At 39.3% G+C, this 144179-nt stretch overlaps 2 protein-coding genes and 1 non-coding gene across 11 annotated transcripts; 1 reads left to right on the top strand and 2 right to left on the bottom strand.

Annotated features, from left to right (window-relative positions):
* The first annotated feature begins 41621 nt into the window (after positions 1-41621).
* GPR151 (G protein-coupled receptor 151) lies at positions 41622-42980 on the top strand. The gene has a single exon (XM_049648837.1). It carries the CDS (start codon positions 41709-41711, stop codon positions 42978-42980), a length of 1272 nt encoding a protein of 423 aa, XP_049504794.1. The 5' UTR covers positions 41622-41708.
* Positions 42981-45313: 2333 nt separating this feature from the next.
* On the bottom strand, positions 45314-106534 carry TCERG1 (transcription elongation regulator 1). 9 transcript variants are annotated; one of them, XM_049649415.1, is made up of 23 exons: positions 106421-106534; positions 99668-99893; positions 97277-97429; positions 95925-96372; positions 91095-91337; positions 86700-86762; positions 85361-85561; positions 84271-84383; positions 83430-83518; positions 75448-75608; positions 74123-74179; positions 73906-73972; positions 72763-72813; positions 71282-71417; positions 70337-70426; positions 61975-62093; positions 57030-57180; positions 53314-53478; positions 52872-53054; positions 50698-50877; positions 49936-50019; positions 48506-48606; positions 45314-47310 (listed from the first exon to the last, which is right to left on the bottom strand). In XM_049649415.1, the coding sequence occupies exons 1-23, from the start codon at positions 106477-106479 to the stop codon at positions 47109-47111; spliced, it is 3342 nt and encodes a 1113-aa protein (XP_049505372.1). In that variant the 5' UTR covers positions 106480-106534; the 3' UTR covers positions 45314-47108. The 9 variants fall into 9 exon arrangements, with proteins under 9 accessions (XP_049505372.1, XP_049505375.1, XP_049505373.1 ...); XM_049649418.1 differs by having other exon boundaries at positions 91095-91253; XM_049649424.1 differs by lacking the exon at positions 45314-47310 and adding an exon at positions 47630-47679.
* A 21236-nt stretch (positions 106535-127770) lies between these two features.
* Positions 127771-127874, bottom strand: LOC125935846 (U6 spliceosomal RNA). The gene has a single exon (XR_007461830.1). It is a non-coding gene; the product is annotated as a U6 spliceosomal RNA (small nuclear RNA).
* Between the last annotated feature and the right edge of the window lie 16305 nt (positions 127875-144179).

The raw sequence follows: 144179 nt of genomic DNA, 5'->3' as shown, positions 1-144179 counted from the left end.
ATTATTTTAGTTAAAAAAAAACAGGCATTTGTGCCTTACTAATATTTGACCTATATGGAATCAGTACAAGACATACAGTTTATAAATAAATACATATAAGCTACAGTTTCCTGCTCAAACTTTTTGTATAAAAATATATGTCTAAAAGTATGGAACTTTTAGATCTTTGAATTTTTCAGACCTTTGAATTTCATGAAATGTACCAATCTAACCCCAAAATGGAGATCCACATGTTTGGAGGGATTTTTGTTGTTATTGTTGTGGGTTTTTTTTTTTTTCTTTTCTGCATAATCCCTTACCTTTACTACAATTTTATTAAAATGGTAATAAGGGGCACCTGGCTGGCTCAGTTGGTAGAGAATGCTTGATCTCATGGATCATGAGTTTAAGCCCCACATTGGGCTTACTTAAAAATAATAATAAAATAAAATATAAAATAAGGTAGGAAGGACATAGTCTCTGTAATAAAGATATTTGCATGTTATAGAGGAGCCTGGGAAGATGGCCAAGTAGGAGGATACTAAGCGAGTTTATTTATTTTTGAGGGAGAGAGAGAGACAGAGTGCGAGTGGGAAGGGGCAAAGAGAGAAGGAGACAGAATCCAAAGCAGGCGCCAGGCTCCCAGCTGTCCAAGGTGCCGCAGGTGTCCAAGCTTACCTCCTCCCATGGATATATCTAGATAAAAGCCACATCAGGGCAACTAACTCAGAAAACTGCAAGACTGGCAGAACAGAGTCTCCACAGTTAACTGTGGAGAGAAGGCCAGATTGAAAATGGTACGAGAGGTGGAGATTCTATTGGAAACCAAACTCCCAGCAAGACAAATGGGAAGGACACCACAAGCATGGAGAAGGAAGAGGAACAGACCTCATACCAGGCACCCCAGACACAGGGAATCTGCACTGGGAAGACAAGTCCCCATAGTATTTGGCTTTGAAAACCAGTGGGTCTTAACTTCTTGAGTTAATACAACCAATGGAGCTTACTTAATTCCAGGTACTTTAAAAATCAGCCAGCTTGGCTCTGGAAGAGCTATAGGGAGATAGGAAATGGAGTTTCTACCCTGAAAAAGACAGCATAACAAACAACTCCACTGAGATAGAGCATAGAAACAGCAGTATTAAAAGCACCTGGAGAATTCAGGAAAAATATTTATTTATTAATCTTGGAACATGTGCTGGAAGGTCAAGGATCTTTAGGAGCCTTCTCCAAGAACAAAAGAGTTGTCAGGTGCCATTCTCCCCACCCCCACAACCTAGATAAGGAGATACCTACAAGAGCCAACTGAAACACTCTACCTAGCTTGCTAATGCCATATCACACCCCCATATTCTCCTGCAATCAACACCCTCCAACCCCTCCAAATCAATGCCTGACATAACTCATTCTACAAGCAACCATTACAGCAACCAGTGCCCCAAAGTGACTCCTACCCTGGGGAGAAAGGAAGGTAACCATACACACCAGTTCCTACTGCAACCCCAGCAGCAGGGTGGAGGCAGACATCTGGTCTGACTGCAGGCCCCACCCACCAACAAAAGCCTTTCAGGGGATAATGCAGGGGAGAGTCATACAGTGGGTGTGACCACAGCCCCCACAAATGGGTTAAGGGCAAGCACCTGGTCTGACCCAACTATAAGCCCAAGGAGACCCAGACTGCCACCTTGACAGCATAGGGATCAAACTCCAACCCTCAAGAGGCAAAGAGCCATTGCAGATGACCAGACCAAAGGCAAATGTGGCTCAGCCACGACAATAGAGTGCATGAAACACACATAGGAGACACCACTGAAGTAGCTGGTTTTGGTCAACAGGGGGCATTGTCTTACAGAGCACTACCAGACCTCTTCTTAATAAGGCCACTACTTTCAAGATCAGGAGACATAGTTGACATTTCTAACACATAGAAACAAAAACAGAGTTAGACAAAATGAGGAGACAGAGGATTATGTCTCAAATGAAAGGAACAGGACAAAATCACAGCAAAGGAGCTAAACAAAATGAAGACAAGTAACATTCTCTGATAGAGAATACAAATAATAGTCATAAGGATACATACAGTCTTGAAAAAAGAGTGGTGTCAGTGAGATCTTCAACCAAAAGATAAAAAATATAAAGAAGAATCCAAGATTAAGAACTCTAACCAGAGGGAATCAATAGTAGATTAAAGGAAGGAGAAAGTCATATTAGTGTTTGGAAGACAGAGTAATGAAAAGCAACCAAGCTGAACAGCAAAAAGAAAAAAGAATAATAAAAAATGAGAATAGGTTGAGGGAATTCAGTGACATCATCAAGTGGAATAAAATTCACATTATAGGGATCCTAGAAGAAGAGAGAGAAAAGGGGGCACAAAAATGATTTGAAGAAATAATAGCTGAAAATGTCCCTAATCTGGAGAAGGAAACAGACATCCAGATCCAGGAGTCACAGAGAGCCCCCCAAAAAATCAACCCAAGGAGGACCACATGAAGACACGTAATAACTAAAATGGCAAGAAGTTGTAAAAAAGAGGGAATTTTTAAAGCAGCAAGAGAAAGAATAGTTAAATACAAGAGAACTCCTATAAGGCTACCTGCTAGTTTTCAACAGAAACTTTGCAGGCCAGAAGAAGCGTCATGATATATTCAAAGTGTCAAAACGAAAAAAACCTGCAATCAAAAATACTCTAGTCAGCAAGGCAATCATTCAGAATAGAAGGAGAGATAGAGTTCCTCAAATAGGAGCTGAAGGAGTTCATTACCACCAAACCATCCTTACATGAAACATTAAAGGGAATTCTTTGAGTAGAGAAAAAAAACAGAATTAGGAATAAGAAAATAAGGAAAGGGAAAATTTCACAGGTAAATACTAATATAATAAAAGTAGTAGATTAACCACTTATAAAACCAGTACAGAGATTAAAGGACAAAAGGCATAAAATCAATTATGCCTACAAAAATCAGTCAAAGAATTCACAAAATGAAAGGATGTAAAGTATGGGGTGCCTGGCTGGCTCACTCACTAGAGCATGCAACTCTTGATCTCAGGATCCTGACTTTAGGGCCCACGTTGGGTATAGAGCTTACTTTAAAAAAAAGAAAGGAAAACAAAAGATGCAAAGTATGACATCATGTACATAAAACCTGGGGTTGGGGGAGGGAGTGAAAATTTAATGCTTTTACAATGGGTTCAAACTTGAGCAATCATCAACTTAATATAGACAGCTATATGCAAAGGATGTTATATATAAACTTAATGGTAACCACGAATCAAAAATCTGTAACATATATGGGAAAAAATAAAGAAAAAAAGCCTATCACTAAAGAAAGCCATCAAACCACAAGGCAAGAGAGCAAGAGAAAAAAATAACAGAACTACAAAAGCAATTATAAAATAAGTAACAAATGGCATTAAGTACATAACTATCAATAATTACATTAAACGTAACTGAACTAAATGCTCCAATAAAGCAACATAGGGTGACTACATAGGTTTAAAAAAAAAAAAAAAAAAACAGACTCATCCATATGCTGCCTACAAGAGATTCACTTCAGACATAGACAAATGAAGATTGAAATTGAAGGGATGGAAAAACATTTATCATGCAAAGTGAGGCTAAACTAAAGATAGGGTAGCCATACTTATGTAAGACAAAATAGACTTTAAATCAAAGACTGTAACAAACTGAATTCAAGAATACATTTTAAAAAATTACAAACCATGATAAAATGAGGTTTATTCCAAGGATGCAAGAATGATTCAAAATTCACAAATCAGGGTCATCTGACTTGGTCAGTCGTTAGAGTGTCGTGAGTTCAAGCCCCACCCACATTGGATGCAGAGATTACTTAAAAAAATAAATTAAACAAATTAATTTTTAAAAAACCCTCACAAATCAATGTGATACATGACATTAACAAAACCAAGGATAAAAACATGATGACCTCATTAGATGCAGAAAATGCATTTGACAAAGTACAACATCCATTCAGATTTAAAAAAAAAAAAACAACCCTCAACAAAGTAGGTTTAGAGGGAACATATCTAAACACAATAAAAGCCATATAGGAAAACCCACAACTAACATCATATTGAAAGGTGAAACACTGAGAGCTTATCCCCTAAGATCAGGAACAAGACAAGAATATCCTCTTGCACCACTTTTATTTAGCCTAGTACTAGAAGTCCTAGCCACAGCAATCAGACAAGAAATAAAAATCATCCAAATTGGTAAGGAAAAAGGAAAACTTCCTATTTGCAGATGACATAACACTATATTTAAAAACCCTAAATACTCTATCAAAAACTACTAGAACTGATAAATGAATTTTAAAAAGTCATAGGATACAAAATCAATGTACAGAAATTCATTCCATTTCTATACACTAATAATGAAGCAGCAGAAAGAGAAATTAAGAAAACAATCCCAATTGTAATCACACCAAAAATAATAAAATACCCAGGGATAAACTTAACCAAGGTGGTAAAAGACCAGTACTCAAAAAACTATACAACACTGATGAAGGAAATTGAAGATGACACAAACAAATGGAAAGAAATTCCATGGTCATGAATTACGGGAAAAAATATCATTAAACTCCCCAAAGCAATCTATAGATTCAATACAATGTCTATTAAAATGCCAAAAGCATTTTTCATAGAACAAGAGCAAATAATCTTAAAATTTGTGTGGAACCACAAAAGACCCTGACAGCCAAAGCAATCTTGAGAAAGAACAACAAAGCTGGAGTTATCACAATCTCAGATTTCAAGATATACTACAAAGCCATAGTAATCAAAACACTATGTACTGGCAGAAAAATAGACACAGAGGTAAAGAGAACAGAATATAGAGTCCAAAAAAACACCAATACACCCACAATTATATGGTCAATTAACCTCAACAAAAGAGGCAAGAATATGCAGTGGGAGAAAGACAGTTTCTTCAACAAATGGTGCCAGAAAACTGAACAGGTACATGACAAAGAAGGAAACTGGACCACTTTATTACACCATACACAAAAATAAACTCAAAATAGATTAAAGTCCTAAATGTGAGACCCAAAACCATCAAATTCCTAGAAGAAAACAAAGACAGAAATTTCTTTGACATCAACTGTAGAAATGTTTTTTGGATATGTTTCCTCTGGCAAGAGAAATAAAAGCAAAATCAAACTACTGTGGCTGTACTAAAATAAAAAACTTTTGCATAAGAAACCAGCTGTAACAAACCATCAAAAAATGAAAAGGCAACGTAGTGAGTGAGAGAAAATATATGCAGATGATAGACCTGATTAGGGGTTAATACCCAAAATATATAAAGTCTTTATATACCTCAACACAAAAATAATCCTATTAAAAAACAGGCAGAGGACATGAATAGATATTTCTCCAAAGAAGATATACAGATGGCCAACAGACACATGAAAAGATGCTCAACATCACTCATTATCAGGGAAATGCAAATCAAAATACAGTGAGTTATCACCTCACACCTATCACAATGGCTAAAATCAAAAACACAAGAAATAACAAGTGTTGGCAAGGATGTGGAGAAAAAGGAACCCTCATGGACTATTGGTGGGAATGTAAACTGATGCAGCCCCTGTGGAAAACAGTTTCCTCAAAAAATTAAAAATTTAATTCCCTGCAATCCCTGTCAAAATACCAACAGCATTTTTCACAGAGCTAGAGCAAACAATCCCAAAATTTGTATGGAACCACAAAAGATCCCCAAAAAACAAAGTAACCTTGAGGGAAAAAAAAAAGGCAGGAGACATCATAATTCTGGACTTCAAGTTACATTACAAAGCTGTAGTTAACATAACAGTATGGTACTGGCACAAAAATAGACACATAGATCAACAGAACAGAATAGAAAACCCAGAAGTGAACCCACAACTATATGGTCAATTAATCTTCAGCAAAACAGGAAATAATATCCAATAGAAAAAAGACAGTCTCTTCCACAAATGGTGTTGGGAAAACTGGACAGCAACATGCAGAAGATTTAAACTGAACCACTTTCTCACACAATACACAAAAAGAAATTCAAAATGGATGAAAGACCGAAATGTGAAACCTGAAAGATAAAAATCCTAGAGAACACAGGCAGTAACTTCTTTGACAATGGCCAAAGCAACTTCTGTCTAGATGGGTCTCCTAAAGTAAGAGAAATGAAAGCAAAAAAAAAAAAAAATCCATCGAGACTACATCAGAATAAAAAGCTTCTGCAGAGTGAAGGAAACAGTCAACAAACCCCAAAGGAAACCTAAGGAAGGGGACAAGATATTTGCAAATGACATATCCAACAAAGGCTTAGTACCCAAAATATATAAAGAACTTATAAAACTCAACACCTCAAAAAATGGATAATCCAACTTAAAAAAGGGCAGAAGACATGAACAGACATTGTTCCAAAGAAGACATCCAGATGGCAAACAGACACATGAAAAGTCACTCAACACCACTCATCATCAGGGAAATGCAAATCAAAACCACAATGAGGTATCACCTAACACCTGTCAGAATGGCTAAAATCAACAACACAAGAAACAAAAGGTGTTGGCAAGGATGTGGAGAAAGGGGGATCCTCTTGCACTGTTGGTCGGAATGCAAACTGGGGCAGCCACTGCGGAAAACAGTATGGAAATTCCTCAAAAAGTTACAAGTAGAACTACTCTATTATCCAGCAATTGCACTTCTGGATATTTACCCAAAGAATACAAAAACACAAATTCAAAGGGATACACATACCCTGATGTTTATAGTAGCACAATACCCTCTACAATAGCCAAATTAAGGAAACAGCCCAAGTGTCCACTGATTGATGACTGGATAAAGAAGATATGGTTACACACACACACACACACACACATATACTGACACTGGAATATTATTCAGCCATAAAAAAGAATGAAATCTTGCCATTTGCAATGACATGGATGGAGCTAAGTCAGTAAGAAAAAGACAAATACCGTACGATTTCACTCATGTGGAATTTATAAACAAAACAAACAAAGGGGGAAGAAAGGAACAAACCAAAAAAACAGACTCTTAAGTGTGGAGAACAAACAGATGGTCACCAGAGGGGAAGTGGGTGGGGGGATGGGTGATATATGTGAAGGGATTAAGAGCACACTTACCTTGATGAGCACTGAGAAACGCATAGAATTGTTGAATCACTATATTGTACACCTGAAACACTATTATACTATACATTAACTATACTTGAATTTTTTTACAAAGGTTGTTTTCAAGGTTCTTCTCCAGACTTGACTAGAGAAAGAAAAACATTGCAAAGCAGCTCTAGTGCATAGTCTTAAGGGCTGATCTTCGGGAAATCTCAGCACTTTTCATTTGCCTCCAACAATCTCACACATGTGGAAGAGAAAGAGCTCAAAGTTGTCAATGTAAAATATTATTTTTTTTTCTTGCAGAGTACCAAGAACTTTACTTTGACTATAGTTAAGAGTTGGAGAAGGAGTAGATCAAAGCATTCTTGCCTTCTTTCTGACGCCCGTGGTGATTTAGAAGACTGATCCGAAAGCAAGAAAATACTTGGTGATTGATTAAAGAGCCCTCCAGGACTTACAAAGCAGAGAAAATTAATAAGTGTGTACAAAATAATATTCTGGACTGGCCACAAAAGCCCATTAAATACAAAACTGCTCAATGATACTTGGAAGTGAGTACCGCCACCCACTCCTGGAGCAAATGCTCCTCACCTGGACTGCCTTACTTCCCCCTGCTACAGGTGATACAAGAGATAAATAAATCTGGCAATGGGGGAAATGGGAGGACCTGGAAAATTTTTGTTTTTAACCTGTAGATCAGGGGTTAACCAAATGTAGCCTGCTGCCTGTTCTTATATGATCCGTGAGCTAGGAAATGGTTTTTACATTTTTCATCAGTTCAAGAAAAGCAAAAGAATATTCCATTACACATGAAAAATATGCAATTCAAATCCATGTCCGCAAATAAAGTTTTATTGGAAAGCAGCCATGCTCATTCATTTACCAATTGCCTAGGACTGTTTTATGCTCTAACAGCAGAGTGGAGTAGTGACCACATGGCCTAAAAAACATTTACTACCTGACCTTTCCAGAGTATGCTGATCCCTACACCAGACTCTAAGTATCAGAAGGACAGAGACTATGTACTTGTTATCAACATTTGTTATTTGGCTGCTCAGCCTCCATCTACTTCCTTTGGAAGGCCCAGACTGGTTCCTTTCAGAGTCAGGGGGCGAGGAGACTTTCCTCACTCCCAGCACAGTCCTTTGGGTGGGGCTCACCTCTATGAGACCAATCAGTAATGCCAGTCCCCTCAGGCTCAACAGTAGGGTTGGAGGCACTTGACTCAGATGGTCCAGAGTGAATCCTAGGACTTTAGAGTTCCCTCCCTTTTCCCAAGGACATCAACCTGAGAGGTAGAATCAGCATCACTGCTTTCATGTACAAATTGAGTTAACACAGAGTGAAAGAAACAACAGGCATAGAAACAGATAGACATGCCAGGTGCCTGCAATATGATCTGAACCTGGATCGTGCAAAGTCTGAAGCCAAATCCACTCTTCAGTTCCAAGACAGTTTTGTTCATGTTTGTTTGAACTTGATTTCCTGTCACATGCAATAAGAAAAAAAAAAAAAAGAAGTAGTAGTCTTAGCCAATAATTCCATTTCCATTTGATTCCTGACAGCATCGAGGTCCACAACATTAATACCGGAAGGCTCTGTAAATGCCCATGAGTTGGAATGACAGTTTGAACAATTTAGAGCTAAGAAAAGGAATCCCTGCAGTTCTTTAGATATACAGAGGTAAATAAACACAAAGAATATAGAACCCTCAAAGGCAAGATAAGTTAAAAATAACAGCAGCAATATCAATGCCCACTGATTGTCAACACGTGCCCCACATTGGTTCAATCTTAACATGTCTTACGACAATGTATTAAAACCCCATGTAACAAAGACACAGACGCTGGGAAGTCTTTATCAGATGTTACACGGTTAGTTAGAGGAGACTGCAACCAGGTCTGCCTGATTTGAAAGCCCACACTCACAAATCCTTTGCCAATTAGAGCTCTTCTTCCTCAGACACAGGTCCTGTGAGGTAAGGTGGCCTGCCAAGGTCAACTTAAAAATCGGGTTCAAGTTGTACTGATCCCTTCCTATGTGACCGCCTGCAAGTGACCTTTCTGAATCCCCATTTCCTCACTTATAAAATGGGGTTATTGGGGCACCTGGATGACTCAGTTGGTTAAGTGTCTGACTTCAACTCAGGTCATGATCTCAACGATTCAAGAGTGTAAGCCCTACATCGGGCTCTCTGATGTCAGCACAGAGCTGATTTAGGATCTTCTGTCTCCCTGTGTCTCTGCCCCCATGTGCTTTCTCTCTCTCTCTCTCTCTCTCTCTCTCTCTCTCAAAAATAAAATAAAATAAAAACAAAAATTAAAAAAGATAATAAAATGGTGTTATTATCTTCCTGTATCTGCCTTGGGGCACTTGGGTGACTCAGTCAGTTAAGTGTCCTACTTTGACTCAGGTCATGATCTCACTTTCTGTGCTTCAAGCCCCACACTGGGCTCTGTGCTGACAGCTGGAGCCTGCTTCGAATTCTGTTGTCTCCCTCTCTCTCTGCCCCTCCCCTACTTGTGCTCTCTCTCTCTCTCCTTCTCTCAAAAATAAATGAAGTATTAAAACAAAACTTAAAAGAAAAAGTTGCCTTGAGGATTCGTTGACCAAAACAAAACATTAAGCTCCTGGCACATCAATTGACACATACTAGGAACCTCAAAAGAGCTCATCTTCAGTTTCCATGCCTGGGCTAGGTCAGGGTGGCCCTGTAGAGCAGAAGTCTCTTCACAACCACAGTCCAGGAGAATTCATTCCAAAGGAACATGCACATGCTCAGCTGCTCTTGTGGGACCCAGAAGCAGGCACTAAACGCTGTGAGTGTACCCTTCACGGGCTCCTGGTAATGAATTGTGCTTTTAACCAGCCGGATGCAGCCAGACCTCACATTCCCAAGCTGAAGCCCATTAGCATACACAGCCCCATTTACTGATAAATGCAAGTAATTTGTTTCTAGCGTGTCACTGTTTTATGGCTCCTTCCTGTCTTGGGGCTCAAGTGATGAAGTTTTATGCAGTTGTAGCTTTTTTTTCCTTTTAATTGGAACTTTAGATTTCAAGAAACAAAAAATTTGTGTTTGATCTGAAATCTCTCACGGGTTTACAATCCTTTGGAGCATTTAAAGGGGAAAATGAAGGGGGAAAGAATGAGGGGGACGTCTAATTGATCAACCCAAGTAAAGAAAATCAAGGCAGCTTATCTTGTTAAATGAAGGAAACACCTACTCACATGTCTTTTGTGAAAACTAGGCCATTCTGTTGTCTTTCCCAGCTGCTGTGACCATCTCTAGTTGACCAGGCAAGCAGAGGTACGAGTCCCTTTAACCTACACAATGGGTGTCAATGGAAGCAGCTACTCTGACACCCAACCCTTCACCATACTTGTTTGTACAGGACCTTGGTTAATGATTTGTGTAAGTTTCAGCTTCCTGTTCTATAAAGCAAGCATAAAAGTTCTCAATTCACAGATATGACCAGAAATGTGGTTGCAGTCAAGGAGACTGTATGAGAATCTACACAAGTACAGATGGGCACACATGGAAGATCAGCAGGAGCCCCCAGTGCTCCACAGACAGGGCAGGAAGTCTGTCCAAAATGCTACTGCCAGCAGCTCAAACAGATTTCATCAGCCCCATCGCTGCCCTCTTGTCTCTTAGCTCATGCTAACATCCAGATAATCCAGCCTGAGGGTCTGCTTACCTAACTTGCTTGCTGGAGGCAGAGAGATTGAAAGTGTGGCAACCCTGGAGGGAGGCACTGCCCCACACCAGGGAGAGTCCTGTGAAGATACCCACCAAGGTAGCTCTCCCCCAGATGAGACATGTCTATGACAATAGGATGGTTTAAGAATAAACAACCTAACACACAGAAAGCTCTTAGCAATCTCCTAGAATATAACAGATGGCCAATAAATGGCAGCTATTATTATTGCTGTAATTAGCATTATTTTTAGCTACTACCACTCTGGCCACCAGGGGTGATACAGACAGGTGATAAAAATAGACTCATTTTTGATGAATTCACGATGAGGGATCATGGGGAGAAGGCAGAACTATAGACATAAAACATACAGGCCAATGCTTCCGAGAAATAATACCTAAGAATATCAAGGCCACTCATGAACTATTCTTTTTTTTTAAGTTTATTTATTTATTTTGAGAAAGAGAGAATGTGCACACAAGTGCAAGCAGGGGAGGCAGAGAGAGAGAGTGAGAGAGAATCCCAAGCAGGCTCTGCACTGTCAGCACAGAGCCCAACGTCAGGCTTGATATCATGAACTGTGAGATCATGACCTGAGCCGAGATCAGGAGTTGAACACTTAACTAAAGGAGCCACGCAGGAGTCCAAATGATCCTTGTTGGGATCACCATCCACCTGGACAATGGGTTATCATCTCCACCTCCACAGGAAAACTGATGTTGTTATGCCAGGGCCCCCCTTCCATTTTGCAGATCCCAGCACACCATGGGCAGGGTCCTCAGCTCTGCTCGTCAAGTTTCTTCCATTTTAATGACCTGCCTCACGTCCCACATGTAGGCAAGATAAACCTGAGGTCCTCCTAAGGTTAACATGTCGGCTCAAATTTTGTAATTTAAAAAGAACATGGGTATGCTTGCACATTGTTTGCATCCAAAATACAGTTGAAGTCTAATTATGAGCCCTGTGGAACTAGGAAGAAAATGCAAGGTTGACATGGCAATTAATTCTTTGCATCTCTCTGCAGTGTACAATGGGGATTTTTATTTTTTAAGGGGAGAATTCTCACCAGGGGCTCAAGCCCTATTTGTCAGTGGCTTTGAACTAAAATTACAACTGAAGTAATACCTTGCAAATGGTCTATAAGTCATTCTGTTATTACAAGAAAGGGAATTATTTTCTGAAATGTATGATTTGAGTTGCTTCTGGGAATGCTAAGGAAACTTCGTACTGCTTGGTTCTTCTACATAGACAGGGTACATGATGGTGTATTAAAGATGTACCTGAGGACTTAGAGGGCTCAGAAGGGACACGGCAGTTGAAAAAAAAAAAAAAAAACACAGCAGTGCTTGGCTGGCTCAGTCAGTGGAGTGGCATTGTGAGTTCAAGCCTCACAGTGAGTATGGAGATTACTTTAATAAAATAAAATCTTAAAAAAAAATCCCACATACTCAGTGTTGGGTAAGATTTAGTGAAATTAGTGGAAAATTAGTATTGGGTTTAAGGTCACTATCATCTAAAATATGTAATTATTACTCCATTTCCCACCATGCCAGATCTTTCACCCATCCCAACATGTTTAAAATATAATTCAAGTTAGGATAGTGATAATGCTAATAATGTAGCATTATCGTTAATCAAATTTTAGTTAAAAGTAATGTACTGGGTAGTCATTCCTTCATCTGAACAGTAGCTATTCAATGCCTCCCATTTGGTGAAAGCAGTACTGAGTTCTGGGGATGCATTGAAGAGCAAAGGCAGTCAGGGAGTGCTGGAAGTTTCCTGACTTTTGTAAGAAAAAGACAGTGATTATAGAAAAATGCCAAGTGGTAAAAGCTATTAGTTCTAACAGAAGGGTAAAACAAATAAGGCTTCTCTAACCAAGTGCAGCAAACAAGCTGAGAAGTAAAGATTATGAGTTGGTACCCAGGTCAAGAGTGGATGGGGCAGGTAGAGAGGAAAATGTTTTGTCAGACAATCATCCAACTTGCCTCATCATTCCTTCCAAGGAATTTCAAAGGTCTCTGAACATCCTTGTTACCTGAAAAGTATATACGTCCCTAGACCCATCCTTAGCATGCCAACCAAATGAAAGACAAAAATTCTCAAATCCAGTGCTATTGTTTAAGCCACTATGAGTAAGAAAATGAAGATTATACATACTACAATAAGGTGTGGCTCAGCCTTGCCCTCCATAATATCCAATCTCATTTTGAAGACAAATCTATAAATAAAAATTTAACTATGTTAAAAACCTAGTCATTAAAAATCTAACTCTCATGCATTGCTGGAGAGAATGCAAAAAGGTACAAGTTACTTTGGAAGACAGTTCCCAAAGTTGCAAAACAGGCAGTTTCTTTAAAAACTAAAATTATTCTTACCATATGATCCAGCAATCACATACCTTGGTATTTACCCAGAGGTATTGCAAACTTAAATACACACAAAATCTGCACCCAGATATTTTTAGCAGTTTTATTCATAATTGCAAACACTTGGAAACAAGCAAGGTATCCTTGTAGGTGAGTGGAAAAATGCACTGATATATCAAGACAATGAAATATTATTTGGCACTAAAAAGAAATGAGCTATCAAGCCGTGAAAAGACATGGAAAAACCTGAAAAGCATGTTACTAAGTGAAAGAAGCCAAGTTCAAAAGGCCACTTAAAAAAAAATCTTACTATAGATAATTCCAACTATCTAACATTCTGGGGGAAAAGACAAAACTATGGAAACAATAAAAAGCTCACTGGTTGGGGGAGAGGCAGGGCAGGTGAACAGGTAGAACACAAAGGCATCTTTAGGGCCCTGAAAATGTTCTGAGTAATATAATGATGAGTACATGGCATTACACATTTATCCAAACCCATAAAATGTTCAACACCAAGAATAACCTCTAAGGTAAACTATGCACTTCAAGTGATTATAATTAACAGAGGTTCATCTGTGGTGAAACAATGCACATTCTGGTGGGGGTTGTTAATGCGGGAAGCTATACAAGCATGGGTGCAGTGTGTACTTAGCAAATATCTGTACCTTCCTCTCAATTTTGTTGTAAACCTAAAACTGGTCTAAAAAAAAAAAAGAAGTCTTTTTAAAAAGAAGAAACATAAGGTTTTCATCGGGTCTTTACGGGGAGTAGAAATTGATTGGTGAGAAAGTGAAGAAATACAGCCCAGGAAGATTTAATGGAGGAAATAAATTCATAGATAAGAGATTGAATGTCCAGTTTGGTTCTGGCTGAAAAATTGATCAAGTTGGCCAACTTCTGCCTAATCTGTACCCAAGGAAGACAATTATGACTGATTGATCCCCATTCTATTCCTATTCCTAAAAATTTTTCTTTCCAGGCAACCAATCCTGAGAAGCTGAAATATAAAACTTACCCAGAAAAATGGTAGCATGACTAACAGAAGCAAGGGAGAGAGGAAAGAGAGCTGAGAGTTGAGGGAAACAGTAAAGATCAACTTAATTTGTCAGTAAGGGTGTGTCTAGGAGAAAACTAGTGAAATTCAGCAAGACATAGTCATCTGGGAATCAGCCTCAGAAAGGTGCTTCCAGATTAACATTCACTCTCTTGAGACCTCTTTGCTGTAGAAAAAACACAAACCCAGGCTACTTTGGATGGGGATGAATAAGCTCTCCACTGCAGAAGCACCAGAGTTGTGGAGACAAGGTTGCAAACTGAGTGACTGTAGAAATATGCTAGTGGACCAGATCAGAGTTTTTCAAACTTCCTTCATTCATGTAACTGTTAGTGTAAAAAAGATAGTGATAGATATACTAGCAACTAGCCAAGACTTTGTCCTTGAGATGCAAAGATAACTGCAAGAATATACCTATGTAAGTTAAAGGCTATCCATCGGATCATTTATGTCTCACATTGTCTAAACATTGGACAATTGAGTAAAATTTGCTGATCATGTATCAGCCACCATTCTAAAAGATTTATGCTCAGAATGACTCTCTTATACAAAAAATATCTCCATGGCACAAGAACAGACACTCAGATCAATGGAACAGAATAGAGAACCCAGAAATGGACCCACAAACATATGGCCAACTAACCTTTGACAAAGCAAGAAAGAATATCCAATGGAATAAAGACAGTCTCTTCAGCAAGTGGTGCTGGGAAAACTGGACAGCAACATGCAGAAGAATGAACCTGGACCACCTTCTTACACCATACACAAAAATGAACTCAAAATGGATGAAAGACCTCAATGTAGGACAGGAAGCCATCAAAATCCTCTAGGAGAAAGCAGGCAAAAACCTCTTTGATCTTGCCCGCAGCAACTTCTTACTCAACACGTCTCCGGAAGCAAGGGGAAAAAAAGCAAAAATGAACTACTGGGACCTCATCAAAATAAAAAGCTTCTGCACAGCAAAGGAAACAATCAGCAAAACTAAAAGGCAACCGACATAATGGGAGAAGATGACATATAAGATAAAGGGTTAGTATCCAAAATCTATAAAGAACTTATCAAACTCAATACCCAAAAAACAAATAATCCAGTGAAGAAATGGGCAAAAGACATGAATAGACACTTCTCCAAAGAAGACATCCAGATGGCCAACCGACACATGAAAAAATGCTCCACATCACTCATCGTCAGAGAAATACAAATCAAAACCACAATGAGATACTACCTCACACCTGTCAGAATGGCTAACATTAACAACAACTCAGGCAACAACAGATGTTGGCGAGGATGCAGAGAAAGAGGATCTCTTTTGCATTGTAGGTGGGAATGCAAGCTGGTGCAGCCACTCTGGAAAACAGTGTGGAGGTTCCTCAAAAAACTAAAAATAGAACTACCCTACGACCCAGCAATTACACTACTAGGCATTTATCCATGGGATACAGGTGTGCTGTTTCAAAGGGACACATGCACCCCCATGTTTATAGCAGCACTATCAACAATAGCCAAAATATGGAAAGAGCCCAAATGTCCATCGATGGATGAATGGATAAAGAAGATGTGGTATATATATATATATACAATGGAGTATTACTTGGCAATCAAAAAGAATGAAATCTTGCCATTTGCAACTATGTGGCTGGAACTGGAGGGTATTATGCTAAGTGAAATTAGTCAGAGAAAGACAAATATCGTATGACTTCACTCAAATGAGAACTTTAAGAGACAAAACATGAACATAAGGGAAAGGAAACAAAAATAATATACAAATAGGGAGGGGGACAAAACAGAAGAGACTCATAAATATGGAGAACAAACTGAGGGTTACTGGAGGGGTTGTGGGAGGGGGGATGGGCTAAATGGGTAAAGGGCACTAAGGAATCTACTCCTGAAATCATTGTTGCACTATATGCTAACTAATTTGGATGTAAATTTTAAAAAATTAAAAATAAGATTAAAAAACATATCTCCAATTTATATACAAGAAAAAAAATACACATGGACAAATTAAGAAATTTCCATGGGTCACACTACTGGAAATGGTAGAACTGGGATTGAAACCCCACCAGCCTCACTCCAGGCGCCACCCTCACTATCCGACTGTGCTGGCTGGCCAGCCAGTGGAGCACTCTTCTGTAGAGTGAGGTCATGGGAGCTTGAGTTGAGGGGTTGCTAAAGGTTCATGGACAGAGGGAAGGGTCTCTGGAAATCCAGAGTTTTGATGGATGGTATGTACCCCATAGTTACACGAATATAAGGAATAGCATTTAACTAATAAGACCGTTAAGATGAGACCTCCACAGGTGAGAACATCACGGGATTAAGTATTTTCAAAGAAGATAATTTAATATAGTCTATAAACTAATACAAATTCAAGATAGTATATGTGTGTGCATGAGTATATGGAAGAGAGAGGAAATAAGTGTAAGATGGTATTTATTTACTGGTCAGAGTTTAGTGCAGAAAACAAAAACTACTCTAGGTATCTTGGGAAGATTGGGATTTAATTCAGGGATTAGATGCTTGCAAAAATCACTCCAAGAGTTAGCTGAATGTAATTTAAAAGGCTGCCTCTAGGCTTCTGTGGGAGTCTTAAGTCCTGCTCATCAGGGAGTTCAGCTCTCCACTTCTGGGACCACTTCCTAACCCCTTGGTGAGTAGGTGAAACTTATGACTAGTTCTGATCACTGATTTCTGAGAGTAAGGGGCATGCATTGTTTCCAGGTCAGAGCATTTGACTCTCAGGATAATGTGCCTCCAGTTCTCCATCCCTCTTCCATGGTACCCAGCAAAAACTGAGTGGATGGCTACTTCATGTGTCTCAAGCTTAGAGTGAGGAGACGCAAAGCACAGCTCCTCGCCCATCCATAGTGGGCATGTAGCATAAACAAGAAATAAACTTTTGTTGTGATAAACCACTTAAGATTTTGAGATTGTTTGTTACCCAGCAGAACCTCACCTACACTGATTCAAACAGGTTCCGACTTAAAGTTTATCAACTATCACAGCCACGATCTGGAGAGCAAGAACAATGATTGTCAGTGAGCTATCAAGCTCTAGCTGTTTCCATGGCTACCACCACTGTTGAAGCCAGAGCTCCCCCAGACTACAAAAGTAAAGAACAAATAGTAAACATGGAGTCTGACTTCTACCAATATTCACATATATTGGCAGCACAAAATCTCAGAACAAACAAAAAGAATGGTTTTTACCTCTCTACTACCTTCAAAATCTCAAGGTCACCTCTATGCCAGGACCTAAATTGTGCCAAGAATCCTAAAAGCCAAAGAGTCAGGAGTATGTGATTTTTAGTCTTCTCATCCATGTGGTGGAGTACAGGGACACAGAAGGTGATAGACAGTAAGTGCCAAAGCACAGGATCCAGCACAAATTCTGGAAGCTTGTTCCAGGGACCCTCTGCATCAGAACCACTGGGGGTGCCTACAACCAGGCGCTAAAAATACATGGGCAGAATCCTGGGAAGCTAGGCATCTGTATTTTTTTAAAGTTTATTTATTTATTTTGAGAGAGAGAGAGCACATGTGAGTGGGGGAGGGGCGGGGGGGGGAGAGAGAATCCCAAGCAGGCTCTGCACTGTCAGCGGAACCCAATCTCACACATCGTGAGACCATGACGTGAGCCGAAATCAAAAGCCACACATTTAACCAACTGAGCCACCCAGGCACCCCTGGGCATCTGCATTTTTACAAGAACCTCGAATAATCCTCATACCCACTGAAGCTCAGGTCCTCTCAATTATAGGCAAAAAAGAATTGCCTATAAAAGAGGCCAAAAAAAAAAAATCCAAAGCAAAATGGCTCCTACATGAAAATTATTTTTCTATTTTAGTGACTCCTATAAGTTGCATATTTCCTACGTCGTTTTAAGTCATCTTAAAATTGCAGATTTTGTAAGTTCGATTTAGTCCTCAAAAAAATAAATAAAACCCAACTCTTTTGTCTCACAAACGAGGATAATAAAGCACAGACAGGTTGACAATGTTCCTTACGACAAAATATTTTTAGTGAGAAAATTTTGTGGATCCAAGAAGTGATTGACAACCAAATAAATTAGATTTCATCTCAGAAGACAAGTTACCAGCCACCTGAGTATTACCTGCAGAGAAAACAGATCTTGGGAAACCCTTTATCCAGAAGCTACAAATGGATAGCTCAAGACACAGAGATAATCTTTTGTTCTATACCAGGTATCTCTTAACATTTGAGCTAACATCTAAAATTTGGGAGATTTCACATAAAAATGCATATATTCAATTGCTTTTGAAAAATTAAAAGAGCTGACCATTTGGGGCCCACATTCCCAACTGGCACTTCTGTGAAGCAGCTGCCAAATGGCCATCCAACCTCCGGTGGTACACTCTCCAGTTTACTATAATCCCCACCAGTCCTTACTCTCTCCTGGAATTTCAGACTGAGGGTCAATGTCCATTTATCACCAGGCTTGCCGTTTTCGCTGTTCAGAAAGATTTCTTGTAACTCTCTGTGAACCAAAAGTACAGTAACAAATATAGACAATGAGGCTGCGTGAGTTCTCGGACCTTCCCATTTCATTAATTTTTATTGCCTGCCTGGCCACTGGGGACAATCTGCCACTGTGGCCTTAGTATCCGGTAGCATTTCCGTCCTGAGGACAAGTAAGCATGTGGCATACGGTCTGAACTCCAACTGAGGAGAGACCCCGCCTGGTCACCTGCAGAACAGCACCCTGGAGAGCTCACAAGCTTTCTATTCTGGCACGCAGAGCGGTTAGGCGTGCTTCTCCGTACAGAACACCACAGCGCTGTGTTTGAGGTAATTAGTTTGGCTCTAAAATTAGCAGTTAAATAAATGTTAATGAACAGCTGTTCCCAATAAACAGGATAAATTGAAATTAATAATTGCCGTATTCATTTAACTAATGAATTACCCACTTTTTAAACACACCGACATAACGTGTAATCTCCTGCCAAGCCAGGCCAGTCTAACGAAATTTATTTAGTGGCAAAATAGGGCAAACTGGGAACTGAGCAGGGCAGATACTGTGCCACGCGCTCTAAAGGTACCAAGAAAACAGAGGACCGCTTTGCCTCCATCTACTTTAAAAGGTAAAAATAGCTGACTGTGATCCAAACACCAGGGAGAAGGGAGTAATTGCTTTTTGCTAAAAGTAGGATAAAGTTGTGCCACGTGTTTCCCAAAGGGCTTTGGTCCTGACACCCTCACCCTATCTCATCCCTTATTTGTTATTGAAGCTACTACTTGCCCATGACTCGTTAAGGAACCCAACCGGGTATTGACGAAGAAGTAGAGAACCACTAGAAATCTTGAGTTCTCAAGCAGTGAGAAATCATGAGCTTGGGAGGGACGTGGGTAGTCCTGACGATGCCAATTACCTCAGTTTCCCCATATGCACAATGCAAACATCAGTATCCTCACGGGACTGTAGTGAGCTTCGCCTGAGGTCATACAGGTCAAACAGCATATTTATTTGCCACATAAACTGCTTATTACGTAGTCATTTCCCTCTACACCTCAAAGGAAAAAGCAGATTCCAAGAGGCCAACGTGCCAGTCAGCTAAACCTTGATTTGCCAGAGCCTCTGCATTCATCATTCACACAACCCTCATTTAGTGTGTCAGACTCTGTTGCAGGCAGGGATGCCACCGTGACAAGGGCTCTGCTGGGTGGGGTTCACACACAATTGTCCTCAAAAGGGCAGACACACTGGTGATGCGCAAGGATTTCCAGGTGAGTAACCTCAGGGGACTTGAGAAGTGGCTACAAGGCTATAACTAGAATAAAAGATGTGAGGAGACACCTCCCTGAGAGGACCCCGAAGCCAGCCATGGAGAGACCTCCAGGTAAAGAACAAATGTGAGGATCTTAAAATGGGAACATCTGGCATATTCCAGTTAGAAGATCAGTGTACAGTATAGTGACACTCTTTGAGTTTCATTTTTAAAAGGCCATTCCAGGTGATGTGAGACAAAGGCAGCAGGAATGAGAGAAGTAGGAGGCTCTTGCACACAGTGGCTTCAACTGGAGTTCATATACTGCCATGATCTACCTCCTGGCCCCCTTTTGCAAAAGGATCCTCACTGCCCCAGGAATTCCCCCAGCACACTTTGTTTGTTACACGATATAAGGTCAATATTGAAGGGGCGCCTAGGTGGCTCAGTCAGTTAAGCATCCAACTTCAGCTCAGGTCATGATCTCGTGGTTCAAGGGTTCAAGCCCCGCATCGGGCTCTGTGCTGACAGCTCAGAGCCTGGAGCCTGCTTCGTAGATTCTGTCTTCCTCTCTCTCTGCCCCACTCGTACTCTGCCTCTCTCTCTCTCTCTCTCTCTCTCTCAAATAAATAAAACATTTAAAAATTTAAAAACAAAAACCAAGGTCAATATTGACAGAAGGTGTTATGGTGAGTACTACACTCTCTTCCTCACTAGGAACTGACCTTGAACGGAATGACCGGGCTGTCTGCACAACTCTTAACCACCACCCCTGTTCACTCCTTTGTCCCTCTTCCTACTCACAACATCCACACGCTTGTTATCAGAGTGCTGTGCAGATGGGGAGACTCAAAATGGTTGTGCTTAAAATATTAAATAATCACAGGCATATGCAGTGTTTCAGATTGGCTTAGAAATGCTAGCCTGCCTGGCTTGAATCCCAACACCGCAATGTCTACCTGGGAAACCCTGGCCACCTCCTTCTTGTGTTGGTTTCTCCATCTTTGGAAGTGGGGAGGAAGGTCCCTACCCCTGAGAAGGTCAATTGTAACACATGAGAAGGTCAATTGGACATAAGCATGTCAAGCATATAGACAATGCTCAGTAAGTGTCAGTTGGTACTAACAGGCTCTCAGTACATGGGGTTCTTCCCTGATTAACACAAATTTGTTCCACCAGTGATCCAGGTGTGGCTATGTAAGAGACAGTTGAGGGGTGCCCCGGGTGGTTCAGTCGGTTGAGCATCCTACTCTTGATTTCAGCTCAGGTCATGATCCCAGGGTCATGAGACTGAGCCCTACACCAGGCTCCACACTGAGCATGAAGCCTGCTTAAGATTCTCCCTCTCTCTCTCTCTGGACACCGGGGTGGCTTACTCAGTTGAGTGTCCGACTCTTGATTTTGGCTCAGGTCATGATCTCATGGGTTCATGGAGTCAAGCCCCATGTCAAGCTCTGCACTGGCAGTGTGGAACATGCTTGGGATTCTCTCTCTTCCTCTCTCTCTGTCCCTTCCCCAATTGTGCTCTCCCACCTCTCTCAAAGTAAATAAACTTAAAAATATTTTTAAAAGATTCTCTCCCTCTCCCTCTGCCCCTCTCCCTCACTCTCTCTCTAATATTAAAAAAAAAAAAAGAGACAGTGGCCTTCAAAACTAGAAGCAAAGTTAGTGGTAAAATTACTTAATCGACAGGAGGTTTGGAGTTTTAGATAACAACTAATTTATAGATCTACTGGCAAACTCTTTAGTCTCAGCAGGCATTTCTTTGAAGCCAGTACAAGGGGCCCAAAACTTTACAGTAATCTAACATCAAGTGCAGGCAAAGTTAGGTGAGCCAGAACCCGCATACACACATGGGGGAGGTATACAATAGGATCGCCAGCTCAGAGGCAAATTTGGCCTTACCTGATATGTTCTGAATGTGCATAATTTTCAACTCACCATTTCACTTCCCAATCTCTCTTTTGGAGGATACCTGCTATGGTATGGATGTTTAAGTCCTCCCCAAAGCCACAAGTTGGAATCCTACCACCCATTCTGATGGTGTTAGGTGATGGGGCCTTTGGGAGGTCATCAATGGTTGGGTCATGAAGGTACAATCCTCATGAAGGTGTTTAGTGCTCTGGAAGGTCAGGTGCCAGCATGGTCTGGTTCTTGTGAAGGCTCTCTTCCGGGTAGGCAGAGCTGAGGGGGCTCTGCACAGTACTACCCAACTGTGAAAGTCGACTTATGTATAGTGAAACACTACAATCCCTAAAACATATTGTACTAGAGAAAAACAAGATGAAAAGTTGTATATGTGGTATAATAAATAAAAATAATGGTTTGTACTTTTATACACACATTTGCATGAAAGAAATTGCCAGTTGCCTTTTCCCCTGTTTTTTCCTAACAGAACCATGATTTTATTTATTGTAGCAATGAATGTGGCTGAAAGACTACAATTCCCAGCATCCCTTGCAATTATGCCCTAATGACTCAATTCTGGTCAGTGAGAGACAATCAGAAGTAAGTCCAAGTGAGACCTTCCTACATTCCTTCCACGTCTGGCCCCAGATGTGGACATAATGAATGCTTTTTCCCCAATATTGGACCAGGAGGGGACCCTGAGGATGGAGAAAATGAACCGGGGATGGCAGACTGGTGCCTGGATCCCTGATGACATGGTGCCAGCCCTGGACTGCCTGCACCCAGACTTTCCTTCTGTGACAAAGAAACTTCTATCTTACTTAAGCTATTTTTATTTGAGTTTCCCTATCACAGGAAGCCAAATCTAAATCCTAAGCAATACAGAAGCCAAATCCAACAGTCTGCAAAGATACACTCGACTCATTTCAGTTATCATCTGAAAGGAGGGCATGCCTGCAATTCCAGAAAGAAGTCCAAGGAAAATACAGCTCTTTCTCCTATTTCAGTTCTTAGAATCCATTCATGTCTCTGTACATCTAAGAATGGAGGTTAAAATAAAAGGGTACCATGCATGTTAAATGAAAACGAGAGAATGAGGCAGAGTCTGAGGAAGCAGCAGCTGGCAGGGCTCAGGGCCTCAGGTGCTCTGGAGCCGCTTCTCACTGAGTTGCTGTATGGAAGCCACAGAAGGGCCTGGCCATTTCAGCAACCACCTCCCCAGGGGACGCTTACCCACACTGTCAGCTGAGGACCCCCTTCGGACACACTGCACCTGCAGACTGACCGCCAGAAACCACCCAGCAGGCAGCAAGCCTGGTTCCTTCCAGATAAAAATGAATCCCAGCTGAGATATTTGCAGGGCTTTGTAGTCACTGAATCATTAGATCCCAGAAGGTGAGAGTTAGATTCATTTGCTTTCCCTGTCAGAAGGGTTTTGTCTTTCACCACCACTATTTCTAAGTCAGGAGGGAGGCGTATGGATGTAACAAAGATGATGTCATGTCAGACTTCTCCTGTATAGTCAGAGCAATGCCTTCCAATGCCATCCTGAGTCAGCCAAGGGCCGAGGAAGAAAGCTTGACTTACATATTCTGCTGGTCTTATGGTATCTCGCCAACCAACAAAGATAAGAGAAGCTAACGGGTTATGTCACTAAGATTTCACATCCACATTCAACTCACATTCACCAACTTTGGTTTACGTATTAGCAAAATCAGCAAGAAGTCCCAGATGTCTCAACAATGGGGCAGAAATGAAGAGCAGTTTTTCCTGATTTCAACATGTCTGACCTCTTTTGTTCCAGATTTGACAAAACCCCAACCCTGAACAGCCCAACCATCAACTCCCTCTATGCACACACCTGTAAAGCCTTGCTTGCACAGACCAGTATCCTAACAAATCAGCACCCCCTATCTCCAACAGGCATTAGACCAGACCCAATTCTGCTGTTCCAGAATGACCACATCTTCACTCTTCCTAATTCTCCCATCTTCCACCTTCGGTCCCCCTGTTGCTTGACAGTCTATATCAGGACAATAGTGCTAGACAGGAACTCCCACACCTGCCACCTCAAATGGAAAACCTCCATGTGTCTGCACCCATCTGTTCCTTCTGTCCTCTTACAAGAGCAGAGGACGGCCCGCCTCCTGTTTGAGGCCAGTCTGCCACACAGGATCTGGATTCCCTACATGCCTCGCTTTGCAAAGCAATTGCTCCGTCTCTGGTGTGATCCATCTTTCCTTGGCTTCTCCCAACCCACGTTTACTCTAGTGAAGTAGAAGGTCTGATGTTGTTACTAGGAGATAGGGTCTCCTAAGAAATACTAGGGAAAGCTTCCCAGAAGAAGCAATGCTTGAAAGATCTGAAGGATGAGGAGCAGTTAGCTCGGGGGACAGGGGGGCAAGAATATTCCATGCAGTGGGACCTTGCATGTTCACAGGCCCTATGATAGAATAAAGAGAGCACACGGTGCTTTCAAATTAACCTGTTAGAATCACTCATGTATTTTTTACTGGCAAAAATAAATCCTGAAGAAGCAAAGTCTTCTTGACACATTCTTAACAACCAAGTAATCTTCATCTGGGAGCTATTTTAGTCTGCTCAGGCTGTTGTAACAAAATGCCACAGACTGGGTGGCTTGTAAACAGAAATTTATTTCTCACAGTTCTGGAGGCTGGTAATCCATTATCAGGGCACCCGCATGGTCAGATGAGGGCGCTCTTCCTGACCATAAACTTCTCATGGCTTCTCATGGTCATGGCAATAATCACATTCAGGAGGGTTTCACTCTCAGGACCCAATCACCTCCCCAAGGCTGTGCCTCCTAATACCCTCACCTTGGGAGTTAGGATTTCACCATGAGTTTGGGGGGACACAAACATTGATATCATAGCAGTAGCCAATAAATACATGTGGCTATTTTAATTAAAATTAGTGTAACTAAATTTAAACTATTTAACAATTAAAATCAAAACTTTAATTATAAATTAAAACTAAGTATCCAACTCCTTAATTGCACTAGCCCATTTATACTGGGCAATACAAATGTAGAACATTTCCATCATCACAGAAAGTACAATCAGACCTTGCTTGTCTGGACCACTGGGAACAAAAGAGTGGATACAAGATTCATAACAACGTTTATTTGATTTTATTTTTAACTGTATTGTTTGCGTTAATTATAGGAAGATTAGTAAACTAACGGTCTTTGGTTAATGTCACAAATTTAGTGATCCATATTCTTCTATAAACTTGTTAGCAAACGCAGTTTTCCCTACAAGTAGTTTCCCTCAAACACTTTCCAAGTTACAAATCTACAATCCTCAGAAGATAACTATTTAAGCCGACCAACTCAGTATTACAAGTTCTTTGCCCATTTTGAGTGAACACTTGGAAATTCACCTTTACGCTGAAAAGATGATAGGTAGAGATTTCAGTCAAATTTTATATTTCCCAATGTTACTATTCTGTCCTTCCTCTTATGTCTCTAAAGGATAAAGAATAACCTGAATTCAAAAATACTTGTGTCAATATCCTCTTTACTCAATATTTCTCATCATGTGCCATAGAGCTCATTGCCTGTGGTTTCAACTTTAACTAAAGCTGTCTTGGGGGGTTTAAAATAGTTTTGTTCCAAAGCTGTGAGGTCAAGAAAATGTGGCAAATACATGGCCAGGTGGCTGGAGGGCAAAGCAGAGGCCATGGTTAAGATCAATCCGGAGAAGCAGGCATGGGCAGGACTCTGGAGAGTTTAACTTGAACCTAATGGGCAGGAAGAAGCCACTCAAGTGTTTCAAGAGTAAGAAGGAACAAGGAAGAAGGAAAAACTTGATCAAATTCGAGTTTTCCAAAGAGGATTCTGGTTGCTGTGTGGAGAAAAAGAACAAATAAGAGTTTGGAACAGGCCGAAGTAAATGCACACAGACCTCTTGGAAGGCTGTACATCAGTACTTGAGGGCAGGCGCCGGCCGGGTCATCAGCCAGAGGGTCACGACATTTCCCCAGTCCTAAGTCAAGAAGTCACAGGGAAACAAGATAGAATATTTGAAAAACAACCTCACAAACCTGAGTGAGTGGTCATTCCCACAAGATTAGGCTTATTATAAATACTACTTATGATAAATACTGATTGAGACTCAAAAAAAGAATTTGTTGAAGGAGAATTTTTTACTTATAGGCAGCCCAACTCCTATCTCAGGATTCCAAAACAAAAATTTATGATCACCTTGAAATTTTAACCCAAGCAGGATTAACGACTGCATGACTTTCCCCTGAAATATTAAAGCAATTCTACCTTTTTTTCCCCCTATATTCCACACTCCTCCCTTATAAAGACATATGATGGTAATTTCCTTTTCTAGGAAGAGACAAATAAGTGTGGGCCATTTATAATCCTAGGATTCTTGGCAGACCACAGGGCAAATTCAGTCTACTTATGTGTCTTTTTTATCTGAATGATGCTTTAGAAGAAATTAAGAACTATTTTCCAATCAGCGAATTTCACAGAGAAAATTGCAATACTTTCTTCTCTTGAAAAAAATCTCAAGATCTGACAACAACGGAGCTTTCTTCAAATGAGGCAACTATCAGCTAGCAACGAATGCAAGCTGGTCCTTTCAGACCCAGAAAACCGATCCAGGTCGGGAAGATCTCCACTACCCACACACAACCTAGGTATTTGAATTCACACCCCCATTTGAGCAGTCAGCAGCAAGGTACTTTATTCCCTCGCCCTCTGCTGGCAAATCAATGCAACTGCACAAAACTACCACATAAGTCCAGTCGGCTGATTACCATCTGCAATTATCAGGTCAGCCTCTCAAAAACAAAATTCTCCTCCACCATATTCCTGAACTTCTTCTACCATCCAAAGATATGCGTTCAAGAAACACAAACTGAATTTGACTTTAACAGACAACTATTTAGGAAGTGAACAAGCGCTTCATGGGATCAAGCCCCTCCACTGCACTATCGTGACAGCCCAGCGCCTGCTTAGGATTCTCTCTTTCCCTCTCTCTGTGTCCCTCCCCCACTCCTGCTTTTTCTTTCTCTCTCAAAATAAACAAACTTTTTTATAAAGTGAACAGGAATGACAAACAGCAAATCCATTTAAACCATTCTCTTATTACAGTTAAGATTTGTATGGGGCACCTGGGTGGCTCAGTCGGTTAAGCGTCCGACTTCGGCTCAGGTCACAATCTCGCGGTCCGAGAGTTCCAGCCCCGCATCGGGCTCTGGGCTGATGGCTCAGAGCCTGGAGCCTCTTTCAGATTCTGCGTCTCCCTCTCTCTCTCTGACTCTCCCCCGTTCATGCTCTGTCTCTCTCTCTGTCTCAAAAGTAAATAAACGTTAAAAAAAATAAAAAAAAAGATTTGTGAAGAAAATGCAGAATTATTTCATTTGCATAACAAAGCCTTGATTTCCCTCCCCCCAAATAATCAGAACAAAATAACTATCCCCCACCTTCCTGCATACGATTAAAGCCTATCAGTTTGGTCCTGAAGTTTTGAGAGCAACACTACATTTAGTCACTGTGATGCTCAACTTCTGGTCACAACATGATACTCAAAGTAGCCATCACGGAAAAGGGCTCAAAACGCAAGAGGCTCTTTGTCACTGAGCTGATGCCAATGCAACCACCGTCCAAGCAGGGGAAGTCACCAGGCCTGCCCAGTCTGCATGCAAACATTTTATAGCCCACTGCAACCTAACGCACTTTGACAGCTCTATTTTGCTTTTTTTTTAATTTGTATTTATTTATTATGTTTTTGAATTTCTCTGTGCATTGTGGTGCTTGAACTCATGATCCCAAGAGCAAGAGTCTCACGCTCCACCGACTGAGCCAGCCAGGCGCCCCTGACCGTTCTATTTTGAAAGACATTTATTTAATTAGAGATTTCTGCTCTATTTTTACCACCATTCTCCTCACTCTAGAAGATAAAATATGACAGGAAAGCCAAGCCCTGCTTTGATCCCACCCTGCAAGTTAATCACCACATTCCTAACTAGCAGCAGAACTGCCCAAGAATGTAAAATGCCAAGTATTTTGCAGCTAAACTGGAAATCGAAAGGTAATTGCCAAGTGTACCTAATCCAAGACTCTGGTGGAAATACGATAAACCCCACAGGTGTGTACAACCAATCCAAATTAGCAACGCTGAGAATTGTAATTCTTACAGAATTGTTTCAAGCCTTTCAAGTACAACCTGGGATCCCAGCAGAGCTCTGTCCCATTAAGCAATTAATTAATCTTAAAAAATTGTTTGCCTTCAACTACATCTATTTGCTTACAATGAATGTACGTTAGTCTTTTAAACTACCAGCTTCCTGGGAGTCCCGGAGACCCTCTCCAGAGGCCCATGAGATCGAAACTCTTTTCTATTAAGACTAAAATTTTATTTGCCTTTCTTACTCTCACACATTCATGAGTGCGCAGTGGAGTTTTCTAGAGTCTACATGCTGAATGATACTTCAACAGACTGAATGAGAAGCAGATAGGAGAATCCAGCTCTCTTCTATTGAACCAGGTATTGAAAGAGATTTTCAAAAACATAGAACATCCCACAGTGCTCACTAGAATTTTGTCTTAGGAAGTGTGGTTATTTCTTAGGCGCCTGGGTGGCTGAGGTGGTTAAGGGCCCGACTCTTGATTTTGGTTCAGGTCATGATTCCAGGGTCGTGGGCTTGAGCCCCTCACCAGACTATGTGCTGAGTGTGGGGCCTGCTTAAGAATCTCTCTCGGGGTGCCTGGGTGGCTCAGTTGGTTAAGCATCTGACTTCATGATTTCATGGCTCGTGAGTATGAGCCCTGCATCAGGTTCTGCGCTAAGAGCTCAGAGCCTGGAGCCTGCTTCCAATTCTGTGTCTCCTCTCTCTCTGCCCCTTCCCTGCTTGTGCTCTGTCTCTCTCTGTCTCTGTCTCTCAAAAATAAATAAACATTAAACAATTAAAAAAAAAACTAAACAATCTCTCTCTCTCCCTCTACTCCTCCCCTGCGAGTATGTGTGCTCGTGTGCACACATGTGCTCTCTCAAAAAAAAAAAATTTTAATGTAGTTATTTCTTATAAAAACTGTTACTTATGTTAATATGTTAATGGGCCATTACCTTTAAATGAATTAACATTTAAAATTTTTTCTCAGCTTTAGTTTCTAGTAAGGTCAATATAAGAAAGGTATAATCCACACCAACAAAAACTCTGAGGGGGCCTCAATAATTTTTAAGAGTGTGAAGGGATCGAGACACCTGGGTAGCTCAGTCGGTTGAGTGTCTGACTTAAGCTCAGGTCATGATCTTATAGTCGGTGAGTTCAATCTCCACATCAGGCTCTGTGCTGACAGCTCAGAGCCTGGAGCCTGCTTTGGATTCGGTGTCTCCCTCTCTCTCTGCTCCTCCCCCACTCACGCTCTGTCTCTCAAAAATAAATAAATGTTAAAAAAAAAAAAGAGTGTAAAGGGATCCTCAGATCAATAACTTGCAGAACCACTGTGTTAAACAGATTTCCTGTTGTTTATTAGATTAAGCAAGCTCTCTGCAAGCTGGTTTCATCTTAAATAATCTTTTTTGCATCACTAATGAAAAGAGGGGTCAGGTTCAGAATTCAACCCTCAAAGCTCCCTGCAGACCTCAGCACACTGCCCCTACTTGCCAACCCTACAGTCTTCACGTCTCCCATGGAGGCATTTCCATTCTGTCCAGTGGCTCAAGGACTGTGCTATATGATGATTACAGTCATCACAACCCATCATTTTTTCCACGGGTGAGCTTTTACCACTTGTCAGGCATGTAGCCTTCAATATCTCATTAAGAGGAGCTTCGAACAGGGCCTGGACTGTGATAAGCCCTCATTCAGTGTTGGCAGCGATGGCTGCCTTACAATCGTCTGAGGAGGAATGTATGCTAGTCTCCCTCATTTGCAGTTAGACACCTGTTACTTGCTCACACGCACACAGCTACCAAGCGGCAGAGCCAGGATTCCAACCCGGCTCCATCTCAGTCTCAAGTCCAAGGGCCAAACACTGCTGCTCATGCCAGTCTTTCTCACCCTTCGTGGTATAGATAAACCCTCTAGGGTTCTTGGTAAATGCAGATTCTGACTCATGGAGTCTAGGGTACCTGGGAGTCTGCATTTCTAACAAGCCCCCAAGAAGGCCAAAGCTGCTGGTCCCCGACGTACAGCTTAGAAGACTGTGCCACTGCCCTCTCATTAGCATCTTTAACCTTTTTTTTTTCTCTGCGTTCATTTCCCTCTGTCTTTACTGAGATGTCTTTAGCCCAATTAAAAGTGTTTTTCATCTTTGCCCCATTCAACAAGAGTCCCTAACCTTCCTTCAACCCCTGTTTTTTGTCAGTCGTTCACAGGCACTCAAACTACCTTTAGGACACCACTTTCACTCTTTTCTCCATCAGCTGAGCCAGTATTTCGAGCTGTCACAAGGGGGCACCGTCTGCTCTTCGGTAGTGCAGGCTCAGCATCACAGTCTTGGTCTGGATGACCTATGGAATTGTGTGATTTTGCGAACTTATTATTAAAAATGGACGGGAACTGGGAAAATCAAATTGCAGGTGGTGACCAGAAGTATAGGTCTCAAACACAGCACAGATGAAATAGCAATAGACATTATGAAGGGTGCCAAAAGGCAATAAGAACTATCTGGCCTTAGTGCAGGCTTTATGACAGTCCACTGTGTTTGTCTGTGTAAGATTAAAAAAAAAAAAAAAACAAGATGAAGAACTTGCCTGATTCCAGGGCACCTCGCTGGCTCACCTGGGAAAGCAGGTAACTCTTGATCTCAGGGTCGTGAGTTCAAGCCCCATGTTGTGTGTAGCGCTTAACTGAAGAAAAAAAAAAACTTGTCTGATTCCAGGAAATATGTCAAATATTAATTCTAAAGACAAGTTACTGGGTATTTTATAATATTTATTAACTACACTTTGAACAGAGCTCTGCCTCATTTTCCATAGATCACCTCCATACACACTTCAGGTATAAAAGCCCCTTACACCACTATGTTACACATATTACATAGTAAGAAAGATTCACTCGTCATGGAATCTAGTAAAATCCCATTCGCAACTGTATACGTATATATAACTTATTTGTAAATATGCATAAAGAAATATGTCGAAGGGTCTTCAGCAAATAAGCAGGGCTGTTGTTGAAGGGGAAACTCCAAGAGAAAATGTTTAGACTCTGGTCGTCATCACAGGACAAATAGCTAATTCATATCAAGCACATAGACAGTGTCTATTACACACATTTCTACCATTCCCCAGGAGCTGATCCCATACCTTCCTTTGATAATTCATTACCTCGGGTTCCAGTTATTAGAAAGAAAATTAACTTTGGGGACATATTAAGGCTTTGGAGACAAAGACAGACAACCTGGGATCTAATCCCAGGCCTACCACTTACTGACCACATGACTTTGAATTAGTTGCTTCCTAAAACGCAATGCTCAGGATTGAGTGGGCAAAGGCCTGGTAGTGGAGGATGTGAAGAATTCAAGGATTCAATATTCAATTGTCCAGGTAATCCCAGTACCCACATAACACAGGAAATGCAAATGACCTTAGCAAGATTTAAGCCAGTTCAATGGTCTCCAGTGTCATTTGGCATTTATGGGCAAGGATGGCTCTTTCTAAATAACTGCTAATGCTGGCTCTGAGTAAGAAATATACCCAAGGTTGACGGGAATGGACTGACTTTGATCAGTGTCATGAGACCCTACATAAGTCCTTTCCTCCCAGACATGTGCTGTCCCATACAAACATAGAACAGAACATTCAGCAGCCATTTCAAAGATGTAGATCAACTGTTCAAGGTTAATTACGACATAATATGAAAAAGCCAATTTACAAAGTCATCTGGTAGCATTTTGTCAAAGTGACGTATTACCTATGATATATCTTTGAAAATATACATATCAAGTTATCTGGGATGTGTCACATCTCATCCTTCCTGTGCAGCCTTCCTTAAGAAACCCAGAAACTCTCCTGCCTTTCAACTTTTAACCCCTTTTCTAGATTCTCTGAGTGAATGATATACTCTGGAGTTTCAGAGACGTACCTCACAGGCCTCAAGAGTAAGTGAGGGGTGCTCAGATAATAGAACTATGATTCACTCCCTTCCTGCTTCAAAAAGAGCTGCTTTCATCTTACCTGTTGCAGATATTGGGCTCCTAATAAAAGGTTTTCCACAGCTAAATTAAGAATCAGCCCTACTGACCACAGTATTAGCTTGGTACATGCTTTACATTCCCAGTGGTATCATCTTATGTGACACTATGGATGATCTTTCACCAAAGTACATACTGTCTCCTCAAACAGCGGGCCTCAAAGACTTTACAAGACATTAGTCCTCCTCCCTTCATATATCCACAATTATTACAATGGCTTCATAGATTCCTGTTGAACAACTGAGAGTAGTTCCACTAGAACATCCATCTTTACAGAGGCGGTCAGCTAACAACAACCAAGATAGTTCCATCAAAGACTGGGACTCAATGGCTACAAGTCTCCCCTGGCTTTTCTCATGACACCTGAAATCCTGTTTTACTGTCATCTCACACCCAAAAGCACGTCCTTCCCAGTGGCATTTTCGAAAGCTGTCAACAATTCCTCAAATAGAATTTTAAACCAAATACAGTATTATGCTCAAAAGTAAAGTAATTACATGGAGGGATGCCTGGGTGGCTCAGTTGGATAAGCCTCTGACTTCAGCTCAGGTCATGATCTTGTGGTTCGACGTCAGGCTCTGTGCTGACAGCTCAGAGCCTGGAGCCTGCTTCGGATTCTATGTCTCCCTCTCTGTCTCTCTCTGCCTCTCCCCCGCTCATTCTCTCTCTCTCTCTCTCTCTCTCTCTCTCTCTCTCTTTCTCCCTCAAAAATAAATATTAAAAAATTAAAAAATAAAAAGATTAAAGAATAAATAAAGTAATTACATGAATCTGGACTTGGGTCAACTTGAACAATAGATATGAAAAAGCAGAGTTGTGCTGTCCAGTGTAGAAGCCAATAGCCATACGTGACTATGTCTATTTAAATACTTCAAATCAAATAAATTTTAAAATTCAGTCCCTCAGCTATCTTCACAGCATTTTAAGTGCTCAATCACTATATGGAGCTAGTGGCTACCATATTGGAAAGTATAAATATAGAATATTCCCTTCATCACAGAGAGTACTGTTGCATAACATTGATATCAAGGCGACCGAGTCTACCATTTCATAAAGTGTTCTGAAGGACACTAGCCTGGTAAGATGCTATAATCCTGTCTAAATTAATCTGGAAAATTCTGCCTCCACACCCCCTGCCTTACAATGTATTAGAGTATTAACATCCTGAAACCTCAAGACTTAAGCTCTAGCATCAGATCTAAGTTTGAATTCTAGCTCTGCCACTTATTAGAAGTGGGAACTTGACAGAGTTACTTACCATTGAACTTCAGTTTCTTCCTTTGATAAATGAACTTCTTTGAATTCATTTGAACTCCTTACTATTGTCATGATAATAAAATGAGATACTACATGTAAAATTTAGCAAGGTGCTTCACAAATACAAAAGCTTTAACAAATATAGCTCTAATAGTTGCTTTTTGAAATGCAGAGAAGCCCTATTTAACTTTGTTTAGTCCTGCATTTCCCAAATTCACTAAGAATTTCTTTAAGAATACATGGAAGAGAGAATAATACCGCCCCCCCCCCAATAAAGAGGCCTGTGCCCTAAGAACCTGTGAATATTTACCTCACATGGAAAAAAAAAGACTTGTCAGATGTGATTGAGGAAAGGATTTTGAGATGAGATGACCCTGGATTATCCGGTGGGCCCAATGTAATCACAGGGGTCCTTTATATGAGGGAGACAGTAGGCTCAGAGTCAGAGAAGGAGATGTGATAACAAAGCAGAAGTCAGAGGGGGCACCTGGGAGCAGATGCTGTTCTGCTGGCTTTGCAGATGGAGGACAGCCCATGAGCCAAGGAGTGCAGGCACCTTCTAGAACCTGGCCAAGAGGAGGAAATGGAGTCTCCCCTAGAGCTCCTAGAAGGAATGCGGCCCTGCTGACACTTGACTTTAGGACTTTTCATCTCCAGGACTGTAAGATGGTTCGTAATGTTTTAAGGCACTAAGTTCATGGTAACTTATTACAGCAGGAATAGGAAACTAATACAGAATACCTGAAAACATCTCTCAAGCGACTGATGTTCCGTTGCAAGTCTTATCTGGTGGGAAGAGCAGGATCCAGAATCGGGAATCCAGAGTCTAGCTCAGTTCAGCAACTAACAGTTTTCTAACTATTATCAGGTCAAAATCTCTGGGGCTTTTAAGTTTCTTCTACCAAATGATGACACTATCAACTCCTTTATCGGGGCGCCTGGGTGGCTCAGTCGGTTAAGCGTCCGACTTCAGCTCAGGTCATGATCTCACGGTCTGTGGGTTCGAGCCCCGCGTCAGGCTCTGTGCTGACAACTCAGAGCCTGGAGCCTGCTTCGATTCTATGTCTCCCTCTCTCTCTGACCCTCCCCCATTCATGCTCTGTCTCTCTCTGTCTCAAAAATAAACATTAAAAAAAAAAAACTCCTTTATCTAATTTAAAAATTTTTATGACAGTAAAAATGATAAACCTACTTCATGAAAGTAACTCCAACTTACTTATTTCAACTTTCGTCCATTCCAAGTATGGGGGATGGGGGGGGCGGGGTGGGATAAAATAATGCAGAAAGTAGAAAAGTTTTACAAGAATGTCCTGAACTTTCATCAGGGATTTAGAACGAGGGGCTGAACAAGCATGTGTTAATGCGCTCAGCAGCAAAGCTACCTGAACCAACATTGTGTACCCAGGTTGAAATATTTGGAATCAAGTTCTTGCCTCTTTCCCTCTCTGTCCAAACATCTTTTCTTTCAAAGATGTGGAGTTATGATATTCAGTCATTAAGGACATTTAATTTAAAAAATTTTTTTAACTTTTTATCCCTCCCAAGGATAAAAATGCAAGGACAAAACTTATAGACCACAAGAGCTTCCTCTCCCATTTTAAAAAGAAAAAAGAATCCCAGACTCAGGGGTGGCAATGTACTCTTCCTTTCTTAACACACCACGGGGAAAGGAGCTCAGCGCCGCATCTCTGAATACTGCACATTTCTTCCCCCGTTCGGCTGGTGCACAGGTGATAGACGATGCCAGGCGTCACCTGCTGGATTCTGTGGACACAGCTCTCTAGTCCGTGCCGAAGAAACCATCCCATCAGGACTGGCAAGAAGGTGCAAAGAGTAAAATACAAGAAACCTCTGAACTGTACAGTTGGAGTAGGCTGTATGGTATGTGAATCATAGCTCAACAGAGTTCTTTTTTAAAAAGAAGGTAAAAGAAATGGACATGGCAATGGAATTTTGATTTTTTTTTTTAAACTAGATTTTCCTCTGAATGATGAGACCTGTCATTCCTTAAGGACCCACAACAAATGATACCCTACAAGAACAAAGTAGCTGTAGCCAGGGATGGGCTGACTGTGTCCAAAGCAGGATTTTAACCATTCTGGGCCCAAATAAATATTTTAGTCTTTTACTTGCTGAAAGGTTATTCCTTTTGTGCCCGTATAAAACAATGTGCCCTTATAAAAAAGAGAGAGAGAGAGAGAGAGACAGAGAGACCTGTGTCATCTTCACTGCGATGAAATCAATCCCTGACATAGTGCTCTCCAGGATGTCTTTGACCAGGGCCTCTGGTTACATTATAACAAAAACCATAGCTACAATTATCATTCACATTGTAACAATGTAAGAAGCAAACAAACTGTCAGGAAGGGAAAAAAAAGGTCAAATTAAATACACCATAATATCAACCACAGCTGTGTTTCAATGGGACTTGGAGTGATTTTTTTCAAAAGAAAGTTTCAAGTTCTGCCTCAGCAGCCAAGATGTACCAACCTCCTTATACTCTTACTGTCCTTCACATCTATGTCCAAATGTTATCCTCCATAAAATCAAAACATGAACTATTAACCAAAAAAAAAAAAAAAAAAAAAAATCCTTGGCAGGAAAAAGGGTAAGACAATGTGAAAAACAAGAAGCATCAACCCCGCAGCTGAGATTCATGGATCCCAGCCTGTGCCCTGCTACCCAGGATCCAGCAGCCTCAACAAGTCATGTCCACAGTTAGAACATCAGTCTCCCTACCTGGAAAAGTTTTGACCCACACAGCGCAAAAGGGCTGCATTCAGATATAACAGTTTCACTTTTTAGGGGCAGGGTTCAGATCTCCCGGCTCCCAGTCTGCGGAATTTGAAATCTACAGGCTAGCCATCCCTACAGTGACTTCAGAGGTACCTAACCAATAGCAGAAACAGGAGGGGGTGCTGTCTTGTAGGCGTGGCCACCCAGACCCGGCCAGACCCATTCACCACTCATAGACAGACTGTCACTCAGCATGCACCTGCAGCCTGGAACAACACTCCAAGACGCTAGACCCGAAGTAATGGGATGTGCCAGTCAGGAAGACCCCACAGCCAGAGCTACTCCACAGAAACAAGGTAACAGTAGTCCAAAAGATAGCACGACCCGTGGCCCTGGGAAAAGGGAGCCTCAATGAACCAAAGCCATCAGCAAAGAAGGAAACCCAACCATGTGTCATGGCTCTTCCTCAACAGTGGAGTGGGAGAGAGGGGAGAGCAAGGAGTCGGGGTCCCTGAGGGCTAACCTAGAGAATGCCCGCACAGCCAGAGCTGGGCACACTCAACGAGCTCACCAACTGCTGGTCAGCAAAGCCCAGCCTGATCCACTCTGCTCCTCCCAGAACTTCCTGGGCAATGTTCAGAGCCTGCAAACCTACAGGCAGAAGGAGAGATTAACTCTCAGACACCCAAAGCAAACCCTGCTAACTCCTCTGATAAGAGATAGCTGTTTTCCGGTGTGTTTCATACAGGGAGACTGAATTCACAGCACTGATGAACTCAAAAAAGGCTGTGGCAGAGATGAGCAGGTCGGGGCAGGGCTGAGACTTCCCGTCTGCAGTAGGCCTCTGATGGTCAGACCCTCCCCCACCGGCTCTTAGTTTGCTTCAGGTGCCCACGATGGCCACCCTCCTTGCGGCACTGTCACTGAAGTTTCCTGTCCATTCATCTCTCCAACTAGATTGCAGCTGCTTAAGAAAAGGAGCTCTTGCACTGCCTGCAGCCCCAAGGTTGAGCTCAGATGTCTGGTGTTTGGCACAGAGGTGAAGTGGCTCAGTGAATATTCACTGAAAGAAAAGTACACAAGCTTTGTATCCCCAGAGCCAAAGGGCTCAATACCTGTTGTTGGACTGAACTATACGAGTTTCACAATTGTGATCTTAAAGAACACTACCCCACAGCTTCTTTAGGGGTGCAGGATAGCACAGTCCTTATGAACACCAGTTCTGGAACCCCAACTCTGGGGCCAGACCCACCCGGCTCGCAATCCCAACTCTGCCATCTATTGGCTGTGTGATCTGCAGACCCATGGGAAAGTCTTTCAGGTCTCCATGCCTCAGCGTCAGCATCTGTAAGAGGAGGGTCTTAGCAGTAGCACCGTCCCCAGAAGCTGTCCAGAGGTTCAGTGCACAGGACGCTTAGCACTAGGGTTGGCAGTTAGGACTCCTCCAATCAGTGATGTTATTATCACTATGCCCTGGACCTGAGCTATAGGGTAAACTTTGCCCAGCCCTGCTAAGAGATCCTACTTAGCTCTGCTTTTATCAAAAGCCACTTACGCACACCTAAAACTAATATAACACTGTAGGTTAACTACCCTGGATTTCTTTCTTTTCTTTCTTTTTTTTTTTAAGCCACTTAAAATCTTGCCCACCACTTTGCTTTGTCTGGGTTCTCTCTCTCTCTCTCTCTCTTTTTCTTTTTTTTTTAGCATTTATTCATTTTTGAGAGATAGAGTGTGAGCAGGGGAAGGGCAGAGAGACAGAGAGACACAGAATCTGAAGCAGGCTCCAGGCTCTGGGCTGTCAGCTCAATGGAGGCTTGAAGCTGTCTGGGTTCCTTTGAAGTTTAAACTGGCTGAGGTCGTTTGCAACTTAAAATTAAAAAAAAAAAAAGTCTATGGCTTACATTATCTGTTTTATTACTACAGCTCAATTTCCAGGGGGCTTCCTCTTAACGTCACCACCATGGGGGTGTCCCCATGGAAGAGCAGCCTGGGACCCATCTAGGCATTTGGGGGCGGGAGTGGCGGTGGCATTGCTGCTGGGGGCTTAGCATGAGTATGGAGTGGAGGCAGAAGGCTGTGTTGGGAGTCCATTTCCAAGCTGGGGAACCAGCACCAGAGACAACAAATTCTGAAACTCTCCCTTTCTCTCTGCTGACCTCAGATGTCCTCCTTCCCCGGCCAGCACTTTCCTTTGGGTCCTTCTAAACCGCAATCTCTCTCTGGCTGCGTAATTTGTGTTTGTAAATCACAATCTCAGAATAGAATATCCCTTCTCCTGGAGCCAACTGAGCATTCTAAGAGCAGGGACAGATCTGCTCTTTACCTTTTATTTCTCCCTCCCAAATGACTCTTAAAAAGAAAAGAAAAAAGCTTTATTGAGGTATAATTTGCATACAATAAAATCCACCCATGTTGAGTACACAAGAGTTTCCATACATTTAGAGTTGTGTAACCATCCCCACAATCCAATTTTAACACACTTCCACGACCTCAAAAAGATCCTTTGTGCTTATCTGCACTCACCGCTTTTCCCACCCCAGCCCCAGCCCCAGGAAACCACTAATCTACTTTCTGTCTCCGTATTTTTGTCTTTTCTGGACATTTCATCTAAAAGGAAATTTACAGCATGCGGTCTCTGTGTCTGGCCTCTTTTCACTTAGCAGAGTATTTCTGAGGTTCACCTATGTATGCTGTAGCATGAGTCATTCCTTCATGTGGCTGAGTAGTATTCCGCTGCATGAATGTAATTTACTTAGTCATTCACCAGTGTGGGCATTTGGTTTGTTTCCAGCATTTTGGGATGGGGAGGCTGCTTCCCCTTTTCATCCCAAATAACTACCCATTTTATTTCTGTATTGTACTTGCTCAATCCACCTCCCTCTCATAATTTCTCCCCACGATCCCTTCTATCAAACAGGAAAGGGGCTAGATGAGGCAACTTTCCAAAATAAATAAAAATAGGGAAACCTGACAAATGTTCGCTATGCATACAACTTAGTCCTATATTTCAGTGAATATGTTATCAACAAAGATCTACTTACAAATAAGAAGAAATGCATATGGTGGGTTTTCTTCCTTTAGGTTTGCTAAGTTATATCTAGCCTTTAAATGGAAATGATGTTAACATGAAGAAAAAGTGGATACAAGCTACATATAACACTTGTCAATACCTAGATGCACAAATGCTGATGTATCAAAAGAAAAGCAAAAACTTGGACTAGGTAATTCAGCTTGCCAATGGAGAAAATTCCTTTTTGCTGCAAGCATATAGTCTCTTTAATTTATTTATTTAAAGTTTATTTATTTTGAGGTGGAGAGGGGCGGAGAGAAAGAGAGAGACAGGGAGAGAGAATCCCAAGCAGGCTCCACGCCATCAGCACAGAGCCTGATGTGGGTCTCCATCTCACATCTCCACAACTTTGAGATCATGACCTGAGCCGAAGTCGAGTTGGATGCTTAACCGACTGAGTCACCCAGGCGCCCCTCATTTTGATTTTTATGGTTAATCCATAAATCCAGGAAGGATACTCAAAAACCCATTTCTAGCTTTCAAATGGTTCAGAAAATAATATGTATGTGTATATATACACATATAGGCACATATGTAGGTGTGTATATACATATATATGCATAGAGAGAGCAGATGTCCCAAAATGTTTATAACTGGTGAATCTGGATGAAGTGCATATGAATTGTACAAGGTCTTGCATTGTTTTTTCTGTAAGTTTGCAATTATTTCAAAATAAAAAGTTAAAATAAATTACCTCCAGAAAATGTGAAAAACTCAGGCTTGCAGTTCTTCAGGCCATACATTTGGTCTCTAGCTGGACCACCAAATTCGTCTCCAAGTCCATTTTAACAGGCTGGGGAAGAGCCACATAACGGGACTTAGTTTCCTTAGGCATCTTTTAAAGATCAGACTTTGGAGATGTTAAAGCCTTCTTGAACTCATGTAGGTAGCTGTTTGTCTTACCGATCTTCAAGAGCCTGGACCATCATAAGCTTGAAGCCATGATACAAAGGAGTATTTGTTTGTGGTCCCAAACCGCTGTCCTCCACATACTTCAGCTAGTGTATAATTCACACAGTGTCCATTTGCTTCCAGCAGTGCTCAGTGAGTTTCTGTGCACCGCCCCCCATGTTCCTCCCCATGAGATGGAGGGGGCCTCTTCGCCCCCCACAAGTGCTGCTGCTGTTGAGGTGTCTATTGTTTCACCGTCCAAAGCGCTAACTGGGGGTTACGGCGCACTGCTGGGACAAGGCACTGCCCCCCACTACTGTTTGCTTAAGCACCACGACTTTCCAGAAAGAAGGGGAAGGCAGACAGACAAGGAAAACCAGCACAGACAGCTTTCCCAATATTCAGGGGCTGCTTATTCTGGCAGTTTAGAGCCGAGATGGCTCAGGCTTTGAGAAATTTTTCAATGCCATTCCCTTAGTTTCCAGAGACAAATTGATAGAAAACAGAGCTAGTACCAGGACCCAAAGGTCAGACTGCCAGCCCAGCACTTTTTGTGTTGGACACAAAGCATTCCTGGTTCCGCCAGGCTTAGAGTAGGGCGTGTCTTCGTGGCGATTCCACAAACCCCTTTGCCCGAATGACCCTAGCTCCTCAGATTCCTCCAGAGCACCTTTCCACTGGCCACCATAGAATGTCAAGACTGGTTCTAGAATCGTTTTTTTTCTGTGAATCTTTTTTTCTACTTTAACACGTAACTTCCTTTAAAATGCCTAAGGCGCCTTCCCCATAGAAATTGTTTATTTTTCTTTTATTCCTCCCGTCTAGGTAACTCCTCTGGGAGTTCTGTCTGCAGAGCAGCCTAATTCATCATTTGGTTGCCTTCATCATCGTCATCAGTTGCTGAAATGGTATTCAATGTGTTCTAGCTCAGAGTCTAACTATCATCACTTCTAAAGAAACTTGCAATCATGCGACTAAATTTAGAGTCATTTGTAATTTGATTTTTCCGTAGGACTTCTTTGCAGTTTTTGTTTTCCTTCCTCAGCTCTGCATGTTTGCTCTCAGCCGGCTGCCGGTGGGGTAGGATGGGTGAAGGCAGCAGCCCATCTCCGCAGGGGGAAAAGCGGCATCGGTCCTTGCTTCAGATCAACCCGTGACATCCACATCCCCTGGGGACTTGTTAGAAATGCACATTCTTGGGCCCTGCTCCAGACCTGCTGCATCAAGTAAGTGGGTGATTCTGGTCCAGGTTTCTATGCAAAAGACTGACTTGCTCAGATGCGGGCTTTACTGAGTTACAGACGGCAGTCAAGATTTTAGAAACAGCTGGCTGAAAACGATTGCCTGACTGGTGCGCGACACCCCTCCCCCCCACCCCAGGAACAGAGCCCACTTACATGTATGTTGTCCTCATTTATCATTTATGAGTCTCTGGGGCTTTGACCCCACAGGGCTGCCGATCTGACACGAGGCTTGCTAATGAGAGGCACCCGAGCAGCCCTGCTGCTCACCATTCAGTGCAGCGGAGACGCGTCACATAAGGCAGAGTCGGGTCCACGTTCTTCCACACTCTGCTCTCAGGAAACAAGCAAGGGGAGGGTCCAGAGGTGTCATCTGACACGGATGACAGCCTATTTATTTCCTAGGCAAAAGAGCCGGGCAGGAAGACAGAAAGAAGCTGACTTCTGTAAGGACGAGCCGCATGGAAGAGGGGATGCTGGCAGCTGCCTCCACAGACTCCAACTCCAGCACCATGAACGTGTCGTCTGCTCACCTCCACTTTGCCGGAGGGTACCTGCCCTCTGACTCCAAGGACTGGAGGACCATCGTCCCAGCTCTCTTGGTGGCCGTCTGCCTGGTGGGCTTCATGGGGAACCTTTGCGTGATTGGCGTCCTCCTTCATAGCGCTTGGAAAGGGAAGCCATCCATGATCCACTCCCTGATTCTGAATCTAAGCCTGGCTGATCTCTCTCTCCTGCTGTTTTCTGCACCCGTCCGAGCGACAGCATACTTCAAAGGGGTTTGGGACCTAGGCTGGTTTGTCTGCAAGTCCTCTGACTGGTTCATCCACACGTGCATGGCAGCCAAGAGCCTGACGATCGTCGCCGTGGCCAAAGCATGCTTCATGTATGCGAGTGACCCAGCCAAGCAAGTAAGTATCCACAACTGCACCATCTGGTCAGTGCTGGTGGCCATCTGGGCTGTAGCTAGCCTGCTCCCCCTGCCAGAATGGTTCTTTAGCACCACCAGGCTTCACGCAGGTGTGGAAATGTGCCTCATGGACGTCCCCCCCGTGGCCGAAAGGTTCATGGCAATGTTTGGTAAGCTCTACCCTCTCCTGACGTTTTGTCTTCCATTACTCTCTGCCAGTTTTTATTTCTGGAGAGCTTATGGTCAATGTAAGAAACGAGGCACTAAGACTCAAAATCTGAGAAACCAGATGCGCTCCAGGCAGCTCACAGTGATGTTGCTGAGTATCGCTGTCACCTCTGCTGTGCTGTGGCTCCCCGACTGGATAGCGTGGCTGTGGATCTGGCATCTGAAGGCTGGAGGCCCAGCCCCACCACAAGGTTTCATAGCCCTGTCTCAAGTCCTTATGTTTTCCATCTCTTCGGCAAATCCTCTCATTTTCCTAGTGATGTCAGAAGAGTTCAAGGAAGGGCTGAAAGGCTTGTGGAAATGGATGATAACCAAAAAACCACCAACTGCCTCAGAGTCTCAGAAAACACCAGCTGGTAACTCAAATGTCCCTCCCGACAATGTTCCATCTCCAGAGTCCCCAGCACCCATACCAGAGAAAGAAAAGCCTGGCTCTCCCTCCTCCAGTGTAGACAGAACGGAGAAGGCACAGATCCCCATCCTCCCTGATGTAGAGCAGTTTTGGCATGAGAGGGACACAGTCCCTTGTGTACAAGACAATGACCCTACCCCCTGGGAACATGACGATCAAGAGACGGGAGACTGTGATAAATAGATTTTCCAAGCAAAACAAATTGTGATTAATGTATTTACTTGCACTGCTGCTTGTCGATACTGCAGACTTTACGACATAACCCATGGTCCAATTACTAACGCTAGGAATTACAAAAATGCTTCACAGTATGCATTTTCAAAATGTGCCATTTGGTAAGTAGAACACCGTGTTAGGAGTCATGGTGATGTTTCAGAATTATATCCTGGCTATCCAAAGAATTAACTTCAGTGTTGTGTGAAGATGCTTCCGTCACACGTGAATAGAAATCCCAGACACTCTCTGTCCCTTGTTCACAACTGCTCTTACTGGGTACTCCTTAGGACTACCCTGTACTGGCTGGAGTAGAGCTTATCTTTGTCAAAGGCTGGACTCCTTTACTTTTACTTTCTTCCTGAACCTGCTAGCCTTAACTTCACTTAGCAAACTTTATTTCACTTAAGCTCAAAATTTACTTTATGAAAATCCATGTAGATTTTCCATGCCTGAAGGTTGCCAGAATAAGGATCACCACTTCATTGTGGGCTGATTTCAAACCGTGGCTTATTTTGGCTAAGCTTCGCCTTACACTAAAACCTGCTTCGCTAGTCTTTGTAAAGAGGTCTCCGTGAGTCTTCATTTGCTAAGTCAGAGGATTTTTGCAGCTTAATTAGCATGACACTCTAAATTCTGATATGGAGAAAGAACTTTAAAAACTGCCCTTTCTCTTCCCAATTACCTACGCTTCCAAGATGCAGGAGCAAAGTACTCTTCTACAAGCTGCTATCAATCTGTTCCTCCCGATACCTCCTTTCTGTCAAGATAAATATAAACTGTAGTTAATGACAAAAGTATTAATTACTGAAGGCAATCCTCAAGTATAAAGAAGGAACAGAGATGGTGATCTTCCTTTTGTTAAATGGTACTAAATGTCCCCTGAACACTGAACTCATTGCACCCTGCCCAAGTTTTAAAATACCTCAGGGTCTTTGTTACAAAGATGATCAAGAGTAACAAGGAAAAAAAAATAATAGGAAAAGAAAAAATTCTATGGATACAGGACAGAATTTGGTTAAGAATAGAAAACAAACAGCACAAAGGCGATGGAGAAAGAAAAGCAATACTACTAAATTTTGTGTTCCCAAACACTTTACCAATATGAGTAAAAGGCAACAACTTCATTTTACAGCAAGGTAAATCATACCCAATAAAACAATCATTATGATACATTTCTTTCCCTATTAAACATAAGGATATTTATCCATGATTCTTGATTACTTTATAATGGAACTCTGGGGTATTTTCATTGTGTGGTTCCCTCAGAAAAAAAAAACTGCCATTTTGCCAAGCCATGGGGAACTTAAAATACAAAAATATGCTGTGGATGGAATTTGTGTTTTTTAAAAAATGTCCAGTCTATGGGTTTTAGGGAATGTTTTTTTGTCTTTACAAATGGTCGTGGTTTGCTTTTAACACAGAAGATAGGGCTGATTTCATTTTATCTGGTTCATTACAAATTTTTATTTTAAGGCTCACAAGATCACAAAGTACAATTTAACCCAAATACCGTTTTGTGAGACAGTTATACAAAGGGATTACCTTGAAAACTGTGGTGAACTATTTGAATTAGACTGTTCACTATATAATATAGTAAATGCTGGATGTGAGCTTCCACTGTTTTGACATTTTAACTTGTAAACAAATAAAAATTGCTTTACTTCAGATAGTTTTGGAGACTTAGAGCTGTCTTTGTCTTGAATGCGCCTTTCAAAATCATCACTTGGCACAATGGGGCTTTATGGGGAGGTCAGACCTTAGTATTGACATAGGTCTCAGGGTAAACTGTATCACATATCTTTAAGGAGTTTGACAGTAAGCGCCAAGTCAAGATGCGGATACTGAAACACAGTGTAATTATGATGACCTTTTCATTAAAAACCTAATATACAGAGTCCTGACTTGGTCTTTTAAAGAAATCTGCATAGTAAAGCTTGATTTGCACCTTAAATGAACAGTCAATCCCAAATACTTTACAACAGAAGTAGGAAATTAGGATAGGTATCACCAAACCGTTTTTTTTTTTTTTTCCACACTTTTCAACTGTGAGAAGCAAAACAGTGAGTGGGCAAACAACACTACGTGGAATTCAGAACAAAATAAAGCATTCTAAGAGCTTTCACTTTTGCTGGCCAGTTATATTCCTACAACAGCTGTGCTCCTTTTGGCAAACACTTCAGCTTCATGCCTCACAGAACTTAAAAATCACTCAATGGGTTTATACAAATGACCTTCAAAAAAAGGGGGGAAAACGGGAAAAACTATCTCGTTCATTATCAAATTGTACAGGTTAGGACCTTAGTTAATTATAGTTTCTCACATACATGATTTCTGTAACACTTAATATATTTAAGCTAAGTACTAAGTAATGTTAAGTGTGAATGAGTCTGTATGCATGTGATCTGTGTCTGTGTGCACAGAACATACAATCTACTGGTATTTCCTCATTTTAGGTTTTGCTGCAATCACAGGAGATGGGAGAGAAAAGGGAAGATATGTTATCCAATTAACCTATTTTTCTTAAACATGGATGTGGTACTCTGAAATGAGAAATCTATGAAGGAATGAGACAGGAATCTTTAAAGTGGGGAGGTACAGGGGCGCCTGGGTGGCTCAGTCGGTTAAGCGTCCGACTTCGGCTCAGGTCATGATCTCGCGGTCCGTGAGTTCAAGCCCCGCGTCGGGCTGTGTGTGGACAGCTCAGAGCCTGGAGCCTGTTTCGGATTCTGTGTCTCCCTCTCTCTGACCCTCCCCCATTCATGCTTTGTCACTCTCTGTCTCAAAAATAAATAAATATAAAAAAAAATAAAAATAAAAAAAAAAATAAAGTGGGGAGGTACAGCTAGAAAGAGCGAGTGGAGGTCAAAGGTACATTCCACGGTATGATGTGCAGGGCACACTGAAAGGGTGCCAAGAAGACTTCACCATCAATTGTGTTAACATAGAGACAAAAACAAGAAAACACACGAACAAAAAACCAGCATCTTCTTGCTATGAGGCAGTAGGATATTGCTAAGAGACTGAGCACCAAAATGGTTCTTTACAAATTCCTTCCCTTTTATACTGCAAATAATTTATTATATTCAAGCCTTTAAAAACTATGTGATATATAGGATTGGAAGTCAACTTTCTCTGTGCCAAATTACAGTTGCTACTGCTTTAATGAACAGGTTTAAAAGATGTCTTTGTTATAGGTTCCACAACAATAATCATATACAATCCACATATATAAAAAGGGTTGGTTTATTGTAGTTCAAATACATAAACTGAACATTCAAACATCTTAAAATTAAACTTTAGAAACAAAAGTTTAACATTCAAACTGGAGTATAGTTTACAGGGAACACCCAAGAAAGATAATTTGTTGTCTAATCCAGAATATTTGATAAAGATCACTTAATGGTAAATAAAACGTGTTTAACCATCAGTCCTATTCTGGCCAACATGTTAGTTATGACCGTGGTTCCATACCTGAGAAGAAATTACTAAATAAATCTTCTCTTAGGCTAAACAAGACTTGGCCTAGAATTCAGAGGGGGTAATCAAAGCACGTAAGTGAACAAACAAAACTAAAGTGTTCTTTAGAGACAAAGGTAAAAGTATGTCCATTATAATAATCTTAGCCTCTGGAAGATAGGAATTCAATTTTCAGTGTTTTCTCTTTTACCCGCTTTAAAAAACAAAATCAAAACAAAACAAACCCTAACTTAGGTTTTCTTGGAGTCTGTGGTATTTGCATCTTGCAAGTTCAAACCACAAATGCTCTTACGTCTTGCATGTTTAACACTGCTAGAAAGAACGTCACCAAAAGTCACTGACTTCCACACCTCATAAAAGGATGATTTTTAGCTTCAAGATTTTAGATTTACTAGAGACAGCCTATATTTGAGTATGTATGTCAGTCATGCCACACAAAGAAAAGCATAAATTATTTCCAAAGTGTTCTCTGTTCAGAAACTGTTCACGAATGCTTCTCCTTCTGTTCGTCAGATGGTTCTGCAATAGTCTGACTAATGCACATACATGTAAAAACCTGGAAATTGGCTCATGCAAGCGTTTTTGAATTAAGATACCCCTGTGGAAGAGTACTGAGAATTATTTTGTTGATCGTCTTGTGGGCTCTGACGCTGTGGGAGGTGGGGGTGGACCCCGGCGATCCAGGTCATCCACATAGGCCACAATCAGTTTACGCCTCTCTTCTGGCACACAGTCTAGTACTAGATACCGTTTGTCGTTCTGCAAAATTTTTTCTACATCTTTCAGGTGCTGATCAGATTCCTGGATTAGCTTTTTGGATCTGAAATAAGAAAACAAGTCCAAGAATTACTGACTGCTGTTCACAGGTCTTTCAGAAATGAGCTGGAAATGTCCATCTAGTTCCTAATTGTGTTTCCATTTTTTTTTTTTTTTTTTTAAGAAAAATTTCACTGCAGTGGTCACCTTTGTAAATCGCCTCAGCAAAGACTCCAAGGAGTGAAAGGGCCTCAGAAGCTGAATTACCCTCCCACCCCTACTGGTGGTCCCTCCAGATCAGGGCTGAGGGTGGGTGGGTAAATCTTGCCCGTGCTGTACCTGTTCTGTGGATGAACAGAGGACTTCAGTCTGCGGGGCTGCCAATCCCAGCATCTTTCACAAGCTTTCACTTTCACATCTTTCACTAAATTAACTATAAAAATGTAGAAAGAAGTCTTACTTCACATCTAATTTAAAAGCCCAAGCTGATGCAAAACATTAAGGATCCTGACCAAAAAATCCAATGACAAAATACCTAAAAACCACACCCTCAGCACTATCTATCCTCCCGTGCACATACCCTTCATTAAGATGTTTCCAATTTTTCTCTTAAAGGAAGAAAAGCTGGAGCATGAAACAAAACTGCTTTCCTGTGCACTGACTGCTAAGCATCGAGCATTGTAAACTTGTTTTCCTGATGGTAAAACGGTTGGGAATGTGGAACTACTGGGCACGTTACAGAGAAATCTTGTCTAGAAACTCTGATTTTTATCGTTTAAAATTTTTATTTAAAAGTATCCAGCAAATTGCTATCATCTGGAAAAAAAAAGTTTTTGCTGAGCTTAAGATGATTTCAAGCTTAAGAAATGTTCCACAACACTGAATAGTCTTCACAGGAGGCAGAAACAATGGACAGTGAAGGATTGTTTAAGAAATCTCTTCACAAATACAACTCTTATCAAGCGCGGGGGTATTCCTAAAAAAGCAGTGAAGTAAAAACAAAAGTGTGTTTAAAAAACTGGATGGGTGGGTAACACAAAATAAGAATTGACATCTGGGCCCTTTCTTTAAAAAAAAAAAAAAAAAAAAAAAAGTAAGGTAGACATGGGCTGTATTTGGCCTTTAATAAAATTGGCTTCTTCTTATTCCTAAAAATTAATAATGTCAACATGTGTGTGAATGCATAGAATGCTCTGGCCATTAGAGTAAAGACTAGTAAAGACAATGACTGCGGATATGAAACATTTCATTGCACACACCTATATGTTATAAATTTGGTCTCTTTCAAAAGCGTCCTGAAGTCAGCTTTGGCTGTGATGTACTTGTCTCTGATGTATTCTTCAAACTCTCTTTGTTTTTTCTGCAAAAGGACAGTAAGATTTAAAAAAAAAGTCACAAATTCCAAAATTACTATCAATTATTTATTAAACCGGTAATTTGTAAGTCACATCATAAATAATTCCAAAGAAAAAGGCTAGAAAGTACATTTTTGTTCACGCAGCATTCATTAAACTGCAAAATACGCAATGTACATTTTTAAGGCAAAAAGAAGCCAAGAACAAGGAACCACTCAATATATTAGCAGTAGCTAAAGCCCAAGGGCTTGCAATGTGCTACACTGTGCTGAGGGTTTTATCAGGATATCTCCTTTTGTGTTCCTAACAACCTCAAGTGGTAGACACTCTTGAAAATAAAGAAATTAAGGGGGTATTTCCTGTAGACTGTACTTCTATCTTCTAACACCAAGACAATAATGTGGTATAACTTATGGAGAACCCCAAATAACATTCATAACTTAGTACTAACTGATCCTGAGCATTTAGCTTTTCTAGTAAGGAACAGGCATAATGGGTATAAACTCTTTGGGCTAATATTAATATTAACAATAATAACAATATTAAAAAGTATTATTGTCAATTTAAACAATCAGAAAAGTTAGAAACTAAGACTAGACCTGTCAGCTATCGGTCCACCACTCTTTCCCAGCCATGTGTACTTTGTGGTCCACACATCTACAATCCATCTTAAGGAAACAGGGGGAAGAATAATAGCTCTATGGGGTTGTGCACCCTAGACCTAGAGAAACCAACTGGGAAAGGAGAATGATGGGGAGAAGGAACAAATGAAAGGCCAAGGGATAAAATAAGACTGCGGTCAGCTACCCTATCCTTGGCATCATTCACTATTTCAGAACCCAGGGGAGTTCACTTTCCACAGAGGAGTGAGAGTGTCCCAGAACAGGGCTCGGCTTCTATAAACTTCCCCCATCTGCAGTTCCTCTACTCCAGTCTCCGGGGCATGTAACAACAAAAGATCACATTATGGCATTCTGCTAACACGGCTCTGGTGCTCTGACAGCCTGGTATCCATGGCCAGGTTGAAAATGTCTATGTAGTGGGACCTGACTATACCAGAAACAAAAACTACAGCTTCAGTAAAGCTCTAACACCCCAGAACATAGGCTTAACCCCAAGGATGACATTTTTACAGTTTCTACTTTGCTGTCTTATTAATGTATAGTGCAAGATAAAAAATATGACCTTAAAATTCAGATTTACTTCTCATACTCTTAAGTTACTCACTTAAAACCATCCATGTCAGTTTAATCAAAATACATACTGGTGGTGCTGATTAAGCTCACATTTAATATTTATCAACTGACAGTAAATCTCAGACAAAATCCTCTTACCCTGTCACTGGAGGAGAACTTAATGCACCGAGGATCTTCCTTAATGATTTTTTTTACTTCTTTCCATGTGGATGTTAAGGTAATCTTTGAAAGGCAAGGAATAAAAAACACAAATACAACTCACTTTCATCGCAAAGATCAAATGGCGGCAGCACATATGGTACACAGTATTGCACACTGACCTACAATCTCCTGTAATAATGCCCAAATGTAATTGGACTAGCCCAAATGTAATTGGACAGGAAGCAGCTTTAATACAATTTCTTTTTGTTGTTGGCCACAAGAGTTATATTCATGGTCCTATTTCAAGGTGGCCTAAGACAATCACCTGCAAACCCTGGATCCCCATAGGCAACACTGTAACTTCTGAAGAAACACCACCAAAAGGAGATCAGGTATCAGAAGAAAACGTGAACAACGGAGGGAAAAAAGGGACCATGGGACCAAACTGAAAATGGAGCAAAAGATGCAATCCACTCAGTCTATCATTCTATCATTAGGAGGGATCAATGATCACACAACAAAGCCCAATATCAATCACCAGGAATGTGAAAACTGCGGCAGGAAGTAATTTCTAAATAGTTAAGAATGCCATTAACATTTTACTTAAAAAAGAAAAGAAAAAAAAAAAAAAAACAGAAAAGAAAGTGTATAAAACCCATGCATTCCAGTAAGAGATCTAAAGAACACGACACTACGATGTTTTTGGAATTATTCTTAAAGACCCCATCTAGATTAAAACAAGGAAAATAAGAGACTTACTGCAGAAGTTTCATCTAGAAGTTGCCTAAAGTGCTCCCTCTTCTTTTTGGTAAGTGCTTCAATGTGTTCATTAAAAAGCTTCTCTTTCTCCTCTCTTTCCAACAAGGATCCAGATTCCCAACGGTGATCTTTTCGGAGAGTCCTCCGAGTATCAGACCATGACACATCTGAAGAACGCACCTAAAAACGTACCAGAAAATTCTATCACCAAAGATCTCTTTTTTCACATTTCAACAATAAAAGGCTTATTTATCTAGTTTAGGAATGATACAATTAATAACGGAAGCTTCTGGTGACTCCACCTTAAATAGTCACTAAAAATCTGCTTCTTTAAACCAGAAATCCCACCTCTCAGAGCTCACCCAAGCAAGCTATCAAGTATGGATTCAGAGGTGTAGAAAGATGAAGAGAATTACTTTAATCGTACTTAGGCACTCTATTTAACATCTTACCAACCTTGAGTAGGAGAAATGGATAGAAATAAAACAGGAAATATCTTGCTACAGAACTAAAGAGGTGACAGGAAAAAAAACCCACCAACAGATCTTGAGCTCAAATTTGTACTTATCAACTACATACTGGAAGTGACATTTCAAAGCATAAGCAAGAATTAACATGGTCAGTAAGAGAAGACGTGACAGATCAGGCTGGTTCAACAACCAGCACAAGATTATGCTTCACTGCTGGTAATGGCAATACAAGTTACTGCTAGTTACACCACTGCCAATGCTAAGAAATATGGGAGGCTAAAAAGACAGAAAGGTAAGAAAGAAGAAAAATATAAAAACATTTATTTAATCAACATTTATCAAGCACCTAAAAATGAGTCAGCTGAACACGGAGCTTGGTACTGGAAAAACAAAGACAGACACTACCCCTTCCTTCAAAGGACTCAACTTTTTTAAGAGAAGAGAGGCAAGTAAGCAAGTAACGGCAAAAGCACATAATAAGTGCTGTGAGGTGTATGCTGACCACAGGGCAGGCAAGGGGAACAGTGAAAACAAATCTGCCTTAGATGGGTCAAGATCAGCCTCAAAGAAGAGTTATCTGGGTGTGCTCTTGAAAAATGAGTTTTCAAGCGCACTTGAAGTATTCTAGGTGGAGGGATTAGCATGACTAATGCCAGAATTCATTAAGTGTAAATATGGTTCATTAGAACTAAGTGCAGAAAGGCTAGAGCTTAAAGGGGCAAGAGAGAAAACCAAAGAGGGTAACATAACATGAAGGTGGTAGGGGGGTTAAGGAATGAAGTCATATATTATGCTAAGACAACTGAATTTTAGATGTTTGCAACCACTAAGAGTAGAGAAGCTTCTCTCTGTGAAAGCAACAGGGAGAGTGACAAAATCAGATTTGGTTTTTAGGATGATTTCTGTGACTGCGATAAAGAGAATGAATGTGGGGAAAAGTAAACGCAGGGAAAGAAATCAGTGAATGACTGTAACTAGCCAGAGAACAGAAAGAGGAAACTCAAAACATACCAGTAGAAGCAAGGGAAGAAATCCAAAGAACTGACAGTAGTAGTAGTAACAACAAGAGTCCTTATGAAAGAGAGAAAAGAAATAGTAGGAGAGATGGTGACACAGAGAGGGGACAAAACATGTGGACCATGGCCACAGCAGAGTGGCCTCGGTGCACTGGCTATACAGACAAAACCCTACACACCTCAGCAACCCTGGGTGATGTGCAGAAGCGCTGGCAAGAAAATTCCAGAGTATCTATCTCCTGGGGTCAGTACACCTCCAGTCTAGACCTCATACCATTTACATGTACAATCATTCATCACCACAGTGGTGACCCTAAATCACCAAGCAAAAGGTTTAATTCTATTCAGCACATTTTGTTTATTATTATGGCATGTAAGTGTGTAATAATTTAAGATGACTTCCATCAAGAATAAAAAGTTACCTTTGAGACTAAAAGATTATACATTTTTATATGTACAAAGAAACTTCTGAAAATGTTAAATAACAATGGTTTTCTTATTCTAGTGGGTGCTAATACTATTTTAAAACACTTTATGAAACTTACCAAATTAGATCTCTCAGATTCCATTTAAAGAATATTAAAATTTGCACTAACAAGACAACCTAATAGATCTCTAATATCCAGTACTTAAGGGACAGGGCTGGGGGTGGGGGGGGGGAGGAGAGGGGAGTGAGAGGAATATATACCATGTCAGATAAAAGAGCCTTGAAATTCTGGATAGCTTCTTCTCGTTTGTGTTGCTCTCTCTCTCGATCTATTTCTTTTGTTTGTTCTGAACGTGCCTTTTGAACCTCTCTTTCTCGTTCTCGAAGGCTTGCCTCAATGCGGGCTTGCCTTTCAAGCTCCTTTTCTTTTTCTGAGTCCAAATTCTATAAAGTAAAATTACATTATCAAGATATGTTCCCAGAGTAAGTGGCTTGCCAAATACAGAATTTCAAACCTGGGTTTTACCAAGAATATACATTAACACTGTACCTCGTTTCCAAATCAACTACATGTGCTAGAGATCCTTATATTAATTATACTGACAGGAAAAATTCCAAATCCCAAACAGCAGCTAATACCTTTATGATGCAATTAAGAATTTTCTTATTCCATATTTATAGTATAAATAAACACAATAGTTACCTTGGCTATTTTTTCAATGTACTGTTTGAAAAGGTCTTCTCTCATTGAAGAACTATCCACTGCCTTGTAACGTGGATCACTTTCTACTTTGTCTTTTACTTTGCTCCATCGGGACTGACTGTCCAAGTGATGATTAGATAACAGTTCAAAGAAATCCGATTTAATCTGTATTTCAAAACATTATCAGGGAATGGGGGGTGGGGGGAATCCACCATGAGAAATTCCTCATATGCAAATGTTTACAACCAGAAAAAATTGTTCACTTACCTTAAAGATGAGAATAATAACTTTTTAAATTCATTTATTTATAGTGGAATAAATTTTAGTCAAAAAGAGTATCAGAATTGCTCTTTCATGATAAATATAAAAATCAACAGACATAAACTCTCATTTAAAATCTACCAAACTCAAGATAAATAATTTTCTCCAGTCAAATTATTCAAATACAGAAAAAAAATTTTTTTAGGTTGTTAACTTTTTCATTTCAGCAATGCCACGTTTTTATAAGAAATAAGAATTTATATTTATTTTTAGATAACAATCAGGTTTATGAACTGACAGTAAACTACATTTTAACATCAAGTTAATAATAATGACTTATTTTAAAAAGTAGATGAATATAATTTTTGTTTGTTACAATAGGGGAATTTAGAAATAGATGAGCACAAATAACAAGTCTGAATTAAACATGCTGGCTTCCCACGTGACCAAAGGAATCAGAAATTAGAAATGGAATCACATTCTTTCTGCCTATTCCAAACTCTCATCTCCCCTAACAGAGAATTAAGAGAGGATAATGTCATTTCTGGAAAACACTAGTAAGATTATAAGAAAAGAGTTTCTTTCCTATTAGAGAATTTTTTAAAAACCAAGAGCTAATCAGCTGTGGATTTCTTTTACTACTGAACTTGGCTCTTAACTTTGTAGTAATAAGAAATACTCATAAATCCAGTATTTTCACACAATGAAAAAGCAACTACTTGATATAGTGATGTAACAATTTTTCTGTTCATCTTGTCTACTTTGTATCTGACATGATGAACACCAAATTCCTAGATGCCTGTGAAAACTAGAAAGCAAAATTTACAAAATTTATGTTAAATAAAACATGCAAGCTATTTTAAACAGGAATCTTTCCAAGCCAATTTCCAAGTCAATTTATATTGACTTAAGACAATTTTCAAATATTAGACACAAAGCCTAAAAATGACTATCTTACAGTTTTAAAAATGTGTGATGTATAAACAGTGAATTTTAAATAAAATTAAATTTTAACTTCCTCTCACTGTGGATATTACCATTACAGGCTATACATGGCTTACCAAAGCTGCCATTTGTATGAGAACTATCAACAACTGCATAAATGTCAAAAAATTTAAGTTACCCATTAGCAGCAATCCAAGACTCCACATTCCCAATTTTCTTCTCTCCCCAAATCAAAGTACCTTACCATCTAGGCTGTTCACTTTAACAGGGGAAAACAGTCTCCTAAGCCTAATGTACTGTAAAATACTTAACTTGTTCAGAAGAAAATTTAAGTGAGGAAAGAGAGAAAAATGCACTTCATGAGAGGATTAACTCTATTGTGTGCAACTTCAAATGTGTTGTTCCAAAAGGTATCTTATTTGAACCACAGTTTTATAAAAATGGGTTATACAGTATAATAAAATTTAAAAAACCTTGAAGGTAGCTACTTTGGCAGACAAAACAGTCTAGCAAAAGTAAGCAGAATTTTAGGGGCATTTTTTATAAAATGGAAAATTACCAGTGAAAGCTACCTGCAAATGATTTTTCTCTTTAGCTTGAAAATGTCTACCAAAGGTGGGGGCTACTTCACCAAAAGTCAGTGTCCTTTACAGGTTTTTGACTTAGCAAAAAACTTTTATTATCTGGCTGTTAACTGCATTACCTCAATACTACAAACAACAATTAGAGAATCATAAGAATAAAGAAAGCAAACTCCAATAAACTAGCACCATGCTACGAGCACTAATCTTACTATTCAATTACATACAGCTAAAATGGGGTTTAAAAAAAAACAGTATAGACAATATACTTCATAGGAATAATCATTAAAAGTCATGAAGAAACTAATAAAACTTAATTAACCAGCTACTTCTCAGACCGTGAATGTAAAATACACTGTATTTAAACTCTTAAAGATTTGTTCCCAGGGCCTAGTTAGTAAGTAATTTTGCATTCTTTAAATTGGCTGAGAAAGTTTCACTTATTTCCTGCCTCTTTTTTAAAAATTTAGTAAAGGTACAAAGCGAAACCTATAACTTAGAGAATTATTTTACAATCGAAAGAAAGTAAAGCTGAATATAGTAGCTTTATTTAGATGCAATATCTATTTAATTTACTTTAACACATTTTGGGCACAACTCTCATCACTTCATAAGGAAAAAAGACTAAAAAAATGTAAAGTACCGGAACTGCGGGAGGCTAAAGTCACCACACAGAGATACCAATTCTTTCCTCACTAGGGAATCCCATTATACTTTGCGTATCAGTGATTGACAGCTGTCAGACTGAACTGATTGACAGGCCGCACAGCACAAAACTGTAAAGTCTATCCACTTGTTATAAAACAGAATACACAAAATAGTTACAAAAAGAGTGTTTAGAAAAAGAACATTGGTTATAAATGCAAAGAGAAAAACATTCAATTTGTATAAAAGCAATCACACAGTATCAACTATTTATTTTACTTGGTATTCTTTAATCAAATAAGGTATTACCAAAAGTCAAAAGTAGCAAACAATACATTAACATGATTCTAATTCAGCATACACAATGTTTACACAGAACTCAATTCTGCACATTTCCTGAGAAGCATAATCATTTGCAGAAAAAAAAAAAGTTAATGGTGAAATAATAATTCTGGAAGAATCTCCACTGAAGCCCAAGAAACCAGATAATCAGGAAATTTCAGGTATTTCTGACAAAAGTTATTTCACCCAATACTGTTGCTATTTACAGTGCAGGAGGCTTGAGCCCATTAAGAATGGTATTACTTCCCTCATGACATTCCTTAATAGAATTTGTGATGTTTTAACTTTCTGGAATGAGAGCCCATTTTAAATGTCAAAAATGATTAGGCTTCAGAGGTTCTTCATCTCCATCCACAAGCACACAGGGGGACTAAGGAGAGCGGCTGCGTGTTCTGATGGCCCGCGCACCTCCGGTGCGGTCTCCACCCGCCTGCCTCCCCAGTGGTGGGCTCCTCTCCGCTCCTGACACCACTACCAAGTGACATTTGGAATTCATTAATCTTTCATAGCTGACCTTTATTTCTGATAAGCAATAATTTATATGTAAGATATGTTTACTAAAAGATTAGAAAGTCACTAAAATGCTGTTAGAAGGCAAAAAAGATAAAAAAGCTTTTTAAAATTTAAAGGTTACCGCTTATTAGGAATCTTGAATTTTAGCAGGCACCAGTGAGTAGAAAGATCTAACAGTCAGTTCTGGGTGTACTGAGCAAACTCAGTATTAATAAAATTTAAAGCAAATCTATGTACTTTAGTAAACTTATTAAAATAAGCATTATGGAAGTAAAGTGACTGAATACACACACGTAAACAACTGTAAAAGTGAACTTACAAAGCTAACCAGTCTGGGGGTCCTGTGATCTATGCCCATGAATGAGATCAGAAACATGGCCCCAGCTTAGTCTCTTCCCATTCACGCTCCTGTCAATCACCTCATCTTACCTTCTCACCTCTGGTCTTCGAATCTTCTTTCTCTTTCTTCCTTGCAGCTGCCACAAATTCATTAAACAAGGCTTCTCGATCTTTCATCTTTTCAATTGCTTTGAATCTTGAATCTTTAGCATGCTTGGCTGCAAATTCACTAAAAGTAGCTCTGTAACAAAATGGCAAGTGTGCTAACTTTGGTAGAACTATTTCTGCTTATAGAAAGGTATAGAAGAAGATACCATTTTTCCAGCCAGAATATGTGCCAAAGACTCACTGAGTCCCAACATTTGCCTAAAGAGTAAACAATGAGCTACAGAAAGGAGTACAAGAGGGCTAAAGGGTGAAAATGTGGTTGGTGATTTGTACGCTGTCAAGCATGACACTGGGGGATAACACATCAGAGAACAAAAAATGTATGTGCTTCAAGAGACTTAAGAGCTCATCTATTTCCACACTAAGAAGAGGCTGAGTCTTGCTTCTAGCCATGGTGGAGTTAACTACCGAATTAGATCTCCTTCCAGAAACAACTGTGAAAGAAGACAAATGTATGAGGCAAATGATTCCAAAACAGTGCATAATAGGTAGGGTAGTAGTAAGACTGAGGAAAGGCCCACTGCCCTATGCCGCCGGACAATTTCCCAAGGTACAGAGAGCTACAGTCCAAGCAGAGTACAGCAGTCCCAATAGCTACAAGTAGTAAAGATCAGAGTCTGGGTGTTAAAATGGCAAGGGAAGAAGCTCTAGAAAGATAGTACCCAGTAAATATACCACAAGGTGATTCCCCATGAATAGATGGCCAAGACTGAAGGGTACAATAGCAGGGAAAAACCGCATCCCCTGCCAAAGTGCTACCTGGTTAAGAGCAAAAAACAAATGTTAGAAACTGAGTAGTGCAGAAAAAGAACAGCATTAGGACACTAAAGTCCACAAAAGCTGCACAATGGAGACAAAGCTGGACTGTTGAGAAACTTCCAACTTCTGAGACCCACACTAACAAAGCCTTAAATCAAAGCTATATTCAGGTGATCAGCCTGTAACTAAACTGCCTGCGAAAACAAAAATCCACTCTTCAGAGTAAGGGAATAGACTTTCAGAGTGTCTATAATCCACTATTTTCAATATTCAATCAGACAACACTAAACATACAAAGAATGTATAACCCAAATCAAAAAAATTTTTCAATCCACAGAAACTGAACTGAAAATGCTCAGACGCTGTTCTGGAAGAGACAAATCCTTTAAAAATATTGTAAGTATATTGAAAGAATTTAAGAAAAATAGATTCAAAGAACTAAAAACATGGCCTTAATGAATGAATAAAAGGGAGTTTTAGCAAAGACACAGAAAATAGGAAAAAAGAACCTAAAACTAACTGAAAGGAAAAATTCATTGGGTGGGCTTAACAAAAGAGTAGACCGGGGCGCCTGGGTGGCGCAGTCGGTTAAGCGTCCGACTTCAGCCAGGTCACGATCTCGCGGTCTGTTGAGTTCGAGCCCCTCGTCAGGCTCTGGGCTGATGGCTCGGAGCCTGGAGCCTGTTTCCGATTCTGTGTCTCCCTCTCTCTCTGCCCCTCCCCCGTTCATGCTCTGTCTCTCTCTGTCCCAAAAATAAATAAAAAAACGTTGAAAAAAAAAAAATTTAAAAAAAACAAAAGAGTAGACCTAGAATAAAGAGCTAATGACTCCAAATTAGATCAGTAACAGTTATCTCATCAAAAGAATACACACAAAAAAAAATTGGGGTAGGAGGGGAATAGTCTCAGGGATTTGTCAGATAATTAGAATTCTAAAAGAGAAAAGAATCAATCAGAACAGAAAAAATGCTGATCAAAAATTTTCCAAATTTGATGAAAACATCAATGCATAGATCCAAAAAGCAAAGCAAGCTGCCAAGAAGGCTACATAAAAAAATGAGGCCTACGAGGGATAATGAGGCTCAGTATAAAAAAAAACTTTCTCCACAAATAAAAGGCATTTATAATTCATACATTTGGATATATTTCAATATTTGAAGCTTTCACCTTACGTAATAATTTGTCTTATAATAAATACTCCCATATTTAGCAAGTTTTTTTTAGAAGGCAAAGCTAAATCTTACTCTCTCCCTTTAAAAACTGTTTATTTCAATACAAATATAGAACGCATCTTCTTAGGTGTTAAAGCAAAGATTATATTACAACTTTAATTGTAAATAAACTGGTTAACTTCAGAATTTAGTATTTAAAACATCAACTGAAGATTACGAGTACCATTCATAGCTAACATTTGCTATTTTGAAGCTTTGCTAACCAAACCAGGATTCTCATAATCTTTTACATATAACTATCGTTACTCACAATACCTAATTTCATTAATTCAACACTTTTTAACAACAGGATACATTGCAAACCTGGTTTGAATAATGGATAGGTAAACTTAATAAAAGTTTAAATAAAATAAAAACGTGTATCCCAGGAACAGAATGACATAGACGTAAGTCCACTAAATCTGTTTTGTTTTCACGATAAACTAAGCACCTTGCATTTTAATTTTAAGAGAGAATTACTACTATGATTAAAGAATAAACCTGTTTTTAAATGTAAAATCGGGGCACCTGGGTGTCTCAGTCAGTTAAGCATCCAACTTCGGCTCAGGTCATGATCTCGCAGTTCATGGGTTGGAGCCCCATGTTGGGATCTGCACTGACAGCTCAGAGCCTGGAGCCTGCTTCGGATTCTGTGACTCCTCTCTCTCTGCCCCTGGCCTGCTTGTGCTCATTCTCAATCTCTTTCTCTCAAAAATACACATTAAAGGGGTGCCTGGGTGGCTCAGTCAGTTAAGCATCTTGGCTTCGGCTCAGGTTGTGATCTCACGGTTTGTGGGTTGGAGCCCCACGTCGGCTCTGTGCTGACAGCTCAGAGACTACAGCCTGCTTTGGATTCTGTGTCTTCCTCTCTTTCTGCCCCTCCCTGCTCGCACTGTCTCTCACTCTCTCTCTCTCAAAAATAAACACTAAAAAATAATTTCTTTAATAAAAACATTAAAAAACTACAAATAAAATATAAAATCAATTTCTAAAAGTGAGAATTATTTTACATATATTTATATCATTTGTAATAAAATAGGTAAAATAATTATTTTTCACTAGAAAAGACTAAAATGAAATTTTAGCATTAGATGGTGATAGAGATTTTTACAGGACTCATCTCTCAACTCCAGAAAGTGCTGCTTGGTAAACAGACAGTCACCCTTTTCTCTCAGGGAGAGGTGAGGGTGGATAATAGTGGTAGGAGACTGGGAAGTGACCAGGAACTGACCCAAGGAGATATGCCTTGAAATTTCTTTCAATCCAAAAAGAAGAAAGACATAGAAATAGGCACTAAATTCTCCCCAGTCATTTTTTCCTTCAGAATAAACTCCAATGTTTTTTATCTACAAAATCTAGTTATAATATATATATAGTCTCTTCCCATTTCAAAGAGAATTTAAGTTAGCAGACATATTTTCTCAATTTTAAGTTTTTCCTCATTTTCTGCTACTTACTAAATTTGGTCCTAATCTCTAGGGTCACGTTAAATGCATCAATATAGCAATACAGCACAATGTCCCAAGTGCTAAGACTTCTAGTTATGTGTCTCATGGCTTTATTTTCTGAAGTAACCTGCAAGGTACAGCTTGCTCCACCAATTCTGTCAGCCCCAAAAGAGCGCCCGCCTGGGTACTGGCATAGAGCAGTAACTTAATTTGTCAAATCCACAAAATGGAAATCTCTTCAGAGTCTCAGTTATTGTCAGATCCATAAGGGTTTTAATAAATAAGTGTATTTTGCTGAATCATTTGAAAATAAGCTGCAGACATCATGAGACTTCATCTGTAACTATTTTAGCATGCATCTCCTCAGAGCAAATCCTTTTTCCTCTATAACCACCGTACCCAAGAAAATTGTGAATTCTCTAATACCATGTAATACCAATCCATCCATGCTCAAATCTCAACTGCCTCCCCAAATGTCTTTTATAACTGAGTCACAAGTACTGACCCATGAACTCAATGTTTTGATTAACCAAAAAGAAAGGACCAAGACCCCTCGGAGAGTCTGAAACTCTACTCTCCCCTGACAAATGTTACGTTCTTCAGAGCTCCAAATACTCTATTAACTTTATTATCTGAGATGTGTATTAATGCCCTAAGTTTCTCTTCATGTTTCAAATATAAAATTATAATATTAAATATACTTTCTCAAACAACATTCTCTCCTCTACTTGCAATGACAAAAGTAACCGTTTCAACAAGATGAACTTTTATAAAAAGTGCCATTTAAACAAGACACTCCATAATTCTACCCTACAGTTTTAAAAATTATCCACGTTATGAGGTATTCACAGCAACCAAGTAACAAACACTATTGCCAAAACTAAACCATAAATAAAAAGTAATTTTCTCTTGCCTAGACTATTCTGTATTAACACTGGAATCCAGTTGAAATCTTACATTCACTTGGGTAAGGTATGAGACAAGCATATAAATCTATACTGGCTGTTTTAGAAGACTGAGTGAGATAATGAGATAACGTGTGTATACATATATGTGCTTCAAGTGCATGTATGTATGTATGTATAAGTTTGTACATACAACTTTTTAAGTGCACATAAGATATCCGCTAAATGATGCTAAATATTATTGTTTTTATGATGCTAGTCACGTAAGTTTTAAATGTCTCCTCTTCTTCACCCCATTACACATACTCAATAGGCATTAACAATCAACTGAAAATATCAGACAAAAACATATCTAGACACTGCCTCTCACAGAGCACAAGAGGTTCCTCTAAAGGAAATATATTAAGAATAAAGATTAGAAATGCATAACCAATAATGAAATAAACTTTTCATGTCCAATTATCCAAAAGATACATATTCTCTTAGCTGATCTTAGAAGAAAGCACATACATATTTTGAAATGTTACAGTAATGAACCATATACCTTGGATTAAATTTTGCTTCTTCCATCATTTTTTTGAAATCTTCCTTGGCTTGCATTATTTTGTTTTTCTTTTCCCTGCGTTCTTCCTCTGCCCTCGTCTTTACATATTGATCAAATACCTATCACAAAAATAAACCAATTGGGCAAGTTAGTCTTCCATAGGAATAATTTAATTACCAAACTATGGAATCTGTAAGAAAATACTGAGTCAATGTCTTTGTCCAAACTATAATAGAAAAAAAAAATGAATTAGATATCTCAATTGTATGCAGATTATCTGTAGCAAGTCTCACTTTAAAACTTCAGTTGACAGTGTTACAGAAGCACACAAGCCCTCTGCTGAGACTTCCAGAACAAAGTTAAAAGCCCCTTTAATTTTCATTGTCCCTGATTACAAACTGAATACACGCATATTAAAAAAATTTCAGGGGATATAAAATATATAAATTACAATCCTTCCAAATCTCTTCTAGAAAAAAAACGTTAAGAGTATGGAACAGATAGTTTACATTTATTTCTGTGCTTTTTAAGACATAATTATCTCTACCAAAATGTAATGCTTTACATCTATCCCATATTTTCCCCCACCTAATCATGTACAGACAAGATAATAAACTGAACATGCACATCTATTTCCTTTCTTCCAATGCCAATACAATGACGAGAGGATTTCCCTTTTTAAGTCACAAACCAACAAGACCAGGCAAATGGGAAAAAGAAAGAGCAAGTCTTGAAGATGAAAAGCACAAGGATAAGCAGTAGAGGAACTGGCAAAAATGAGAGAGCTGACCCAAATTCAGTGGTCAAGAAAAGAAAGAAACCAATTCTTTTTTTATTAGAGAATCCTCAAACAGTTCCAGAAGTGACAGCACCAGATATCCATGGAAGTGAGGGCAGAGTACAGCTACAGTAAGGCTGTTTAAGAAGGAGTCCATCAGAAAATCTCCCTTGCCAACAGCATGTATCTGGGGGCTCTGCCACTCCTGAGCCTCAGTAAAAGGCAAGTGATTATTCTCTAGAACCAGGGTGGGCAATTCACAATCTGCTGGCCAAACTTGGCCTGCTGCCTATTTTTGTACAGCCCAGAAAGAGTTTTAACATTTTTTAAATAGTTAGGGAATAGAGAATTTTGTAACATTTCATGACATGTGACAATTAAATGAAATCCAAATTTTAGTGTCCACAAGTAAAACTTTATTGGAATAGTCAGGCTCATTCCTTCACATCTATCTACCTGTGGGTGCTCCTTCGTTACAGTAGCAGAACTACACTACTAGGACAGAGACCAAATGACCCCCAAAGCTAAAATATTTACTGTCTGACACTTTATTTTAAAATCTTGCTAATTCTTGCTCTAAAAGGTAAAGCAGTATCTCTCAAGGTAAAGGGGGGGGCATACCTAACTTAACATACTAAAGTTAAGTTTTATTTTCTAATAAAACTAACAAAATATACTGTAATCATAAAACAAGAAAAACTTAAAGAACAAAAAGAAATCCTAAAAATTAAAGGACAGAAAAAATGAAAACTCAAATTAAAGGATTTCACAATAAAGTTGAGCAAGTCATCCAAAAGAAAGGGGCAGAGGTAGAAAATAGGTGAAAAGAGGGCGCCGGGGTGGCTCAGTAGGTTAAGTGTCTGACTTCAGCTCAGGTCATGATCTTGCAATCCATGAGTTTGAGCCCCGCATCAGGATCTGGGCTGATAGCTCAGAGCCTGGAGCCAGCTTCAGATTCTATGTCTCCCTCTCTCTCTGGCCCTTCCCCTCTCGCATGGTATGCTGTCTCTCTCTCTCTCTCAAAAATAAACATTAAAAAAAGAAAAATTAAAAAAACAGGTGAAAAGAAAATTTAAGGACAAGACCAAAAGGGCAAATTCTCTGTACCAGAATGAAAGAATAAACAGGTTGGAAACAAATGCAAAAAAACAATGTAAGAAAATCTCCCAGAACTGAAAGACAGGAGTTTACATACTAAAAGGACCACCAAGCACCCAGCATAATGGGCCCCTTCCACCAAGGTACACAATCACGGTGAGATTTCAGAACGCTATACACTAAGAGGAGATCCTACACATCCACAAAGGAAAAATAAACAGGCCCATAAACAAAGGCCCATAAACTGATGGCTTCAAACACAACACTGAAAACTAGAAAAAGAGCTACGTCTTCAAAATCCTGAAAGAGAAAGATTTCCAATTTCAAATATCTTAAACAACCAATTTCAAATTAAGGGTACAATGAATGTTTGCAAACACGCAAGGCTCCAAAGTTTATCTCCCATGCATGTTCTCTCAAGATGCTATTACAGGGATGGAATGGGTCAAAAGGGAGTAAACCAAGAAAGAAAAAGACTTATAATGAGGGAAACAGGTGAAGTCTCTACCCCCAAAAACGAGATGAGGGAAATCTCAGGATGATGGTAAAGACTGGTCACCCTCAAAAATAACAGCTGTATGTCAGGTGTAGAGGGTAACCAGTCCGAAATGAAGCAAGTCACACGCTCTGGAAGAAATGTCTTTAGAAAGATAAAACTGGGCAGCACTCTATTACTTTTCCTAGCATATTTTACAGAAATATTTGTCTCTTTAAAGGTGTGCATGTACATCTTTAGAAAAAGTCAAACAAAAAATGTTCTTTACAAAACTGAAAACTTTATTCCAGGTCAGGCCATGTCTGTCTACCAATCTTTAATAGCTGTATAGAGATACCTACAACTATCTCACCATCTCCCGTCAGGCACATTGGCCATTTTCAGCACCATCCCAATACAGCACTGCAATAAATCCTGAAAGCATGTGCAGGCTGACCCATGTGGACAAGAGGGTTCTTCTCAAGCCCTCTCTCCCTTTTTGGTATATACTTTCTTATTTGTAAAAGTAGTGAACTACAAATAAGCCCAATGAATTTATATTAACTTTCTTTTCAGAGGCTGGAGAAAACTTCACAACCCTTCCTCTGGGATATCCCACACCAAGGTTAGGAATCGCTAGCTGAGATCACCTTCTCAAAGAAAATTAGGAGTTCTGGTATGCTTCCAAGCTTCTCCTAATTACTTGTGTCATGCTTCCCAATACACTTGAGCTTTTTAGGTCCCCTATTTTAAGCGGTTATTTTCTTAAAACATCAACTTGTGAATGTTACAATAAACACAACCAAAGTTGTTAAGTTTTTATAAAAAATTTCTAGTAGACTTCTATAGATGTAATCAAAACATCCATATTAAAGAGCTACATTGTCTAAGCCAATGTAGCTTCTAGGGTGCTATATTCCATTTCTTTTCGTTTTTATTATTTTTTCAAACAAATTGTTTTGATGTTTATGTATGTTTGACAGAGACAGAGGGGGACAGAGGGCGAGCAGGAGAGGGGCAGAGAGAGAAGGAGACACAGAATCCAAAGCAGGCTCCAGGCTCTGAGCTGTCAGCACAGAGCCTGATGCAGGGCTTGAAACCATGTACTGCGAGATCATGACCTGAGCCAAAGTCGGATGCTCAACCAACTGAGCCACCCAGGAGCCCCTTCTTTTCGGTTTTAAACAACTTTACTGAGGTATAATTGATATACAAAAAGTTGTTCATATTTAATGTATACAACTTGTGAGTTTGGAGATAAATATACATCTAGGAAACCACCACAGTCTATGACGTAAACATATCCACCTCCATAAGGTTCCTCCAGCCCTTTTGATTTATTCTTATTTTTAAGTGATATTAAAAACCCTTAACATAAGATCTATCATCCTAGCAAAAATTTCAGTATACGATATAGTACTGCTAGCTATAGGCACTATGCTGTACAGACCTTCAGGACTTAGCCATCCTGCATAACCATTTCCATTTCTTAATCTACATAATTACACAGTATGCTCACTTTGTGAAATTTATGACGTTTAGATTTTAATGTATGTATATTTTTCTTCAACACAGAAGTTTGTGAAAAGTAAGTTTGTGAAAAGTATGGGTGTGATACTGTGTTTTAAGAAAATATATATATTTGCCATTTCCAACATGGATGGAGCTAGAGTGTTATGCTAAGCAAAATAAATCAGAAAAAGACAAATATCGTATGATTTCACTCGTGTGGAATTTAAGAAACACAACAAATGGCAAAGGGAAAACACAATGGCAAAGGGAAAAGAGAGAAGCAAACCAAGAAACAGACTCTTAAGTACAAAGAACAAATGGATGGTTACCAGAGGGTAGGTGGGTGGGGAGGTGGATTAAATAGGTGACAGGGATTAAGGAGTGCACTTGTGATGAGCACCAGGTATACCTGGAACTAATATTACAATATATGTGAAGTGGAATTTAAATTAAAAAGAAAAGAAGAAGAAGAAAAAAAAATATATATATATATATACATATATGGTCTCTGTCCTGGCTCCTGGCAAGAACTCCTAAAACCCTTTTAATTTCCTAAGTGATAGGAGAGACAGGAGCCTCTACTGTTGTACCTGGCTTTTGTCCTGTCGCTGAATTAGATAAAGGAGAAAAGAGCAAGTTTATGTTATTCATACCAAGCCCCTTTCAACTACATCAAAGTTAGTGTCAGGAGGTGATTTCTGGAAAGTCTCTCTAGATAACCACAGGATGGCAGATAGCTGCCAGTGGAATCAACCATGTGATTAGAACACTGGAACTTTCAATGGCTGGTGACTGAGTCCAATCACCAATGGTAAATGATTTAATCAACCATGCCTATGTAAGCTGTCCCCATAAAAATCATAGCCAAAAGCATTCAGAGAACTGCGAGCTTGGTGAACATATCCATGTACCAGGAGAATGGCACACTCCAACTTCACAGGGACAGAAGTTCAGGGACTCAGGACACTTCCAGACCTCATCCCACGTGTCTTATCATCTGCCGTTCAACTGTACCCCTTATCATATCCTTTATTATATTATAAACCAATAAACATAAGTGCTTCCCAGAGTTCTGTGAGCCATTATAGCAAATTATTAAAGCTGAGGAGGGGAACAGGGGAATCCCTGAGTTGTAGCTAAACTGAAGTGTGTAGAAGGTACTACTTGTGATAAGCATTTGAAGAGAGGGAAGGTCTCGTGGGTCTAAGCCTTTAATCTATGGGATATGATTCTAATTCCGTGTAGTGTCAGAATTCAATTTAATGGTAGGACACCAGCTGGTATCAGAGAACTGACTGATATAGAAAAATACCTACACATTTGACGTCCAAGTATTCAATGTATAGAGGAACAGAGTTTTTCAAGACACCTCTATTATTTCATTTCATTCTCATTTCAATTTAATTCAATTTATACTTTGATACTGATCCAGTAAAGAGTGGCCAAGATGGCCAGTTGACAATGAGTAACTATATTGGTAACGTATTACTATTTGTAATACATCAACCTTAAAAAGCTCTCAATAACACATACTACATTAAAGTGCTTATTTTTGAAATAAGCTACCTTTTTTTTTTTTTTTTTTTTTAAGGAGGCTTCATGCCCACCACTGAGCCCAACACAGGGATTGAACTTACAACCCTGACATCAAAAGTCAGATGTTTAACCGATGGAGCCACCCAGGTGCCCCCAATTTTAAGTGTTAGCATAACTAGTCTCTACCTCAGAGTCTAATATCCTGCATGGAAATGGTCTGCTTCTGTTTAAAAATGTTATTCAGTTTAAAACTTTGTCAAAACAGGGGCACCTCAGCAGCTTCGTTGGTTAGGCATCCAACTTCAACTCAGGTTATGATCTCACAGTTCGTGAATTCAAGCCCCGAAGTGGACTCCCTGCTGTCAGCATAGAGCCCACTTCAGATTCTCTGTCTCCCTCTCTCTCTGCCCCACCCCACTCTATCTCTCTCAAAAATAAACATTAAAAAAAAACTGTCAAAACAAAAAACAAAACAAAACAAAACTATTTCTGACTCCTCAAGTGATCTTTTATCAAAAACAAGATTAAATGAAGAAAATCTTAAGTTAAAACTTATGGTTACAATTATATAAAATACTTCTAGAATGATGTAAAATATACATAAATATACAGATATACGTAAATCTACAGATAGCTAGAAAAGTAAAAGAGATGCACTTGCACACAGACATTTTCAATAAAATTGTTAGTTGTTTTAAATCAAAATACAAATTTCAGAAATGGAGTTACAAAGTGCAAATACACGACCTAGATACTTAATATGTAACTTAAACTTAAATTTAACTTAAATATGTAACTTAACTGGTTTCTCCCTGATTTTACACTCTCATGCAAATAAAACTAACTACTAAAAAAGTACACATATTAATTCCAAATGTTTGCTTCTCCTTTCATTTCTTACACTCCAGTTTTAAGAATTTTACTCAAAAAGGATGAGAACCTTTAAGTAGTCTTTATTTAAATGGAAAAATGCTTGATATTTTTCGTCTTTTTAAGTATTACTCTTAATAAGAGGTAACACCATCAGCTTACAAAATGCCTGTAAAATTGGGAAAGAATTTTAGCTCTCAATACGCACTTGTAATTTAACTCGGAAACTATAACACTCAGCAGCATGAAGAGTCACATCACTAAGGTTTTAAAGTAATCCTTCAGGGATATTTAGGTTAAGCACTGCTGCAGGCGTTACACATATAGCAATGAACAAAGTTCCAGCCCTCAGAATTTATATTCTGCAGCCGGAGAAGACAGTAGATAATTTTAGATAATTAGAGCTGTGAGTGCTAAAAAGGAAAGAAAGCAAAGAGACACATGGCTCAGAAGGCACTTGGACAAGCACCTGAATAAAATCATGGGGCATATGCAAACACCTAGGGGAAGAACACTCCAGACAGAGGAAGAGCCAAGTATCAGAATGTACCCAGCTTGTTCAAAGCACAACAAAGGAACTGTGGCCAGAATGAATGAATCTAAGACAAGACCTTCAAGAACTATGAAGATAAGAGTGTAAGTATAATCCTACAAGCCATGATAAAGAATTCCAGTTTTATCCTAAATGAAATGGTAAGCAATGTACATTTTTTGAGCAAGGGAACAGTAACAGTGCCTTAATTTGCCTCTTAAATGTAAAATTAGTCTGGCTGCTATGTGGAAAAAGAACTTGACTCCAAAAAGCAAGAACAGAAGGAAGCAAAGAGGTCAGTCAGGGGCTACACAGATGCTGAGAAATGGTAACGGTGCCCTGAACTACAGTGTTAGTGGGGTAAATGGTGAGTAAGTTGTATTTACAAGCTTTTGGAGGTAGATTTTGCTAACAGACTTGAAATGCACAGAGGGGAGAAGTAAGGAATCAAGGATGATTTATACTTTTTGATAGAGACCATTACACACAGTTTAAAACACACACACACACACACACACACACACACACACACACCCCTACTGTGTTTGAAATGCAGATGCAAGTACCTTTGGAAAATCATACTTTTCTATTACACAGACTAAAATACATGTCTGGCACAATGTAAATTTCCTCTCTTTATAAAAAGTTTGTGATGAGACCTACATGCATAATGGCACAAACAGTGCAGAGAATTACGCCAACTATTAAATTACAAATCAAGAATAGACTACCAAATGAAATCTTGTCGTAGCTCAATAGCCCTCTAGCAAGTAGTTCAACATACTCACCATTCTACAGAGCTCAGTGTCAGGGTGGTCCAGGTAACTCAGAAACTATGTAAGTTGGAAATGTGCAAGGATTTAGAGGACGAAGTGATCACTGTGAGAGGATATGTATTGCTGAATCATCACAGGAATAATGGCACTCAATAACATGGCAAGTCTAATTCATGTTGACACTAAATGAGCAGAGACCCTGAAGTGTCCATCAATTCTTTAAGCTTATGATGAAGAGACATTCTAACAGATGGTGCTTAGATGTAGACTTGTGTGCTTAAAATGTAAACGGGTCTCTGAGTGTTGTCTACCTACCACACACACTCATGCATATATACTGGCACACAGAGGAAGGCTACAAGACCAGGGTCCAGTTATGGTCCAATCAGTCGGGTAGGATTGTAGGTGTTTCTTCTGCCTTTCTACTCGTCTGTATATTGCTATTTTTCTACTATAAATCTGCAACATTTGCCCAGTAAAAAGTAAATTAATAAACGCATTTAAAATGAATTTTGAAAACTCCCTGATACAACATCAGCATATTATGAGGCACAAGGACAGGATACTCATGAAGCAATACCCACGTCCATAATAAAGGCAAAAATATGCAAGTATTTCTGAGGCAGAAATGCCCACAGAGAGGGTAAATGTGTTCTAAGATATGAGACTATGCGTTTTGAGTACTGTGTGTGTGTGGGGGGAAAGGATGGCATTTTATTCCTTACGTTTTTAAATTATGCTGTTAAGGGATATACATTTTTTAAATAATGTTATTTTCCTTTTACCTGTTTTCTCTCTTTAGGATTGAGAAGTAAGTACCGAGGATCAAAAACTATCTTGTGCAACTCCTTCTCCCACGTTGAAAAAGCAGACACCTTTAAAATAAAAATGTATTGCCTCATAATTAAGTTGGCTCTAAAAACATAAAGGTCATATAATTTTCCTTGAAATCTACAGGACATCTGCTTAAAAAGGAGGCATAATAAAAACCATACTGAAGTTTCCATCACTAATAAATGACAAGCAGTGGGAGGCTAGCAACAGCAAATTTCCACACTAATTGGCTCTGAACATTTCTGTATTATATACAAATAACACACACCTAATTACTCATTAAAATAACCACTACTGTGTGACATTTTAAAAATCAGTACATCAGAAAAAGCCTTGAAGATTTGCATTTTGATTTCCCATGCTTGCTCCAATCTTGTGAACAATGTTGCAATTTTAAACTGAACAGTTAAACTTATTCAAATGAATCTGTGAACATAACCAAAACGTCAAAACCCCTCTCAATTAAGCTCTATTAATAATATCATAAAGTACCAGTTCTCCTTTAACCAAAAGCCATTCTGAAAGTATTAAAAGAAAAATTACATATACCTTACCTATCCCATGTCGTCCGCCACTCTGTAATGTTAATACTCTGTTAATACTCATCTTATATTACTCACCAAAATTTAATGACCCAACAAATGTTGGATCAACATTTGACCCAACAAATAACATTAAATGTTATTTGTATTTAAAAGGACAGTAAAAAGGCATTTAGTCAAACATGATACGATGAGCCAAGAAAAAGGCTGCTTGAGAGAGTACAGTAATTTGATAGGCTTCCCTTACCTCCCCCCCCAAACATGAGCACTAACCTTAGATTTGACCTTTTAGCAAGACATATTTATATTACTTATACAAAACAGAAATATCTCCCCCAAAGATTGTTTTCTGACCCCTCTCTCTAGCAGCATGTCCTTGAACTGCTTCATTCGGGCCTCCAGAGGGACAATGGCCCTTTCTCGGGCAGCTTTAATTTCAGCTTCCATGGCAGCTTCTTTCTCTGAATCAATGTCTTTATTATCGTCTCTCCTATAAAAAATAAAATATAAGGCATCAACTGACAAAATATTAACAAGGAATCTTACTAAAATCTTTAAATCAATGGAATATTCAAGACTCACTACTGAGCAGCATATTTTTGGCAAAAAAAAAATTATATTGAGGGTTTCAAATGAACTCTAAGGGATAAGCAACTTTCATTATAATAAAGTTATATGAGCTTCTAATGATGTTACAATGGCTATATTGTGCTGTCTCTCTGTCTGATACACAAAATGAACTACCTTACTTTCAAAAACAAACAAAAAAAACCTAACATTGCAATAAAACTCTATGTGTTAGAAACAAACAGCACAAAACATAATTTTTAGTTCTTGAAATGATATAGGAAAAATAGTATTTTCCAGAATGTTTTACATTATAGATCCGTAAAATATTTTTATCTAATAAAAACTGGTATAAGTCTTAGTAATCTCAAATATTTATTTTGAAAATAAAATGCAAATATCTGCAAACTTGGCCAAGTGGTTATGTGAGATATATACCTTACCTACCTGACATCTTTTTTACTCACTTTCTGGGCGGTAAGTTGAGATTTAAGTTGAAGGACAGGTCCCAGAGAGCAACATAGGCCCAGGAGTAGTTAGATGGAATTAGAACTGTTCATCAATGACTAAACTACTTCTTTTTCCTCCAAAAATGCACCTCAGGGCTAAGGACAACCCTGTTGCTGTATGGTACTCAAGTGAGATTGTAAACATGAAATTGAGTCACCTCTCAAACATCTGCACTATGAAGAAGGCCCATTCATATGAATAATCCAAAAGAGAAAGTAATTCAATAATATTTGGGTGTGTCTGAGCAGATCTTCCTCCTTAAATATGATCTGCTAAGTATCAAAATGAAATTGGTTCATACTCCCTACACAAACTTAAGGGAATTGGGAAAAACAAAACATCACAAATCTCAAAAGCATGCTATATAGGGAAGTGAAGGTAGCCCAAGAGATTTAAATGGCTAACCCGCAAATATGGTTAAGTGAGAGGTAATTAGCAATTTAGGGAATGAATCAAAAGAAATAGAAGACATAGTCCGTGACCTGCAGGAACTTAGCGAGATAGGCTGTGACCTAAGATATGCACAAAACAAACAGGTAAAAGTAATTTGCCAAACAATATACCCTCTTATAATAATTTATTTAAGAACTATTTAAATAAACAATTAAAAGACATCCAAGAAATATAACTAATGAAAACAAATAACCTTTACAGAATTATACTAAATGAAAATGTCACAATACAAACTATCACTATCTATCTCAATAAAAGAAAGAAAGAAAAACTAAGCCAGGAAAAATAGGCTTTTAACTTTGTACCTAAATAGAGAAGCTCGGGCAATCCACATAAAGGACTTCTTTGACATTCTCCTGATAAAAGCAGTTAAAAACCTTACAGAGTTGTCTATAAGAACAAACAATTAAAAACAACCTAAAAGTTTAACATTGTAGGAACATCCAAAATTATGGTTACATAAACAGAATGAATACAGTCATTTACAATAATTAAGAAAACAAATGTCTTATTCTAATTTTTTTTTTTTTAAAGCACACAAAGTCAGTTGATTACAACTAATAAAAGTATTTACATATTTGGTCAAGAACTAAAAAGTCAACTGCAAAAATGAAAATAGCTGTGTTACTTTGGTTGATTATGAGTGACTCTCTTTAACATCTTAATGTCTTTAATATTGTCACTAATGATTTTTTAAAAAGAACCACCCTTCCGAGGGTTTGTCTCACTGATTTCCTTGCCATAATTTGGCTGCATTCAATCTGTCCTTTTCAGATAAGGACTATGGATCATCCAGTTCCTAATAATGTCTTCAAACTTTCCGTTTTGCTGCTAAATAATGGTCCCATTCCTCCCCTCCTCCCGCCACAGCCAAATACCATCTACCCCCCACCTATGATCCCCCTTAATTAGTAACATTCCTATTTCACTCAACTACAGAGCACTGGCCAATCTAATGCTCCCACTTATGGCAGTCTCTTTCTCTCAAAGCTCGTTCTAAGCTCACACGTTCCCTCTACACCAGGTATTAATAACCATAGACTCAAGGAAGAGCTAGGTGACAAGTATATAAAAAAAAGAGGGAAGTCTGTGTATCTATAACTATGAACTTTCTGAAATGGTGTCTGTTAGGGTCTACACTAAAGGAGGAAGTTCATTTTTTATAAAATTCCAGCTTAATGAATATCTGAAAATAATTTATCAACTAATTCCTAAAATGTCACTTGGCTTCATAATATACACTTAAATAACCAAATATTCTGCAAATCTAGCAACAGTAAGGACACCATTTCTACACTCTAAAGCAAAGCTTTCTAATATCAGGCCTTAGAGAGCAATCATGACTTCGGTCTCCTAACAACACACATATTAGTTGTCACATCCACAAACTGACTGTGACTTAATAGCTATAATCTGCCTGAATTACATAAACTATAAGTATTACTTACTTCCGTTTTTTGGCTTTAACAGGTTCATCTTCATTAAGTTCTTCCATTAATTCCTGTTCTTCTTTAACTGTAAGATCAAATTTAATTAAACCTTGTCAGAATATAAAAATAAGCAAGCAACAATTGAAATACTTAAGTACTCATCCTTCTGCTACCCACTACCAGAACACTTGCTTTAATAGTATGAAAAAGTAGGTACAATTTATAGTTCACTCACTTGCACTCATAGAGAATTGCCATTTTTGGATGGACAGCATTGTCGGGGTCGGGTGCCCTGGCAAAAACGTATCAGTTATTATTATGAAGTTACATGCACATATTACACAATCTTTTCTTTTAAAAAGTCACCGTTTCCATAACATATCCATCCCATAATATTCTCTCCTTTATAAAACATTAAACAAAACACAATTCTATACTTCTTATATTAATCTTCCCTTTATATTAAATTTCTAATTCACTTTGAAATGTTTATTCATGACACATGGGAAAAACTAATGCCTAGTGTCTTTAGCAACAGACAGGGAAAGTTTCACTGATTTGAAAGTGACTCCTAAGCAAAAAATGTAGCACCAAATATACACAATCCATGAAGACTTCTCAATTATTATAAATGACATGGATGAGAATTTATTTCATTGGAAGTATTAGTGATTCATTTATGCTTCTACATTTGATGAAGGGGGGCTCTATAAAAACAATCATATCAAAATGAAGGCAAATTACCAATAAAAAATATGCAATCAAAATTATGTATAAATATTGGTATTCATTATATACATTGAAATGCTGCCTGAACATGAGGTACCTTAAAAGATAATCTCTTAAAAAGGTTTGTCTTTATATTGTCAGAAATAAGGCTTGCCTTCCCTAAGTTTCAATTACTTTAAAAGACTAAGCTTTGGGGTGCCTGGGTGGTTTAAGTCAGTTAAGCGTCTGACTCTTGATCTCAGCTCAGTCCTGATCTCTTGGCCAATATGGAGCACCACATCGACCTGCTTAAGATTTTCTCTCCCTCTACTTCTACCCTGACCCTGTTCGCTTGCTCTCTCTCCAAATAAGTAAACAAATAAACAAAAGACTAAGCTTTCATAGTTTACCAAATTTTGTACTTTACAAAAGTTTAATAACCAGTATTTTAAAAATACTCTGTACAATTTTATTTCAAAAAATATTACTATTTACAAAAGGTGCTAAAAGAACACTGAGAAATGTTTTAGTATTATTAATAAGCAAATAGCAAACCTTAGCAAAGCCAACATTATCTTGGACTAAAAATCTTGATGAGGCAATTAAAAAAACACACATATGAATATCTTACAAAAAAAACTGTCCAAATTCTCTATTTTTTTTTTAATAACTCTGTTATTGAACTCAAACTAGCATCGTGGACTATTTCCCATTTCTCATGGACTATAGCCCATTTCTCAAATTTGTTATATTCCTTGAAAACAGCAAGCTTTCCTAAATGGCCTCATATTTTCTATAAAAATATTAAAAGAATGTTAAAATTAGAGGACAAATTCCTAATTGAAAACTTACTTAGTTTCTTTACTTCTTCCATTCCTTTTTTATGAGGTGGCTCCTGAATAATTTTGTCAACATCCGCCCTTCCAATCAGATCATCAGGTCGGTCCCACATAGAGAGACGGGTGGTAGGATTATAAAAGAAGACCCGCTCATCACCAGTCCAAACAACACACCTACAAATTGATTCAAATATCAGTTTCTCAGGTTATGGAACATATTTGACACATAGGTCTCTTACTGTCATCCAGCTAAAGGAGAGGTGGTGGTGGTGGTGGTGGGGACACCTCCAGACAGCAGGAGTTAGCCAAACATGACTTTAAAAGGAGAGAGCTGACTGGCAAAGGTTAAGAACAGCAGCTCAACACATTAGTGGATAAAACCAGGAAAAGCAAAGTAATTCATATAATTAGTAACTTGGTCTGACTCACTCAATCTGAGAGTGCTGCATTTTTACCTACCACAAAAGATGAGTTCAATGGCAACAAACAAGAATGCTATCAAGCAGTTCTAAAGCTAAAGAACAGATCACAGCACAGTATCTATTACATAGTTCTTCTATATATTTCTTACCAAATCAGAATTTTACATACTCAAATGCAACCTGCTATGAAATCTTTAATATCTCATTATATCTAATACAAAAAATAAGAAAGTATTGACTGTACTATGATACCATAGCCCACTACAGTTCACTGTTCCTGTTAATTATAACAACAAATTCAGACAAAATAGAAAAAATAAGAACATAAGGGCTCTGTACAGTTTTTAAAAAATAAATATTTAAGTTTGGAAGAGAGTCAATGTTTACAGCAGCAACTGCAAGGGTGTAAATTTCCCACTTTTCCTCCCTGAAATCTCTGCCCCGAGAGCCCCGAGTCACACAGTAGCATGGTCAGAGTGGCAAAGACAGCAAAACTTCCAGTAGAAACCAGGTCTCTATGGTCAGATAATTAAAAGTTCATCAACAGCTGCCAAGCCAAGTTAATCCAGATGTTGAAATTATCAGACAAAACCTCTATTGCTGAAATAATCAAAGACTTTCAAGAAGCAATTATAACTGGAGTTCATGAGATGAAGAAAAAACCTGAATGAAAACATGGTTCTCATTACTGAAATAGAAACTGTAAAAAAAAAAAAAAAAAAAACCCAAAAATTATAGAGATAGAAAATACAGAAATGAAGCAAAGGAAAAAGACAAGCCAAGAAACTTAGTCTTATACCACAGAGAACAAACTGCTGGTTACCAGGGACACGGTGAGTGGGGAGAAGGGTGAAACAGGAGATAGAGATAAAGGAGTGCACCTGTGATGAGCACTGGTGTGGTATACGAGTGCTGAAGCCACTACTTTGTACACCTGAAACTAATATAACACTGCAGGCTAACTATACTGGAATTAAAATAAAACTAAAACGAAAAAAAGAAAAATACACAATTGAAATTCAATTTCTCTAGCATAGAGATGAGAGGACATGATTAGTGAACTAGAAGATAGATCAGTAATTATCCCACCAGAAGAACAAAGGCAGTAAAAAGAATCAACAGAGATTCAGGAACTAAAGTGACTATGTCAAAATGCCTTATGTAAACGTCACTGGGATCCCAGGAGGAAAGGATATTGGGGCAGAAAAAAATTTTGAAGACACAATGCCCCCCCCTCCAAAAAAAAGTCCAAATTTGGTAAAAGATACAAATATTAAAGAAGCTCAGCAAACCCCAAGCAGGATAAACTTCATGAAAACCATACTTACAACCAACATAATCAACCTGGTAAAAATCAAAAATAAAGAAAAATCCTTGCTAGTTGCTAGTAGTTAAGAAAAACTATGGCACACTACAAACAGGGGAACAAGTCCAATGACCATGGATTTCTTACCAGATATCCTAGAGGCAAGAATACAGTAAAACAACATCCTTAAAGTGCTGGGGTGGAGGGAAAAAACACTGCCAACCCAGAATTCCCTATACAGCATAAACATCCTTTGGGAACAAGGGCAAGAAAAGATATTCCCAGATGAATAAAAAATAAGAGACTTCATCTCCAGCTGACTATTAATGAGCATGGGGATTTTTTTTGGCGGGGGGGAGGGGGGGAATAATGGAAATGTTCTAAAATTGAATACGGTGATGGATGCACAATTCTGTGAATATATTTAAAATCAATGAGTTGTGCACTTTAAATGAGGGATGTAATTTATCTCAATATAGTTATATTTTTAAGAAATAGCTAGACAAAAAAAGTATATGCTACAGGATTCTCGACACGATATTCTATAAAATACAAAGTAATCTAAAATAACAGAAAGCAGAGGGACACTTAAGGATGGGATTAGAGGGAGGGATGGACTACAAAGGGATACAAGGAAACTTTCGGGATTACTAGAAATGTTTATTTTGATTGTGGGAATGAACTTGAACTATTTCAGCTCATTGTACTTCGACAATTGTACTTAAAACACATAAAAATGAGAAATGTAACTTTTGATATTGGGGTTTAAGTTTGAGCCCCACGTTGTGTAAAGAGATTACTTAAAATCTTTTTTAAAAAACTGACAAAATGTGTAATGTACTACCAAACCAAAATCTTTTGTGGAAATGGACTAGATATGTATTGTCATGGAATCCAACAAAAAAAGCAAGGCTCACCGATCCTAGGGAAGACAAAATGCTTCTACTTCTGATCTCTCTTTACAATTAATTTTAAAAGCATAGGGGAAGATAAGTGTTATTATGTTCCATTAGACTAACCCTGAAAGGGGTACCTGGCTGGCTCGGTAGGGGGAGTTTGTGACTCCTGATTCTCAGGGTTATAAGTTCAGGTCCTGTGATGGGTGCAGAGATTATTTAAAAATAAAATCTTTAAAAAATAATTTTTTTTAAAGAATAATCCTGAGATACTTAAGCCATCTTGTTAGATGTTTAACTTTACTGGGAAAAAACCTATCCTAAATTTTCTATGCCAGTTTTTAAAACACTATTTAACTGATATAAACAGTAGTAACTACTTTAAGACAGAGATTCTATTTTACTAATTGATGTTGGCTTCAAAATACCAAAATGTGCCAATATAGCTCCAATATAGCTCCAACAGTACTAGCGGTAAATGTGCAGTGACGTTTCAGAATTAACAGGGGAAATAATGGACAAAGAATTGTGTCAAAAAACTGTCCTGTGCTAATAATATGAAAGATAAAATGTTTAAGGGTGAAGTATACTACTATCTGCAACTTTTAACCCATGAAAAAAATAAGAATGGTTGGAGATGCATTGAGGGATGAAGCAGATACGATAAAATGTTAGCTGTAAAAGTTAGGTGGTCAATGTTTGGTGCTCGCTGTTCTAGAAACATTCAATGTTTCTCTCTGTTTCAACTTTTTCATAATAAAATCCCACCGTAAAAAAAGCTCTGGAAACAGCAACAACAAAAAACTTACAGAAACACAACAGCAAGCTAATTAATTAGTAGACCTGTGCCACTCTCAGTATATGCAGAAGAGAGTAAAAATTAAAAGACAAATTTTCCTAAGTTAAAACGCAACATGGACTACAACACACATAAAGCATGGCAAATACAGGCAGCCCTCACTCTGCACTTTGTGGGACACTGTAAAAATAACTGCAAGTTAAATCTGTATGATGCAATCCTAGTAAGCAATGGAAAAAATTACAGTTAGTCCATGACCTTTAAAAACTTTTGTTGAAACATTAAAAATTCTCTTAGAACCAGAAACTAAAATTTACTGATCCTAAGGAATACAAAATACTAAATTTGACCTCTTACTTTAAAAGAAATAATCAAACTAATGCTGTGAAATACTAGGGAAAAAAAATCCCAACACAAGTAAGGGAAATATGAAACTTCATGTTTTACATTTAGCTTAACTCTAAAAAACAGTTCTTCAAAGAGCAACATCTGAAGATACCAAGAGATAGATAAATCTGATTATCCAAATGAAGTGGCATACTCTGCTCAGCTGAGTAATTTGTTTTTTCTTTTTTTAAGATTTTTAAATTTTTAAGTGTCTCTAGACCCAGCTTGGGGCTTGAACTTACAACCTAAGATCACAGACCAACTGAGCCAGCCAGGCACCGCATGAGTAATTTGTTTTGCTTAAAGTTACCACTTACCCATTTTATAAGAAATAGAAAATAATTAATTAAGGAATTAAAGTTCTACTGACAATACATTCTTTCACTGACAAAACTTGGAAAATCATCTGGACAAGCAGGTATCCTTCATGTATTCAGATGGACTATAAAAGCACTAGGAACACATAGCTGCATATGGGGAGGTGGACTTCTTAAGAAAGACCCAGAAGCTATAAACAGAAGATCAATAAATTTGATTTCATCAAAATATAAAATTTATGTATGAGAAGACAGCAAAACAAAAATGAACAAATAGGGAGAAGCTGTAATGTATGTAAAAGTCAAAGGCGTTAAGAGAATGCATAATAAGCTCTCTCCTATCATTAAGAAAAAGACAAATCCACAAAAAAGATGAGGAAAACTGTGAAGAAGCTATCGACAGCCAATGAACATGAAATAAACTCAATTACACCATGTATTCTGGAAACATCCAATAGGACTCCTTTTCTTAAAAGGTTACCAAAGATTTAAATAGAGTATCCCTACACTGGTGTGAGGGAGAGAACACTGGTAGGCTATTGCAGGGAATATTAACTGGCACAGTCCAGCCTGTCCCCCCAAAAAACCTTTCTGAGGTCAACTTAGCAGTATCTACCAAACTATTAAAGAGGAGTATCACTTGATTCAGCAACTTCACTTCTAGAAATCAATCCCAACAGAAATGCTTGCAAGTGTTCACAAAGAGATATGTGTAAGGATATCCTGAATGTCAATTTTTGTAATGCTGGAGGGGTAGGGGAGGGAAGACAAACTAATCACCCATTTATAAAAAACATTATACATTTATGGAAAATCATGCTATCACAAATATATTTGTACAAAAACAGCAAAATTTCTGGGACATATTTAGTAAAAAAAACATGGAAAATATATTGTTTTTAAGACACTATAATATGCACGCACACCACACATAAAACTCTATACACATGTATACAAACAACATAGCAAAGGGTCCAGAAGTTGTATGAAATCAAATTTTTATTAATGAGAAGGCTGGGTGAAGGTGGAATTCTGTAATTTTTTACTTCCTGTAATTCGTTCATATTGTATGTTTTTACAGATTCACATATTCTTTTCTAATATATGAGACTGACGAGAAAATAACTCAAAGCAGGACACAAAAACTATAGATATAAAACAGAGAAAAAGAGGTTTAGAGGATAATAAATACAAGAGACCTGACATGCAGATAACATGTTCCAGAAAAGGAAAAAAAAACAGGTAAAAAGAAGCAATAATGAAACAAACTCCAAAAGACAATTTCACTCATCTGGAGAGAAACCCAAACTTGAAAACTGATGAGGCCCACAAAGCTTCAGCCTGGTCGGTTTGAAGTTGGTTACCAGCTTTTCATGTACAATACTCAAACTCAGAAACCACAACCTAGGAAAATATTCGTTGAATAGACTCTTTCCATAACTTTGATTATGGATCCATGGTAGATATTTTGCATAATTATTTTTAAAAATGAGGGTATCACATTGGTAAAGTGAAATATACAGAAAACAATTATTCCAAATGCCTTTAAAACACAGTAATTTGACTACACATCCCTGGAGGGACATATCCTGAACATAAAAATAACGGGGAGAAAAAAAAGCCTGAACGATCTTCAGTATCGCACTGTTAATGACAGTGTTGGTACTGTTATTGTGTGACCTGTTGTGTGAGCAAAGCAAATGAGGGGCACCTGGGTGGCTGAGTCAGTTAAGCATCTGACTGATTTCAGCTCAGGTCATGATCTTAGGGATCCTGAGATCAAGCCCCATTCTGGGCTCTGGCTGGACAGCACGGAGCCTGCTTGGGATTCTTTCTCTCCTCCTTTCCCTGCCCCTTCCCCGCTCACTGAGGCCCACAAGCTCCCTCTCTTTCTCTTTCAAAATACATAAATATTCAAAACAAACAAAACAACAAAAAGAAAAGAAATAAATATGTCACTATTACTCAGAAACAGGATCTTCAGCAGAAAAGGGGATACTGAATTAAAACAGATGATGAGATTCAGTAAAAATCTTGTACTAAACCTGAACTGCAAGTAATGATATGAACTAATGATGTATCTTTAAATGTGTGCATGTTCAGTCTGTGTCTCCCAAAGAGACTTAATAATGACTTATTCAGTAATAACACCTATCCCTAGATCCTATAAATGCCACTTCCCACAAAAGGAAACCAGGCTCCACAGCAAAATGGCCAAATCTAGGTCTGAGACAGGAAATACATGAGGAAAGCCAGGAACATCTTTGCCAAACACAAAGTAAGGAAGGTATCAAAAACAGGGTTATAACAAAAAACCCTGGAGTCAACCTTAAGAGGTTTCACCCAGCCAAAGATGAAACAACAGAACTTCAATAAGGATATTAACTGTAATGGATAGAAGCATATAAAATATATTAAGGGGCGCCTGGGTGGCTCAGTCGGTTAAGTATCTGACTCTTGGTTTCAGCTTGGGTCATGATCTCACAGCTCATGAGATCAAGCTCCACATCGGGCTCTGCACTGACAATGCAGAGCCTGTTTGTGATTCTCTCTCTCTCTCTCCCTCTCTCTGCCCCTCCCAAGCACATGCTCTCTCTCTCAAAATAACCTTTAAAAATATATATAGTTAAATGTATGAATTTACAATACTCAAACCAACTCATTATTCTGAAAACTTCAGCACTATTGACATTTGGGGCCAAATAATTAACTCTTGTAGGGAGCTGTCCTGCACATGGTAGGACGTTTAGGAGTATCACATCCCTACCCTCTAACGACTAGATCCTATACACTATTAACACCTCCCAAGTCATGACAACCAAAAAACATCCCCAGACACTGCCAAACATCCCCTTATGAACTATTCTTGCCAAAAAGATCAAATCTGAATCTCATCGTTTCTTCTGTATCTACTTGATAGTTTGCAGGAAAATTAGGAACAGAAGACTCAAAGAATACCATCGGGATGCAACAATAAAATCCAGACTGTGAGTCTCCATATAACAAATGTATTTATCTTTTAAATGACAAAAATGACAAAGAAAAAGCAATGAAAATACAATGGAGGGGAACCTATAGATTACTAGACTTAAGAAACAATTCACTACAACATGTGGACTGTATATGATTACATAGGCTGGAGCAGGAACAGGAGAGAGAGCATTGATGCAGGTAGAAGAAGGGCAAACCAAACAAAAGGAAAGAAAAAGTCTACCATTCAACTCTTCAATAAAAAGTCAACTTTATACAGTTCTATAAATGTAATCATGTATGTGGATATACACACAGAATCAATTTACAAGTATTTTAAACAATAAAAAGTAGATTCAGAATCTCACAGTGGCTCAAGTCTGTAACTATGTATGATAAACATTAACGAACAGTACCATGAAAGGAGGAAGACAATGTAGCAAATGAGTTTTAGGTTTGAACACCAAAATATTCATTAGATAAAAACATCTACTTGACATATTTGTTTTTTAAAGCATCTTTTCTTTCTAGATGATAAAGTATGTAACAATCAAATATGGTAATTAAGAAAAAAAGAATTAAATGGGGTGCCTGGGTGACTTGGTTGGTTAAGCGACCGACTTCTGCTCAGGTCATGATCTCACAGTTTGTGAGTCTGAGCCCCGCGTCGGACTCTGTGCTGACAGCTCGGAGCCTGGAGCCTGCTTTGGATTCTGTGTCTCCCCCTCTCTCTGCTGCTCCCCTGCTCATGCTCTGTCTCTCTCTCTCTCTCTCTCTCTCTCTCTCTAATAATAAATAAACGTTAAAAAAAATTTTTTTTTAAATAATAAAAAAAAAAAAAGAAAGAAAGAAAAAATAATTAAATAAAGTAACTTACTAAAGTAAGCCAAGTACATACCACGGAGTACCAGGAATAGGGGTAGTAGCTACTGGCTTTGCCTTCTGGGCAGCCTTTTCTTCTTCAGTCATCTCCTCTTCTTTGGGCTCCTATAGGAAATGATGTTACTCCCATTTATTTAGTATCACAAAACTATACTGAATTACTACACAATACAAGTAACACTGCAAACACCTCAAAGTGCAACCAACATAAGATTGGTTAGTAGCACATGGAGTACAGACTCTGAGTAAGAATTTCTAAGAAAATTCTAACTCCTTGCTCCCTAGACAGAGCGCATTCTACAACAGCAGATGCCAGCAACAGCAGATGGTTCTATCTTCCATCTGCTTAGGAGCAGAAATGGAGAACATAGTATAGAAAATTAGAGAAGACCTCTTCATTTAAGGTTATGTCTTTCTTCTGCTAACTTCCTTACTAATAAACATGACTACCTCTGGTCCCTGACCGAATATAGGAAGCTTTGAAAAAGCAGAGCTCTTTCAGTACTGTATAGAGATCATTCCATGCCAGAAGACAGATAAAATATAACATTCCCCAAATATAAAACTGTACTTATAATTTTACCATGTACCAGTCTATAAATAATCAGGAAGCTAGAGATTGGGTCCATGCTCTGGTCCAAGGCCCTTTCTTTCTAGGGGCCGTGGTTTATTATAAGAAGTAATTTAACACAATTTTCAAAGGAAAAACTACATGACAAACTTCAAAGAACCCTAAAATTTCAGAAAGAAGATTATAACAATTAAGTGAAACTGTATCAGATACGTTTTCAAATTACAAGTAAATTGTACCCAACAATTAATTCTGGCTCCCAGGTTAACGGGTCGTGGCCCTTTACCTCCTTTATCTCCTTTATTGGCTCTTCCTTAGGGTCTTCCTCCTCCGTCTCCATTGGCAGAGGTTCTTCAGAAGGTTCTTTAATTGGCTCTTTAATCTTCTCCTCTAATTTTTCTATTACAAAGTTAAGACAATGTCACTTGTTGGTTTTTGGTGTAACTTTCCAAGAACTTTCAGAGACTAAGCAGGTAAGATATTCAGAACTAGGGGCGCCTGGGTGGCTCAGTCAGTTAAGCAACTGACTTCGGCTCAGGTCATGATCTCACGGTTTGTGGGTTCGAGCCCCACATCGGGCTCTGTGCTGACAGCTCAGAGCCTGGAGCCTGCTTCGGATTCTGTGTCTCCCTCTCTCTGCCCCTCCCCCACTCGTGTTCTTGTCTCTCTCTCTCTCTCTCTCTCTCTCTCTCTCAAAAATAAATATAAAATGTTAAAAAAAAATTTTTTTTAAAAAGGATATTCAGAACTAGAAGTTATTAACCACAAAGATGAAATGTTCTTCTCTGTATCATCATCAATTTCAATCTAAAGCACTGGTAAACTTCAAACTCCTCACTATACCATGAGAAAACTGTTACTCGAAAAGAACCACTCATTTCAGAGAGACATGAAGTCTTTCAAGCCATTCACGTATCATTTGTAGCAATGAGTCACTCTGTTGAAAGGGATGAGATACTAAGATACTTAGAAACAGGAACTGGTGGTAAGAAAATTTTGAGTCTTCTTCATCCAAGACTTCAAGGGCCTCCTGTTTTCTTCAGGACACATACAATATTCATATTTCAATATACTACCAATGTCAGTAATTACACAACGGAATAATTATGTAATTCCTGACAACAGAAAAAAAAAAATCTATGTGTGTGTATGTATGTGTAATTTAAGATGGATGAAAAAATCACAAACATGGAAGTGGAACTGGCTTTTTAAATAAATACATGCTTATGAATTCGGTAAAAATAAAGAATCCAACAACTACAGAATTAGCAAATCCTGCAAATGTGCTAAAAAGGAAGTAACTCGGAATTTCAAATAGCACTCTATTAATACCATCCCAGTTTTTACTACGTCTCAACAAGTCATGAAAACTATACCTTTTTCCTTTAGTTCTTGGGGTTTTTCCCAGGTTGATTCTAATGTTCTATTATTATAATAGTATGTCTTGCCATCGGCTGTTTTATATTCAGTCCACTCAGAAACTGCTGTTGCTCCAGCTAAGGTAGCAGGTGAAGCCGCAATAGCAACCTGGGGATGGATCATAGGTACGATAGGAGGGGCCATTCCTGGCAATACACCTAAAAGAAGAAGCAGCAGCAGTTAGGTCCAAGCATCAAACTGCAATGCAAAATAAAACTCTAAGATACGAGCTAAATCCTTCTATTAAATATTAATAAATGAATGAGCAAGCTGGAACAAAAACAAATCATATAAAACGTGAATCACTTAATGCTATTTCCCTGTTCAGTTCTAAAGTCTAAATTCAATTAGATTCAGAAAATCAACTCAAGAAGTAACTTAAGAACAGTCAAAAATTCGGGTCACATTTAAGATGAAGTCTTAACCATAAACTATAAAAATCATGACACATTCTCTACATGTGACTAGAAATGTATTTTTATAAAGGATTTCTCAAATTGTAATGAAATCAAGGTAACAAGCATATTTCTTGAAGCAAAATTATTTCCTAGTTCTAAGGTACCTAAAAGGGTACGAATAAAATTCTCAGTTTTAAAGTAAAAGACTGAGTTCATTATCAAATCTACTTCAACAGATAAGTGATTTAGTCCAATGTCCTTTTTAAGTGTTTTGTCAGTTTAGTCTTTTCCTTAAAAAAGGTCATTTCTTCTATTTTTTTAAAAGATAAGCCAAGGTTAATATTCTTTTACAATACAGCTAAACAAGCTGATATTACACAAATAATTAAGGATATATGAATCCAAATTGAACAAAAACCCTCAAAGCCTCTTCTAGGATTTAAGTTTCAGGCAGCTATCTTCAATAACTTTACAATGTAAATTTATACTACACACACAAATATTCACACACATATACTCACTAGCATGCAAGCATAATCACATCACTTTACACATGGAAATGATTTTTTTATATTTAACTTAAAAACACAGATCAAAATAACAAAATTAAATGTTATGAGTATGAGAATGAAGTTGTTTACACTTATTACAAAAATTAAGATATAAAGTGATCTGACCTTATTTGCTTTTGTGAACCAAAGAAGCTAATACTACAGGCAATCGGGAAAATTAAGTGTTGGCCAAATATGACAACTGCATTTATACTGCTCATTAAAAAGAAAAATATAAAAAAATCCACTCACTTGGGCAAAAGGAAATAAATAAAAAGGATAAACAACAACATTCACTACCATGCCAACTTACAGACAAAACAAACTAAGATGGTTTTAAAAATTACCGGTCTTGGTGGTAGCGACTGTCTTTACATACGGGCAGCTGACTATTTGCATCATTGCTACACCTGTAAAATGGATAAGCAAGCATACGTTGGAAAGCTGCCATGGTATGTCGGCTACCACTGGGATTCAGGGAAATAACTGACCACTACAATTTAGGATGCTATTTCCAATGAAAAAGACCAAGAATGGAGTAAAATTTCTTTGTGTTTGACATTTTGTGGGAAGTAGTGCCAAATCTAAGGATAACTAATTCTAAATTATAGCATCAATTACCTTTTTATCAAACCAGCTCTGACAATATTTGAAGGAGTCTCAAGAGTTTAAATTCAATGAAGGAAGCCCCTTCATTATACAGACGTAACAAGTTCTCACGTGGGACATTCCCCCACAGGACATCAAACCCATGCTGCTGCTGCTTAGATACCAGTGAAAGGCAGATGCAGCATGACACTGACAAGACACTTTCTCTGTGCTGCTAAGTGGGAACTACATGCAGAAGCTGAGGCACGGAGCGTAACCATGCAGAAGTAGAACAAGAGTAAGAAAGGACAAAGAGGGGTGCGAGAGAAAGGAAGACAGTAAGGTATGAGATGGATTCAAATATTCCACTGCAAATAACATTTTAAATAAATGGGCATAGATGAAGAGAAGGGTAGCATTCAGCTAATGACAAAATATCCATGTTTACTGCCTGCTCTGGGGAACGGCACAGGCTTGAAACAATGTTGAAGCAGGCTAACTGTTAACATAAAGAGAGCCCCTTTAGTATCATTAATGACTACATGGGCTGATTGCTTCAGAAACCTCTATTATTTAAGCCAACTAAAGGAGTAGCACTTGTATTAAAGAATGGAAATTACGTACAGTTCTTAGAAGAATGAAGACTCATCATGATGCATTACAATGGTGATAAAAAGGGAATGAAAGGGAAAGCTGGAAAACTAAGACTGATTAATTGAAGAAATCCAAAATGAAGTGTGAATTTAAAAAAATTTTTAAAAGAAAAGGCCAAAGGCAGGAGGAAAGGGAGTTCAGGGATTGAATTATAATTTCTATTTGTTTTGGCTGAAAAAACTAAACCTAGTTTGGTACCAATAAAAATTCAAAATAATATACTATTTGCCCCACTAAAGTACAGGAAAAGAAATTTCTCTTAACTTAGAGGTGAAAATTGAAATTAAACCCCTGGGTTTGTAAATAATGTACCTAAGTTCACGCACACACACACAAAAATACTGCCAATTTTTGAAAAATGTCTTTAATTTCATAATTACTATTTTAAATAAAGAATATTAAAGCTAAACTTTCTATTAACTCTGAAATGAAAACAAAAGCACTGGATCATAAAAGCATGCTGAGTTAAGTTATATGTATAATTTTGTTTTCCCTGATGTTGTAAGAAAGCAATGGAAAAATTCATTTGGTTAAGGAAGTTACAGCACATATTAAGTTTAAATTAGTATAAATACTGCCATCTGCAGGACCACTGAAACTATTAAGCAAGCACTGGAAATTTAATTCTTAGACTATATGAACTTTATTCTCAAAAAATGTTCTCCAAAACCATCCCCCAAAAAGTAATTTTAACTATTCAACTTAAACAGAAGAAAACCAAATCTATTAATATTTAGGCCTAACCACCATTGTTAAACATAAATTGGGCCAACACAAAACTCCTGTATTTGACTAACAACACATAAACCATACTGAAAGGTCATATTATATTTCTTCTCATGCTAAAAACATAAGATAAACTTCATGTTTTCTTTGAGGGTGATTACATACAAAAGAGTCACAAAATTACCACATATCTAAATGTTTAACCTTCTATTTCAAGGGAACATCTGTTCAATTTTCCTGTAACTTTACCCTCAAACTGTGTTCTACTAGGAAATTAGAATATTCCATTTAGCATTTTGAATAGTTCTGATGTCACTGACAGTAAGTTTCTTAAATTCCAAATTAAGATTTTATAGTCTTAGAAGACGTGCTAGAATTCTAATCCAATTTACTATCCCCAATTCCAACTCTTATTCCTGTACTTCACCTACAATTCTTCCACTCCTTTCCTTTATCTTGTTTGACGATCCCTTCCTTAATCATTCTCAGTAGAGCCATACATTGCTATTACAGATAGAACTTAAAACTCCAAGATAAATTATATCTAAATCTTTCCTGTCACCTTACTGCCAAATTGATAAAAAGAAAAAAAAAAATGATAGAAAAAGAGATCAATCCCATCATATATGAAAGATTTGGGAAGGAAAAAAAACAAGTATTCCCTTTCTTTCTTTTTCACTAAAGCACCTTGGAGAACCAAATTAAAAGGGAATAGGAGAGGCACCTGGCTGGCTCTGTCAGTACAGCGTACAACTCTTGATCCTGGGGTGTGAGTTCAAACCTCACATTGGGTGTAGAGATTACTTAAAAATAAAAATAAAATCTTTAAAAAAAAAAAGGGAGAATGAGAAAATGAACATTAGCATCAAAGATGACTTACTATATAAACAAATATTATGATTACTTTCTAGAAGACATTAACTCTCTTTAAAGAATCTTTGGCAACCTGGACAAAATTTTACAGATTATCTAACTCAAGGTCTCTTCCAAATGACCTACAAAATGACATTAGTGGCTGCCATTAACTAAATGCCTGTTACTGCCAAACTTCATAGGTACCACCTCATCTGCTCAAATGGTCACCACCATCTGTTCTAAACTTTAAAGTGGGGGTAAGGGTCAGAGAAGATCATGACATCAAAACAGAGATATAAGTGAAGGGATTTTATTGTAACAAAATTCAACATTCTATAGAAATGAATTTTTGCTACTCTGTACCTTTCACCCACTGGTCCTGTTGAGAAACTTCAAAGCAAAACAAAGTCCTTTTAGTAAGCCTCTCAATTACTTCACCAACATTATTATGCTACCTCTCAATCTCCTCTCTACAGAATTAACAACCCCATGCTCCTTGAGATCATTCAGAATCCAGTATCTGGTCTGAATACTACCCCTGACCAAGACTGGGAGAGGCTATGACCAATGTCAAGCTATTCTCCATGTATCACTTAGTTTTCTACAAAAAGTATATCCAAAGGGTACCCAAAAGCTTGTCTTAAATTTAATTTTGAAAAAGGGTAATCCCTAGTATGAGGAAACTTTTTGGTTTCCCTCTTACTTTCTTTCTAGTGATATGAGTTTCTTAAAACATCGCATATTGGGCATTATCCGACACTACATTAACAATGTGCAAAAGGTTTTCCTATAGGGAAAAAAAAAACACCACTAATTCTTAGAATTTTGGTTTTTCTTTCTTGCTAAGGTATAAAATCTAAGTGACTGCCTCTTTTCCAAGCAGGCACAAGGAAAAAGACAATTAGAAAAGCGGTTATAATTAAAATATGTGCAAATCTAAGAAACGGATGTAGTACAACCCTCTTCTTACATAAAAACTAGTACAACACAGTGGCAATAATAGTGGGAGGAATGTGAAAACGGGAGACAAGAGGCCTACATTCTATTCATCTTTGCCACAAACTTCACAGCAAAAACTGTGAACACGAGGTCTCTACGTCAAAAGCTTCCAGTTGTAATACTAAGAGAACAGACGTGGATTAAGGGATAAACGTGTTTGTCAACAACAAATGCATTCAAATTAGGATGCCCAACACTGTCACTGTTTAATCCCTACAGGGAAAATTCTACTCCACAATCTCACTAGAATTGCTTAAATGTTTACACAGTGCAGGTTATACTTCCCTTCACAACTGTTACAAGGGTTAAGTTCTGGCTTTGCTTTAGATCAATTTCTTATAGTTAGGTGACTAACACTTTCCTCCCAGTAAAACAGTTATTAAGAGCATGGTATTTGGGTCTGGAGCACCCAGCTCAAATCCCAACACCATCACTCATTAGCTATGCGTCAAGGGCAAGTAATTTAGCCTGTCTATGTACCTACCTCCTAGGATAATTGCAAAAATTAAACTGAGTTATCACATGTAAAGTGCTTAGAACAGGGCACAGTATAGAAAATCACTTAGTATCAGCTATTAAGAACTTGTAATTTCTCAACTTTACAGACTCAATCCTTTAAAAAAAAATTGCATTTGAACATAGTTACAGGAAAAGATGATCATTTTTAATTCATTGAGGCCATTATCCAAAAATGAGTGTAGCTTCAAATGTGGCTCTAATTTTAAGACATGTAAACAACAACAAAAAAAGGACATTTACCAAAACTGAAGAGAAAATATTGCCGTTAGCCATGAATCTTTTAAAAACATTTCAAACAGGTGAGATTCAAGGCAAATTTCAAATGCAACAGACACATGAGAACAAACTAACTGACAATATGAAAACATAGCTAGAAGGACTATTCTCATCCATTGATTTACCTGGAAGCGGAATTGGCATGCCAGGAAGGGGAACACGAAACGGAGGTACCATGACTGGTGGAAAAGCAGGTATTGCGGCTGCTGGCTGAGGTACTGAGTGAGGAACAGCAGGAGGTAACGTCTGGGGGTGCGGCTGGGGAACAGTTTGCACAGGTGTGGCTGTAGGAGCAGGAGTTGAAACACTAACTGTAGGCGTAGCAACTGAAACAGCAGAACTTGGGGTCTGATCTTGTGTTGTGGGTGCTGATAAAAGATAAAACAAAAATATGTATCATTCCTTCATAAACCATTTCACTATATTCATTCATCATTCACTCATTCAGTTAAGTATTTAAGAGCCCATTCCATGCACTGCAAGAAATTTGTAAAAAGGTCTCTGTCTTCTAGAAGCTTGAAGATAGTTAAATGAAATATAAAAATTAAAATATAAAGTGAAATGCGATAAATGTATAGGAGTATAAATCAAGACGCAAAGACCATTTCTAACTGTGAGAGGGTACAGAAAAAATTATATAGTGTGATGATAGGCCTTGAAAGATTAGGATTTCAACAAGGACAATGACAGAGTGGAAGAAGAAAATAAGTAAGTGGTGGGAAAAGTGAGTAAAAAGCCAAGAGGAGGTAGCAAAAGGGAATTGTTTAGAAAATACAAGGCAAGCAGTCAACTAGTAAAACAATAGGCATACCAAAAGAACCAGTGAGTTATGGCTGGAAAGCAGACCAGAGGCATAAAGGAGAAGGCTTTGACAGAAGGCTAAGGAGTCTGCACTTTACTGGGTAGGGAAAGGAAGAAATTATGTAAATGTAGAGAAACGACCTAGAAGAATGCACACCAACATGTATGTACTCATTACATCTGTGCATGCCTTTCACATTTTGCTACATATCCTTCATTAGAGTTTAATTTTTTTATAAGAATGCATTCATGTGTTATTTGTGCGACTTCATGAATGTAAAAGGGGTGCAGGGGAGGCAAAATGAAGGTTTCTGTATGGAAGAGAATTAATCAGTATTCATTTGATGAATTAACCTGGCAGATGAACAGGAAGGAAAGGAAGAACAGAGGTGGGAAAATCAATTTCAACCTATGTGGAATTGTCCAAACAAGGAAGAACAGAGAGAAAAAGATATGCAGTGACTAATGACTATGAACAAATGGAGTAAAAAACAAGTTGGGTTTCTCTACAGTTATTTCAAAATAAGAAGGTAAAAAAAAAAAAATAATAACAACTCAGGTTTCCAGTGTGAGAGACCAGGAGAATGTGAAATTTGGGATAATTTATTTCCAATATGTTATTTTTAAGTATCAAAAATAAAACATTTCATCTTTAGTTATCACATTTAAAATCAAACTGTGACCAAAAAATAAAATTTGTATTTTATACTTCAAAAGTTACAGTACTCAAATGTTATAAAACAGTTTTGTAATTTTATAACCCATTTAGTTCTAACACAAAACTCATTTTTGGTAATTCATTGGTAACAAATATTTCATGGGTTTTTGTTTTGTTTTGTTTTGTTTTTGATGTAGAGAAAAATTTCAAACTACCTGTACTGGACTAAGAACGAATTTATCAAATCAAATAAAATAAAACAGTGCATTCCCAATCTGTATGCCAATTTTATCCTAAGGGAAAGCGCACTGTTTAATACAAGCCACCCAATACTCCAACTGACAAAATTTGTATCTTTTTTCAGCTCCTAATAATGAGAAACTCACTTAGGCTGGGAAGATGTGAGCAATTTCATACTTGTTAATGAGGGACTCACCTTGGCTAAATAGACAGCAGGGCCAAACAAGTATCTTCAGGGGCCCAGGAATGAATTGTTGGTCTAGCATAGACCTAGCCTTAGGGTACAGTATCATATTAATATAATTTTATAACAGTGTGAAAAATACAAATTACATGCAACATTTGCCCAGTCCCATAAATATACCACTTAGCATTTGTAATCTACTGTAATGGCTGAAAATATATCTAGTTATTCTTCCCAACTTCCCTGAGAAGCAGGATTTCATCAGCATTTTTCACAAACTTGCACCGGATAAAATGAGTTTATGCTCAACTGGGGCTAAAATATAAATTTCTTAATTTTTATTTTCATTTACCCACAGGTCTATACTGCAGTTCATACAGTTACATATTTTTTTATGTTATGGTAATAATATTTAGATATAATTACTAGAGGTAATCTTACCAGAGGTAAGATAAAAAAATACTGTAGTCAGGAAAGAACAGGAGTTACAAAAGCACCAAATTTCAAGCGGAAAAGAACACCAATGGAGATGGCAAAAATTTATTCACTCAACCCATTCCTCCTGCTGACACAGGATTTTCTAAATTTGATTAGTGGCCATGAGTCATGAAAGGACAGAGATAAAGGCAATGAAAGAATTCAATGGGAAACTAGGAGAATGGTAGCTAGGACTTAATGCTCAGAAAAATTCCTACCAACTCCTTTTGCTAAAATAACTAGTAAAATGCTAGGCCTCAAAATATACTACTTATCCAGCCTCAGATCTTAATGAAAAAAGACAAGCGAGTGCAACAGATGGAGAAATACTAAGATTGTAGTAGGACAACACTTCAGGATACTGAACCAAGTGAAATAAAAACAGACGTCAGGAATACTCAGAAAGAACATCAAAATTAATGTTTAAAGGCAGTAAAAAGAACACCCTTTTGCTATTCTGTTCTTAGAATAAAGGCCTCCCAATCACTGAAGGGCAGTGCAAAAAAGGACAAAAAGGAGTTCTGAATAGAACAGCTCATAACAGCAAGACAGGTATGGGCCTATATGGACAGACCATTCCAACACAGAAATGGAATATAGGACAGTTAAATTATTTCACCTCCAACCTTCCTTAAAACAAAGTACTACTATTTCTCCTTCCTAAGAAGAAAGGGAACAAAGCATAAGCAACACAGAGTCTCCACATAGAACTGCAATGCTTTTATTAATCCCTTTCTGCCATTACCACAACAGGTACCCCATAAAAACTGGCAGTTTCCTGTCTTACCACACAGGTTTTTAGACGCACTAGCCTCTAAAATGGCAAAGCCCCTCAGCCAGCTGGCTATGGTCACTGTTACGCTTCTCTATCAGAATTCACCTTAGCTAAGAAAGAAAAGACTTATAAAGCATTATTTACATCTCCCTACTAAGTGCATTTTCCCCCAAGCTGTTAACAAAATATCAAGTGCAGCCATTAAAAAACTGTCTCCAGGGGCGCCTGGGTGGCTCAGTCGGTTGAGCATCCAACTTCGGCTCAGGTCATGATCTCGCGGTTTGTGAGTTCGAACCCCGTGTCAGGCTCTGTGCTGACAGCTCAGAGCCTGGAGCCTGCTTCAGATTCTGTGTCTCCCTCTCTCTATGCTCCTCCCCTGCTCACATCCTGTCTCTCTCTCAAGAATAAAGATCAAAAAAAAAAAAAATTTTTTTAATTGTCTCCATATTAGGTATACCTTACTTCCTCAGTTACTTTTTGTATCAATCAAATGCAATAAAATTGGAATCTACTATGATTGAATCTCTCTCATTTACAAATTTCTTTCAGGATAAAATACACTAATAATTCCCAAGTCCCTGAAGCTAGGGCACTTTTCTTATTCTCATCTATTATCGAGGTAGCAAGATAATCCAACTTCTAATCACCTATAGGGATAACTATGCATCTTCATACCAGTATCATAACAAATAATCATATCAATAAAATCATTATTTAAATATTTTGGACCTCAATCTCAGCCTATAAATTAAAAAGATACATAAAGATATATAAAACATATATATAAACAGAAATCTCCCAAAGCTAATAGTATACATATTAATGACAATTGTTTCAAACAAATTAAAATCTTCTCTCCCCATTCCTAAAATCTATTATTACCTCTCATCCTTTTAGAAAAAGTCTAACCTTGAGGCCTCTGTGACATTATACCTGAAAATTCTCTTACCCTTCTGACTGCTTCTATCTCCACTCCTCATTCATCTGCCCGTATCCCATTCTAAAACCTACCTACCTCTAAATGAGATTACTGAAAAGTTCCTACTAACTTCCCCTTATTTCAATATTACCCCTCACCGAAAAAAAAGAACACCAGAAAAATCTTCCAGAACACTTATGCTAGACCCTGGAACCTGCTCGCCTCACCCATTTGCCTGGTTCTTAAAACTCTCTGTAACCTGGTCTCACTCTTACTCAATCTGTTAACCAATATAACTCCCCCTCCCCACCTCAGAAGAGCTTCTTAACAATCCAATAAACTGCATTTATCCTCATCTCCTGACCTTTGTTTATGATGTTCCCCTTACCTGAAAGACCGGTCTTTACTTTCAAATCCACTCAAATCCTACTGCACATCCTTCACGATCAACCTCAATACCCACAGTCCACCCACTTACTTGTCTCTCCCTTTTCTTGAATTCCTGCACCTTCTATTTTCACCATATAGCTGTGTACACTACTCTCTAATTGTTTCACATGCATTATTCTTGCCTCAATTAGAAAAACTGGAAGCCCTGTGAGACAGGAACCAAGACTTCTACTTATGTTACAAACCCCACAGCACCCAGCGTTATTACTTGGTCAAGATGGATAGCTACTCTGCACTTCCCAGTTTAGCTTTGTGAATTCCAACAGGACAAATAATTTCTTCTACTAATGGAAATTTCTGTTCTTTTTTAACCCAAAAGGCTTAATGTCAAAAACGTATTTTAAATAACGTGAAGGATAATACCTGAAACACTAGGATCATTTTGCAATGCAGTCCCTACCTGTCCATTTCTCTAACCCCTAAATGAAAATACATGCTGGCTGGTACTCACTTGATACTGTCTGCGAAACCGAAGAGGCAGTTGTTGTGGTAGAAGTGGTAGAGGATGGGGTGGATGATGATGTTGAAGTGGACACTGCAGGTGCTGGGCTACTGGTTGTAGGGGTGGAAGCTCCTACTGCTTGTGCTTGTACTTGCGCCTGCACCTGTGCCTGCGCCTGCGCCTGAGCCTGTGCTTGTGCCTGGGCCTGGGCCTGGGCCTGGGCCTGGGCCTGGGCCTGAGCCTGGGCCTGGGCCTGCGCCTGCGCTTGAGCTTGTGCTTGTGCCTGCGCCTGAGCCTGCGCTTGAGCCTGGGCCTGCGCCTGGGCCTGCGCCTGGGCTTGGGCCTGAACCTGAGCCTGGGCTGCAAGCATAGGTGTCAGTTCTGACTGCTGAATAACCTTAACTCCATCTGGTTTGGTCCATGCAGATTCACGTGTCCGAGCATTATAATAATAAACCTGCAGAGGAAGCAAAATCATTGGTATCCCAGAATCTGTCAACTATCATTAAAAAACACTAACGCAACTATACCTTCTCTTAAGAAGTATTAAAAAAAAAAACAAACAAAACTTAGAAAAGAGGGAAAAAAGCTTAGAGAAGAGAAATTGGCTGTTGAAACCATAGGTAATGATAGGTATGAAACTATTAAGTAATTTTCCCCTTCTCCCCCTTCCCCTAATTTTCTATAATGAGCACACTACATTTTTAACACAAAAAGGAAAATCGAGGTTCTATTTTATGCGGAAAGTTAAAAGCAGGCCTTAGAATGCTCTCTTCAGAAAGCCCTGCTTGCAAAGCTGGCGTGTGACTGGCATTTGGAAACCTGAATTTCAAGAGGGTTCCCATCATTCCCTGAAAACCCACAACCACCTTGGCTCAGGTGAGCTTCCTTGGTAGACAACACTTCACACGTGTTGTAACCATTCCATGCTGGAGGAATTAAACATGTCCTATGTAATTCCATTGACAGGATTCTTAGAAGCTTGTGCTTGGTTTCCTCCAGTCTTTGCCCCATGTACCTTTTTTCCTTTGCTGGTTTTGCTTTGGATCCTTTCACTGTAATTAGTCTTAGCTGTGAGTACTCTTATATGCTGAGTTCCAGAAGTCCTCCTGGCAAACACTAAACCTCAGAGTTACTTTGGGGACTCAGAATCACAGATGAACATATACAAGCACTCCAGACAACCTTATGTCTGTGCAGAAGTCTAATCCAGTGAGCCTTTCTTGAGTTCTACCCTATCCAGTGCTTATCTGAGACTCATTTTAATTGGCAAGGATACTGTCGTTGATCTCCACCTGCCAGAACTCTTAACTTTTACTCTTGTCACCAAGATCACAACCTAAATATACTTTATAATTTACCTTCCCATCTGGAGTTTTATTTTCAACCCATATCTCCTCAGTAGGAGGCAGTGCTGGAGTACCAGGAGCAGTCACAGGAGGCATTCCTGGTGGAAACATCATACCCGGAGGAGGAGGCATGGTTCCCATGGGTGGAGGCATAAAAGGTGGTCTCTGTTAATTAACAACAATAATGGTCATTTGTACTTCTCTTTTTTACCTTCAAATTAGTAAATTCTACCCAAACATCAAGTACTATAAGAGAAACTAGTTTCCCTCTAGTAGTAAAAACTAGTCCATGCAAATATATTCATCAAGGTTATAGAAGTAAAGTTACTCTTTAACAAAAATGACTACTAAACAGACTAGAAGGAAATATATGAAAATACTAACAGGGTGAATAGCATTATGGGTGAATCTTGCTTTATTCTTTACACTTTAACTGCATATTTCATACAGTGGGCACTGGCTACTTTTCAAAAGGAAAAAAATGAGTCATAGATCTTGTTTAACACTAGGCACACCAATGCCTCCATAGGTCACCTATCGCAGGAACCAACCATAACAGAAACATTATTTTATAAATAATTTTCTAAGAAAAGAAAAATCGGCTCTACCTAACCCTTTTATTCTCTTTTCCCGTAAGAAGCAACTGTAAGCTAGGAAAATATTCGTCATTTTCTATTTTTTGAAGCAATACTAATAATGTAGCTCAAACACATAAACATCAGTAACTTTAAAAGACACAATCAAATAGTTACCCATTTTACTTTTAGTGGAAAATAAGAATTTAAATGACATAACATTATAATTAAAAAAAATCCTGGAACCATTACTGATCCAATCCTCTCTCTGATAATTCCTTCACTGTCATTCTTCAATGACTGCTGACACAAGACCCTCAACCAAACAATTTAACTGAAACTGCTATATCTTAGCAGAAAAGTGGCCTGACATTTAAAAACAGATTCTGAAAAGGAATTAAAAAGATTTTCTCTATAATTTATGAGTAACATTAAAATTCAATTATTCAAAGCATCTTATTCTGTGTCATGCAATGGACACTATAATGTGAAAATGCATTTCCTTTTCCTAAAAATGTCTTCTTTTCCATACTCCAGGTTTTTCTGGATTCAGTTTCATGTCTTTCCAGCATCAGCACACAGACCCATGTTCTCTGAAATAACCACCCCAAATAGGTCTCATGCACCGTTAGCTGGAAATCATTTGGATTTAAAGTAAAACCACACAATTATCCACAGAGAACAAGAAAAGCATCACAACATTAGAAAGTATCACATTACAAATCTGATTTATTTCCATTAGAGGGTTACATCAGTCCATTACATTTTACAATATTCTACAAGTAGATTTAACTCCTGAAAGCACAAATAAGAAAAAATCCACCTATAACAAGTTATACCACAGTCAGTAGGTCAAAAAGTGATTTCTTCTAATCCTAGGAAATATAAAAGCATTTAACATTTTGTTTAAGGGTGGGGGTAGGAACTATCCATTACTTGGAAGGCAATACAATTATTAAGCAAAATATTAAAATTTTGTGTCTCTTCCATAAATATAACCCTATCTACACTGAGTTACCATCGCTTAAATGCTACATCATTACCCTTTTCTATTTTTAGTAAGTTCATTCTTGATTATCCAAGCAAATGGAGGGCAGATGACAGCACTGTATTTATTTGGTTTCAGGGGTGTGCAGGCTGGATAAAGTAAGAAAACAAAGATATATACTCAAACAAAAAGAATACATTCTCAAAAGTAGACATTTGAGACTTGATACCTTCATGACATCATTTCAGACAAATAAATGAGTCTACATAAACTAGAGTAGAGTATTATGCTTCAGGTTAAAATACCAGAAAAGTTTTTATTTAAGGAAATCCCACAATAATTCTATTTCTAAAATTGTAAGATAACCCTACTTTTGCCCCAGGGAGACAAAATCTAAATTCTATCCTAGGCATCATTTTCCTGGGAGAACTGCTCAGAAATACAAATACTTCATAATATTTAAATACTTACTGGCAACATTTATCATTGAAAACATATTACCCCCCACTCTATGTATTAAGATTTCAAACTTCGTTTCCCATAAAGATGGATTACTAGAGACAATTCTCAAGATATAAGGCAGGTAAGAACTACCCTACTGATTCCTAGTTTTATATGTATGTTTTTCTATGGTTTTTCACCATCTAATAAATTCCCGTTCAGAATTTCTATACTAATTATGTTGTTACTACTGCTTTTGGAGCAACACATTTACATATGGATGTTCTCTTTAGCTCCCATTTTCCTATAAATGAGACTAAGAACAAGTTTTTAAGCAAAACTCATACACAATATCAATACTGACACTGACAAACAAATGACAACTTCTACATTCTTTACCTGGAGGTGTGGAGGGCCCATTGGTGGAGGAATCCCTCCTGGAGGAGGCATTGGCGGCATATTGGGATCAAAAGGAGGACGTCCAAAGGGGGGCCGAGGTGGTGGTGGAGGGCCTCGCATCATACCAAAAGGGGGAGGAGGTCGCATGAGAGGTGGTGGGCCTCGCATCACTGCATTTGGTGGGGGAGCCGGGCCTCGGAACCTCAAGGCCTGCTGTTGAGCCATCCTGTGTGGGAAAGCAATGTATAAATTTTTCCTTCTCAAACATATAAAATATAGCTATTCATCTCTAATTAAAATCAAACTTAAGAGGCCCTTAAGATCAAGTGGAGCTGGAAAGTCATCATTTCACAACCATCATGGTAAAAAGTGCATCAGTAAGAATGATCAGTGGTCACCAAATCCAGGAGGAAATCTGGATAAGGAGGAAATCTGGATAAGGATGATATCTGATGGTCTTAAAATGTCTCCCCACATGCTATTTTCAGTTGCAGGGCAGGATGAAGAAACATCAACTACATATTAGGGAAACTGGGCAACACCCTGACCAAGTGATCAAAATTATTATCACCTAAAAAGAATAAATGGGGGTGCACCTGGCTGGCTCAGTCAGTTGAGCTCTAGACTCTGGATTTCGGCTCAGGTCATGATCTCAAGGTAGTGAGATGGAGTCCCACGTCCACCTCCTCGCAGGGTGTGGAGCCTGCAGATTCTCTCTTCCTCTCCCTCTGCCCTCCCGGCTCATGCGAGCACGCTCTCGCTCTCTCACTCTCTCTCTCTCATAAATAAATAGATAGATAGGTAAATGGACACCAAGTGACTGAGAGGGATACACAATCACCTATTCCGAGCAAGAATGTATAACCTCAATCTAATTATGAGGAAATATTAGACAAATGCAAAATGAGGAATGTTCCATTAAAAAGGGAGAATGAGGGCTGTATTCTTCACAAATGTCAATGTTATACATAAAAGACAAAGGAAGGCTGTGGAAATGTCATAGATTTTAAAGGACGCTAAAGAGATGACAACACAATACTAACTCTAGACTGGATTCGGTACTAGAGAGAAGACATGCTAATAGGATATAGTGAAGTAATGGGCAACGCTGGGATATGGAGAGTAAGTACTGTTATCTGTGTAAATTTATGAAGTTGATAACTTATCATTACAGAGGAGAGTATGTCCATTCTTAGAAAACAGACACTTTACTATATCTTACCCTCAAATGGTTCAGAGTAAAAGAGAACATGCATACGTGCAAATAATAAGGCAGAGAGGTAAAATACTAAGTGTATTAACTTCATTTTTGCAACTTTTGGAAATTACTTCCAAGTACAAAGTTTTTACAGGGGGTGGGGGGTAGCAGCTTAAGAGATCACGAATATTCTTTAAAGGATAAGCCCTTCGCTACACTGAACCCCATCCCATCCTTCAACCTCTAGGTCATCACCCTGGTTTGTTTTTCCCATGGCATTTAAACAGATAGGAAGTATCACATAAATGGTATTACCTATCTCCTCTCACAAGTGCTTTTTTTAAAAAACAAAATTTTTAAAAATATTTTATGCTACCATGTATCAGGCAGTGCTCTAAGCTCTTTTTAAGTCATTTAACCATCCTTTTTTTTAAATTTTTTTTTAACGTTTATTGATTTTTGAGACAGAGAGAGACAGAGCATGAACGGGGGAGGGTCAGAGAGAGGGAGACACAGAATCTGAAACAGGCTCCAGGTTCTGAGCTGTCAGCACAGAGCCCGACGCAGGGCTCGAACTCACGGACCGCGAGATCATGGCCTGAGCCAAAGTCGGACGCTTAACCGACTGAGCCACCCAGGTGCCCCTCATTTAACCATCTTAACGCCGTGATATGGATGCTACAGGTGACCCTTGAATAAAACAGGTTTGAGCTGCACGGGCCCACTTACAGGAGAATTTTTTTCAATAAATTCAGTACAGTACTAAATTACGTTCTCTTCCTTGTGATTTAACATTTTTTCTCTAGCTTATTTTATTGTAAGAATACAGTATATAATACATTTAACATACAACATACGTGTTAATCAATTGCTTATGTTATGGGTAAGGGGTCTCAGACAAGAGTAAGCTATTAATAGTTAAGTCTTGGGGGACTCAAAAGCTATATTTCAATTCTCAAATTGTGGGGGGTGGGACAGCATCCCTAACCTCCACATTGTTCAAGGGTCAACTGCATTATCAACTTCATTTTAAAGATGAGGACACTAAGGCACAGAGAAGTATCACTTGCCCAAGACCTCACAGCTGGTTCAGCAGTAAAACCAGGATTTGAACACAGGCAAACAGTTCTTAAACACTACACCATGCTGTTTATGTAAGCCTCTCTAGAGCAGGAATTCTGTCTTGCTCTCCTGTATATTCCCAGCACATAGTAGGTCTCAATATTCGTTGAATAAGCCAATATTTAGGCACTATTGTACCTAAATTACCTTACAAGTAAGGTATACACATTATAAAAATTATTTTTAATATAATTTCCTTATTCTTCTCAAAAGCTACTATAACTCTTTATATATGAAATTTGCATTTTTGTGCCCATGAGATTAATAGTTACATTCCTTATGTATATCTGAAAATAATCATTTTCATACTCTCTTCTCACCAGGCTCTTCCAACTTTCCTACATCCTTCAACCCTCTGCTTAAGATTATCCTTTGAACTTTCTCTAAATTTTCCACACTGTAGTTCAATTCTGTCACAAAAAAAAATCCTAAGAACTAGTATGACATGACTTCCATGAGAACACTAGGATTGTAAACACATCCAAGAGCTACTATTCCAAGAGTATTTAACCAAATTTGCAAATTATCCTGCACTCGGGATTGCAAAGTACGAGGTAATAATGGTGATGGCAAAAAGAAGTAAGGATGGGATCAAAATAATCAGTCTTCATATTATACACACTCCCTAAAGACAGACAGGAAAGTCTTAACCTCTGGGCAGAAAAAAAGTGAACCACCAAGGAAAGATACTGTGTTTCAGTCTCAAGTTAATAATGTACCTTAATCTTCTGATTTCCTTTGAATCTGCCTCTCCCTTTACAGAAAAATTACAGTAATTCTTTCTTTAGATTTTCACTTCCTAGTTACAGGCTGAAGTTAAGTGGTGAGGCTTTTGAATCACAAAAAAGTCAAATCAGGACTCTGCCTTTTGTTGTTAGGCTAGTTACATAATTTCTGAGCCTGAGTATACTCAGTATTAGTATACTAATGTAAATTAGCAGGGGCAGAGAAATAAGACCTATCTCCTATCTCCCTGTTCAATGAGATAATCCCTGTGAAGCATTTAGGATAGCATATGCTACCCAGTAAATTATCATTACCTAGCACAGTGCTCAACTTCAAAAAGCAATGTCAATTTGACTAAACAGCTTAACTTTCAAGTCTGCCACTAAAAATGGTGACAAAATTCACAGAATTTCCTCCATCAACAGCCTAAAGGTGCCACCTTCTGATGTCAGATATGTATAGCACACGTGTTGAGCTCTCTGTACACGCAGTTGCATCCCAACAACCTCACCAGAAACTTCAAGTTGGAGTAAATGAACTGATAAAGTACTTGGAAGAGCACCTAACACTTAAGCCCCCTGTAAGCAGGAGCTATTATTACTGTGGCCATAACATTAGTGTAACAGTAGTGTTAAATGGTATTAACGTGAGAAAGCTAGCTATACTGTAGTGTTAGCTACATTACTATAATTACTATTATTAGAATCTCTATAACCTGACCTCTACCGACCTATTTTTTGATCAAATACTTTAAATAAAAGTTCATTACCTTGAAGCCTGTGCACTTGTTCCCTCGGCCTGGCATGCTTTACCCCAGATGTCTACATAACTGGCTCCTTCTCATTCGGCCTCACTTCAGATGTTACCTCAAACTCTTTTCTAACCCCAAACCCAGTCCCTCTCTGGCTCGTAACCCAATTTGCGTTTTCAATTATGATACATGTTACGAAGAAATCTTTCACTTGTTTACTTCTGTGTTCTGTCCACCCGCTAGTATATAAGATCCTCTTTGGCATACTGCTGCATCCCAGGGCCCAGGACAGTAACTGTTCAAGCATTACTCCTGCAATGGTCATGTAAACTGGGTACTTCCTATATACCAAGCACGGTTACATGGACGGTGTTTGTACTAATTCTTGTAGTCCTCACAATCCTCATAAACTTACCAGTTAGGTAAGTTTGGCACCATTTTTACAAAGGAAACTATGGCACAGAAAAATACCTTGTTTAAGGGAGCTGGCTAGTGGTAGCACCAGTGTATTCTTATTCCCATTTTACAGTTGAGGAAATTGAGACTCCCAAGTATCTTGTCATCAGACAAAGTATTAACAGGTAAACAAAGGCCTTGGATAAAAGATCTATACAAATACGACTCTACAAAAGCGTTCTTAATGGTCTTCAACCATTAAGGGACGGGTGGCATTTGGACCTCTAAATAAATTTTGTCTACTGTAGGTTATTTGCATCCCTACCACTTCTAACCTTTTTGGAAAACAGAAGGCTCCTTACAAGAATAGAAGACTCTTTTTTTTTTTTTTACAAGAACAAATGTATCTCCCTAGGATATACAATCTCCCCAGTGGTGAAGACAATGCTGCAAATACTTTAATAGGAAGGACAAAAATAGAGAGATGCTACATCATGATATATGGGAGTCAAATTATGTGGTAAGACTGTGAGGAGACCTAGACCCTACCAATTACTCAGTGACCTTGAATAAGTCTCTTCACACTTGGGAGGTTGATCTCATTTGATATGAGGTTAGTTCAGTTTAGAATTTAGATCAATCTTAATTAGCATGGAAGCTCCTTGAGGACAAAAGTTTTTGGTCTGGTTCAAGGCTCCCCTGCCAGCAGGTACCTAGGTCAGTGACTGTCACAAAGCACACACTAAATGTAGGTCCATAAGTAAACCATCTGTAATCTCCTATATTCTTTTATTTACCATATATCCATCCAACACCTCCCTTGCCAGGCACTATGGCAGACACAACATGATACACATTAAGAATACAAACACAAAAATAAGCCTCAATTTGTACCATCAAAGAAGCCACATAAACAGGTAATTTCTCTTACACCATGAGAAATGCTATAATCAGTTATTTTATATAAGTAAAAGTTTTTACAATATGCTCTGGAAGCAATTTCCAACCCAGGAGGCTAAGATCTAAAATATTTGCAAGAGAACACCTAATTTAGAACCCTATTCAAATCACTTTTACAACAATGTCTAGACTACTAGTAACAAAGTCTAAAAGGCTACTCTGTAAAGTACTAAAAAGCAAAGTAATGTTCCCAATAAGGAGGTAAGTAACTATTCCCTTGAGATCATAATCAGTAATAAACTTTCCATCACTAATACTGAACCACCCTGACAATACACTTTGATCACTCATTACTAACGTACATATGGGGTTTAAAGGGTATGAAATTCGCCCCTGAAAGAAAACAAGATTTTACTCCTGTCAAGTAAGGATTTCTCTGTGTGACAATTCAGAATTGAGAAGACAATTTTTTCCTGAACACTTGAGTAACAATACCCATTTCTTTCTACAATTTCATCTTGAGCTCCAGACAATACTAGAGAGTCCTCATAACCTACACTGATCTTTTTCATTTTCAAATGCTGACAATGGCACAATTCAGAATGAGAGCTGAACATCTGAAATGTCATTTTCCCTTATCCAGAAAAAAAAAAAAGTACCAAACATACATAAAGCTCAGTATCTCTTTTCCTCAAAAACCACTAAAGAATTTTACTTTATCAAGACACTTTTACTGTACCAGATCTTAATTACAAACCCCATAGGCACTAAGATACCAAAGGAAGAAAGGTCACTGCACTCTTTAGGGCAATGGCGTAAGCACGAGAATGGAACAGCGATCCAGATTGCTGGCTCTGGAGCCTGACTGCCTGGGTTCAAGCCACTTCCTGGAGCCACAATTCCATCAATGCGACCTTGTCCTACTTCCTCGACCTCTACAAGGTTCAGTTTCCTCACCTGTACGATGGGCCAGTAACTTAACTGAAGAGGGCTCTGGTCTGTGGCCTGCAAAAATGACAATAGCCAACTACCCCAAAGGCACACAGAAACACGTACCAAACGGCTGTCGCTATTGCTGTTATTCACAAATGCGGCATGAGGCATAAACGGATGAGAGAGAAAGGAAGAAAACACACAGGAAGTTCAGAAAAAGAAGCGATGAGGCGAAGAAGGAACAGGACAGACGTGGGGACCCCCGAGGGCCGCGGAGGGCGTGGGGAAGGCTGAGCCAGAAGTGGCGAGGGATCCCGAGGAGTTAAGTGCGGAGTGGAAGGGGTCGATGGGGGAAAGCCCGGCCCTCGGCGGAGCTGAGCCGGCAGGAAGGTTGAGGTGGGCCGAGGCGGAGGCGGCACGAGGCTGAGGCGGGGCCCCAAGGCGGGAACGCCGGACCCGGCCCGCAGGCCGCAGGCCGCGAGGGGCGCTGGGGCCCAGGGAAAACCGCAGGGCGCGCCCGGAGAGGGCACAGGAGGCCGCGGCCCAGCCCCGGCTCGGCTCTCTCATTCAAGCCACCTTCCCCTTCCCCCTTCGCCAACCCCATGCGGTCCTGGCCCCGAGCCGCTGCGGCTCCTCCGCCCACCCCCCGACCGCGGATCTCCGCGCGGCAGGCCTAGCCCCTGGGGCCCCACTGTGCTGAAATGTAAGGGAGGACAGCGCCCCTTACCTGAGCTCCCCCGGGTTGAATCGCTCACCGTCCCCCCCGTCCCCGCCACGCTCCGCCATTACAGAGGGCCGCGTTCATCCACCCGCCGACTGAGCGTCCCCGATTGGCCGGTCGGATCGTCAATCCCGTGCGAGGGCGGGGGAGATCGCAGAGATCAATGAAATGATTGGTGAAGCTTTCCATCAATCTTCAGGCTGAGGGCGGTATCTGCCTTGCGATTGGCGAAATGGCCCGCCGACTTTGAAAGCGGTATCCAGACAGCCAGGTGATTGGTTACTCGGAGGCTATATGGGAAATGAGACTAGAGCAACGAGAAGCCGCCGGCGCCCTCTCGCGGTAAGCAAAATTAGGTCCTCCCACGTACTGCCGGGCCTGCGGTAGCCACGTGTCTGCCGGCTTCCAGGAAAGCCAATTGTGGAGCCATGTTGGCCGCTTATGGGTAATAGTGGCTCAGGCAGAGACCCTTTCCATTGCGAGAGCCAATCAAAAATCGACCTGAATTGGACCTAAGCCAATCACAGAGTTGCTGTGGAAATCAGCTATTTCCCAGCTTTTCAGAATCGTGTGTTCAGTGACCACCCGTTGATAGCCACGTTATTAATAAAAGATTACTAACTACCAAAGTGTCTCCTAAAGTGTATCGTCATCTGATGAGTGTTATAAGTTGCCGTATTAAGACAAGTGGGAGATGGCAAACCCTGTGCAATTTACAGTAGAAAGCATCTGCCCTTCATGCCTCTCTGAATTCAGCACACCCTGGTACCCAGAAGGAAGTCTGTTTATTGCTCTTTTTATTAAAGGGAAAATGTAAATAAATAAATAAGTAAATGGAAAATTTTAAAATAAAGCTGTAGGCTCTAGGGTATTAAAGGCATAAAGATGATGAGCCCTATCTATCATGAAGGAATTCAAAATATTAAAATAATAATACATAATTTTTAGTCAGACCTAACCACATGTACGAGGCACTGTCCTGAGTACTCTCCATGTACCAGCTCTTTTAAGTCTCATAAACACTGAGAGGTGGGTACTGTGAATAGCTACAGTTTATACATGAAACTGAGACACAGAGAACTTAGGTAACTTCACAAACTCGCAAATGGCAGAGCGTAATAAGGGCTCTCTCTCTCCTCTCTTTCTCTCTCTCTCTCTCTCTGTGTCTCTCTCTCAAAAATAAACATTAAAAAAAATGTTTTTTAATGTAGTAAGAGCTAAACACAGCTTCAACTGGTGAAGGAAAAGAATGCAGAGCGCCTGGGTGGCTCAGTAGGTTGAGCGTCTAACTTCAGCTCAGGTCACGATCTCTGCGTTTGTGAGTTTGAGGCCCGCATTGGGCCCTGTGCTGACAGCTTGGAGCCTGGAGCCTGCTGATTCTGTCTCCTCCTATCTTTGCCCCTCCCCCACTTGTTCTCTCTCTCTCTCTCTCTCTCTCTCTCTCTCTCTGTCTCTCAGAAATAAACAAACATTAAAAGGAAGGTTTTTTTTAAAGAAAAGAATGCTTAAATTTCACTGACTATATGACATCCAAACAAACTGGAGCCTAAGAGTGGGAGTTAGATCCCTTTTTCAGTAGCAGCATACATCCCCAAATCATGCCAAACTATTCTGAGAATAATACTGATATAGATGGCTCATGACAAACTATTCCCCAGTGCTGAGGGGAAATAAAGCATCCCAAAATAGATACCTTATAGAAAGCAAATCAGTGGCATGTATAAAAGATGAAAACAAACTGTCAGTTTGAATGAATGGAAGAAACACGTCGCAGTTGTAATGAAAGTTTTATCATTTGATAGTTTTATTACTTATATCTATCTATAGAGAGAGAGACATTAAGATATTTATATCTTATTTTATCATCTTCTTTTTAGATATGTAGAGCAGGCATACCTATATATATGTACCATATGTATATGATTTTATGTTTAAGTATTTCATTGTTTCATTGCCATAGCTTATTCACATAAACATGAGCTTGAAATTTGCATATTTTGCACTCAACAGTTACACAAAATATACAGCAAATATCTCATCTGAGCTGCATCTACAGTGAGCCATTTTATTGAATCAATGTGAAAATATAGTTAGAGGGGCTCAGTGTATCTTGCAAGTGACCAAATGCAGTTCCCTATGGCCAAAGCATGATAACTCAGGTTACCGAAAATGTGCATAGCTGCACAGAACAGAACAACAAATACTACCGTTGCCAAATTGGCAACAATTGAATTACAAAGCCTGAGGTAAAGAGACAGTGTTTGTTTAAGACTAATTAATATCATCAGGGCTTTAAGTTTTGGCTATGAAGTCATCCTGCAGAAGTGACTCTTGAAACGTGGTTCCAATGCAGAATCCGGCATTTCTGAACACCTATCTTAAACCTATGGTAGGTACTTTGCATACACTATGATTAATCCCCTCAGCAGCCCTACAGGCAAACATATTGTCACCAGTTTATATGTGGAGAAACAAAGGCTCACGGAGATTTCATAGCTTGTGCAAAGTGACATCCACACAGCCAGTAAAAAGTGAAGCTAGGGTTTCAAGCACAGATGTATCTCACACCAAAGCCAACTGGGGACTGCTAAATCCCACCCAAACCAGAAAGATAGCATAGTTAACAGACCATGTCTGCCTCTTTCCTCTAGACTGAAATACTTTGAAAGGACTCTATTTTCTTCACTGAATCCCCAACATCTAGCAGAGTGTTCATTCACCTGAGAGGCCAGTGTTGTCTACTGGGCTGTGCAGCTATATTATTCCTCGTTGGGGGAAATAATGGTCTTTGAAACACTGGAAGAGAACTCAGTAATGGAAATACACCTGCTGGCTACCTAAGAGGCAATATGGATAGCTAATTGATGAAATGAGATCAGGATTCTAGTCCTGGCTCTATGAATTACTGGCAGCATAATCCTGGGCAAATTACTTGACTTTCCATAGCTTCAGCTTCTTTATTTGGAAAATAAAAGAGCTGCCATGAGGTTTCATAAGTGACCATTTACCATGGCCTAGGCAGCAACGAACAGGCCTCAATAAGTAATATTTGTTAACTGAGTTGCTTTGGGGCATTTTGCTAGCTGATGCTTTACCTAAACGGTTAAAATCAAGATAATTTTCAGCTTTTTGCACATGTCTACACGAAGACATTGAGCTATCAGCTAAGAAACTAGAACAATATTACTCTATGAAGAGTAAACATCATACTAAATCAACATGTGGGTCAGAGCAGCAAATAAGAATAGTAGCTTACCCCTGCTTTCTTTCTTATCTGTGTCTAGTTGTCTATATCTGGCAACAAGTTGCCCCCAAATTTAACAGCTTAGAGCAACAAAATTTCTTATTTCACAGTTTCCATGGGTCAGGAATCCAAGCTCAGCCTCTCGCTGGAGGTCTCTTGTGAGGAGGCAATCAGGTTGTCAGCCAAGGGGGAAGATTCACCTGAAGTTCAAGGATCTGCTTCTAAGTGATCTCATCTGGTTGTTGGCATGTGTCAGTTACTTGCAGGTTCTTAAAAACTGAGGACACCCCCATGGATGTCTCCATGGGGCTGATGACAACATGGCAATTTGCCTCTCCTACCATAAGCAATCTAAAAGAGAAAGAGACAGAATGCCCAAGACAGAAGCAACAGATTTTTTGTAACTTAATGTTGGCAGTGAAATTCCATCACTGCTGCCCATATTCTGTTCACTAGAAGCAAACTGGTAAGTCCAGCTCACGCTCAAGGGGAGGAGATTACCCAAGAGTTGAATGCCATCGCCAGGGGTCATCTTTTAGCTCTCAACTTCCACCTTACTTCTCCAGAAAGCAGTGTTCAGAGAGAAAACCTGACTTCCTGCTATTTCCCCTCTTAGATTCTTTTCCTGTAACACCCCTCATGTCTCTGTAACATTCCAATCACTTGTTACTACATATTGTAACAATGAGCAGTGTGTATATGATATGTTTTACACATATTGTCTTATTTATTTTCCTGTCAACTTTTTTTGTTTTTAACGCTGAAGTACTTTAAATTATAAACATCGTAACATTCTACCACTAAATACATCAGTATGTATCTCTTAAAAAAAATACATAGTTTTCTATGTATCAAATATAACATTTTCACACCTAACAAAATTAAGGGTAATGCCAAGTCTATATTCACATTTCCCCAGCTGTCTCTAAGATGTCATTTTTAGCTGGTTTGGCCAAAGCAAGATCCAATTCAGAACCATGCAATGCATCTGGTTGCTATGTTGCTTAGGTCACTTTTAACCTACAAGAGTTCCTTTTATCAGGACACTGACTTGCTGAAGATACCAGGCCAGTTCCACCCTCTGGATCTCTCTGATTGTTTCCTCTAACCCTTGTATTTCTGGAAGCTGGAACTTAGATCCGAAGACTTGGTTAGATATAAGTTGAACATTTTTATGAAAAGAACTTCATAAGTAGTGCTGTTTATTTCAGCTATAACACACCCAGAAATACAGGCATATCTGATTATCCCACCCTTAATGATGCTGAGAGTGACACTGGGTTACAACAGTGACAGCTCTATCCTTCCACCGTAACCAGTGTACTATCTGCACTGTTAATACTTACATCTGGACTCTAGTCAGAAACCAGGACTATTTTGGGCAAAATTGGATGAACGGTAATCCTACCTATCAACCATTAATTTAAACGGTTTAACGGTTTTATCTTTCCCTGAATCAATATTTCCTCGGGGTGGCAAAATAACGAGTTTCTAATTATATGTTACCTTCTATGTTTACTACCTAACAATTCTGCAAATTGGAGATTTCCCTGAACGAGAGGAGCTATTTACTTACTCAAAAATTCAGTGTGTATTTTAAAAGATAGATAAATGTGTGATTCTTTCCCTTTATTTGTGAACTTTCAAAATAAAAAGGTGTTTTGAGAGCCGACTCAACTAGAGACAAATTGGGTGTTTTTCTAATTCCTTTCTTTAAGTTTAACATAGACTCATGGGTTGTCAATAGATTCATTCCCTTTCAATTAACTAAAATCAATAATAATTTTTGATGCTCAAATTCCATAGATTATCCATTTGTTCTTCACAACAATCTTCTTTTTTTTAAGTTTATTTATTTATTTACGTTGAGAGAGTGAAAGAGAGAGAGAGACAGAGAGGGAGAGAGTGTGTGTGAGCGGGGAGCAGCAGAGGGAGAGGGAAGGAGAGAATCCCAAGTAGGCTCTGCACTGACAGTAGGGGCTCAATCCCATGAACACTGAGATCATGACCTGAGCTGCAATCAAGAGTTGGAGACACAAATGACTGAGCCACCCAGGCACCCCAACAATCATCTAAGTAAGGTATCATTACTATCCCCTTTTACATATCAAGAAACTGGGACAAAGGGAAGTTAAGTAACTAAGAAAGGAAGTAACTGGGGCGCCTGGGTGGCGCAGTCGGTTAAGTGTACGACTTCAGCCAGGTCACGATCTCGCGGTCCGTGAGTTCGAGCCCCGCGTCAGGCTCTGGGCTGATGGCTCAGAGCCTGGAGCCTGCTTCCGATTCTGTGTCTCCCTCGCTCTCTGCCCCTCCCCCGTTCATGCTCTGTCTCTCTCTGTCCCAAAAATAAATAAAAAACATTGGGAAAAAAATTTAAAAAAAAAGAAAGGAAGTAACTAAGCTGGCTCAGAGAGTAACTTCAATGTCCAATTGAATCTAGATTCCAAGACACTAGGGAATGAATTCATGTTTTTTCAGTTCATTTCTCTTGAATGTAGCTCAGTGCCAGTCAATAAATCAGTCAATGAGCAAACTGATGAATTGATGATCATTTCTAATTGACTCACAAAAAAAGTTATAATACCAACTGAAGACTTTCAGATTAAATAACGTAATGACTGGGATTAACTTCAAAATAAACAAGCGTATGGGAATGCAAGCTGGTGCAGCCACTCTGGAGGTTCCTTAAAAAACTAAAAATAGAACTCACTCTATGACTCTGCAATTGCACTACTAGGCATTTATCCAAGGGATACAGGTGTGCTGTTTTGAAGGGACACATGCACCCCCATGTTTATAGCAGCACTATCAACAATAGCCAAAGAATGGAAAGAGCCCAAATGTCCATCGATGGATGAATGGATAAAGAAGATGTGGTATACACACACACACACACACACACACACACACACACACACACACTGGAGTATTACTCGGCAATCAAAAAGAATGAAATCTTGCCATTTGCAACTACATGGATGGAACTGGAGGGTATTATGCTAAGTGAAATTAGTCAGTCAGAGAAAGACAAAAATCATATGACTTCACTCATATGAGGACTTTTAGAGACAAAACAGATGAACCTAAGGGAAGGGAAACAAAAATAATATAAAAACAGGGAGGGGGACAAAACAGAACAGACTCATAAATATGGAGAACAAACTGAGGGTTACTGGAAGGGTTGTGGGAGGGGGGATGAGCTAAATGGGTAAGGGGCACTAAGGAATCTACTGCTGAAATCATTGTTGCACTATATGCTAACTAATTTGGATGTAACTTAAAAAAATTAATTAAAAAAATAAAAATAAAAAAATAAACAAGCGTAGGGAAGTACAAGGCAGGAGAGAGGGTCATAGATGAAACAGGGCTGACTGTACCTTGATAACTGTTGAAGCTGGGTCATAGGGAAGTGATAGTTTATGATGCTATCCTCTCTACTTTTTAATAGTTGAAATTTTCCACTAACAAAGAAAATATTCTAAGGCTTGAAACATTGAAATGTAGGGAACTACATAAAAGAGTGTTTAAACTGGTACACAGCAAAGTGTATCTGCTTATATTTTTAGTCTATAGTCTGACAAAAGATAGGAGAACAAGAGCAAACTGATGATACCAACTATTCCAACACAAGCTAAATTAGATATGTAAAGAGTAAGGTCTCCTCTGTAGTCATAATGGTAACTATACTTATCATAGTGAGCTTTGCATAATGTATAAACTTGTCAAATCACTTTGTTATGCACCTGAAACTAATGTAACATTATATGTCAACTATACTAAAATAATAAAAATAAAATTAGAAAGAGTAAGAGCATCCTATTAAACAGATTAAGGTGACAGAAATCTCCTGTTTGACTTTTTCATTGGAAAGCTGATAACGATGGTATGTATAATATTGTTTAAATGCCAAAACTTAGAGAAAGTCTGATCACTACAAAAGGAAAAACCTGTGAATCTCTCTTCTAGAAGAAAAGATATTCTCAAGAGAAGGATTTAGCCACAGAAACCAAACTGAAGAGGCAGATGAAAAGATGCCAGGTCACAAAACGCACTGGAGTTTTGACATCCATTAAAAATATTGTTTCTAATAAATGTAGAAGCAATGAGGAAAACGGAAAATCACCGTTAGGGTACCAAAGTAATCATGCTGCAGGCAAGTTCTTCTGATGCATGCCAAAATTAGTGGATGAAACTGTAAAGACAAAAAAGATACTGCATAGGCTCAAAATATCTCCACCCAAAATTTATAAAATACTGCAGTGGTTTTAAGATATGCCAATGAATTCTTTGAGACTCCTCCCTCCAAAAGGTGGAAGTTGATGTTCTTCTCCTTGAGTGTAGGCTAAACTTAGGGACTCTACCTAACAGAGTTTACACTTAGAGTGAATATGGCACAAACGATCTCAACCAAGTGCTCAGGGTTAATATCTTCAGTGAAGGTGTGCACCCCTGATACGATGTGATGAGGAGGTCTCTTCACCTCCGTGGCATTCCTCCCCAAAATCCATAACATCAGTCTAAACCTGAGGAAACATTAAACAAACAGCAATTAAGGGCATTCTACAAAATACCTGACCGATATTCTCCAAAAGTGTGTAAGTCATGACAGAAGGGGAAGGACTGAGAAACTATCACAGCTTCAAGGTAGCAGAGGAAATGTAACAACTAAATGCAACGTGGTATCTTGGATTGCCTCCTGGAACAGAAAAAGGACACTTGTGGGAAAACAACGGAGGAGATTTGAATAAAGCTGGTAGTCCAGTTAGAATTGTGCCTTTTGGTTTTGATAAATGTACTATGGTTGCATAATAGGTTAACATTAGGGTATCTCTGTGGTAACTTTGTGTCTCTTCTGTAAATCCAAAATTATTTCAAAATGAAAAGATTTCAAAATGTGTCATAAGCTTCCAGACAACTAGCTTTCAGTGGTGCTAACCAAGGACAGAGGGTACAAACCACAGGCATATTCTGAGGTTTACCTTAATTTATCCATCTACAAGCTGAGAAGACGAGATGATACACTTATCCAATGATGAGGGCAAGTAACGCAAAGAGATGTCCCTAGAAAAGTCTCGGCTACCTAAGTGCCGAGTCCTCGCAAGATGCCCTTGATCTTGGGAAATACTTGTGGTTAAGGACTGCACTCCTAGCTTTGCAGTCTCCCCAACAGATTTTGTCGGCACAATAAGACCAGAACCAAAGTCAAAACACTCACTTTAAAGTGAGCACATAAAGACCCATCTCCATAAACCAGAATGCCAGTTTGTTTACAGAGAATTACAATAGTCAGGTGAGCCAGATGTCCCTGTCCTCCCTGTGGGCCAACTTACAGAGCCAGCGAAATTATCAGAAAACAGCTCAATGAGATTGGAAGCAGAACAAGGGCAGTAAGTTATTTGATTTGAATTTTTAATAACAGTGGGTCATGACGGACTGATAATTCACTATTCCAAATAGAGATATACCTTCCATTTAGACCACCTCTGTATGCTCTTGCATTGGGGATCTCTCTGCTCTTCCTCTCATGTGTACCAAAGCCTACTTCCCTAACTAGAAGGGCATTTTATTTATTTATTTTTTTAATGTTTATTTATTTTTGAGAGAGAAAGAGAGACACAGTGTGAGCAGGGGAGGGGCAGAGAGAGAGGGAGACACAGAATCTGAAGCAGGCTCCAGGCTCTGACCTGCCAGCACAGGGCCCGACGAGGGGCTCGAACCCATGAACCATGAGATCATGACCTGAGCCAAAGTCGGACACTTAACCGAATGAGCCACCCAGGCACCCCTAGAAGGACATTTTAAAAGAAATGTGCTCTTTTCCATTCTGCTCTGTAGGGAACAAACAGAAAGGAAGTCATTTTTATCATTAACATAATTGATTGATTCAGTCAACAGACAATAAGTGGTTGACAAGCTCATGAATTTGTAGACCCTTAAGATAGTTCCATTGACCACCTGGGATCTATGGATCACAGAGTAGAGGACACCTGCACTAAGACAACTATCTATGTTTCGCTTCCACAATTTTTCCTCAATTGGATACCATGTGATTACTTAGGCCTCCACTTATTAAATGGTAATCGCATTCCCTAAGATTACCCTAATTTGGATTTGTCCTGGAATAGTCACCTAGTCATCTTCAAGCTTTGGTTTTATTAACACAGATGACTGGATCTAAGTCCACTGTGTATGCATTTTGCTAGAACCTTTGGATTTGTCCCCAGAATACTCAATGACACATTTACAACATCTTGGTTATTGATCCCAACAGTACAGCAAATCCACTGTGTAAAGTAAACACTATTTCTTTTACTGAATTGGTCAAAGGGAGCCCTTCTCTTTCTTTTATTAACAACAATCCTGTCTTTTATGGCTCATTCCAGCCCCAAAATCATACTATTAAGATTTTGTTCCTCAAAATTAAAACAACATCATCTCAGGAATCCTTTTGAAAGTTAATATTTAAGACTTGTTTTAAGACTATCTGTCACTTGTTGTTATATTATATGTTATATTACACTTGTTTTATAGACTGTCAGATACAAATTCCCTACATTGCTACCTGAGAAGTTACAAAAGGAGTTTACTGGAGAGCTGATAGGAATCTCATCTGGTCCAACATTCTTTGTCTATGGATGAGGAAATAGAGACCCTGAGAGATTATTAACTTTCTCATGGTCATATATCCAGTTAGTGGCAGACACAGGACTAGAACCCAAGTCTCTACGACTTTACTTCCTTGGTTAAATCTGACAGAAAGCTCTGTCTCTCAAAATTTATAAAACTCAACATCTGCAGTGTCTCATTAAGCTTCACACAAGTGTCAGGACAGATTGAGGCAATCACTGTTTATTGCTCAAGTAATAACTCACCATTTTAGAAGTTACTTGAACTCTTCTTCATTACACAAAATGTATCAGACCAAGGGTTCTAATTTTGGATTCAGAAGATAATTAACTTGTCCATTTGGCAAATCCATTCATTTGTCCCTTTAGCAAACATGTAATGAACATTCATTTTGTGTGAGGAACTATCATAGCTGCTAACGATGCAAGATTCATTGTCCACGGAGTACAGTCTAGAAAAGGGGTAAATAAGCCAAGTCTTAGCCAAGACGAATGACTAATATTTACCGAGTGATTACTACATGCAAGCATTTTACATGGAACTTCGCACGTAACTCCTCATGACAGTGAAACGCAGCTGTGACTTATCATCTCCGCTTTGCAGATGACATTACAAAGGTTAACTGAGTGGCCTGAACTCCTACATTAAGTGCCCTATTCAGGCAATGCCACACTACTACATTTGCTTCCAACGTTTATGCCATATGGCTTGGAACTCAGGCAGAAATACAGAAGGGGCAACTATATTTGGAGGGAGACTGCGCTGTGGAGGTGGAAACTGAGGCAGCAGAAAGGACTAGGAAAGGATGTATTAAGGACAGTGTTTTGGAAGTAATTTTAGGAACTACGTGACGGAAGGACTAACATATAGGGGAGTGGCAAGCAGCAGGACTGAAAAGGTGGGTGAGGTTCTATTTTATTCTGCAGGTGATAAATTATTTGAGAATTTCAAGCTGGGGAGTGACAGGATCAGATCTGCTTCTTTTTTTTTTAATTTTTTTTTAACGTTTATTTATTTTTGAGACAGAGAGAGACACAGCATGAACGGGGGAGGGACAGAGAGAGAGGGAAACACAGAATCGGAAGCAGGGTCCAGGCTCTGAGCCATCAGCCCAGAGCCCGACGCGGGGCTCGAACTCGCGGACCGCGAGATCTGTGACCTGAGCCGAAGTCGGACGCTCAACAGACTGAGCCACCCAGGCGCCCCAGATCTGCTTCTTAAAATGGTCGCTTGGATTACAGTGCAGATAAGGAGTTGAAACAGAGCAAGCTTGAAGTCAGGGAGACCTAGAAAGCTTTTGTTTTTGACCACGATGGGGCTTTGAGCTGAAACAATGACAGTGAGATGGAGAAGAGGTAGCAGGTTCAGAAACTATTTAAAAGATAGAATCCAGGGCCAGGCAATTGGGCAACCAACTTCCGCTCCTGTCATGATCTTGCAGTTCACGTGTTCGGCCCCCGCGTGGGGCTCTGTGTGCTGACAGCTCAGAGCCCGGAGCCTGCTTCAGATTTTGTGTCCTCCTCTCTCTCTGTCCCTTCCCCACTCACACTCTGTGTCTCTTTTTCTCTCTGAAAAAATAAATAAACATTAAAAAACTAAAAATAAAAAATAAAAGAATCAGGGCGCCAGGGTGGCTCAGTCAGTTAAGCATCCAACACTTGGTTTCAGCAGACGTCGTGATCTTACGGTTTCTGAGATGGAGCCCTGTGTCGAACTCTGTGCTGACAGCCTGGAGCCTGCTTGGGATTCTCCCAACCCTCTCTCCCGGCCCCTCGCCCACTGGCGCGCTCTCATAATAAATAAATAAAACCTTAAAAAAAAATAAAAGAATCAACAAACTCAGTGATGGGTTGGATTTGAGTGTGGGACAGGTGGGGAGTTTTAGGCAACATTAAGATTTCTGACTTGGACAGCCTAGGTAATACACAGGGATAACTTCTCCAACTTTACAGATCAAGTATTAAGTACTAACACACACACACACACACACCTATATATGCAGTATAGTACAGATGTATATTCTAAACAGACTTGTTCTGGTTTTAGACTTTGATTCACTCTGCTATATTCAAATTCCCTTGCTAATGAAATCTGTTATCACCAGATACTGTAGGGTTTTGGAACAAAATAGAAAACAGTAGAAATAATTTACCCACAGCCCAGTCACTTGCGCCAGATCAAGACTCCACGAGCTTTTAATTAGCAAGCTTCCAGGACTGTCATGAAAGGTCACAGCTCCCTTTATGCAGAAGAATCTGTTAGGCCAAAGTATTTGCACTAAAAAGTAAACAACAAAGCAAATCACTATTAGTGGAATTCACTATTAGTGAAATGACACACTCACTCATTGGAGAAATTTCACAGCCTTTCTAATCTGTACTAGCCCTACACTAGGGATATGGAAACAAACCAACTCCTGTCCTTAAGGAGCTGGTGGTCTAAGGAGGAAGACTAAGAAGCAAAATTGGCAACACAGATGATAAGACCTCCAGCAAGGATTAGCTCAGATCCTGGGGAGCCCAGCAGAGGGAGAGGGGCAAGAGACCCAGCCCTGTGGGCAGGGGGCTCCTCGTCGTTGAGGTCAGGCCGGCTCCTATGTAAGAAGCATGTGGGGAGGCATTTTGGGTGGCCAAAAAGCATGGGGTGAAAGAAGGACATTTTGACTCATGGCACCATTTTGTTCTAGAGGACATTTTGATGCTGCAATATTGAGAAGTAAGCAATCAAGGCACCAGGACCGCTGTGGCTTCTCTGCTGCAGGCTGTCTGGGTTTGAATCCTGGATCTGCCTCCTGCCAGCTGTGTATTTTGGGATAATTCACTTCCAGTCTTTGTGCCAAAGCTTCCCCATCATAAACTGGAAATAACAATTATATCTCTACAAAGAGTTACTGTAACGGTGAAATGAATATAAGCCCATTTAAAGAGTTTAGAACAGGGCTCATAGTAAGTGCTCAATAAACGATACCTATTACCATTACTATAAATATAATTTTTATTCTTTTTTAATGTTTATTTATTTTTGAGAGAGAGACAGAGACAGAGACAGAGCCCAAGCAGGCTCTGCACTAACAGTGCGGACGTGGGGCTCGAACTCACAAACTGTGAGATCATGACCTGAGCCGAAATCAAAAGTCGGGTGCTTAATCAACTGAGCCACCCAGGCACCCCTAAATTTTATTCTTTTTACTTGATCTCCGCTTGCTTTATTTATCTCTCCATGCCTGGATCCTTCTCTCTGTTTTATCTAGCTCTCTCTGTTGCATAAAATGCTCCCAACTTTCTCACAGGTAACCAAGAAATAAATATAAACTATTAGTCTAGCGTCCAGTTCATAATGCATATTTCTGGCAAAAATAACCAACACAAATTAAACCTAAGAACGGCTATGGTTGTGTGTGGCAAAATATGGTTGCTGACTAAAAACTGACCCAAAGGTCAAATCTTCAAGTGCTAATTTGCAAAATTTGTCTAGGAAAAGTTGGGTCTGGCAGAAATAACAGTCACTGAAGGACCCTCATGAAAACAATACAAAAATTGATAAAATTTGATGTAGATAAAACTGCTGGCTGATTCAAATCTTCACTCTGAAATTTAAGTGAACACTCAATTCTGTCTGAAAGACAGTATTGTTAGTTTATTATTATTTATTATTAACTTAGTAAATGAAAAATCAATAGCAAAAATGGTAAAAAAAAATATTTCATAATATAGAAAGTTGACCCACATATTGGTTGATGTTTTGGGGGCCTTATTAGTATTGGAGTTTGTTGGAAGGTATGGGGGCTATCGGTGTTTGCTCCTGAAAAAGCTTTCTCAGTGAACATATAATAATGTCAGTGTAATTTTGATTCAATGTCAAAATGCCACTAGGGCCCAAGGGTTGGGATGGGCATATAGGTGAAGACGTGTGTGGGTGGGAGGGTGGGAGAGGGTGTGCACACACACAGATGTGTAGAGGGAAAGTTAGGGGAAAAAAAAAAAACAAAGGCAGCATGGCTCCAACAAAAAAACAGCAGAGCAGAATATCCCTCATGCCATTAGGAATCTCATGTTATCCTAACTGATGGGCCAGAGACAGAGCAGTGCACAGACTTCAAGATCAGACATGCATTGAAAAAGGGTCCTATTGGGGCGCCTGGGTGGCTCAGTCAGTTGAGCGTCCGACTTCGGCTCAGGTCATGATCTCGCGGTCCGTGAGTTCGAGGTCACGATCTCGCGGTCCGTGAGTTCGAGCCCCGCGTTGGGCTCTGGGCTGATGGCTCAGAGCCTGGAGCCTGCTTCTGATTCTGTGTCTCCCTCTCTCTCTGACCCTCCCCCACTCATGCTCTGTCTCTCTCTGCCTCAGAAATAAATAAACATTAAAAAATTTAAAAAAAAAGAAAAGAAAAAGGGTCCTACTACTTACCAGCGCTCACCCTGCAGAAGTCACCACCTCCTCAGACCCCAGCTTCCTCATAGGAAAATGAAAATAGCAGTTGTACTCACCGCCTAAGGTTATTATAAGGCCCACCTGCGTTAAGGCCATCGGGGCAGGTGCCTGGCGCGCAGTCAGGCCTCAGTGTAGACGTCAGCTACCATTGTTTTTATGTGACTTTTTCAGCGTGTATGTGCTCCCCGAAGTTACTCATCCAGCTGGCAGTCAGCTCTGAGTAGCTTCTTCTGAGAGGGGCCTTCAGATCCTGTTTCTAGGCCCCTCAGCCCAGTTTCCAGGCCCTCAGCACAATTGCCACGCTTATCATCTGATCCCAGCGATGTTGAGCCGTATGTTGAACACAGAGCAAAGAGAGAGATATAAAAGAGGAGAAATAAAGGGCACTAGGGTCGTGGCTGTTAGACATATGGGGTACATCAAAGGATTGTCAGGCAGGTGGTGAGCAGGGCAGCGGCTCAGGGCAGGAAAACACCTGGGTAACATGCACTAATTAGCTGACAGGTGGGTCAAGGACTGGAAGAGGCGGGAAACAGTATGTTGTTTATTCCCCAGAATCAGAGGCTGCCTGAGGCCAGATTCCCTAATACCCCTACTCCTCCCGGCTGAGTTAGTAAGAATAGTTACAAAGAGCTGGTAGTAACATTAACTCTCTGTTCAGACTAATTGGTTCCAAGTAAGAAGCAGTTAAGAACATGTTCTGCTTCACCTTGAAGAAGCCCCGGCCGGGTGCAGAGAAGCTTTGCTGACAGGTTTGATAACTGGGCCTTTCAAGAAGGGCTGGGAGCCACTGTGGCCTCACTAGTACTCCGCTTCCTCCGGTCATATCTCCCCCGAAACTAAAATACAGCTTGGAAAGACAGCTTGGTGCCCTCACAGTCGCTGTGGCTTCCTCAAGCCACGACACGCTCTCTCTTTTATGAGGCTGCGGGGCTATAATTCTCATCCCCTGACATTTATGGGAGGCTTCATATTAGCAAAAGGCTTTACAGCCATTTTTATGAGGGATGCCTCCCCGGGAACTGTCGGGTACAATCACCCAGACTGAGGCGAAGGAAACAGAGCAAAGCACACATGTGTACAGCCCTCGCCTGCTGGCCGGCAAGGAGCCAGGGTCGGAGCCTGCAAATGCCACTTCTCTTCAGCCGCGTGTCAGACCTGATTTTCTTGCCCTTGGCAGCTCTCTCTATCTATCACCATCTTCTATCTGTGGCCAGTCCCCAGGTCCTGAAGGTGCAGCTCCCACAGGCACCTCCCGGCCTCCGTTTCTGTCCATCTCCGCACGGTCGCTCTGGCCCAGTGTGACTCCCGCACGGCCCCATCTGGCTCGGCATCCCAGTCCCGTCCCCTTCCATTAACCACACACGCGAGACAAAGTATATTTACCTATTAGATGCTTACTTACTTGTTTAACGTATGCACCTTTGTGAACTTTCTTGTACTTCTGGAAACATTTGTATTGATACCCTGTAGCAAATATGTTGCATCATAAAGAATAATCTTTTAAAAACAAAAATAGCAAACTTCAATAGCTTCCTCTACAGAGTAAGGTTTACTCTGAATAAAATCCAAGTTCCTTTGCAGACCGCAGGGTCCCTTCATGACCTGGTCTTTCCTCCACTCTGTCCCCTGCTCCGCCCTGGATTCAGGACCCGCCAAGCTCCTTCCTGCCTCCAGAGTTGACACCCCCTCCTTGATCTGCCTGGAAAGCCTTTGGTCCTGTTCTCAGCACTGCCAGCTTTGTCTCCCTTCCAATCTCAGCTCACACGTCACCTTCCCAGCCTATCCTATCTTAAAGTGTTCCTTCTCCCCTGTTTCCCTGGTAATTATTTTCAGAGTACTTTGAACAACCTTAAAATATTTCTTATGTGTTGCCACATACACAGTCTATCCGCTTTGCTAGAATGTACATCGCATGAGAACAGGGTGTATTCCTCACTACTGGATTTAATAACTAGCCCGGTGTCTGCACAGAGGATAAGCTCAGTAAATACCTACTGAAAAATTAGATGAAGTAATGAAGCAATGTACTGAAAAGCCTCTCTCCTTCTCTGAACCCCCTGCTAGTCTTCATTATTGCCACTAGAGGGCAGCAGAGACCCTGAGTTTTCTACTCTCTGATGTTTATGCTGGGAAACCTCCAGAAAACTTTGCCAAATAGCAGACACGGGTTTATCAGGAATTTCAGGAAAATGTCCAGGTTTACAAAATCTTTCTTCTCCTTGTTCCTGAAGCCTTCTCTGCTCTGTACCATTTATAGAATTTTTTTTTTTTTTTTTTTTTTTTTTTTTTTTTTTTTAATTTCAGGCTGACAACACTTCTCAGGAAATGAAAGCAGATGTTGTATTGCCTAAGCCAAAAAGAAACCCAGTGGCCTGGAGCCTGTCCCTTCCTGCCTGACAAGTTAGTGTGGAAAAAAAAAAAGACACGCTGATCCTGACTGGCAGCTGTTTGGGACTTAAGGATTTACAGCTCTCCCTTATGGTGTGTGGGGAGGAGCAGGTACTGGCTAGGCAGCTGCTGCTTGTGTTTTGAGCACTTGCAAGGGCTGTGTGTGTGTGTGTGTGTGTGTTTATGGTTCTGTCTTCTGCTTGTATGTCTCCTCTTTTTGTTTAACAATCCCCCCACCCAGAGCAAGAAACTCAGTCTTTGTGGGCTTTGTGGGCTCCTTCACTAAGAATGCCCACTGAACCCAGGTAATCAGCAGGAGAAATGGCATCCACACACCCTTAGAACGGTGTTTTCATTCACTGTCTGTCCAACAAATACTGACCGAGTCCTATTCTGTTCTCTGTGGGTACAGATACTCCATTTGATTGAAAGAACAGTCACTAGAATCAAAAGGGAGGCAGGGATTCTCAATCTCAGCAATATTGACATTTGGGACTAGATAATTTTTTGTTGTGGGAGCATCCTAGGGTGTTTAACCACATCCCTAGCCTCTGCCCATTAGATGCAGGTAGCACCGACCCCCTAAATTGTGATAACCAAAAATGTTTCCTGACATTGCTAAATGTCCTCCTGGGGGGCCAATCTTCACCGAAACCTTGCAAACCACTATCCTGAAGATCATGACAGATAACTTTGGGGATATCTTTCCAGCCTGGGTCAATGACCCCTTTCTCCTAGCACTGTTCCTCCTCCCTGTCCCATGCTTGCAAGTGCTGTGACCTGAAGCTTAGAGACTTGGTATATTGGTCATCTGACCCAACTTAGGCCTCTCAGCTTCTCTCCTCTGGGAATTTGAAACTAGGACCTAGGTACTGACTACCGCCTGGGTTCTTTGTGGGGCCAAAACTTTAGGGCAAATTTAGAAGGTGTGGGTGAATGTTTGATAACATAGGGCCAGCAAGCAGAAACATTCTACTGCAGAGATAAGAATGAAATCGACTCCACAGAAACACAGAGGAAGAGTCAGAGACAAGTCACCTAGTTCTAGCATTTTCCGGACAGGCCAAACTCCCTACCTTGGGTAGTTTAAGAAATTCCTGTACATTTATAAGTAATTGTTCTTTCATGCTGGGACAGTTTCTTGCTTGTTTGTTCTGTTACTGGCAAATGAGTCCTAACTGCTATATTCTCCGTGACCTGGAACAGAAATCATAACCAGGAAACGAGGGACCTAGGCAGTTGAAGAGCAGTATTTAGCCCTCAAGGCAGCTCCACTCTCCTCAGCACAGGTGCTGTTTTCTCCTTTCTCTCCCAAATGGCTTCCTGACCCTCTCTGGAGAGTTTTCTCTTGTCTTAACCTTACCTTGTACACAGCCTGCTGTGCCATGGCCTTGACGTAGCTTCTGGTTGTCCATTCATCACCAGTTTGAGTGCTAACAGCAAACCCAGGCCAGGTTTCTTGGCTCAGATTCCTGACCAAGTGAGTCTGATTGGCTCACGTGGCAAACATGGCTGGCTGGCCCTCCAACAGCCATCACTCCCCATCAGTTTTGTTCAGGTGAACAACCCCAAGTGGCAAACTAAATTAATTTGTAAAGCAAAAGATATAAGAGGAATCTTTAGGAAGGGGAGGCTTATGGGAAAGAATTTTATCCTTGATGTAAGAAGGCAAAGCCAATGGAAGAGTTAGCCCATGTCCTTCCTGCTGGGTTTGGACATGTCATGTGAGGATGTGATACTTGAAGCCATGGCAGCCATTTTGCAACCATGAATTAAAGCCAAGAAAACCGCAGAGAAACTGACAGAGGGCTGTAACATCCTTGAGCCGACGAATCAACCAACCCTTGGAGCCATTTACCTTTAGACTTCTTGTTACATGAGATAATTAGATGTCCTTACAGTTTTAGCTACTTTGACTCAGGTATCCTGTTACCTGAAGCCAAAAGGATCCCAACAGATACAGGACAGCTCATCTTTTCAGGCCAGGTCACTCAGGTCCTAGGTCACTAGCTGGCTATCCTGCAGATTTATTGCCTTGCAGTCATGCCCCTACCTCCGGACCGTATGTTTGTCCCTCACCCTAGCCTTTTATGATGAAAATTTAAAAACCGACAGAAAAGTTGAGAAAATAATACAATGAACACTCAAATATGCTTCACCCATATTCATCAATTGTTAACATTTAGCTCCGTACATTCACTGCACGTAATCCCCTCTATGAGGTTATTTTTTAACTGAATCATTTGAAAGGTGGTTAGAGACTATGAAGCTTCACCCCATAGTATTTCACCATATACCTCGTAAGACACAAGGACATTCTCCTACATAACCAGTAATGTCCTTTGCAGCTTTTTTTGGGTTTGCCTTTGTTTTTATTTTCATTCTTATCCAGGATTTGTCAAGAATCACATGCTGGTTTAGATGAACATAAGGGAAGGGAAACAAAAATAATATAAAAACATGGAGGGGGACAAAACATAAGAGATTCATAAATATGGAGGACAAACAGAGGGTTACTGAAGGAGGTGTGGGAGGGGGGATGAGCTAAATGGGTTAGGGGCACTAAGAAATCTATTCCTGAAATCATTGTTGCACTATATGCTAACTAATTTGGATGTAAATTTAAAAAAAAATTAAATTAAAAAAAAAGAATCACATGCTATTTTATTTATTTATTTTTTTTACTTTTTTTTAACGTTTATTTATTTTTGAGACAGAGAGAGACAGAGCATGAACAGGGGAAGAACAGATAGAGAGGGAGACACAGAATCTGAAACAGGCTCCAGGCTCTGAGCGGTCAGCACAGAGCCCGATGCGGGGCTCAAACTCACAGACCGTGAGATCATGACCTGAGCCGAAGTCAGACACTCAACCGACCGAGCCACCCAGGCGCCCCAGCACATGCTATTTTAAAGTCATCTCTCTCTCTCTCTCTCTCTCTCTCTCTCTCTCTCTTTCTTGGGGTGCCTGGGTGGCTCAGTGTGTTAGGTGTCCACTTCAGATCAGGTCATGATCTCATAGCTCGTGAGTTCGAGCCCCGCATCGGGCTCTGTGCTGACAGCTTGGAGCCTGGAGCCTGCTTCCGATTCTGTGTCTCCCTCTCTCTCTGCTCCTCCCCTGCTCATACTCTGTCTCTCTCTCTCAAAAATAAACATTAAAAATAATAATAATAAAGTCATCTCTCTCTCAAAAGTCTCTCCTTTATTCTAAAAAAATTCTCCTGCCCTTCCCGTTTTTTGTTTTTTGTTTTTTCTTTTATTGGTCTTTCCTGCCATTGACTTTCAGGCCAGTTCTTTTATACAATGTCCACAATTTGGGTTGTCTGGTTGTGTCTTCCATAATTCTTCAGAATTATATCCAGTTAAGATTTTTAGCAAGACTCCACAGAGGTGAGGCTGGGACCATCTCAGCGCATCACAACACAAATGCCTTTCTGTCCTTTTATTGGTTACACTAAGCTGAATTCATCGATTGAGGTGCCATCTGTCTGCTAGCACTCCTCACCGTAAAGGCATCTTTGCCCCTTAGTGATGAATGAGTAATCTGTGGGATGGTACTTTGAAAATATGAGAGTATCTGGTGTCCCCAACATTTTCAGCGACTGTTTTAACAATCATTAATAAGGCTCGCCTGAATCAACTATGATATTAGTGATTGCAATAATCACAATTTAAAAAGCTTTATCATTTTTCCATGTTTTTTAGCTGTCATTCCACTGTTCAAGAAGAGCTTTCTCTTCCGTCACACACACTTCTGCAATTCTCTTGAATATCATGATGAACTCAGAATATTCATTACCACTGATTTTCTTTTTAATTTTCATTTTGTCCCAAATTTGTCCCCTCCCAAATGGGAGCCCCTTCAAATTGGTTTCTGGGTCCTTCTGACACATCCCTATCTGTTTTTGAGCACTTCCTTGCTCTTCCATCAGTGAAAGTCCCAAGCTCATCTTCTACTTTCCTTGACCCAGACCTGGAATCAGACCTGGGTCCTTTCAGTGAGAAAAGTTTGCTAGAAACCAAGAACTGAGTGATAAGAGTGCTCATTGTAAGTGTGATGTCACTGCTTCTAGGCCCTTTCAGTAGACAGAGCCAGGAAGTGTATTTTATTTTAGATCATTAATTTATCTCAATCCCCCCATTCTAATAGAACATCACAGGGTTCTTCCTCCTTTCCCCACATCCCTATTTTATCTCCTTTCTCTCACATTGAAAACTCTAATTTTCACCAACATCAGTATAGCTATTCATTTACTGCTCGTTATAATACACCCAATAGTATCAGAATTATTATGTCGATACCACTACCAACAAACTTACTAATGAAGTACAAGATTGTTTGAAGCTTTTATTTTATCCTTAGAGTCTAGCCCCCTAAAAGTAATGGTGTGTCTAAAGACCTTTAACCTTGACATAAGTTCATTTGTTTATCTTCAAATTAGGATTTTCCTGTCCATGTTGATTTCTTTTAATTTCTTTCTTTGTGGTAGTGGGTTTTTTATTATCTTTATTTTTAAAGATTTTATTATTTTTATTTTTAAAAATTTTATTGAGACATAACTGATATATAGCATTGTGTAAGTTTCAGGTGAATAACATAGTGATTTGATATATGTATGTATTGCAACATAAGTACAACAGTAAGTTTAGTTAACATCCATCATTAAAATATGGAATACCTCATGAATTTGCAGATCATGTTTGTTTAAGGGCCCTGCTAATCTTCTCTGTATCGTTCCAGTTTTAGTATATGTGCTGCTAAAGGTAGCGGTCAAATAACTTTATGAATATGTAAAATGTTCTGTAGTTCAAAAGTTAAAATCATACGAAAAGGTAACCCAGAGAAGTTTTCTTCAATCCTCATATGCATGAATTTTATTAGTTTCTGGTTTATCCTCTCTTATTTGCAAAAAAAGAAACAAATATATACGTGTATGTGTATACATATGTATGTCCTTATTTTGCCTTTCTTTTAATTCAAATGGTAGTTTATGGTATACACTCCTTTGCACTGTATTCTTTTCAGTCATATTGCTCTCTGTTATGTATACACAAGTCTTTCATAACACTAATTTTTCACTATACGGTCTATTTTATTTTCCCTATCAAATATATTTGTACTCACTTTATTTTAAGGGTTAGTTTTATATTAAAGCTAAAATAGGGGCACCTGGGTGGCTCAGTCGGTTAAGCATCCGACTTCAGCTCAGGTCACGATCTCACGGTCTGTGGGTTCGAGCCCCACGTCGGGCTCTGGGCTGATGGTTCAGAGCCTGGAGCCTGCTTCCGATTCTGTGTCTCCCTCTCTCTCTGCCCCTCCCCCGCTCATGCTCTGTCTCTCTCTGTCTCAAAAATAAATAAACGTTAAAAAAAATTAAAAAAAAAAAAGCTAAAATAACTTTAGTCCCCCCTCTTATTTTTGTTATTTTCTATTGGTTTCCTAACAATATTTAAATTAGTTAATAATTTCTTTTCTCTTATCCCAATGCACCAGTTTCCCGTGTGAATACATATCCTTTTACCCTCACCAGTAACTATAAAATAATCAACAAGTATATTCTGTTTTATATCTCCGTTACCCTTCTGGCCCTTTAATTATTGTATAATATCTGCTGGGTATGTACTCTTCTCATAACCATCATAGTTTTATGGGTGATTACATAGTTATGCTCATCATTAGTCTTCTTGTCAATGCCCTTCCCTTTTGATGGTCTAAAACACCTTTCCTTAGGAAATTCCTCAGGAAGGGCACATGGAAGCAACAGTCTCTGGTTCTATCATGTTCATAACTTTTGACATATTGGCTAGATGTAAAACCTTTGCCTTAGGATTTCTTTCTTTGAATCTTTTCAGTATGCTACTTTATGTATTCTGGGATAAAGCCAAAGACAGTCACTTAAGTCATTTGGTATTTTGACTAAATGCCCAAATCATTTTTTTTTTTTTTGTAAACTTCAGACATCTCTTAGAATATATCTTGACAATCTTCATTCAGGATTGATTTTCTAGGTACTAGTGTCAAATCTTTTTATTTCAGGAAAGTTTTCTTAAATGTTACCTTTTTAAATTTCCATTGCTTTTTATTTTCTTCTTCATGCATCTTCTAATAGATTATTCAACCTATGTATGTGTGTGTTGATTTTTTTTTTTTACTTTCTTACATTTATTTATTTTTGAGAGACAGAGTGAGACAGAGCGCGAGTGGAGGAGGGGCAGAGACAGAGGAGACACAGAATCTGAAGCAGGCTCCAGGCTCTGAGCAAGTGTTCAGCATAGAACCCGATGTGGGGCTTGAACCCACGAACCGTGAGATCATGACCTGAGCCAAAGTTGGACACTTAACTGAGTGAGCCACCCAGGTGCTCTAAGAAATCTTTTTAAATTGCCTTGTGCTTTCTGAGATGTGATTCCTCTGCTCTTTTATTTAGGCTTTCTTTTTCCTTTCCTCTACTCTTTTTCCTTTCTTTTGAATTGAATACTACTCTCAGAACTCCACCCTTTTTGCCTGAAAAGGAGCTTGTAATTTTGAAAGCTCTCACGCCCCAGACTATACCAGCTCCTTTAGACTCTATCTCGAACCCCACAGAGCCACAGCTTTGTTGGAGTGTGCAAGAGTCCTTCTGGTTCCAGTTGGTCTCAAATTGCTTTCCTCTGCATTTCACTGAGTCGTGTTGTCAATTCTAGAATTGTGTTCTCACGTCGGTCAGATACCTCCCTGCTCCCTCCTGCCCTGACACGGATATGCAGAGCAGTGCACATTTAGTAGTTGGTGGTGTTCCTCCACTTGCTCGTGTTTGGGGGTTCGTGAAGATACCATGTTCATCTAGATTTTTGCAGGTGTTGACCTTGGGCCTTGGATTTTCCCGTTAGAGTTTGTCTTTTTTTATGGGGGCAGGAGGATTTCAGAAGATTTAAAAACCTTGCTGCCCCTGTTACCATCTTCCCACCACACCCATTGATTTATTCGTTCATTCATTTATTCAACAAATAATTTTGAGCCCTGAATTGTAATCTTATGCCTTTTCATATTCTCTTGGTACCATTAACTTTCAGGCCCCTGCTGCTTGTTCTGGCCTGACTGCCATTGTAATTACCCGTCCATTTAGGCGCATACGTACGTATCTGCCACCTAGGGTAATGATCCATTACTGGGAGAAGCCAAGGGCCCTCCCCCCATTACCTCTGTGCAACCATACTGTGTCTCTTGCTTCTCTTGCCACATCTGGACTTATAAAATACTACAACATAGCGCATTTAATCTGGCTTCCCAAATGGCTGCTAAAAGGAATGCATGAAGATACTTGAGGCATAAGAGAGTTAACTTCCTTGGAGCAACCATACCAGTGGGAAACAGAAAAAAGGTTGGAGCTGGCCAGATAGATTCCCTCTACCTTCTTCCTACCTGAGACTATTACAAGGCACCTCTTCTTTGTTCTGCCTATCCTGAGACATCCATGAAGTTCACTAAGGCACCATCCGCCAGCCAAGGAGTGCTGCATAGCTCTGCACCTCCTCTAGGTGGAGGTGTCTGTTCTCCTTCACACAAGAGTCAGGTACAGGCTAATAGCTGCCCCCTGAAGCGCAGACATGTGTGAACAATGATGGGCACCTAGAAAAAGGAACGGGAACCTCAGAAATCATCAAATCATCACCTACCACCCAGTTCCTTCCATTACATCTTTGCCAGATGGTCTACACTCTGCTGGACTAACCTCTGTGAGGAGGTGTTCACAATCTCATTTTCAGCCTTAATTGTTTGAACTTCTCTTTTCCTTTCTGTTTATTAATTTTAAGTTATACTTATTGATCTATAATTTATATAATTAACAATATAAATTGTGTTACCTTAAAATATAACTATAATTATATATAAAGTATATATAATTATACAAACTACAAGTAGAAATACAAACTATAAATTATAGTTTACATTATAATAACATCAAATTGTAGTATATAATTCAGTACATTATAGATAACATAATTATAAATTATCATATATAATTTAAAATTATTAATATATGCTATAGAGTTATATACTATGTAGCATATAATATGTAATTATAATTATACTTAATTGTATTTATTAGTTATAATTACATATTATATACTATATTATATATAATTATAATATAAACTCTAATTTATAACTTAATCTATAATTTCAATTTTATGATTTAATCTATGATTAACCTTTTTGGGTATAAAGTGACTTTTGATGAATGCATGTACCCCTGTGTGACCACCAACGCAATCAAGTAAGAATATTTGCATCACTCTAAAAAGATCCTTTGTGCTACTATATAATCATTTCCCTCCTCTCACCTCCAGCAACCACTGATCTGATTTCTGTCCCTATATTTTTCCCTTTTAGTGCATGTCATATAAATACAATCGTGTGTACCCTCTTGTGTCAGACTTCTTTCACTTGATCCAGCCATGTCGTTTCACCTATCAATAGTTTGTTGCTTTTTATTACAGAGTTGTATCCCCTTGTAAGGATGGAGCACAGCTGTTCATCTGCTCACCTGTAGATGGACATATGGATTGTTTCCAGCCTTTAGTGATTATGAATAAAGCTGTTATAAACATTTGTATACAGACTTTTTTGCAGACATATGCTTTCCTTTTTATTGGGTGGATAAGAATGCAGTTGCTAGGTCACATGCTAAGCATATGTTTAACTTAATAAACAACTCCCAAACTGTTTTCAAAAGTGGCTATATTGTTTGATATTCCTAGCCGCTATGTATAAGATTATCTTTCAATAATTTTTACAATTTGACAAGTACTACACGAACCCATGCTCATTATTTAAATAAGTCAATCAACACAGACAGGCAAAATTCCCATTTGTCTTCTTAGCAACCCCTCTCCGCTCCCTAAATGCAGCCACTGTGACTGATTTGGTGTGTGCAAAAAGTATTTCTTATTTTGAGAAAAATTAAAAACTCTTTGAAGCACCACATCCAAATTCTAATCCCTCCTAGAAGGCATGGCAGTGTGGCAAGACTGCTGTCACTGGTGTCAGCCACACCTGGAATTTAGTCCTGGGTCTGCCACTCTCTAGCTCCAAACAAAGTGTGGAAATAGCAGCATGCATATAATTAAGATGGAGATATAAATATCTCCTTATAATTCATATATGAAAATAAAATATTTAAATATACATTATATATATTTGAGTTTCCATTTGCCATTCCTAATTAATATAGATTTCTAATTTCTCTGCCATTACTGGACAGTAAAGGTTAACACATTAATAATAGCAGACTGGCTTGGACCCTACACAAGGCACATTAGTGTAAAATATTCATCTGGAACTTAGTTGTCCAGAAAAGTCTGCAGGAAAGCCTTAGGAAGACGAATAACGGGAGCAGCGACTATATATAGCCCATTTCTAATATTTATAAATTTGCTGTGACCGACCAAATGCAATCATGAGCTTAAAAGTAGTGAAAACTTAGAATGGTGAGTGCCAGGGGCTTGGAGGGAGGGGGAAACGGGGGAGTTGCTGTTCAACAGGTATAAAGTCTCAGTCACGCAAGATGAGAAAGTTCTAGATCTGCTGTATGACATCGTGTTTATAGTTAACAACACTATACACTCAAAAAGCTAAGAGGGTAGATCTCAAAGTATGTTTTCTTAACACAATAATCAAAAAGGGAGGAATGTTAGTGGAAAATTTGGTAAAATCCTAGTGAAATCTGTAATGTAGTCACTAATATTGTATTAATGTTAATTTCTTAGTTTTGACAAATAGATCATGGTTTTGTAAGATGTTAACACTCAGGGAAGCTGGCTGAAAGGTATAAACTAATTCTCTGTACTATCTTTGCCATACTTCTGTAAGTCTAAAATTATTCCAAAGTAAAAAGTGTATTTTTTTTTAAGTAATGAAAACCAAGTCACCCACACAAGGGTATTCGCTGTATGATTTTTATAATGACAAAAATTGGGGGGGGGGGCGGGGAGAAATCATTTAAGAAGGACTTGACTAAAAAAAATTAGTATGTATCGTATAGTTATTAATAAGATAAAGTTAATGGTGAATATCATGTAACAACATGGAAAGCAGTGCATAATATATTAAGTAGGAAAAGGAGCTTACCAAAGCTCATTTGTGTATGTATGTATGTGTATATATATATGTGTATATATATATATATATATATATATATGTATCCATATATATATACACACACATATATATATACATATATACATATACACATATATATACATATATATATATATAAATTTTATGTAAAAGATATGTATGTGTGTGTAGGTTAGTATAAAAGATGCCTAGAAAATTAAACCCCAAACTGTTTACATGGTAATTTATTCAGGTACTGGTTGAGGGAAAAGCTATGTCCATTTTTTATATATGGGTTGTACATGTAAGTTGTGTTGAATATTTTATTGAACTCAGGACAGCCCTTGGTCAAGAGAGGCTCCCACCTCAGAACTCAAGAGTCTGAAAATCACAAGCGCACAATGCAAAGGTAAATTTATTAAGGGATCCGGTACCCTCTGCTGACACGGAGCAGCCACAGTCCTAGAGTCCACACTGGTGACTTACACCATTCAGGCCACAGGAAACGTTTCTCTGCATCTCTTGCCCTCTGTTCTAAAAACAGTAGGTGACTTTATCCAAACGTCATGAGGAATCGTGGGTTGTTCTGCAAACATCATGGAAGAACATCGCTTAGGACTGTCAGGAAAATCTGAGCTGTGGAAGCACTCCGGTAAGAGAAAAGACAAATTAATTAACTTGTCAAATCCTTCCTCTCACATATCACTGATGTTATAGATTCTTGCATAATAAAGTACCAATTGCCCACGAGTGTTTAGCATCTATTTTCTTGCTTTCTTGAAGTTCCAGTTTGCAGACCTATAAGTACTCACAAATCACTGCAGAATTTGCAATAGTCACATACAGCAGCCAAAGAACAGTATGCAATAATAAACCAAACATCCCTAATTCTTTTTTTTATACATAGTCTAGACACAGCATGCTTAAGCATGAAGCATAATCCCAATTTTTTGCATTAACAGCTGATGGTCACAGAACACAGGAATTGCCAATCATTTTATATTTATAAAAATATCTTCTAAGATATAATTAAATTTTAAAACAAGTAACTAAGCTCTGTTTGAATAGTTTTTGTTTAAATTTTACTGTTCATTAAATATTATTTCATTTTTGCTCCTTAATAACTTTTTGAGACATTATAGGAAAAATAATTTTAGCTTTTCAATATTTTAACATTTGCTTTAATTACATTTTGATGAAATACAGGCAAAGTTGGAATCTTTTGAATATGATTGCATTTAATCTTTTAATCCTATAGATCATGGAGAGTGAGAACATGCTGGCATTGGGAGAGAACCACACATAATGAACGTGGAGCTCAGAAAAGGAAGGGCTGAAAAGAAAACAGAAAAAAAGCGGTTGGCTTCAATTGTTTTAAATTGCAGGCAATGAAAGTGAGCAGACTTGGGCTAAGCATGACCCACATGCAATTTACAAACATTACAAGTTATTTACTTTATGAAGACTTAGTGGCTGAGCAAAACAAAAAAACGGGCAAGGAAAGTATTCCTAGCAAATCTACAACCTGAACAGATCAGATCAAACACTTGTGGCTTTATGTACTTGAGTAATGCAGTGTTTTTTTCCTGATCAAAGTTGATAATGAAAAAGATAATATAAAATTCACAACTTAGAAAAAAATAAATGTGATTCTGGCCTGCCCATCAGACAATAAAGAAATTAACAAAAAAAAAAAAAAAGAAAAGAAAAGAAAAGAAAAAGGCAAATTGGATCAGAAAACTAAAAACTTTGAATTTGTACTGTTTATTTGAAAGTCACCCTAGAAAATGTCTGTCATGACCTTTTAAAATCATGAGAATGCATCCAGAACAACATAAGTTACTTCAAATTATTGGTTATGAATTCTCCATTGGATAAAGATGGGAGAAAATGTTATATTTCGTATTATAATAAAATGTTTTTTTCAAATGGAGAAACTATAGAAATTTTGTTGTATTTTAAGTTGAAAGACAAAATATTATGTTACAATTACCACACATTTCCCAGCCAATCTTCACAAGTCTAGCTAAGGAAAAAGTTTGTGAGTGGAAATACTTAGTTTCTCAATTAAAAGAACACACAGTGTTACTTGCAACCAAAAATAAACAAAACCAAACAAAAAACCTGTTATGCAAACACAAGAACTGTTAAAAAAAAAAAAGTCTAAAGTAACAGTAAGTGAACAATAGTAATCTACAAAGAAACTACTAAACACAGATATAAAATACTGCTGTGATATTATTAAGAGAATAGTAATAGATGTTCCATATTTAGCCAACCTTGTGTGACAACAGCGACAAAATAGTCACAGATGACAATAGAAATGTTCTAGTTTAGTAGAAAAAAATGACTTTAAAATTTGACGCCAGAATAGCCAAGTCTGTAAGATAGATAAAAGCTAACCTTTTAAAACCACACAAAGGAAGAGAATGCAAAATAGTATTAACTGATGAAAGAAATTATGCATAAAATTCTAAAAATTAATAACTTATCTTTAACTAGATTATATTAGGACAGATCATACTCAACAACATTCATTATACCTACTGTCAAACTATCAGAAGATTAAAATAGAAGAAATCAAAATTAATGAGTATTTTATTGGTGATGCCATTGTAAAAAAATAGAATTGCAAAAATAACTTTGAGTTTTAGTCACTGGTTTAAAAGAATAACGAGGGCTAGCTACTGAGAATAGCAGTTGGTAAAGAACAAGCATTTTTGTGAGCCACGGACAAAGCACCAGTTGAATTTCTTATTAAGACATGTTCTTGAGGCACCTGGGTAGCTCCGTTGGTTAAGTGTCTGACTTCGGCTGAGGTCATCACCTCAGAGTTCCGGGAGTTTGAGCCCCGCGTTGGGCTCTCTACTGTCAGAGCAGAGCCTACTCCAGATCTTCTGTCCCCCTCTCTTTCTGCCCCTCCCCACACTCTCTCTCTCTGTCTCTCTCTCTCAAAAATCAATAAACTTTGAAAAAATATAAAAAAAAGAAACATGTTCTCATCTGTGCCAATAAGGGAGTGCATCTTTGAACAATTCAATAACTGCAAAGATATTCTCTGGATCTGCCCAAATAGGAGGCATCATGAGGAAAACCATGTCATCTCTGCCATGACAACTACTTTTGGACACACAAAGACAATCCTGATTAAACACCATTAACGCAAGATTTAACTTACACATGCTAACAAGATGGGCTAGAATTGTGCAAGAAAGAAAAGATGCTTCTTATGTTAAAAAAAAAAATTGTGATCTTCAACAGGAAATTATCTTTGATTTTGTAGTATCCACAGTTACCTGGTGTGAACTGTTCCTAGTATTAATAATCTTAGACAAAGCTTGCAGGAACTCCAAAAGCTTGCACTGACAGGACTTGGGCTATTTTGCCCTTCTAAGATTCATTTGTGTTTCATTTAGAGAAAATGGTTTAACTAAATTGAAATAAAGTGTATGTGACACTTGTGATAAACGTGGCATTCCTAAAAATATTAGAAAATCAGAAATGTAAACAAAAACATTTGCAGCACTATAAAAGAGAATATTCAGAGACAAATAATCTCCAAACTAATTGCTACTGAGATTATTTTGGGGTTATTAGAAATCAACGTGTAATGTCAATTTGAGAGAGATTTGAATAAGTCACCTAACATATTGCCATTTTTTTGGTGCTCTTTATATTCCAGCTTTCAAGTTTTTGAGAAAAAGAACTCAAGAAATAATTTACAGGGGTGCCGGAGTGGTTCAGTCAGTTAAGTGTTGGACTTTTGATTTCAACTCAGGTCGTTATCTCATGGTTCATGGGATCAAGCCCCATGCTGGGCTCCGTGCTAACAGCGTGGAGCCTGCTTGGGATTCTGTCTTTCCCCCCCCCCACCCCCCCGTCTGCCCTCTCCTGTGCTCTCTCTTTCTCTCAAAAATAAATATATAAACATTTAAAAAAGAAGTATTTTATAGTTCTAGATATTGCTCTTAGAGAAGTTGAAAATTACAGCAAAAGTGATAGTGATTTATATGATGAAATGAGAATATTTTATAACATTTTCAATGGTAATAACTTGTCATGAGAACCCACCACACTATCTGAACTTTAGTAAAATCCACTGCTGATATCTGAACATAAATGTTACTACATAACTTTATTGACAACTATTGGCTTACCAACTTTTCTCAATATTAAATTAATTTAAAAACGAGGGGGCAGCTGTGTGGCTTAGTTGGTTAAGCATCTGACTCTTGATTTGGGCTCAGGTGATGGGCTCTCTCACACTTTATGAGATCAAGCCCCGTGTCAGGCTCTGCACTGAGTGTCTGGAGCCTGCTTGGGATTCTCTCTCTCTCTCTGCTCTTCTTGTGCTTTCTCTCTCAAATAAATAAACTTTTTAAAAAATGCAGATTTAAAAAAAATAGATTCTTTAAAAATTAAAAAACTTGTAAAAAGGACAAAAGAGAACTACACCCAATTAATTTTGTTATGAAGGTAGAAGGACAGGAGTGTGTGGGTGGCTCAGTTGGTTACGTGGCCAACTTGATTTCTGCTCAGGTCATGATCTCGCAGTTTGTGAGTTCAAGCCCCACATGGGGCTCTGTGCTGACAGTGTGGAGCCTGCTTTCGATTCTCTCTCCCTCTCTCTCTCTCTCTCTGCCCCTCTCGAGTGCTCTCTCTCTCAGAATAGGTGAATAAAACTAAAAAGAATGTTAGAAGGACAGAACATATTCTATTGTACTTAGCAGTTTGTTAGCATGTTCATATCTTTTAAAGTTTTAGACATCTGGTTCCCCATTTATATTTTTGCACCTGGTCCACAAATTCAGGGGTGGCCCTGATTGAGCATGTATTAATTTTATAATTAATACCACTAATAACTACTATTTACTAAGTGCTTATTATGAGCTAGGCACTGAGCTTGTTACTGTTTGTACAAGAGCTCACAACACCTCCGTGAGGTAAATATCCGAATTTCACTTCACAGCTAGGGAAACTGAGGCTTGGAGAGGCAAAGACGCTTGCCCAAACACTGTCAAAGCCGAATTAAGTTTACATTCACGGTGCCCATCCTGATGGAGACTAGTGCTAAGGGCTGACGGAACACCAGGGAATGAGCTTTCTAAGTGCGGGGCCTACCTCTGGGAAAGATCTCTCTCTCCCCCAGATCATGCTGCCTGAAATGCCACTATTATGCACTGACTGCTTTTCATTTTCAAGACTTTACAGTCTGCACCTAGGTGGCTCAGTCAGTTAAGCGTTGGTTCTTGCTTTCCTCTCAGGTCATGATCTCAGGGTTTGTGGGAACGAGCCCTGAGTGGGGCTCCATGCTAAAAAGCACAGGGCCTGCTTGGGATTCTCTCTGTCCCTCTCTCTGCCCTCCCACTCGTGTTCACATGCACACTCTAAATAAATAAATAAGTACGTACGTATGTAAGTAAGTAAATGGAGTCGAATCTTGATTTCGGCTCAGGCCATGACCTCACAGCTTGCAAGATGGAGCCCTGCATTGGGCTTTGTGCTTGGGACTCTCTCTCTCCCCCTCCCTCCTTCACTCACTCTCTCTCTCAAAAATAAATAAACTTTAAAAACAAAACAAAGACTCTCTAGTCTCCGAAAGAAACCAGTGAAACTGGAAATACCCCCCTTCCCAGGGAGCCTTAAGATGATAATATATGAAGCCAGTAGTATTTCTCATATTTTTTCCACCAAAGTAACCTACCAGACCAAGAGTGCATTCCTAACCCCCAGGCATCTGAAGGCTCCACTCAAAAGATTCTTATCAATTTCTTTTAAGTCTGGTGCTGTCTCTTTAAAATCATACATATATTTTCCCCTATACTGTGGTGTGTGTGTGTGTGTGTGTGTGTGTGTGCAGTTTTTCCTCTTCCTGTCTTCATGTATTTCCCGGCTTCAAGTAAAAACAATGCTTCAGAAGAGATTCTATGTTCACCTTAGAGTTCAAGGACTCTGGCATTCTGCCTGCTCCTCTGGTTTGAAAATCAGAGCCTTAAACTGCTATCTGCGGCTCCCTTGCTGGGGTTTACTTGACACTTAGGGGAGCTCAGGGCCCTGCAGGAAAGGGAGAAGCTAGATTAACTTCTTCCCAATTTAGTCCAGGACCTGTCCCATTTGTCTTTTATTTTAGTCAGCTTCATAGTCTACCTCTGACTGTTTTGAAGGGAAGTGAACACTCTGTCATTGCAAATGTGTAAGCAGACTGGGCACCTGTTTGCTTGCAAAGCTCTGGGAGTTGGCAGGGGTGGGGCAGGCAATGAAGGAAGGAAACTTTCGAATTTGATATCCTATGATCCTGAAATTATCTAAGTCCTCTGCAGCTGCAAGTTCAAGGAAAAGGTACTTGATTCAGTAAATATTTATTCAGCTCTTCTTAAAGTGCCAGATACTATACTAGGCAGTGATGAACATAACAGTCTTCTTGAAACTCAGTTTCCTAGGAGAGGTATAAGCAAGCAGGTAACTGTAGTACAGCCTACAGCCTCATACAGGAGAAGAATGGAAACTCTGGAAGCTCAAAGGAGGGTCATCAAGCCTGGGACAGTATACATGGATCCTGGTAGGCTTCTAGGAAAAGGTGACATCTCAACTGAGGTTTGAAGAATGAGTAGGAGTTAGCCCAGGTCCTTCTGAAAGTGAAAACTCCTTCTGGAGTTGGCACTAATTTCAGCTAGCCTCAGGTTGCTTCTCTGCCCTGCTACATTTTGTTTACCCATTCTACTTGTCAACTGGGATATTTAGGAACAGAGACGCTAACTTCTTTTTTTTTAAGTTTACTCATTTTGAGACAGGTGCACGTGTGTGTGTGCGTGCAGGCACACGCGCGCGCGCGCGCGCACACACACACACACACACACACACCCGTGAGGAGGGGAGGAGCAGAGAATCCCAAGCAGGCTCCACCCTGTCATCATGGAGCCTAATGCAGGGCTTGAACCCATGAACCACAAGATCATGACCTGAGCCAAAATCAAGAGTCCATCCATTGCCTAACCAACTGGCCACCCAGGCGCCCCAGAAGTGCTAACGTTTTAATTATCATTTGGAACCATGGGGGTGAAGAGAGAAAAAGGAGTCCATCCCATTACACAAAACTACATCAGAAAGGCAGGCCAGACTCCAGGTTTTTGGCATCAAAGTTACGGGGCAGATCCTAAACTCGTTTTAGATATTCACAGCTGTTTAACAAAGGGGAAGGGGGGTGTGATTTGTGCTGTCTTTGCCTCATGGGCTGTGAACACAAAGGAAAGAAAATATTTTTCAGTGAAGAAGCAAGCTTCTCCCTCTAGTAGTATGTTTTTTGGTCATCACACAGTAGACAGCCAAGCCAATAATCCAGTCTGCAAAATTGCCAGCTAAAAAAACCAAATCCTTTGAAGTGGCTAATGAATACGCTCTTTTTAACTTACTCCGATCACATTGCTGAGAGCTGTACAGTTGCTCCTGGGCAGAAGTTTCACTAATGTAGGGATGTTGACTGGCCACTGCATCAAATATTTATCAAGTCACAGATGGGAATCTACAAAGAGTTTGCAGAGAGGTTTAGCGTCTCCCTTTGGTTCTCAGGGAAGCACGTCAGCACCGCAAAAAGCAAGCCCACAATCACATACCTTTAAGCTGATGCTGATGGCAGCTGACCCATTTTAAACAGGTTAAATGGGGCTCCACTTAAAGAAATCACTGTTTCTTCTTAAAGTAAAAGTAGTACATCTTCACTGTAGTCGTTTTCACAAAAAACCTTTACATTAGAAGAAGAAAGCTCACCCTTAATTTCGCCATCCAGACATATTGTGCCCATCTTTTAAACAAAACTTAAATCCTACTGTATCCGATGTTCTAAGCAAGTTTCACGGTTTTGCTTTTCTCACTTAACAATAGATTCTTAACGTCTTTGCCCAACATTGAGTGCTTCTCTACAGCATATTTTTATATATTTATACAAGATTCTAGTTCATGAATGTGCCATTATTTACCCAACCAATTTGTTGGGGTTGGACATTTAACTTGTTTCTGGCTTTCCACTACTGTAAGTGATGATTTTGTCAAGCATCCTTATAATTAATTATTTGTGCCGAGTGATGGTGTTTTCTCAGGCAAATGAGTGGAAAAGGAATTGCTGGGTCAAAGAGCTAGTCCGATACACCAGTTTACATTTCCCTGATCAGAGTCTGAGAGGGCATGGGGCTGTTGCTTTGAGTGGGCTGTCTGCTCATCTGTCCCAAGCGGGGTTGGTCTGTGAGGTCACCAAGAGCTACAAATTGGTCCAGGAGTTTGGGGGTGGTTTGTTTGTACATTTGTTTGTTTTTGTAACAGCCTCCTTGAAACTTGAACTTTTTTCCTCTTTAACAGCTATCTTATTTCGCTAATCTCCCATCTTTATTTGGTGACACTGGAGAGAAAGAAGGATCTCTTCAATGATAAACAGAGCCCTTGGGTTCATAAGGAGTTATGGCTTGCTGTTTGGCATTACCACAGTTATTGTGCCGGCTCTATCAGTATCTTTTTCCTCTAACAATAGAAGGCAAGCTGCCTCCAGCAATTGAAGTCTCCTGCAACAGAAGTTCAGTGATATGTAGAAAAAAGTAGAGGAGGGAGGTGTCAAAATAAGATTGCCAGCTTTTTGTTTTGGCCAAATGAAGATATTAACTAACAGTAAACACTGGTCATTTACTATCATCAAGTAATCACTAAAGAATGTGCATTTAACACACCAGAGAAGAAGGAGGAGGAGAAGCAGGGTGGGGGGGGAGGGGGAGTGGGAGTAGGGGGGAGGAGGAGGGGAGGGGAGGGGAGGGGGAGGGGAGGGGGAGAAGGTAATTCCAGAACAAAGTGCATTCTTACCTAGGAAAGAACAATTGGCATTCTTGTGCTGACATACACATTGCCCTTATTTTTCTTGTCACAAAGGATTTGGAGACAACCCTTTGGATCAGTATCAATCTGTGGACCCTGGCTTGAGAACCACTGTCTTACAGGCTTGTGACTATGTCTTCCACAAGGAGTGGTATCTGGCCCAGTCCCCTTCCTCCCTGGACAAGAGAGAAGTGAGAGAAACCCTCTATCCCTTCTGGAAGTCTATTCCTACTTGCTTGGTCTCTGTAGCGTTTCCAGACTGCAGTAATCTGGGTATCATTTTTTATAGCTAGCACATCTCCATAAACCACCTATATTGTTATTTATTTAGCATTTGCTTTAAAGCAATACTTTCTTAAACCTCAAAAATCTTTTTTAATATTTATTTATTTTTGAGAGAGAGAGAGCGAGAGACAGAGTGTGAGTGGGGGAGGGGCAGAGAGAGAGACACACACACACAGAATCTAAAGCAGTCTCCAGGCTCTAGGCTGTCAGCACAGAGCCCGATGTGGGGCTCACCCCCACAGACCGCAAGATCATGACCCAAGCCGAAGTCACACGTTCAACCGACTGAGCCACCCAGCTGCTCCCAAAATACTTTGTTTTTGATAAAGAAACTTGGCAAATGTTAAAAATAATATCATTTGTCATAAATACAGTGAAATGTGTTATTAGATTCTAGATCTAATTTACTTGCCAAAGATTCCGGGACCGAGTCCTGTACTTTCTTGGTTTCAAAAGAGAAAGAGATAGAGAGAGATTTAATAGCAAGTGAAAGGTGTTAAAGATATATTAGCATGGATATGAGACTCTGCCCTGGGCAGAATTATAGAAATTGAGGGACAGTTGGCATGGAAATAAACTTCTCACTATGCGAGGTCATGTGTTTTAATGCTTTGTATACCACTGGTAGGGGTGCCACAGTTTGGAAAGGACCCATCAAGTAGAAAGAGAACCGAGCTTGGTTTCGAGCCCTGGCCTGGCTGTTTTCTGACTATGAATCCTCAGACAAATCACCTCTTCTTAGAAACCTCAGCTTCCCCTGCTGTAAAATGAGAAGATCAGACTGTCCACCAGGGATATTGCAAGGAATAAACGAGAATAAAGCATTTTATCATGTCTAAAATGCTATACACGTCATGGAGGACTGGCCTCACTTGTGAGAGTATTTTTATTTATGGGTATCTAATCTTTTCTCCAGTGGCCCAGAATATACTTCCAGGCTAAACTCATCACAATAAAATTAGCAAGTGGTAAGCCTAAAATTAGTAGGTGGATTAAAGCCTTTAAAAATGAATTACTGGATCCCCTATCATGTGGGATAGAACCGGGTAGGACTGAACTAAGCATTCCTAGGAATTCTGATCACTTGATCAATGGCTCTAATCAAGACGGCAGGAACCACTCCGGTTGCTTCTAGTCCCTTGCACCTAGTTCACACCTAGTTCACGGTGTGGCACATTGGGGATGCTCAGGAAATGCTGAGTGCGATGAATGAATGAACCGATAGGTGAATGAGATAGCATCCCTATGTTACACTTCGGTCTTGGGAGTAGGTATCTGTGGCTTTTTGCCACCTAGTAACATATTAATCATGTTTTTTAGTTTTCTATATTTTATGATGCTTTGACATCTTGGGACCTAGCAGACCCAGCAAGGGACAGCCCCTCCCAGGGGTAGCTAATTCAACTTGCTAGTGAGCACTCTTTTAATATGCAAACCAATCAATCCTGAGTCCGTATCCCCCATCTGCCTCTTTTCTCAGACTCCTGCAGTGGACGCTATCCTCCTGCCTTAAATCACCCTAAGGCCAGGTATGTCACCCTAAGGCCAGGTATGAGATAGCTAGGGACCACCTCATTAGCCCAGAGCCCACTAAAATAGTTCAATTATTCGAACTACCCAATCTTAAACCTGGTCAGCTGGTTACCCTTTCTTGCCCACTCCTTCCCAAGAAAACCACCGCAAAGGCTTTTGCCCTGCCTTTTTTTTTTTAAGTTTATTTATTCTGAGAGAGACAGAGACAGAGAGAGTGGGTGGGGGAGGGGCAGAGAGAGAGGGAGAAAGAGAATCCCAAGCAGGCTCTGCATTGTTAGCGCAGAGCCAGACATGGGGTTCAAT

The sequence above is a fragment of the Panthera uncia genome, assembly GCF_023721935.1.
Source record: "Panthera uncia isolate 11264 chromosome A1 unlocalized genomic scaffold, Puncia_PCG_1.0 HiC_scaffold_17, whole genome shotgun sequence".
Lineage (NCBI taxonomy): Eukaryota > Metazoa > Chordata > Mammalia > Carnivora > Felidae > Panthera > Panthera uncia.
Note: the sequence above shows the minus strand (reverse complement) of the source record. Positions and strands in the feature narration are given on the sequence as shown.

Excerpts from the sequence above, each read along its gene's own strand:
- GPR151 (XM_049648837.1), top strand. The coding sequence starts at position 41,709 with ATGGAAGAGGGGATGCTGGCAGCTGCCTCCACAGACTCCAACTCCAGC.
- TCERG1 (XM_049649415.1), bottom strand. The coding sequence starts at position 106,479 with ATGGCGGAGCGTGGCGGGGACGGGGGGGACGGTGAGCGATTCAACCCG. Across the intron at positions 75,609-83,429 it reads CCTATTCCTGGTACTCCGTG|GTGTGTTGTTTGGACTGGTG; the intron begins GTATGTACTTGG and ends ATCAATTTGTAG. Across the intron at positions 48,607-49,935 it reads AGTTCTCCTCCAGTGACAGG|AAAAAACAAAGAGAGTTTGA; the intron begins GTAAGAGGATTT and ends GTCCTTTTGCAG.